The sequence below is a fragment of the Urocitellus parryii genome, chromosome 15, assembly GCF_045843805.1.
Source record: "Urocitellus parryii isolate mUroPar1 chromosome 15, mUroPar1.hap1, whole genome shotgun sequence".
Lineage (NCBI taxonomy): Eukaryota > Metazoa > Chordata > Mammalia > Rodentia > Sciuridae > Urocitellus > Urocitellus parryii.
In genome coordinates this window covers 16,891,428-17,029,048 of record NC_135545.1, presented here as the reverse complement: position 1 = coordinate 17,029,048, position 137,621 = coordinate 16,891,428, and the positions used below count along the sequence as shown (strand labels likewise).

General features: G+C 51.2%; 10 protein-coding genes and 1 long non-coding RNA gene across 20 annotated transcripts; 7 read left to right on the top strand and 4 right to left on the bottom strand.

Moving 5' to 3' along the window:
• Positions 1-16,036: 16,036 nt before the first annotated feature.
• LOC113184468 (protein FAM187B-like) lies at positions 16,037-19,558 on the bottom strand. The gene is made up of 2 exons (XM_026391182.2): positions 18,837-19,558; positions 16,037-16,427 (listed from the first exon to the last, which is right to left on the bottom strand). Exons 1-2 carry the CDS (start codon positions 19,556-19,558, stop codon positions 16,037-16,039), a joined length of 1,113 nt encoding a protein of 370 aa, XP_026246967.1.
• Positions 19,559-24,458: 4,900 nt separating this feature from the next.
• LOC113184481 (protein FAM187B-like) lies at positions 24,459-25,175 on the bottom strand. Its single transcript, XM_026391198.2, has one exon. It carries the CDS (start codon positions 25,173-25,175, stop codon positions 24,459-24,461), a length of 717 nt encoding a protein of 238 aa, XP_026246983.2.
• Positions 25,176-30,336: 5,161 nt separating this feature from the next.
• On the top strand, positions 30,337-44,300 carry Lsr (lipolysis stimulated lipoprotein receptor). 4 transcript variants are annotated; one of them, XM_026391199.2, is made up of 10 exons: positions 30,629-30,785; positions 31,966-32,310; positions 37,684-37,803; positions 39,852-39,908; positions 40,405-40,551; positions 42,714-42,890; positions 43,026-43,082; positions 43,181-43,318; positions 43,514-44,148; positions 44,239-44,300. In XM_026391199.2, exons 1-10 carry the CDS (start codon positions 30,692-30,694, stop codon positions 44,272-44,274), a joined length of 1,806 nt encoding a protein of 601 aa, XP_026246984.2. In that variant the 5' UTR covers positions 30,629-30,691; the 3' UTR covers positions 44,275-44,300. The 4 variants fall into 4 exon arrangements, with proteins under 4 accessions (XP_077649474.1, XP_026246984.2, XP_077649473.1 ...); XM_077793348.1 differs by having other exon boundaries at positions 30,337-30,785; positions 43,514-44,274; XM_077793347.1 differs by lacking the exon at positions 39,852-39,908 and having other exon boundaries at positions 30,630-30,785.
• On the bottom strand, positions 40,656-43,875 carry LOC144250509 (uncharacterized). 2 transcript variants are annotated; one of them, XR_013342496.1, is made up of 4 exons: positions 43,791-43,875; positions 43,091-43,236; positions 41,849-41,940; positions 40,656-40,973 (listed from the first exon to the last, which is right to left on the bottom strand). It is a non-coding gene; the product is annotated as an uncharacterized LOC144250509 (long non-coding RNA). The 2 variants fall into 2 exon arrangements; XR_013342497.1 differs by lacking the exon at positions 43,791-43,875 and having other exon boundaries at positions 43,010-43,118.
• Positions 43,925-45,544, bottom strand: LOC144250508 (uncharacterized). Of its 2 annotated transcripts, none has more exons than XR_013342495.1 (2): positions 44,715-44,962; positions 43,925-44,009 (listed from the first exon to the last, which is right to left on the bottom strand). XR_013342495.1 is itself a non-coding variant. In XM_077793349.1 (2 exons), the coding sequence occupies exons 1-2, from the start codon at positions 45,539-45,541 to the stop codon at positions 44,358-44,360; spliced, it is 954 nt and encodes a 317-aa protein (XP_077649475.1). In that variant the 5' UTR covers positions 45,542-45,544; the 3' UTR covers positions 44,335-44,357. The 2 variants fall into 2 exon arrangements, 1 of the variants encoding a protein (XP_077649475.1); XM_077793349.1 differs by lacking the exon at positions 43,925-44,009 and adding an exon at positions 44,335-44,484 and having other exon boundaries at positions 44,715-45,544.
• On the top strand, positions 45,495-56,164 carry Usf2 (upstream transcription factor 2, c-fos interacting). Of its 5 annotated transcripts, none has more exons than XM_026391261.2 (10): positions 45,498-45,601; positions 45,871-45,917; positions 46,026-46,144; positions 46,282-46,482; positions 46,895-47,045; positions 47,166-47,253; positions 47,537-47,595; positions 54,991-55,085; positions 55,248-55,352; positions 55,454-56,164. In XM_026391261.2, exons 1-10 carry the CDS (start codon positions 45,540-45,542, stop codon positions 55,541-55,543), a joined length of 1,017 nt encoding a protein of 338 aa, XP_026247046.1. In that variant the 5' UTR covers positions 45,498-45,539; the 3' UTR covers positions 55,544-56,164. The 5 variants fall into 5 exon arrangements, with proteins under 5 accessions (XP_026247048.2, XP_026247047.2, XP_026247046.1 ...); XM_026391260.2 differs by having other exon boundaries at positions 45,500-45,601; positions 55,224-55,352; XM_026391263.2 differs by lacking the exon at positions 47,166-47,253 and having other exon boundaries at positions 45,495-45,601.
• A 1,966-nt stretch (positions 56,165-58,130) lies between these two features.
• Hamp (hepcidin antimicrobial peptide) lies at positions 58,131-59,621 on the top strand. The gene is made up of 3 exons (XM_026391297.1): positions 58,131-58,290; positions 59,243-59,314; positions 59,402-59,621. The coding sequence occupies exons 1-3, from the start codon at positions 58,204-58,206 to the stop codon at positions 59,504-59,506; spliced, it is 264 nt and encodes an 87-aa protein (XP_026247082.1). The 5' UTR covers positions 58,131-58,203; the 3' UTR covers positions 59,507-59,621.
• A 5,808-nt stretch (positions 59,622-65,429) lies between these two features.
• On the top strand, positions 65,430-79,436 carry Mag (myelin associated glycoprotein). Its single transcript, XM_026391254.2, has 11 exons — positions 65,430-65,460; positions 67,310-67,368; positions 67,818-67,890; positions 68,030-68,398; positions 69,757-70,053; positions 70,154-70,411; positions 71,536-71,796; positions 77,007-77,294; positions 77,646-77,742; positions 78,203-78,302; positions 79,272-79,436. Exons 3-11 carry the CDS (start codon positions 67,845-67,847, stop codon positions 79,434-79,436), a joined length of 1,881 nt encoding a protein of 626 aa, XP_026247039.1. The 5' UTR covers positions 65,430-65,460; positions 67,310-67,368; positions 67,818-67,844.
• Positions 79,437-97,352: 17,916 nt separating this feature from the next.
• Cd22 (CD22 molecule) lies at positions 97,353-108,396 on the top strand. Its single transcript, XM_026391271.2, has 14 exons — positions 97,353-97,387; positions 99,894-99,952; positions 100,219-100,596; positions 101,487-101,792; positions 102,834-103,097; positions 103,197-103,460; positions 104,252-104,509; positions 104,709-104,975; positions 105,065-105,328; positions 106,170-106,266; positions 106,402-106,477; positions 106,841-106,959; positions 107,395-107,473; positions 108,127-108,396. The coding sequence occupies exons 2-14, from the start codon at positions 99,916-99,918 to the stop codon at positions 108,256-108,258; spliced, it is 2,541 nt and encodes an 846-aa protein (XP_026247056.2). The 5' UTR covers positions 97,353-97,387; positions 99,894-99,915; the 3' UTR covers positions 108,259-108,396.
• A 4,465-nt stretch (positions 108,397-112,861) lies between these two features.
• On the top strand, positions 112,862-113,764 carry Ffar1 (free fatty acid receptor 1). Its single transcript, XM_026391302.2, has one exon. It carries the CDS (start codon positions 112,862-112,864, stop codon positions 113,762-113,764), a length of 903 nt encoding a protein of 300 aa, XP_026247087.1.
• Positions 113,765-117,794: 4,030 nt separating this feature from the next.
• Ffar3 (free fatty acid receptor 3) lies at positions 117,795-118,769 on the top strand. Its single transcript, XM_026391299.2, has one exon. The coding sequence runs from the start codon at positions 117,795-117,797 to the stop codon at positions 118,767-118,769; it is 975 nt and encodes a 324-aa protein (XP_026247084.1).
• The last annotated feature ends 18,852 nt before the right edge of the window (positions 118,770-137,621 follow it).

Below are 137,621 nucleotides of genomic sequence, written 5' to 3'. Positions count from 1 at the left end.
TGTTTTCTGTGTCCTTACTTGGACTTTCCCAGGTCCCTGTCTCTTGCCCGCAGGGACCTGAAGGTGACTCACCGAGCTCCCAGACTGGGGAGAGGCCAGGCCGAGGGAGGCCTGGCTTGGAGGCTGGGGACTTCCTTTTCCTGTCTCCCGGCCTCACCCCAACTCTCAGCCCAAAGTGGTGTTGTCCTTGCCATCCAGGGGCCCCACCTGGTGACAGCGCAGGTGGGAGGGGGAGCACGGGGCTGGGCTTGCTGTCCCCATCCTCCCTGCAGGACCCTGGAGCTGAGCGGGGGCTGGGGAGGGCTGGAGCTGAGGCCGGACTCAGGCCATCAGGGAGGTCATGTGTCCTGCAGGAAAGCTCCCAGGCTCTCTCTGGCTGAGTCATGACATCGTAAATCAGACGGCGTGTGTGTGTGTGTGTGTGTGTGTGTGTGTGAGAGAGAGAGAGAGAGAGAGAGGGAGAGAGAGGGAGGGAAGGAGAGCCCCATTTTACAGAGACAGAAAGAGCCCAGAGCGGGGACTGTCACACAACCGTGGCTGGAATCTGGACACCGCGTCCCTGGGGTGGTGACGAGACCTCAGCCTGGTGCTGATGACCCGGGGACTCCTGGAGGACACCCACTATCAGCCGAGCGCTGGGCCCCAAGTCCCTCGTGGGGGGATCTTTGGTGGCTTGGGCTATTGTCACACTGATGGGGGAGGAGACCGAGGGCGCCTTGTACTGGGGGACAAAGGAGCAAGGCTGCCATTCGGTGCCTGGCCAGGGTCCCTGGGCTCCCGGGTCTCCAGGGCTCAGCGGACCTCCTCTGAGCTACCGTTTGTGGGCACCGGGGTGACAGCTGTGGCACAACAGGGCCGTGACAAGACAGTTGCCAGGAGAGGAAGTGGCGCAGGGAGGGAAGGGGTGACGTGCAGCAGGGTGGCCGGGGGCTCTGCCTGAGGAGGGGACCTGAGGGCCGGAGGAGCCAGACTCCCCACGTGCTCAGGGACAGGTGTCCGGGCGGAGGGGACAGGTGTCCGGGCGGAGGGGACAGTAAGCACGGTGGCCCCCGTGGCCCCAGGTGGGAAAGAGCTTGTTACCTTGGAAGAACAGAAAACAGGAAGTGAGAATGGGGTGGGGGGACAGGGGCAGGTCCCCGCAGAGCCCGGCCAGCCTCTCCTCCTGCCCTGGGCGGCTGCTCACTGCCCCTCACAGGCCACCTTCCCTGCCACGTCCCCTGAAGGTCCTCATCCAGCCACAGCTTCCTGCCCCCTGGCTGTGCCCTGGCTCTCTGGCACCGTCTCTGCAGGGCCACCTGTGTGTCACCATGGATCTGCCTCGGCTCTGTCCCCTAGGTGCCTCGACTTCGCTACCATCCCCCAGGGATCTGCTTCCAACAGGGCCCTCCGAGGTGCTCCCCCGGCCACCCCAGCTGGGCCCCATGGCCCTGGTAGCAGCAGGACGGCTCCTCACTGGGGCTCTGTGTCCAGAGAACACCCGAGGGACATTCATCTCCCTTCTCAGTTTTCTTTTGGAAGCCACCTTCCCTTCTCTTACGTGGACCGATTTGGTCGGGGTCCACCCCTTCCCCAGATCCAGCGATGAGCACATCATTCAAGTAACGACAATGAGAAACAGCTGCGGGACTTCCCTGGAACACTTGGGAAAGCAGGTCTTCATTCTGCCTTAGTTACTTGTCTGTTAGGCTGCTGGGGACCATCCCTGCCTTATGAGGAGAGAAACTGCATGAAAACGAAGCCAGTATTGAAGAAAGCATGAGAAGAAAAGAGGCATGGTTGCCTGTGAATTAGTTTAGCACCAGGATCCAGCCATACCTGAAATCCAAACTCCCCCCTCCTCCAGAGTTTCTATTATAAAAACAAATAAATTCCTGGTTTGGGTTCCAGTCACTTGTGGGGGAAGGCCTGATTGATAATAAGATGGGCAGGGAGTCAAGTTTAGGTACTTTCCCCTCCAGGGATGTGGGCAGATGCTTCCTTTCCCAGAAACCACTCCTCCCCTACAGACTCCTGTTGTAAGAGACCTGAGTGTTTGAGGTTTGTGCAACCCGAGGCAGAAAAGCAGAGTCAAAGCAGGAGGTCAGAGGTCGAGCAGCTGCAGGAGCAGCCCGGCCCCCCGGCAGCAGGAACTGGGAATCTGCATTATTAATAAGAGATCCACTTCCCTTTACTCTCCTCCTGGGTGGGCAGAGCCTTAATTTTATCAGCCTGAATTTATTAACTCTGGCCACGTGTTCAGGAGAAGCAGCCTCAGCCTCTGTGTGGCCCACGCCTGACAGGGTTCTCCAGTCCCTGGTTAGGAACTGGTGCTGGGAAGGGCTGTGCCACCTGGGACCCAGGACAGGTGAGAGGAAACCCCTTGAGGACCGGTCAGCGGGAGGCTTGGGATGGGGGGGGGGGGATGGTTTTGCCTTTAGAAAAGCAACGCAGGACTCAGCAAGGCCCTGAGCAACTCAGTGAGAGCCTGTCTCAAAAATTTTTTAAAAAAATCAAAAAAGGGCTGGGGGTGGGGCTCAGGGGTAAAGCATCCCTGGGTTCAATCCCCAGTCCCCCCACTAAAAAATAAATAAATAAATAAATAACACAGGAGAAAGAAACTTCATTCCCCCCCCCCCCCAGAGAGCGTGTGGCCACGCGGAGAGGCCTTGATGGGCGTGGAGCCAGACTCTCTCACACTCTCCACCCAAAGCAGACTTACAGCACTCCAGGGTTTTCTCTTTCCCTGCATCTGTGTGGGAGAAGAGGGGGTGGGTGTGACACTTTTCTGGCTTAACAAAGGAAAAACTCACAAATATTTATCCTTTTTGGAGTCTGTGTGCCAATTGAAGCATTAGTCCCGGGATGAAGAATTATTAAGGCAACACAGCAGAATGACACACTTGGGAAGGTTAAGATTTCCTTACTCGAGATGTCCCGATGGTCTCTGAAGTCCCTGCCGCCTGCAAAGAGCATTTTCCAGAGGAGTTTTATGATGCAGATGATTTTCTGCAGCTGCAAGGAAAGAGTCCATCCTCCCCACCGCATCTCTTTGACGTTGCTTTCACTAGCACTCAGAAGAGCTAGAATTTCTTTAGTTAGTACAAAGAGCAAAATCAGAGCGGCTACACACTTCGATGAAGGACAGGAAATGGGCAGAGTCCATTTTTAGCCAAAGGAAGTGTCGGGTTGTGAAGCTTTGCATCTGTAGAAAACGATGGCTGGAACGATGGCAGCCGTATTGCTGCCCTGAGGGATGATTAGGCCAACATGCCCAAAACCCTGAGTCCAGGAAGACACCATTTAATTGATAGATATATAGCATCTCCTTACCTTTGAGGAACTAGTTGTTTTTGTAAAATAATAAAGGCCTTCATTACTTGCAGCCAGCTGTGTCTTACATGATGCACCTGGGGTGAGTAATGCACATGAGATGGGTAAGCCAGTGTGGCACAGGAAACTGAGAGGATGGCCCGGTCAGTGGCCCTTACTGGGCATTGTCCCAGCTGTCTGTGTTGAGACAGACTCCCCGATCCCTTCCCGGCCCAATCACGGCTGTACTTGATTACGGGGACCATCACGTAGAAGGGAGTCATGAATATTTTTTCTTCAGTTCTAACCATCAACCACTAAATTTAATTAAGGTCATTCCCAGAACATGCTACTCATCAACCCTGATAATTCAGCTACAAAGAGATAAAAATATCCGAACCGCAATTGCCTTTGGGGGTGCATTAGGGCGTGGAGATTAACTGGGAAGGGGCAGAAGGAGACTTTAAGGGCTGATGGAATGTTCTTTGTCTTAGCAGGAGTGTGTATTACATAAAGGTGTACCTTGGTCAAAAGTCAGCAAGTGTGCATTTAGCTGGGCACAGTGGTGCACACCTGCAATCCCAGCGGCTTGGGAGGCTGAGGCAGTTCAAAGCCAGCCTCAGCAACTTAGTGAGGTGCTAAGAAACTCAGCGAGACCCTGTCTCTAAATAAAATGCAAAATAGGCCTGGGGGGTGTGGCTCAGTGTTGGAGAGTCCCTGAATTCAATCCCTGGTACCACCCCCGGAAAAAAAATAAAAATAAAATGGTGTTAAAATTGCATATAAACCTTGCATTGTTCTTTCATACACTTTACTTACTTATTTGCGGGGCTGGGGATCAAACCCAGGGCTTCACACATGCCAGGCCCGCACTCCGCTTCTGAGCTTCCTCCCCAGCCTATGCTTCAAACCACGTCTAGCTCACTTCTAATGCCTCAGAAAATGTGAACGGTCTATCAATCCTTGTTCTACGGCTTTAATTAGGGGACAATGACAGTGGGGAGCAAAAAGGGCTATACAACTTCAGAACAGATGCAATGGTTTTTCCAGATTATTTCCCATCTCGGACTCCGCAGGTGCAGGCCCCACGGGCATCCTGCGGGCTCAAACCTGCAGCAGTCTGTCTCTCTCAGTGACATCCCAGCCAGGCCCTTCTCTCCCAGCCATGTGGCACCCAGAGGTGTTGTCCTCAGTGGCTGGAGATCACCAGGCCACCCTGCAGGCCTGGGAAAGGGAAGCGCAAGGAGAAATGGAGATTGTCTAAAGCGGGAAGGTTACAATGAGAAATCAGAGATGCCAACACCCTGCCCCGAGGTGGCCCCGCCTTGCTCTGGGCGGTTTGCAAGGCTCCTCCAGGTGCCCCTCACAGCCACCCTGAGGTGGGTGCCTTCTGGTTTGCAGATGTGGAATCCCAGCCCCTGGAGAGGGTGCACAGTGTCTGCAGGGAGCGGTGGGTATGAATCAGAGTCGCCCCTTCCAGGCAGGAAGTCAACAGAGAAGGGCTTTGTGGGTGACAAGGATGAGTCACAGAAGAGCCTCAGAGACATCTGGTTAGAAAAGCCTAACGGCAGGAGCCGGGCTGCTGTTGGCCTGGGGAGGAAGGAGGAGGGACAGGGAGGATGGGTGGCAGCACCAAGCGGCTGGCCGGCCATTCAGGCCAGAAGGCCACAGGCCCAGGCTTGGACTCCAGAGCGCTCCCCTCACCACCCCAGCATCACCACAGCCATTCCGTGAGTGTCCCATCCTCCCCACGGTGTCCCAGCAGAGGGACAATAAAATCAGAGCAGGGGACTGAGGTTTGGGGACCAGCCTTGGGGCACAGACCTCCTGCCTGCAGGAGGACGCCAGCTTGGAACGCCTGGAATATTCCACTTGATGCATGGAATGTTCCTTTAGGGGGGCTTTGACGGTCCTCCCCAGGGTTGACTGAGACACACCCACCTACACCAGGAAACCGGACTGAGGCGGGTCTGGGTGTGACCTCTTCCACACCCTGGGGCATGCAGGCAGATCAGGTGACCCCGTGACAGACCACAGCCCTGGGGAGCGTCCTCTGGGACCTCTTGCCATGACAGATCACTGCAGAGGAGGTACAAACCAAAAATGGGACCCCCTCCCTGGAGTCATCCCCGGGACCCTCACTTGGATGGCAGCTGCACTGACCCCGACCCCAGCTGGAGAGGACGGCAGGACCCAGGCACCCCCTATGGGAAGCCCCGCCTGTCTAGCAGGCGTGTTAAATGCCTAAATCTGCAACATGGGGGTGGTGGTGGCATTTAGTGGAGAACCCACAGAGGGGTTGGGACACACACGAGCCCGTTCTAACGTCAGTTCTTGTGAGAAATAGGATATGGCTTTGATTAAAAGAAAAAAAGGGGGGGGCTGGGGCTGGGGCTCAGTGGTGGAGCACTTGCCTAGCATGTGTGAGGCCCTGGGCGCAATCCTCAGCGCCGTGTATAAATAAATGAATAAAATAAAGATAATATTTTAAACCCAAAGCTGGATACTGCGAGATAAGCCTGTAGTCCCAGCTACCCCGGAGGCTCAGGCAGAAGGATCACCTGAGCCCAGGAGTTGGAGACCAGCCTGGGCAACACAGTGAGGTCCCATCTCCAAAAGCAAAAAGCACACAGATCAACAAGTAAGCAATAAGCCGGGCACGGTGGCGCACGCCTGTCATCCCAGCGGCTTGGAAGGCTGAGGCAGGAGGATGGCGAGTTCAAAGCAGCCTCAGCAAAGGCGAGGCCCTAAGCAACCCAGGGAGACCCTGTCTCTAAATAAAACACAAAATAGGGCTGGGGATGTGGCTCAGTGGTTGAGTGCCCCTGAGCTCAATCCCAGGTCCCTCCTCCCCGCAAAAAAAAAAAAAAAAAAAAAAAAAAAAAAAAAAAAAAAAAAAAAAAAAAAAAAAAAAAAAAAAAAAAAAGAAAAGAAAGAAGAAAAGAGAGAGGAGAAGAAAACATTTTAAGAGCCAAGAGGAGGGTGGAGACGGGCGTGGAAGGAGAAGGCCGGCGGCAGGTTCAGGTTTCCAGGATCCCCACCGCCGGAGCAGAGGGTCGGGCCTTGAGGAGTGATGGCGGTGGACCTGGCCGCCCAGGGGCTGGAAACACTCGGACACCCGCCGCGGGGATGGGAGCCAGTGACCTCTGCCTCCGAGCCTCCGAGCCTCCGAGCCTCCGAGCCCCCGTTTCCCGCCCTCCCGAGGCCGGAGCCCCGGAGCCCCGCAGCAGGGGCCCTCCGCGGGCAGCAGCGTCTCTGCGCTCGGAAGGCGGCGCTGCGTTCCCGGTTCGCACTTGGCAGACAAATCAAAAAGCTATAAATAGGCGCATCTCGGTTTCTCATAAATGCGTTGAAGGTGCCTTGGCGTCCTGCCCAGGCTTCCTGTCAGGGCGCGGGGCGAGGACTGCTGTGCGGGGTCTGCGGGTGTCAAGGTCACGGTCACGTGCAGGTGTTGAGGCAGGACCAGAAGGAGCCTCGGAGGCCCCCGGGCTCCAGGTGTCGCCCCTCCCACCCCCAGGCCCTCCTTGGCGTGGGCTCAGGGCCCTGCCCAGTGACTCAGGCCCAGCGCTGCCCGGTTGCCTGGACCCGCCCCTCCCGCCAGCCTGCCTTAGGTCTATCCATCTGCAGTTCTGGGAAGGCTTTGCCAGGCCGCGGGGGGAGGCAGGCGCAGGGCCAGTGAGAGCCCTGGGCAGCCCCGGGTCCCCTTCCACCTGGCTTCACAAAGTTCTCAGAGGCCGCAGAAGCAGATTCCAGACTCCGCGGCCTGGGTTCAAGTCCTGGCTGCTCCAGGTCACTGCGGGCTTTATCTACCCACTCACCGCTTCCACTTCCCCATCAATGAAATGGAGATAAAAACAGTGACCACCCAGCAGAGTTGCTGGAAGATTGAACCCAGGGGTGCTTAACCACTGACCACATCCCCAGTCCTTTTTATTTTGAAATAGGGTCTTACTAAGTTGCTGAGGCTGCCCTTGAACTTGTGAGCCTCCTGCCTTAGGCTCCCAGGTAGCTGGGATTACAGTCGTGCACCCCCACACCTGGCTTGCTGGAGGAATTGAATGGATGATGATGATGATGATGATGATGATGATGATGGTGACGGTTATGGTGATGGTGGTGACAGTGATGGTGATGGTGATGATGATGGTGATAATGATGATGATAATGGTGATAGTGGTGATGGTAATGGAGGTGATGGTGATGATAGTGATGTGATGGTGATGGTGATGATAATGATGATGGTGGTGATGGTGATGGTGATGGCTATAGTGGTGATGGTGATGGTGGTGATGATTATGGATGGTGATGGTGATAGTGGTGATTGTGATGGATGGTGATGATGATGGTGGTGGTGGTGGTGATGGTGGTGATGGTGGTGATGGTGATGGAGGTGATGGTGATGGTGGAGATGGTGATAGTGGTGATGGTGATGGTAGTGATGGTGATGGTAATGGTGATAGTGATGTGATGGATGGTGATGATGATGGTGATGGTGGTGATGGTGGTGGTGGTGATGGATGGTGATGGAGGTGATGGTGAAAACGGTGATAGTGGGGATGGTGATGGTGGTAATGGTGATGGTGATAGTGATGTGATGGATGGTGATGGTGATGATGGTGATGGTGATGAATATGGTGATGATGATGATGGTGGTGATGGTGGCAATGGCGATGGTTGTGGTGGTGATGGTGGTGATGGTGATGTTAGTGGAAGTGATCATGATGATAGTGGAAGTGATGATGGTGATGGTGGTGATAGTGGTGATGGTGGTGACAGTGGTGGTGACAATGATAATGATAATGACCTTCTAACAAGGGATAAAGTAGGCACATAGTAGCTGCTGTGAATAACAATTTGCTACTATTAGTATTTTTCTGCCGGACTCTGTGATAGTCAGAGCAAGGACCCTGGAGCCAGGCTGGGTGTAACTTTCAGCCCCTCCACTTAGAGTCAACGTAACCACAGACATGGAGTTAATCTCTCTGTGCCTCAGTTTCCTCATCAGTAAAATAGGAGGGGTGATTAGGAGGATAAAATAAGTGAACCCTGGCCAGATCCTGAGAATAGTGACCAGTGACTGTAAAATATTCCGTTATTATTACAACTATTCAAAACACTGATGTTTTAGGAAGTGTGTGCTCTCCTTCTGCGGAGGTGGCCTGGCCGCAGTGATGTAACGCTGGAGCTGCTGAAGGACGGCTCATCTTCCCTTGGGAAACACCTGCTGAGGATCAAGACAACGCAGAAGAGAGTGGACTGGAGATATGGAGGGAGAGAACTCTGAAGGACATTCTGTGAGCACCTCCGTCTAACTGTGCCTGAAGCAGAACCTTATCCTGGGGCTTCTCAATTCCAAGAGCCCATCAATTTCTTCTTAGCTTAAACCACTTTGCTTGAAATTCTATTACTTTCAGCCAAACACATCCTAACACAGAAGGCTGTGGGAGGGCTCAACTAGTAGCTAGGGAACATTCGTGAGAGGGTGGGAGAGGCTGAGGAAGAGGAGTAATACAGCTTGGGAGGAGCAGGCTGTGGGAGGCCAGTGGGCCTCCTGGGTTGGAGGCCCAGGGGTGCTACTGACTGTGTATGGCAGAGTGGCTGACTCCCCCTCCTCCCCAGGAGTGCTCTTACCCCGTGACTTTGCCTTTCTTCTCATCAAGAGATGGAGTCTGTCTCCCACCCCTTGAATCTGGGCCAAGCTTGCAGTTTGTTTGGCCCCTAGAACAAGGCGAACGTGACACTCTGCGAGTTCCAAGCCCAGGCTTTGGAAACCTTGCGGCTTCCGTTCAGTGTCTTGGACATTTGCCATGATCTCGTGGACCTAACTGGGCCAACCTGAGGGAGGATGGGAGGCCGGATGCTGCCAGCCAGCCTCCTGAAGCAGAGCCACTTAGCTACCCAGAGCTGACCACGGAGGTACGGGACAGCCATGCCAGGGCTAGAAGAACGGCCCTGCTGAGCCCAGACTCGACCACCCACCTGCGGAGCAAGGAGTAAAGCACAGCCCTGTTTGAAGTCCTGGGTTTTGTGTGGCTTTTCATGCAACTGTAGATAATTGTTTCATCTGGTTCAACCCAGTTTTGCCTGGGAATCTTCCCAAATCCTGACGTTCAGGTCACATGCAAACTGAGGCCTCCCCAGCCCAGTCCCTGGTGACAGTGTGCTCATGCTCTGTCTGGGCTCAAGTGGCCTTATAACTTCACGAGCTTTCTTGGATCTTTGCCACCACCTTGTGGACAAGGCTGGGCTGGCCCTTTGGAAGACAAATCCTGTGAAGGAGAGCCCAGTTGTCCCAGCTAAGGTTGACATCTAGCTCGGGAAAACAGTCTCCCAGATAAGAGATCCCAGCCAAGATCAGCAGAGCCAAGCCCAACCCACTGCTGATCAGAGAAGCACCAACAACTTCAGCCAAGACCAGCACAGCCCGGCTAGTTTGGAGACTTATAATAATAAATGCTTTCTGAAATCCAATCAGGGGATATTTTGTTTTGCAGCCCCAAAGTGATAGCTGAATTTTGCATCCATGGAAAAGTGACTTCACCTCTCTGGGGTTCAGTTTCCTCCTGTGAAAAATAGGAACCTCTTGGAATGGTTATGAAGATGCCCGGAGCCCATGTTCCTAAAGCTCAGATCCTGTCTTAGTCCCTTAGGCTACTGGGATAGATTGCCATAGACTGTGACTTAAACAAACGTTTAGTTCTTTTGGTTCTGGAGGCCAGGAAGTCTAAAAAGAAGAAGAAGCCAGGTTTGATGTCTGGTGAGGGCTGCTTCCAGGTTTGCAAATGGCAAAGAGCAGAGAGTAGAGAGAGGTAAAGTGAGCTCTTTTGTGTTTCTTGCAAGGACATGATCCTATGGAGGATTTAATGACCCACCTGCTGACACTATCCCTTTGGAGGTTAGAGTTTCAGTGAATGGAGTTTGGAGGGACCCAAATATGCAGTCCTTAGCCACTGGTGGAGACTGGAGCAGTTCAATGGCAATGATTTTTAAACAGAGGCATAAGGAAAGGCAGAGTCAGCTGAGAAACACTCCTTTCACCCAGAATCTCCTTGCCTTGTGCAGTTAGCTGTGGATTACTCCAAGGTAGATGTCCAATTGCTCATAGGCTTCCTAGTCCCTGAGTCCTTAACACCATCAACACAGAGACATTCCTTGGTGGGAGAGTCAAAGGCCCTTAGAAAGAAGTGCCAGGAGCTGGGACCCTGAGATCCTCCTATTCAGGTCAGGTGGCAGCACATGTAATAACAAGTTCTGGACTCAGACCTGGATTCTGAGCCAATCTCTGCCACTTATCTGTCATGTGACACTGAGCATCCAGTGGGACCATTCTGATTTTCCCTGCCATCCCTGTAAAATTAAGATCATCAAACCTACTTCCTAAGATTATTATTCATTCATTTCTTCCTCCAATCTGTTGACATAAATTTATTGAGTTCTTACTGTGTTCCAGCTCTTTCAGGAGCTGGGGACATAATGGGGAAACAATTCCTGACTTCATGGTGCTGTGAGTTTAGCAGGCTAAAGAAAATATTAATTCTTAGTGATAGAAACAAGTGAAAAAATACAAAAATGACAAGTTTTTTTTTTTTTAAATAGATCGTATCAGTCAGAATGTGCTCAGTTATGCCGTGGTAACAAATATCCCCCAATGTCTTAGTGGTTTGCAATAACAAAAGTTTCTTTCTCACTTATGTGCTGTGTCTATTGTGGCTTAGTTGGAGCTCTGCTCCCTGTCTCTTCAGTTCCTCAGTCCAGGCTGGCAGAAATACCTCCATCTCAAGCTTTCTGGGTTCTTCACAGAGAGAAAGAGAACCCTGGAGGATTTTACTCTGGCTATTAAATGTGGTAATAGCTTCTGTCCACCGGTCAATGGCTGAAATTAGTTGCATGGCCCTCTGCACAGTAAGTCCAGAAAGAATCCTTCTCTCCAAAGCTTTGGAGGTGGAAATCCAGGAGATTCCCAGAGCTGCACTGATGGTTCAGAAAGTGTGTGTGGTGGGAAGGTTTCCATGATGGTGCAGGAGCTGATCCCGGAGGATGAGAACTAACTGAGAGGAGGGAAAGGGAGGGTTTTCTCGATGGAGGGCACAGAACAACGAGGAGGTAATGGTGGCAGAGAGGTGGCAGGGAAAAGGGAGGAGTGAGCAGCTAACTGCCCGTCTGTACACGTCCTGTAGACCACAAGGAGAGGTGGTTCTGACTCAAGGAGCAATGAATGGCCATTACCAGGGTTTTAGGCAAATGTAGGGTCTTCTTAGATTTGCTTAAGAATTCAGGGAGAACATGGCCAGACACCCACATAAAGGCCAAGAGCGTGTGTCTGGAGCTATTGGGGAGGGATATGGAACCTCTGAAATTCTCTAATAGGACTGCAGATTCAAAGCTGCATTTTTACCTAAATATAAGTGAAGAGGTAGATCCCAATGATCCTCTTATCTGAGCAAAGAAGCAGTGAGTATATATGAGGTTAGAAATTCAGAGAAGTTGCCAGGTGTGGTGGTACATGCCTAAATCCCAGCAACTTGGAAGGCTGAAGCAAGAGGATTGCAAGTTGGAGGCCAGCCTCAGCAACTCAGAGAGATGCTCAACAACTTACTGTGGACTTACCTTAAAATAAAAAGGATTGGGATGTGGCTCAGTGATAAAGTGCCCCTGGGTTCAATTCTCAACCAATACCAAAAAAAAAAAAAAAGAAAAGAAAAAAGAAAGAAATTCAGAGAAGCCCATTTATTATTATTATTTTGGCCAGGAAATACTATTTTGGGCAGTAAGTAGATTTTTTTTTCTTTTGGACAGGAAATTTTTAAGAGAAGTAAATTTAAATATTAACCTCAGGTAAATAGATTATTAGTGTGTACAAGGAGTCAGAATTACAGATGCTTTTTGGGGCTAGGTCTGTGGCTCAGTGGTGGAGTGCTTGCCTCGTATGTGTGAGGCACTGGGTTCGATCCTCAGCACCATGTAAAAAAATGAAATATAAAAAGTTATTGTGTGCATCTACAACTAAAATTTTAAAAAAGAAGAAGAATTACAGATGCTTTTTGGCAGTTCAAATTTTCTTTCAGAGGACACGGCTTCAATTTCTGAAACCTGACCTGTGGCATTAATTGGTCACATGCCCAACAATTTGCCTTCTCTTCCTAAAGGGATTACATTTCCCAGCTTTCTTTGCAATTAAATGGGGAATCATATGACTGAGTTCTAGCCAATGTAATATAGAGAAAACAATTGACCCTTCCAGGCCTAGTGGTATCCTTGATACCTGATTTTCTGTACTGTCTGCTCATTCTGTAGTGATCTGGGAAACCAACACTTCAGATGAAAGTCTGGATCCCTGAGTCACCTGACTCAACTGGAAGAAGGTCATTGAAGCTGCATCTGATTATAATGTGAGCAGGAATCAAACCTTTGTGTTGATTCTGGAGCCTACTTATTACTGCGGCAGAACTTATCCTATACTGACTAACCCAGAATCATGCAGAACTTCTTTAATACAGTAACATCTGCCAGGACAATTTCATGATGTGAAAAGTGTCTGTATTCAGGTTGCCTTGTGGAGTTGTGCCAGTCAAGCACTGTGCAAAGTATCCAGCCAAGGGACAAGTAGGAATTCAATCCATGCTCTATTCATCAAGCCAATAAGTACCCTCATATAGGGCTGTGTCCATGCGGAAAGAGCCTTTATAAAATTTACACTGAGAAAATACATAGGCTGTTGGCAGCCTTGCCTGCATTTCTGTGACTTCAAAAGAAAAAAGGGACTATTTTCCCCTTCTCATCCCCTCCTCAGCAGGTCAGAGGAGCTAGATAGCAGGGCCAAGTACAGTAGCCCCACCTTATCCACAGGAGTGTATTCCACAGCCCCACTGGTGCCTGGATCATGGATAACACTGAACCCTATAGATACCTTTTCCCCCTATATGTCAGTACCTATGATTAATTTATAAATTATGCATAATAAAAGATTAACAATAACTCATAATAAAATAGAACCTTTATTATTATACTGTAATAAAAGTTATTTATTGATAATACATTTATTAATCACTTCTGGAATTTTCTATTTAATATTCACAGGTCACAGTTGACCACGGATAACCAAGAACATGAGTGACTGATACCGTAGAAAGTAACACGGCACAAGGAGGACTACTTTCCCGGAATAACATTTATTAGCAATTTTTTTTTTTCAAAAAAGTAAGCCTGAGAAATTTTTTTTTTTAAAATGACGATACAGAAGGGAAAGGGCAGAATGGATGGTTAAAAATGGAATAGCTGGGCTCAGTGGCATGCAGCTCAAGTCCCAGCTACTTGGGGGATTGAGGTGGGAAGACTGTTTGAGCCCAGCATTTTGAGACCAGCCTCACAACAAAGTAAGACCCAGCTCAGAAAACAAAGATTGGAGTGTGGGGCACACTGTGTCTTATGCTCTGCAGTGAGGCAGAGGGTGTCCAGGGCAGGCCTGACCACTTGGTGGTGACTGTTTCTCATTGTCCTATTGGTCACCTGAAAGTGGTTGCTACTTCTCATCCCACCCTGTCAGAAACACCACTTTAAATGGACATTCAATCATGTCCCTCCACTGCTCAAAACTCTCCCAGGGCTCCCATCTCATTTCTAATAAAGACCTGCTCCCGAAAGCTGGGCATGATGGCACACACCTACAATCCCCGTGGCTTGGTAGGCTGAGGCAGGAGGATTGCAAGTTTGAGACCAGCCACATAAATTTAGCAAAGCCCTAAGCAACTTGGCTAGATCCTGTCACAAAATAAAAAATACAAAGGGCTGAGGATGTGATATGACTGAGTAATTAACTACTCCTGGGTTCAATCCCTGGTACCAAAAAAAACCCTGACTCTGGCCCACAAGGTCCTACAGGATCTGGCCCCTGGATATTTCCTGGATATTCTTCTCCATCATGGCTGCCTCCATATCCTAGTCAGCTTCATTGGAGCAGCAAACATGCCCCCCACCCCCAACCTGATATATACTATCTCTACAGAGTTCCCAGGCTACAGCTTCTTGCCACATGGGCTTCCTCAACATAGCTGCTATGTTAGTCAGTTTTGTGTTACTATAACAAAATACCTGAAACAATCATCTTTTAGGGAGGAAAGGTTTACTCTGTCTCAGTTTCAGAAGCTTCATCCCATGATCAGTTAATCCAGTCGCTTTGGGGCCTGTGGGGAGGCAGCACCTCATGGTGGGAACACGTGGTGAAGAAAGCTGCCTATTTCATGGTGTCGGGAGAACAGAAGAGAGAGACAGGGAGGGGCAGAGTCCCAATATCCCATTCAAGGCCATGCCCCAAAGACCTAACTTTCTCCCATTAGGCTCCACCTTCCAAAGGTTCTACCACCCCCAATAGAGCCACAGGCTGGGGATGAAGTCTTTAACACATGGGCCTTTGGGAAACACTTATCCAAACCACAGCAGCTGCTTATGTCATCAAAGCAGCAAGACTCTGTGCTCCGGGCTGCTGAGGCAGGTCTTCTAGGACCCAGCCTCCTCAGGAATGGCCGTCTAACGCCGTCAGCACATGCTGTGGTCAGAAGCAGGGTCACAGATCTGGTCCACACAAGGGGCAGAGGATTGCACAAAGATGTGGGTACCAAGAGGTGGAAAGTCACGGTCACCTCAGGGGCTGCCCGTCACAGTACAGCGCTGACGGCCTCGGCTGTGGGTCACGAGACCTTCAGTGCTGTGTAGACCAGTGGGGGCTACTGTAGGTACAGGACATGGGCTGGGGGTTTCCTAGCAGCCAGCAAGGAGCCGATATTTCCTTTCAGTGTCCCCTTCCCAAACTCACTGCGTGACCTCAGCAGGTGGCTGCGCCTCCCGCACCTGGATGTTCTCAGCTGCAGAACAGGGCTCTAGTGGCAGCAGCCTCGTGGGTGGCTGTGGGGACATGATGTTGATGAAGGGTGCAAGTTTTAGCCATGCCTCCTGAGGGCCAAAAAGGTTGATTCTCATCATCATCGTATCCTTGGCCTCTGCCTCCCAGGGAGTCCCCGGGAATGCTCAGGGGCCTTCCCCTCGTCCTGCAGGAACCTGAGAGTCTCTGGGTACCAGGCCTAGCATTCTGGTGCCTGGTGGGGGGTGCTCTGCCCTGTCCTCCAGGACCCCAGGGCTGCCCTGGGAGAGTCTCAGGTCTGTCCTGTCACTGCTCCACAGTGAGGTTTAGAGCCATGAATTTTAAAAGGCGTCCTGTTTCCTCTCTCGCCCGGCACCCTGCTCGACAGTGTGAGCGTTTCTGGGCTCAGCCAGGCCTGGTGACTCCCATGCAGAGCCAGGCCTGGCACCTGGACCCATTGGTGGTCCCGAGGGGGCTTCCTCCACTGCAAAAGACCGGCAACATGAAGGGTGTTCATGTCCTCCACTTTGCACCCTGGGCCCAGACTTGGGGCACGGTGGCTTGAAGGCTGGGACAATGAACAAGCAGGAGGGGCCGGGCAGGCCTGGAGGACCTGGAGACGGCCTGTGGTCTCCATGTTGTCCTTGGAGAGTGGATTGACAGGAAGCTGCGACTGACCACACCTGAGACTCCCCCGAGACCAGCCGGGTGCCATCCCTCACACTGCAGCAGGGCAGGGCCTGCTGTTGCCCGGGGCCGTTGTGGCCCACAGGCATCTCATCGGGGGACGGGGGTGGGCACGGGGTGGGCCCGGGGTGGGCAGGAGCTATCGGAGGGACAGCGGAGGCCATAAAGGAACAGGAAGCCGGGTCCCCTTGGGCAAGCAGGCTCGCTTTATTTCACCAGCAGGACGGAGTTCTTCTTCTTGTCCCAGGCAGGACGGAGGGCCCTGAAGAGTAGCCCGGCCAGGGCCAGGACGAAGACCATGAGCAGCATCAGCTTCAGCCCCTTGAGAACCGAGTCGGCCTCCTTGGGCGGCACCAGGACCTTGCCCACCTGCCACTGCTGCTCCTCCTTCTTGTTCTGCTCCTCCAAGGCCTCGGGACCCATCACGGGGCTGAACTGGGCCATGAACTCCTGGTGGACGTAGCACTTGTACGTGGCCGGCTGGAAGATCTGCAGCTGCCTGCCGCCGGTGGAGGTGTCCAGGACCGTGTTCATGCCCTGGCCGACCAGCTGGCCCCGCCAAGTCAGGGGGATGCCGTTGACCTCCCACATGATGGGCCTGCGGGGAGGACAAGGTCAGTGCCACACTCTACAGGGAGGCGGCTGGGCCGTGAACAGGGGAGGGCGGGGCTGTCTTGGGAGCCCCAGAGCGCCACCCCTTCCTGGCTGGGTGACCTGAGCCACGGCCTCTGTCCCTTCCCGCCTCTAACCATGGAAACACAATCAAGCATCGCACCTTTCATGGAGTTATTTGGAGACATCAGTAAGCCCACTCCCTAACGGGTCCCCTGTGTCCCCTCACCTACCTGACTTCACCTCCTCCCCTCCCACGAGTCATCTGCCCATCCCACAACATGCCCAGGGCGTCCAAAGAACAGACGGTGTCCCAGATGTCCCTCAGACATGCTGGGTGCCCTCTGCCTCAGGACCTCTGTCCTGGCTGTTCCCTCTGCCTGGAACTCTGTTCCTCGCTCCATCCACATGGTTCCTTTGCCTCCTTTTGGTCTTGGATGCAATGGCATTGTCTCAGAGAGGCCTTCCCTGACCCATTTCCAATTTCCATGTCCTCCTCTCCCTTTGACTCTTAACATCATCCAAAATATTGTGTTTTATTCGTTCTGAAATAAAAATACAGTGGTTGCTGCCAGAGGGTGAGGGCGTGGGTATGTCTGCTCAGTACCGGGTCCCAGGCCCCGAGGACCGTGCTTGGCACATCAGGGAACAGGCCCCCAGCAAGGCTGGTGCCGCTGTGGTGGAAGGACAGAGTAGACCAGGCGACAATATCCCAGTCTCCTCATGAGGCCAGGACCCAGCGGTGAGCCCTGGACTGTCACTGGCCCTCTTAAACATCACAATGACACCCTGGGGCTGGGGTCAGCCAGGCCTCAGGTGCTGACCACTCCTTCCCCCACCAGATTGATACCCTCCCCAGGATATCAATTGCCGAGGTCATTAGGTGAAAACGAGGTCATGCTGGGGTAGGGTAGAGTCCTCCTGGAAGAGGAGGCTGGACAGGGAGGTCAGACCTACTGGAAGAAGACCGAGCGGTGACGACGGCCAGATGCAAGGACTGGAGCAACACGGGGACAAGCGTCAGGATCTCTGGCTGCCACCAGCCACCGGGAAGAGGCAGGGAAGGACTGAGGAGGAGCCCGGCCCCACGGACACCTGGGTTCAGACTCCCAGCCTCCGGGAAGGCGTGAGAATAAACGTCTGTTGTCGTAAGCCACCCAGTTCAGGGTACTTTGGCATCACGAATGTGAGCCCAGCCTACGGATGAGGAAACTGAGGCTCCGAGGGAAGCCCTGGGCCCAAAGTCACCAAAGTCTGGAAAATGGCAGAATTGGGTTGTGAACCCAAGGTGGGCAGAATCCAGAGCCCAAGATCAAAATCTCACCAGAAAGGCCGTCCCCTCCGTCCCCTCCGTGCCTTAGAAACAAGGGCCTGTGGTGGTCTCTCTGTGCCGTCCCTCCCTTCTTATCTCATTCCCTGGGCCTGGGACCTGGGAACTCCTCGTGTGACATGGAGTAGGTCTCCCCAGAGAGGGAGAGGGATCCGCACTCCGTTCCTGCCTTCGTGAACTGGGCTGGTCTCAGGAAAGAGGCCGTGGCTTTTATACTTAGAGGAGGAGGGAGGGGGACAACAGGGTCCCAGAGCGAGGGGGAGGAACGGAAGTCACAAGAGGACCCAGTGCAGGTGCTGAGCCCGGATCCCACAGAGCTCCAGATCAGGCTCCACCCGATCATGGCCCCGGGCCATCAGGTGCTGCCCGCCCTGGGTGTCTGCAGAGGGTAGGAGGACCCCAAGGCCAATCCTCATTAAAAAATGACCTCCTTCAATCAATCCCCAGTATGTCCCCCTTTTCTCTTTTCCTCTTTTCCCTATGTTATGTATATCAATATTGAACTAATATAAATAAATAAAAAAGAAGAATCTACATTCTGAAAAAAAAAAAATGACCTCCTTGGTGTCCCCACCTCCTGAGGCAGGAGGGTGGAGTGGGAGAGGACATTGTCCTGGGGTGGCCTCCGATGCTGCCACCCGATGATGGGGGAAGGGTGGGAAGCGGGGATGGGAAGAGGAGGAGGCGCGCAGATTGCCCAGGGTCTCGGGGCAGGAAGGTCAGGACGTGAGAGTAAGCTCTGGGGAACGGGCACTGAAGGACAAGTGGGGGCCACTGTCCTGTCCTCTAGGGCCTTGCTGGCCCTTCTAGATGGCTCAGGGCCTCTCAGAAGCAACCCACCCCCACGCCCAGGTTCCTGGGCAGCCCATTGCTCTGCCAGGGCTCCTCCCAGCCCACTCTGGCCACCTGGGCTGTGTCCCCTGGGCTCCAGCCTGAGGACCCCTGAGCTGGCGGAGCCGGCCCGCACAGAATCCCTCCCTCCCTGCACAGAGGAGCCACAAAGACGGTGGGGCTGGAGGAGCCCGGCCGGGGGCCAGGACAGCGCTGGTGACCAGGTCCTATCACCTGTAGATGGATCCCAAGGAGCAGGTGAGCCACAGAGCTTCCGACTCCTTGCTGAACCTGAAACTGTCAAAGACCGTGTACTCGTGGCGGTAGGAGCGTTGAGGGTCGCAGGGCACGAAACAGGCCTCCACCTGCATCTCGGGCCGCAGGCGGTTGGACTTCAACTTGGCCTGTCCCAGGAAGATCCCACAGGGGACGGGCTCCTCCTGGGGCTCCCGGATGTAGCAGTAGCCCAAGCGCTTGCGCTCCCCGGGCACGTCGCAGCGGTTACAGTCCTGCCAGGGCTCCCAGTGCGTGAAGACCGTCTCCTGACGACCCAGTTCCAGGGACTCGTTGTGCAGGGGATCTTGGTCCAGGCTCTTGTGTGTGATGTGCAGGGAGCTGACATCCTGGAAATCAATCTCGTACTGTGTCTCTTGGGTGCCATTCTTGTTCCAGCAGCTGTAGAGGCCCGTCTGGGAGGGCAGTGGGTCTCTAATGAGCAGGTGACCTACGGGCGTGGTGACCATATTGGAAACACTGGTGTTGGTGGTGGTCCAGCCACTCCTGGTCTGCAGGAAGAAGTAGTACCAGTGTGCCCCAGCAGAGCTGCATTGCAGGAGTACATCGTTGCCGGACAGCAGGGCCTTCTGGCATTGCTTGCCATGGGGACAGCTGACAAATTTGTAGATCCCCCGCACCGGGACAGCAAAGCTGAGCAGCAGCCACAGGGTACTCAGCATGGTGGACTGAGGCTGTGGCAGCGGGCTGAGCCCCACTCTGGTCATTGTGAGGTCACTCACAAACTCAGACCTCAGCCCTGAGCAGCAAGATGAATGGCAATCTACCGCAGGGGGCTGTGAGGTCACCATCCCCTTTTGATTTGTGTCCAGTTGACAACCCCATTTAATATCTGTTCTCAATCTTCTGTTTTGCTGAGACAGGAATAAACTTAACTGATCTCTTCAGGGTTTTCCCTACCACCTACCTCCTCTTGGCTCTCCCAAGAGGTGAATTTACATTGCCAGGGATGGTCAAGAATTTAAGAGTGTCACACGCGAACACTCAACACATTTTTCCTGAATAGGTACTAAGTTCCAATTACGCTTCTTAGCACTTGGGACACAGCGGTGAACAGATCCTACCTGATTAGTGTTCTGAATTCCAATACTTCTCCCACCAACCCTATCTCTCTAGACATGCTGCCCCCCACTTCAGTTTCTAAACATGTTATTTAAGCTGAGGGGCTCCTGCCTCAGGACCTTTGCACATACTAGCTCCTGGCTCTTTCCCCAGATAGCTGCATAATTCAATTCATATTAACAAATATTTTTTATAAGTTGCTCCCTTTTCAAATCTTTTCCTCAACTCCTTTACAGACCTGAAAATAAAAATTATTGTGTGGGCTTGATTTTCTGCCATTCACTCATCTTATAGATGTTCACTAAATGTCTATGGTGTGCCAGCCATTACTCACTCTAACCATAGCAGTGAGCAGGTTAGATAAAGCCTCTCCCTTTCTTAAGCTCATATTCTAGTGGAAAAGATAGGCAATAAACCCAATGTCACATATACTTAATTCCATTACTCATGGCAGTTATGAAATGTAGTTGCCAGAAACACTAAAAATACGTGAATATTGAATAATTGCCCCGAGGAGAAATATGGGGTTAAGTTCCTCTGAGCCCCTGGTCACGACATTTTTGTCAACCAATCAATAATATGTGTAACCTTGTTTTGTGTGCATTTTTGTTTAAAGGCCACAATCACTTAATACATAGGTAATACAATAGTGTTGATTTGTTGACATTGAACTCTGGTAGCACTAAAACTCCTGAGCAAATGTGTGTGTTTTTTTCTTTTTCCCTTTTTTTTGGTACTGAGAACTGAACCCAGAGTTGCTCTACCATTACGTTAGATCCCCATCCATTTTTTTTTTTTTAATTTTGAGACAAGGTCTTGCTAAGTTGCCCAGGCTGGCCCCAACCAGGTGAGCCTCCTGTCTCAGCCTCAGAGTTGCTGGGATTACAGGTGTGCACCACCATGCCTGGGACACATGTTTTCTTAAACACGCATATCACAGCCTTCTTGCACTTAGGAACACTAGACTACACTCTGGCACTCTGTTGGGGAGCCACTTTGAACAGCAAAATTACCAGAAAAGCACAAAATGGTGAAAATCATGGACTAAATAGATCACCAAAAGGTTGCTTCTGAACAGCACGCAAGCTGGAATGAGAAGGCCGAGTGTCACCTTGTTTGACCTTGGGCTGGGTATATGAAACGCTTTGTGTGACTCAGAGTTCTCGCCACCCTGCACATGATGACAGATGACCATGGACACACTATGCGCATGGATTTCAAAGTTACAAATAAAATTCAGTGAATAGGAGGCAAATTTGCAAATACACAATCTGCAAATAACGAGAACTGACTGTAACCATGACTGCTCAAAAGAAAGCTGGCAGGGAAAGGAATAGGAATAGAAAGAAATAGTGTGCGGGCGAGAGCTGTTTTAGGCAGAATAGCCAGGCACTTTCTGAGGATGTGAGGTTTCCCAAACAACTGGATGGAATAAGACAAGGAGCCTCGAGGCTTCCTGGTGAGTGTATCCAAAGGGCACGGAAACCAGAGTGGACAAGGGAGGAGTGGACAAGGGAGAGGTGGTGAGGTCAGGGGTTCATCTAGGTCTTTGCTAAGGTCTCTATTTGTCTCCTATCATTTCCAGTCACACCCCTGCCCCCTGCAGGGCCAAGACTACAATCAATAGTTGAAGAGATATGAACATTCCAAAAATTGATGAAAGACATTAAACCACAAATCCAAGATCCTTAATCTCACACAGGATGAACTTAAATGAAACATACCTAGGTACCCGGTAGTGGAAGCACTGCTGAAAAACAAAGGGAAAAATCTTTTAAATACCAGAGGAGAAAAAGATGATTATTTTCAAAGCCACAAATATAAGATTTTGATTGAGTTTTAAATAGAATAACCGAAGCTAAAAACGATGGAATGATGTCATCAAGGCACTAAAAGAAGATAAGTGCAATTTTAACATACAATTCTCAGTAACTGACAGAACATGCTAATAAAAATGCAGTAGAGATGCAGGAGACTTGAACCACATGATAAACAAATGACCTAATTCATGCATATGGAAAACTGCACTCAGCAACTGCACAACATACATTCTTTTCATATGCATGCAAAACATGTGCTTAAGAAAACCATATTCTAGGCCATAAAGTAAGTCTTGATAAATGTTCAAAATTGGATCATATTTTTTGTCTGTGGAATTAAATTGGACCTAAATAACAAAAAAGAAAACAAGAACTTGTACAGATATCTACAAATTATGCAATATAATGTCTGAATAACCAATGGGCCAAGAGAAATCACAACTGAAGATAGAAAGTAATTTTTAACTGACTATTGATAAAAATATAACCTGTCAAAACTTTTGGGATGCAGGGAAGTTGTGCCTAAGTGAAATTTATGGCCTAAATACAAGTTTAATGGAAAAGGATGAAAACTAGTAATCTCAGGAAGCACCTTAGGTAAAGAACAATGTTTAACCCAACAAACACAGAAAAGGAAATAATGAACCAGAAACCAAAGAAATAGAAAATGAAAGCACCATAAAGGAAAACAAACAAAGCACATTTGGTTCTTTGAAAAGATGGATGAGGTTGTTAAAGCCCTAGAACAAGACTGATCGAGAAAAAAAGGAAAAAGGCGTATCTCAGTGATGAAAAGAGAGACAGTACTACAGACCCTATGGATATAAAAAATAATGACAAAATATGATAACTTTTAGCCAAAACTTATGAAAATTTAGACTAAATGGGTAAATTCATGAAAAAAAATCAACAACTTAGCATAAGGAAAAAAAATGAATAGACCTATATTTACAATGAAAGAGACCAAATCTGCACTTAAAAGCCTGTGCACAGAAGCTCCTCTAAGCCCAGGAAGACTTGCCAGTGAGTTCATCTGAATACTTCTGAGACATTAAGACATGATATCATCTGAGCATGGTGGTGGTGCACACCTGGATTTCCAGCTACTCGAGAGGCTAAGGCAGGAAGATTGCAAGTTTGGGGTCAGCTTCCACAATTTGGTGAGCTCCTGTTTCAAAATAAAAACTAAAAAGAGTGGGATTGTATCCCAAGTGGGAGAGCACCCCTGGGTTCAACTCCTAGTACCAGAAAAAAAATGACATTAATATTATAAAACATTTCCAAAAATAGAAAACGATGGAATGCTTAGGACTTCTATGAGGCCCACATCACTTTGATACCAGAACCAAAGGACATCACAAGAAAAGAAATCCTTAGGAAAATCTATTTTATGAACACAGACACAATATCCAAAAAAATTAGCAAATGTTAATTTTATCCAATGATAAAAACAAAAGCAAAAAGAAAAAGAAAGAAGAACATCATGACCAAATTGGGTTTATCCCTGTAAGGAAAGTTTGAGTTTACATGTGAACAGCAATTCCTTGAACAGCAATCAATGTAATTCACCACATTGACATAATAAAGAAAAACATTATTATTATTTCAAGTAGATGCAGAAAATGCATTTGATAAGATTCAACAACCATCTATGGCTCAAAAGTCTGGGCAAACTAGGAATAGAGGCAATTTTTTCTTAATTTGATAGTGTTTCTATGAAAACCCAGAGAAAACTGTATTCCATACAAAAATATTAAGAATAAGATAAGTATATCCACCATAGACTTCTCCATGTGATATTTTACAAGTGAATTTAACAAAACAATTTAGATACAAGGTCATATACAAATATCAACTATAATGTAAATACAAGTAATATAGAACTAGAAAATGAAATTTTCAGAATTTAATAGTATGAAAAACTAAATATCTAGGAATAAACATAATAAAATATATGTCAGTCATCTACATTAATAATTGCAGATTTTTGAGATATAGTAAATGGGATTGTTTACCATATTCAAGGATGGGAAGACAATATTTAATATTGTAAAACAATGATTTCCCCACAATTTATTTAGGTTCAAAATAGTCCCAATTTTTTTTTTTAAATAGGATTGCGGCGGGGGGGGGATGAAAACTACATACTGATTCCAAAATTTTTACACCAAGGACCAAGAGTAACCAAGACAATCTTGCAGAACAATATTGGAAAATGTTCACTGGCTAATATCATGACTTATTGAAAAAGCACAATCATGAAGATAATTGAACAGATGGCCTTGGTACAACGATGGACAAATCATGTTCATCGGGGTCAAGTCAGGAGACAGAAGCCATTCAAGTGTCTATGTGGGCAAGATCAAGGGCCCGAGTGTGTTGGTCTCTAGGTTTTATATTTGAATGGCAGGTGCCCGTGTGGGCAAAGACCAGGTATTTTTAAGCTGCCACACTGTGCCAAGATCACTCGCCCAGGGCCCGGCTCAGAGGCAGCATTTGGGAATTCTTGCCCAGTGAACATCTGAGTCCGCCACTGGGCAGACCCGTTCCTGCCCAGACTGACCCTGAAAGCTTATGGGCTGGAAGAAAAAAGCCTGGTTTTCTACAGGAGGGCAAACCCATGGGCACAGGAAACAAAGCTTGGGTGAGGGCCAAAGGTAGGGCTGCCATCCTGGTCCTGTCACCTGTAGATGGAAGCCAAAGGGCAGGTGAGCCACAGGTGGTTGGTCAACTCGCCCAGCTGGTAAATGTCATAGATGAAGAATGGCTGTTCGATTTCCTTGCCGGGGTCACAGGGAACAAGGCATCTTTCCACCTGCATCTCGGGCCGCAAGCGGCGGTATTGCACCTTCTCGTCCCTCAGGTAGAGCCAGCAGGGCATGGGTTTTTCCGGGGGCTCCTCAACATAGCAGTACCCCAGGCGCTTGCGTTCGCCTGGCTCCCCACAGCGGTTACAGTCCTGCCAGGGCTCCCAGTGGGTGAAAATAAGTACCTGGCCACCTAGGTTCAGAGTTTCATTCTGCAGGGGCTTTTGGCCCAGGTCTTTGTGTGTGATATGCAGGGTGGTGGCATCCTGGAAATCAATCTCATATTCTACTAGGAGGGTGTTGGCACTGTCCTCACAGCGAAAGAGGCCTGCCTGCGAGGGCTGAGGCTTGGTCAATTGCAGGCTGCCCCCAGGCAGTTTCTTTATATTAGGCCATGAGTTAAGCAAGAAGATATTCTCCCCAAGAATGGAAGAAAAATACCAGAGTGCCTCCTTATGGTCACAATGCAGGACAATATCGTTGCCCGAGAGCAGTGCCCGCTGGCACAGACTCTTGTAGGAGCAGCTGATCAACGTCTGGGCCCACAGAATGGGGAAAGCAACACTAACCAGACACAGGGAGGCCCACATGGTGGACCAACTACAGGCAGAGTCTGGGTGCCACACTGGGCATTGTGAGGTCACCCACAGAACTCAGGAATAACGCTTGGGCAGCGGAATGAACCTTGGCTCAAGGTGCTCCCGGAGTGCCATGTCATGTCCGCTCATGTCATCCAGGGGCTGACGAAAGGATGTAGCGTCAAAAACTCAGATGTCCCCAGGAGCTGTCGAGGAAATGAAATGAGTGAGCCTAAGTCAGAAAGGAGTGGACTAAAAAGGCAAATGATTCAATATACAATGATAAAATGGGAGAAAAGGCCTTCATGTCCACCAAGATGGAGAAGGAGGGGGGCACACAGAAATCACTGTTCTGTACCATTCCTAATCCCAGGGAGAAGACCTTCTAAGGGCCTCCAGATCATAGATGGGGAGGATTTCTTATTAGCCTCAAACCAGCTCCTTGATAGAGTCAGACACTTCTGAACCATGTTCTCTGAGGTTCATACCTCTATCCTCCAGGGACAGATCTCCCTCCCCATCATCCTCCTTGGATATGTCTGAAGCAGCGTTGGAAGACGTGCCTCCTTGAGACATCATCCGTTTCTCAGTCTACTTTCTGTTCCCCAAAGTTTGATACCTAAGGATTCTTACAAACCTCTAAGCAACTCCCCCCCTCTCTCTTTCCTTCTTCTCCCTCTCCCCCTCCCTCTTATTTCTAGGTATCTTAACTCGTTTCAGACTTCATCAGAGCCCTATCCTTCATCTCTATTTCAATGAGGTATTTGTCTACCTGGAAGGATTTCCTGATAGTATCTTAATTTATTCCCAGATTTGGAACTCAGGGGCACTCGACCACTGAGCCACATCTGCAGCCCTTATTTATTTATTTATTTTAAGTTGTTCATAGACTTTTATTTTATGCATATGTGGTGCTGAGGATCAAATCCAGCGCCTCACACATGTGAGGCAAGTGCACCACTGAGCCACAACCCCAGCCTCCCAGCCCTGTTTTGTATCTTATTTAGAGACAGGGTCTCACTGAGTTGCTTAGCGCCTCTCTGTTGCTAAGACTGGCTTTGAACTTCAGATCCTCCTGCTTCAGCCTCCCAAGCCACAGGGATTACAGGCTTGTGCCACCACACCTGGATATTCCCAGATTTTAACAATGGTTAGTGATGATTCAACCATAATCTTTTATTCTTGCCAAAATCTGAGTTCTAATTGGACTTTCAAAGGATTTCTCAATTTTCAGCCACCTTTGGCCAATATCCACTCCTAATATGCTGTATTCCAACTGCTTCCCCTAAAGCTGCAAGTTCATTAAATACATTACCTGTATTACCAAGTATCTCAGGCAACAGTCTCTGGGTCCTAATAATTTCCCTTGAACCCAAAATGTCTAAGTCAATGCCATCTATTTTTAGTTCTGAGTACAGTAGCCCCCTACTGCCGGCACTCATTTTGGTATCAATCAAGAGAGGTTATTTGCTACTATAATAAACTTCCCCCAAATCTGAGTGACTTTCAAATAGCAAAGGTTGGCTTCTCAGTGATGCTCCATGTCCACTGTGGACAATGGTTCCAGCTCCAAGCTTCACCTCTCTATGCCACACACATTCACTTACTACCCAAATAATTACTGATGACCCACCTTGCACCAGGTACCAAGGATCCAGCTTAAGTCCCTGACCTCCTGATGCTTACAGTCTAGTGGGGATGTATTCGTCGGGTTAGGTTAGATTATCCTATGTAACAAAAGAATTCTGGAATCTTCGTGGCTTAACACAATTCTTTTTTCACACTCCATGTCCCAGTGTTGGTGAGTGGAGCACTCTATTCCACAAGGTCCCTAAAGATACCACTGGGAACACCACTAGTTGCTATGGCAGAAGAAGGGAGCAAACTGAGTCACATACTGGCAATTAACTGCTTTGGCTTGGGAGGCGTCCACCTTAGTTTTGTCAACAGGCCACCAACTAGAATTAACCACCTAGCCCCACCTGACCATGGAGGGGCTGAGAAATGTAGGAATGCACGTGGGATATTTGTTGAGTGATGCTGTCTTTACATTGAGAGAAGATTAGATGACAAATAAAGAATGACTCATAAAACATCAGATGATAGTAAATGCAGGAAAACAAAAAGTGGGGACAGAGAAATTAGAGATAGAGCCTGTTAAGGTATGTATGCACCCCCCCGACCCCAAATGCAAATGTCCACGCCCTAACTCACACTCTCACAGAATGTGACTATATTTGGAAATAGGGTATAAGCAAAAATAACCAACGCGGTTTCAGCACCATTATGAAAACACAAAGAACCAGGACGGAAGCAGACCTCAAGCGGATCAGCAAGCTTTCTTTTATTTTGCAGCAGAGTCAATCAATCAGGCACGCTGGGGGAGGGGGGAGGGGGTGTCATTTTCTGTGTAGGAAAATAGCCACCGGTTCCAGAAGGAGTCTGAATTTTATAGTTTACAATGAGGATGGTTGACTTATTGGCAGGTCAGTGAAAAAGTTGTAAAAAGTCCCAAACTTATTGTCACTGGGAAAAGCTCAGAACTTGGTGTTCCCTGCTTCTCTTCTCCCTCTGGACCCACTGTTACCCAGAGCTTGGCTATTTGCTCTTCCCCTTCCAGGACTCATTGGCAACGGGACAGGGTGAAAGTCCAGGGCCCAGTGTTTCAGTGCCACCCTCCCTGCTGGTCCCACTGTGGTTGGGAAGGGGTGAATGTTTGCTGGTGGTGGAGATGGGAGGACGAACAGGGGAGGGATCAAAGTTTGCTTTCTTTCCCTTGGGGCCCATTGTTACTGGGAAAGGACTTACTGGGAGAGGATTCATGGTTGCCTTCCTGGTCCCTCTTCCTCGGGGTCAGACAGTTTGGGGGAGTTGTCATTTCCCTGTCCTGGGGGTGGTCATATCCTTCAGAGGGAATTTAAAAATGCAATTGAACTAAAATGAGATTGCTAGGGTGGGCTCTAGTCCAATGCGATTGACATCCTTATAAGAGGAAAAAAATTAGGACACAGAGAACACAGATAGAGGAAGACTATGTGAAGACGGAGTGAAAAGCCAGAGAGAATCCTCAGAATGAGACCAAACCTTCCAACATCTTGATCTTGGCCTTTTAGCTTCCAGCACTGTGAAGACATAAATTTCTGTTGTTTAAGTCACCTGGCCTATGGTGTTTATTATAGCATCCCTCAAAAACTAGTAGAGAGACTATTGTAAAGGGGGTAGGGAGAGAAGGTCTCTCTAAAGAAGTGATATTTGAGCAGTTCTCCATAAAATGAGCCATGAATATTCCAGGGGAAGGAAGTCTGGACTAATCACACAGCACATGCAAAGTCCTTCAGGTGGGCACAGGTTTGACATGGGTCAGTATCCTAAGACTCGCAGAAGCACACCTGTCAACAAAGTTGGATTTATTTGACTCACTGCAGGGAGGGAAGAGACCATGGGAAATGATACAGTGTCTCAGAAAGATGAGCTAGAGGAGACGTGGAATGTGAACTCTGTTATGTGACTTTTGAGAAAAGTCTGAAGATGTGGGGAGTTGCTGGGATGGGGAGCTGCCAGGAAGTATGACTAATTCTATCTTCTTCAGGAGATAAGAAAAATGGAGCACAGCTTAACTTAAAATGGGTGAAGAAGCAGTCGTCACACATCATCTGGGATGGGGGATTTTTGATATCTTGTGGTTTGGACAATGTTCCTGCTTTGTCTGTGTTCAGACATGATAAAGACCGTTATGGCCAGTCTTAGCAACTCAGCAGGGTTCTGAACAACTTGAGCAACTTAAGGAGACCCTGTCTCAAAATAAAAAATTAAAAATTAAAAGGGCTGGCGATGTGGCTCAGTGGTTAAGCACTCCTGGGTTCAATCCCTGGGAGGAGGAGGAAAGAAGAAGAAGAAAGAAGAAGAAGAAGAAAGAAGAAAGAAGAAAGAAGGAAGAAGAAGAAGAAGAAGAAGAAGAAGAGAATTCTAAAATCAAAAAAACTTATCCTCTAACAATCAGGGAGAAATTAAGACATCCTCACATCCACAAAAGCTGAAGGAATCTAGTACCACTAGACTTGTCCTATTTAAAAATGCTAACAGGATGTTACTGTTTATCATCCAAAAGATAATAAGCAGTAACCTGAAGCCATATGAAGAAGTAAAGATCTCTCGGAAAGTAAATACATGTGCAGTTATAAAAACTAATTTTATTCTAATTTTGGTCTGTGATTTCAGTTTTTATTGCTTACATGATATAAAAGAAAATGTATAAAATAATAATTAACCTTTGTTATCAGAAAAACTCAGGCCACTCCAAGTCCTCTGAGAAAGAGCCACCGGAAGGCTTTGAGCGGAGGCAGGTGATCGACTTAAGTTTTACAGGACTCAGTCGGGAACTTGCCTGGGTCCCGAACCCACCAGCCGTCTGCAACCTCCAGTGGTTGTGGGGGAAGCGCCTGAGTCGTGTTTCCCAGGATGCGCTCCCCACTTGACGCCACGGGGAGGCAGCAGAGTCGCGCCTAGCGCTGCCCCGGTGGCTGGCAGAGCAGCACCCCGCCCGGGCGCAGGTGGCCAGTCCCAAGGAATTCCTGGGCGGAAACGGGTCCCGGGCCTCGCGCTCTGCTCGGCCCCTTTAAGAGCCCGAGTTTCCGGAGGTCTGACCTAGGGCGAGGGATGCCCGGGGGCTGAACCACCGGTGGAGGGTAGGGGGAGGCGGGAAAAACTTCCCAAGTGGAATTCTAACTTTTTCAAGGGTTGAGTCCCATCAGGCGTCCCTAGAGGGTCCGAGCTTCCCTTCTGGGGACTTCATTTGATTCTTGAGGTCATCGAACTGGGAGGTGTATGAAGCCCGCAGCGCCTCCCCGCACCGGGGCGGGCCGAACCCCACTGGCTGGAAACCCGGGCGGGACCCGCCGAGGCTCGCCCCTCCCCGCAGGGCGCACCTAGGCGGGTCCATCGCCGGCCCAGGAGAGGGGTGTGCGCAGGCAGGGAACAGGTGCGCGGCAGGGCCCGCCCCTCCTAACAGGTGGCTCTCTCCGAGCAGGTCTCTGTTCCCGTGGACCTCGTCCGCTCGGCTTGCTGGGGGCAGGACAGGGCTGCACGAGGCCCGCAGTCTGCGGGCGCCCTCCTGGAGGGGCCGGTCACTTGGTTTCGGCCCTGGGGGCAGAGCGCACCTGGGTCAGCCCACTTCCGGGGAGGGAGGCCGAGGAGCCCCTCCCCGCCGCCCACCCCGAACCCGGCCGGGGCTCCCACCCTGTGTACCTGGGCCGATCCATTCCCAGGGGCGCGCCGGGGGTGGAGCGGCTCGGAGACGCGCCGTGGGTCTACCCAGTTTCTCCCCGAAAGCTGAAGGCGTCCGCTTCATCCACGTTATTTTTGTTGGTCGAACTCCTCGAGCGCGGCGGGAGAGACTTGGAATAGAGACAAGGAGCGGAAGTGGAAAGGGGAGGAGCGCGCACCCCTCCCGGCCTCGGTGCTCGCCGCGCCCCCTACCCTCCCGGTACTTGGGAGGGGACGCGCGGGGCCGACGCGCCCAGACGGCCGCGATGGCGCGGGTGGCCTGTCGGCATTCCTGGGCGCCCTGCAACCACCGGGTCGCGGTGAGCTTCTTGTGGCTCTTTTTCGGTACCTGGTGCACAGGTAAGCGACGTGGGGCCTCGGGTGCTGGAGAACCGCGGGAGGGCACCACACAGAGGGAGGTGGATTCAGTTCTCCGCGGCCCAGGAGGTGGGAGGACAAGGGCGAGGCCGGGGGGTGGGTGCGGAGGCGCAAAAGCTCAGGACCTCCAGATCCTCCGGGTTTGGGGAGACCTCTGCTGAGCCCAAGTGAGGGAATTCCCCACCCTCTCACCGAGCGCTCCCCACGCCCTGGTCGGAGACAGCAGGAAGTGAAACTCCCGGGATCGTGTGCCCTGGAGCGGCTGGGAGACGGGGACCCTTTGTGGGGTAGCGATGAAGGACCCTCGATCACGGGAAAGGCTGAAATGGGGTCTTGGGCTTCCCTGGAGAAGGGTTGGGGCAACGGGGAAATGTTAGATTGAGGGGTGAATCAGAAGTTTCCTAAAGGAAGGGATCAAGAAGTAGTGCCCAGGCTTCGAGTGGGCGTGGGATGGGGACTTCCCACCACCCCCGGCCCCACCCACCCCGCGCGGGTTCCCTGGTATCTGTGCGTAAGAGACTGGCAAGATGGACTTATGGACCCGAAACCATCTTCCGCAGGCCAGCCCTGAACTGGATTGGATGTTCGCCCTGGTGGGGGACAGGGGGCTTTGTCTTTCAGCAAGCATATTTAGGTGTGTGTTTGGGATGACTTTGGGTAGGGTCAGGTGGGATGTTGACAGAAATGTTGTGGGGGCTTTAGCCACTCCAGAGAACGCAGGTCTAACTTCTCCAAAATTCACAAAACCCGGATAACTTGGAATCCTTGGGAAAGTTCTTTTTGAGCTGAGGTTTTGAGCCCTGGCGCGCCTTGCGGTGGCTATTTGGTCTTGCCCCTACAGGCCACAGAGGGAATGGGCAAGGGAACAGAGGGTAGACTGGGGTGATTCAGAGGCCACAGTCTGGAAGGATGGACAGAACATTCCAGTAAAATGGCCATTGACCTCATATCTGCCACTTTTCAACCCCAAGGGTCTATAAAATGGGCATGACTGTCAGAGCTACCTCACCAGGCCTGGGAATTAAAGAACAATATGTGCCAGGTGCTCTGGACAGCCACACACTTGTGGCAGATGATGTTGGAGGCAAGTGATGTGACTCATTCTGTTGAAGTTCTTTCCTGAGCTTACAATGATCCCTACTGACTCTCCTCTTGCTCTCAGCCCCTGCCAGTGGCATCCAGGTGACTGTGTCTGACCCCTACCACGTAGTGATACTGTTCCAGCCTGTGACCCTGCCCTGCACCTATCAGATGAGCTCGACCCTCCCAGAGCCCATCGTAATCTGGAAGTACAAGTCCTTTTGCCGGGACCGCATTGCTGATGCCTTCTCCCCAGCCAGTGTGGACAACCAGATCAATGCCCAGTTGGCAGCAGGCAATCCCGGCTACAATCCCTACGTGGAGTGCCAGGACAGTGTGCGCACAGTCAGGGTTGTGGCCACCAAGCAGGGCAATGCTGTGACCCTGGGAGACTACTACCAAGGCCGGAGGATCACCATCACAGGAAGTATGTGGGGCCAGGGGGCTGGGAGGTTGGCTTGGGTGGGTGGTGGGGCAGGGTTCCTGGTGCCCAGCCTGGAGTCCTCACCTGGAAGCTGGCAATAGAACCTGAAAGGACCCACAAAGGGAGGAGTCCTTCCATCCATCTATTCCTTATCTCTACAACACAGATTTAGTGACCACCTGCTGTATAGCAGGTGCTGTTCTAGGCTCTGGGAACACGGCAGTAAACAAAACCATCCAATCATTTCCCTCATTGGCTCATATTGCATCAAGGGAAACAAACATAACATACACTGACAAATGCTTGCACAGTAAAAAAATGCGGTAGTGAAGAGAGAGGCAGGGGTGTGTTCTATAATAGGACCAATAATACCAGCAATAAGAAGTAAAATTTAAAGAAGTAACCATTGTAAAGGGCCTGCTATGTGCAAGGCTCTAATCCAGGTTTCCATGGATTAACTCATTTACAGAACTTGAATGAATTGAGTCTATTATTGTCATTTTACGAGGCCCAGAAAGAAAAAGTAACTTCCACAGCTGATCACTGAGCTGCTAAGAGCTGAGTTCCCACTCAGCCACTTTGGGCCAAGTCTCTAAGCTCCTAAGCTCTGGGCAGGGAATCAGCAGGGGGCCTCACAGAGGAGGTGAGGGGAGTAATGACACTGGCAGGCAACTTAATGGAGAAAGCCTGTGCCTTCCCAGGCACGGCACATGCATTCTCCCATTGAGTGGTCTCTAGTGCAGTTCACACTCAGGACCGAGGTGCAGATGGGTTAAGGAACCTGTTCGGGTGCACAGGTAGTAAAGAGCTGGTGCTGGGATTCCAATCAGGCAGCCCTGAGGGCCCTTGTTCTTAGCCACATTGCTGCCTCCTGACAGCCAGTGCCTGTTGGGATTAGTGAGGGGGAAGGTAGTTCGTGCATTCAGTATTTATCAAGCATCTCCTACATGCCAGGTGCTGTTGTGCGTACTGGGGGTGGAGTGGGGTTCAGAATGGCCAAGGTCCCTTCCCAGTGACCTTGGGAGAGAACATTCTAGTGGGGTGAGACTGGTAACAAATAAACAGATTAAGAAAGAGCAAGGGAATTTCAGATTGTGCCAAGTGCCACGAGAACACAGCAGCGGGGGACGTGCTGTAGGGAACGGCTTGGAGGTGCCTGCCTTACAGCCTGTTCCAGTGAGATTTGAGGAGGTGCTGGGACCAGGCCCTAAAGAATCCAGAAGGCAGAGAGGAAGGGCCGAGCAGCAGTGAGCCAGGGATGAAGACTCGCGCACAGAACTGTGTGTCCTCAACCCTAGGCATGGGACAGAATAGGAACGAGAGAAGGGTGGATCCCTTTGCAGACCCCGAGTGACCAGGCCGTGGAACACTCTCCTTCTCCCACTGTGTCAGACACAGGTGATAGGCAGGGTTCCAGGGACTGAGCCCGGTGTTTCAGGGGAGGGACAGGCTTGCTCTGAATTCGCATGGCAGGTCAGCCCTAAGCATCCTGCCATTTTTGAGGTTGGAGGGCTTCTTGGGGGTTCACTCTATATGGACACCCTCTCCAACCCGGGGGCCTCTCCAGCATGGATCAGACACACGTGTCTAGCCCCTATCAGGACAAACCAAACACCGAGCCTGCCCTCGAGGGCCAGCTGGAATCACATCTCCTCTGCTGTGCACAGGAATGGCCTCAGCTCTACCGGGGAGGGGGAGGGGAGACCCTTTGGGCTCCAGAGGCCTCAAAGGCCTGGGCCTTCCAGACTCCCTAACCCTGAGCCAGTGTTTGATATGGGCCATGACATGCCCTATGTCTGTCCTTTGAGGAAATCCAGTAGCCATGAGACCTTTCTCCACTTCAGCTTTGAGGACAGGGAGAAATGGACTTCTGTGGTGCTCCTTGGGTCACCAGCCTTCTTGGTTTTTAAAGCAAAAGCAGTTCTGGGCAAACCAGAAGGCGCCTCTCCACTTGGAGTGGATCTGCTTCTCTTCCATTCTTCCCTGCTCTGGGCAATGTGGGGTGCTAGTGTCGGAGGCCCTGTTCTACCTCTTCAAGCTGCTTGGGGCCATGTGAGTCCCCTGTCAGCCCCACTAGAGCAGAGACCTTGGATTTCTGAAATCATGAGGGCCACCTCTGTGGTAGGTAGTTAAGGAACCTGAGGCCAGAGTCATAGAGGAGATCCAGCTTCTGTCCCCATTAGAGACCAGAATCTTTTCTTTGCACCTAGAATAATTAAGACAGTGCCCAGTCCCTGTGATCTCAGGGCCAGCCCTTGACCAGGAACAGGGTGCGCCTGCAGGAAGGAAGTGGGCCCAGGCCTGCCTTAGGATCAACCAGAAGAGGCCGGAAAGTCCTATTTGCTTGAGTTTTGAAACATGCAGGCCAAGCAAAACACACCAAGACCCACAGGTCCGGTCCTGGAGACCCCAGGTTTCAACTTCTGGTCTATATAATTGTTTGCCGTGGTGGGGGGTTCCTGTCCGCCTCTTTGGCTTTGGGCTGGGCCCAGCTCTTGAGCACTGTTGTTGGAGGGATGTGGTCAGGATCTCATTAGCAACTCTGCCTTAGGCTCATGGGGGACAGGAACAGGGTAGAGACGATCCAGCCAGGAGAGCCCCCATAGCTTCATGGCCACATTCTTCCCAGCTAAGCACCTCCCCTTGGCCTGACCTAATGCTCCCCTTTATGGTGGCTCTTTGAGAGCATTAACTGTGGGTGCCCCAGTCCACAGCACTACCACCTGCTGATGTACCTCAGAGATACAGGTGGAAAATGGTGGGCCCAGAGGTCACTGCAGAGAAGTCTGGTGTGTTTAGGAGAGTCTAGTTCAGAGTTTTTGAGGATTCGATGAAAGGCTGGATCTATACAAAGAAACTCAGCACAGAGTCAAAGCTCTATGAAGAGTGGCCATGTGCTCCGGAGGTCACCTCTGGCCTTCCCTGGTTTCCTTATTCAAAACTGCACAGCCCACCTGCATGCCTGGTACTTTCTGCCTTCCCTGGCTCATTTGCTCCAAACTCTTTATCACTACGGAATATGCAATATGGTGAAGTTTTGTTTTGTTTTGTTTTTAATTTGTCTCTCTTTCTCAGTTAGAATCTAAGCTCCATAAGGGCAAGTTCTCCATAGAAGTGATTCTTATTCTTGCAGACGTCAACGTGTTTTTGTTTTTATGGCAAGCAAACTGAGAGGAACTTTAAAAATATTTCAAATCACAATGATAAACTCATTATTAAAATAACATATCTTTTTTAATATTTTTATTTATCAATGGACCTTTATTACATGTGGTGCTAAGAATCAAACCCAGTGCCTCGTGCATGCTAGGCAAGCACTCTGCCACTGAGCCACCACCCCAGTCCCCAAATAACATATCTTTATGACAAAGTAACTTACATTTTCCAAAAACAAGTCTTTTTTTAATGAGAAGAGTGGCGTTTTCTATTTTTGCAAGTCTTGTTGAATAGAAGAAGCTGGATCCTCAACCCTGCTTCAGTCTATTGTGATATTGCTCAAATGTCACCTACACTCTGAAAAGGCCACAGCCCACTCATAAGAAATGAAAGGGAGGGGAGCAAAGAATGTCCAAGTATTATGAAAATAACTTTGACCTCACTGATCCCCTGAAAAGGTCTTGAGGAACCAGGAACCATGGTGCCCAGATCATTTTGAGAACCATTGTTTGGTAGTATACCAGGTGCCTCAAATAGTGCCTGAAAAACAAGATGCATTCAGTGGTTATTTGTTAAATGTTGAATGGATGAGTCAAGTTCTATTTGACTATAGCTATGTGCCCAGAGTACTGGAACAGGCAGCGGAAACCAAGGAAGGTCAGCATGAGGAGAGAAGGGGGACATTTCTGCACCTTGGCCAGCCCCTGTGTCTGGCCAGCAGTGACCAAGACAGACTTGGTTCTGTGTGCAGTGCACATTCTTGCAGGGGCAGAGGTGGGCAGGCAGCACCTAGGTGATGGAGGTCAGCAATTGGGCAGGAGAGCCATGGAGGTTGGGATGGCCAGAGAACACTCCTCCCTGTTGAGACTTGAGTAATGGGAAGGAGCCAGCCTGAGAGGGTCTGCAGGGACAAGTGTGGGAGGTGGACCAGTAGAGGGCAAGCTGAGGCAGCTCTGAGCCCAGTATGTTGGGGACAACATGGAGGCCAGCCTGTGCAGAGCCCAGTGAGCAAAGGAGATGGCATGGATGAGGCTGGCATGGAAGCCACTGGCCAGAACATGCTGAGGACACGTGGTGGGTCCAGGGAGGCTTTTGGAAGGACGTGGACAGTGTTGAAAGGCAGGTCTTTCTGAGGACGTGAGGCTCCAGTTCTGTTCTTCCCTCAGCACTTAGTGGCTGTTGTCTCACTAGGTGCTGGGTGCTGAGGATTGGGGCACCACAGTTACGGCTCTTGGCACTATCGTGGAGAAGGACATTGGGTCCACGGGGCCAGGTGATAGGCAAGGCAAGGCTTTGGGAGCCAGAGTGGCTGGAAAGAAAGTGGCCCTGAACTGGGGCTGTCCTGGCTGGATTACCTGACTCTAGCCTGTTCCTGTCCCCCATGGGCCCGAGGCAGAGTTGCCAAGCTGGTGCCACCCTGTTCCACACTGGTGTTGGCTGAAGGGATTTAACTAATGAGAGCCTGAGGAGTCCAGAGGAAACCGGATGTGCTGAAAGACTTTCATTAGTGGCATAATTAATAGGCTCCTGGCCTGAGGCTGCTTCAGACTGAGCTTCCCCAAGCCTTGGGCCTGGCCTGGAATGCGGGGACAGGCGGGGAGGGTGTGGGGGTGGACAGGGAACTGGGAGAGTCGTCTCTGTCTCCCACACATCACGCTGCTCTTCCTCCTGCCTGGGCATCTCCTATCTCGAATCTGGCCTAGTTAGCTCTGCCTCCTCCCTCTGGACCCATCCCCAGGTCTGCACCAGGCCTCGGGCCGTTTGTGTCAGGAGATCACACCTCGATTTGGAAAGGTCCTAGGGAGGATGGTTCTGAGCTGAAAAGCACTGACCCTGCCATGAACCTGACCCTGCTGTGCCATCAATGAGCTGTGCCACTTCCGGTGGATCAGGTCATTCTCACACCACCCCAGCTTTTTTTTTTTTTTTTTAATTATTTTTTGTTGTAGTTGGACACAATAACTTTATTTATTTATTTTGATGTGGTGCCGAGGATCAAGCTCAGTGCCTCATACACGTGCTAGGAAACTATAACCCCAGCCCCCCACCAGGCTTCTTGAAGTGCCCCATGTTCCGTGTTAAGAACAGTGCTCGAGGAGCACCCAGCCCTGCCCCCTTGCTCCCTCCCCGCTGTGCCCACGGGATGGGGGGGCTCTGCTCCTGTCGGGGTTAGACATCCCCTCTCATGAGGGGCCCTCACACCATCTCTTCCCGTCTCAGATGCTGACCTCACCTTTGAGCAGACGTCTTGGGGGGACAGTGGTGTGTATTATTGCTCCGTGGTGTCGGCCCAGGATCTCCAGGGGAACAACGAGGCCTATGCAGAGCTCATCGTCCTTGGTGAGTGGGGCTGCTCTCTGAGGTCCTTGGAGGGGGGGGGGAGCAGGCCCTTCTGTCCTGTCCCTTCTGTGTCCTTACTCTGCCCTCCAGCCCACTCCCTGGGCTCTTTACCTGCTTTGCTCTCCCCTCATGCCACCGCCAGTCACTTGAGCTTCTCTGTGCCCTGCACCCCAGGAAGGGTCCCTTCGCCTGCAGCCTTCCAAGTCAGCCAGAGCCGAACTAAGAATGGAGAGAACCGGGGCTCTACCTCTTCCCAGTCTCCCTTTTTGAAAACAGACATGCTCAGATGTGGTTGACAAGGAGGGAGGAGGATGACTGTGTGTGTCGTATGGGGGGGGCGGGGGGGTTCAGGACCCCACCCCAGAACCACAGTCCCAGGATGCTCCTATCCCTTATGTGAAAGGGTTTAGTTTACAAAGAACCTTCCTCTAATTCTCCGGTGTACTTTAAGTCATCTCTTGGTTACTTTTAATACTTGACACAATGTAATGGGTCAGGAGTTGTTACACTGTATTGCTTAGGCAATGGTAACATGGAAAAAAGTCCTGTCCATGTTCAGTAAGGATTTTTTTTTTTTTTTCCCAGTCCTCCCTGGTCAGGGAGGGCCGACAGTGACATAGTGTAATTGAGAGGCTGGACCCACCTGTTCTCTCCTCATAGGTCCCTAGGGCACTTTGGAGTCCCTTGACAGACACAGCATCTTTTGTCTTTTGACTGCTAGGAAGTGTGCAAGTTTGTATGTAAAATGAGGGTGTCCACCAGCAGCTCCCACGTGTGGCTGGGTGGTCTCGGCCCTGTGGAGCAGGTGCTGCCATGGGCCGGGTGCTCTGTTAGAAGCAACGCACAGCACAGTAGTGTGTGCTAGTGTGAGCGGTGCCGTGAGCTGAAGGGTGTCGTCCCCTCACGTGTGTGACAGAGCAGGCACGCCAGGGGGGCATGGGTCAGGATGCTCTTGCACCCGCAGTCCCGCCACCCGGGAAGTTCTGGAAACGTACACCGTGGCAGCAGCGATTCTCTGAGTTTAACCCCAGGGCCTGTTCACCCTGGAACATTCTGAGACCTCAGAGTAGTCGTTCAGGGTCTTTGAGGCTATGTCTATAGTTGCTTAGTGTGTTAGAAACTGAAACTGGCTACTTTTTAAAGCATAAGATACACAAGTGCACAAGCCATAGCTATCAAGGCAATGACGTCATTGTGTCACAGAGGCTCTGGAAAGCCCCACATGAGAGAAGGAGGGCAAAGAAGGCAAGTAATGCCTTGGTGTCCTGAAAAGGGTCTGGGCTTAGAACCAGACTCACATGCTTCTGCGCCTCACGGGGGTGTGTGATGCCACGTGGGAGCCCCGCGAGAGCTCTGTGGTGAGGGACCGCGTGTGTGGGCTCCCGCCATGTGCTGCTCGCAGGACGCAGGCCCCCATGGCACCTGAGGGAAGGCACCAACCGGGTCAGGAAACATGCACATGTGACAGAATGCACAAACAGAGGATGGAACCCTGGTGGGTCACAGGACCAGGATCCCATGTGACTTCTATGGGCCACAGAAGCTTCTGCCTTTGTGGGCCCCTTCCTCCATTTAAACAAAACAAAACACACAAAGACATTCCATTTTCATATACTTAGTATTATACATTTTTTTCTCCAGATTAAAAAAAAAAAAAAAAAGCATGTTTCTGGGTCCTAGGGTGCTGGGCCTGTTCTGCTTGACACCACGGGATCCTTGCTGTTGCCTGTTGGAACCCTTGGATGGGAAAGATAGTGACCGGACTAAGGTCAAACCTTCGAGACCTGTGGCGTGTGTTGGAACCTGCTGGGGCTGACAGCAAGTGGATTATGTGATGGTGGCCTTCACACCACCAGCACCCACGTGTGAGCAGGGGTGGAGGGCAGGCACCACACGCCAAGTCTCTTCTAGGCCACCAGCCTCGCCCCCGCCTGCTTGCTGCAGGACACACCTTCTACTGAGCAGCCTGGAATGGGGCACTTTTTAGGGACAGGACTGCCTGGGCCGCTCTGGCCAGCATAATCTCCTGTTCTCTTTTGTCCCTCCAGGCAGGACCTCGGGGGTGACTGAACTCTTACCTGATTTTCAGGCGGGGCCCATGGAAGGTATGGGGTGGAGTCCTCAGTGGGGCTTCTCTCTGTCATTCTCCTCCCCCCTAATCACTCTCGCTGTGAACCCCACTAACTCTGACCTTGTGGCATCTAGTGGCCTGGCTCTGGGCTTGGAGGTGGGCTGGGCTGGCTGAGGAGGGACCTGGGGTGTAGGCAGGGGTTCCTGTGACTGGCGCCAGCTGTGTTCTTCAGGGGTTGGGTCTGGGCTATGGCTCTCTGCCCTCCTAGAGGCTACACTCCATCTTGCTTTGGCCAGGTTACTCTTGTTTTCTGCCTTGTCCATTTGAAGCCCGAGGGATCCTTAATTTGGGGATTGGCTCTGGTTATAGAGGGTTCGGCATCCCTCTGTACTGTGCCCCCAACTCTGGCACAGAGAATCCAATGAGGGCTGCAGGTCCCCCTGCCCAGGTTGGCTCTGTGCTGCCCCTGCAGAGCCTCTCTGCCCCTGTTGGATTTTCCCGGCTCAGGGCCTCCTCTGGTCTCCCTGCAGACTGGCTCTTCGTGGTCGTGGTGTGCCTGGCTGCCTTCCTTGTCTTTCTCCTCCTGGGCATTTGCTGGTGTCAGTGCTGCCCACATACCTGCTGCTGTTACGTCAGGTGCCCCTGCTGCCCGGAGAAGTGCTGCTGCCCCGAGGCCCGTAAGTGCTCCTCATGCCACCTTCATGCAGCCTCCCTGCTGGGCAGGTGCTGCTTACCCAAGACAGTGCCCTGATCTGGAGGTGAGGAGGTCAGCACTAGGGAGACAGGACGCCAAGGAGGACCTGCTGTTTTAGATTATCACTTACTTACTTCAGCTTATATTTTTCATTTATTGAGAGTTTTCGGTTTTTTAATATAATTTATGAACATGGTAAAAAAAAAAGTCCAACAATATAAGATTATTCACAGGGAAGCAAGGATCCCTTTAAAAACAAAATCTCAAGTGTAAAAGTTAAGAAAACAAGGTTTACCGCACCATGTAATTTCAGCACATTTTAAAAAACACATATTCACATGAACACTATACATTTTACATGAAGCCTGCGTTTAGGGGCACTCCTGATGTATCAGAGTGGGGTACCTGTGGAAGTTCAGAAACAGAAGTAGGACCAGAGATGAAGTGGGCGGAGGACACAAGCAAAGAGAAAGAAAGTGAGTCTCCCTCCCACCTCTGCCCGTTTCCCTCCTCAGGGCACCAGCTGTTACCAGTTCCTTAGTCCTTCAGGAAGGCGAGTAGATAGACCACTACTTCTGCACACAACCCAACGAGTATTAACGGGAAAACAGGCAGTTATGAGCCTGAGTAGGTGGATGTTTGAGGTTGGCCTGATAATGCCTAATGGGCTGGCCCAGTGAGTGCCTTGCCCTTCTCCTCTGTAAAATGGGGCTCATGGCAGAGCTCACTAGGCAGGGTGAGTCAGGGATGTAGTGAACTCAGTTCACAGCTTTCAGCACCAGGCTGGACCTCTATAGTGTTTGGAGCCTACTAGCTGTTGGACATGGGTTTAGCCTACATTAGCAATGCCTTCAGGCTAGGGTACAGCTCAGGGCCCCCCATACACTGTGACCTCTGACCTGCACCATTCCCTTCTCTTTGAGCTTGAAGGGAAGACTGGGAAAGTGCCCAGGAAGCTGCAGCTCTGTCCATGCCAGTTGGTACCATGGTGGGCAACCCGGCTCCTCAAAGTCTCGCTCCCATCACTTAGTTGAGAGCTTTGGCTCAGGTGGTGGGTGTTAGTCCATTTTACAGATTCAGAAAAGAACTTTAAAGGGCTGCCACCAAGTTTTCAGTTAGCCCACTGAGGCTGAGGTCCACGTGCACAGGCCTGTCCCCAGGCACACCTCCTCCACCTACCGCCTATCCCTGTTACTTCAGCTCTAGCCCCAGCCACAGCCCCCTGCAGATCCATCAGGAAGCAGCTCCCACTGCTAATTATAACACAGCAAATCAGTCACCTGAGCTGATGTAGGGTTTTGTCCTAGGTGGGGCTCAGCACTTATTCTTCTGCTTTTGAACCAAATCAGACTAGTAGGGCGTCTCCCAGGGCCTGTGGAATACCAAGGAGGAAGTGACTTGCCTAGAGCCCAGTGACTTGGCCACAGAGCAGCCATGGGACCCCACCTCCTGCTGTGGGAGGAAGGAAGCAAGGATTTGCCCTTGAGCTGTCAAGCCTAGAGCCAGGCTGGCTGGCCCTCTGGGTGAGAGTGGGTGGGGCCAGGAGTTGGAAACCCTGGAGGAGCTATTTTGCTCCTGGCTGAGGCGGCCCAGTTAACTCCTGGGGCCCTTGTGGCCTGTCTCAGACCAACTTCCTTTCCTTGCCATCTGGCTCTGGAAGATGACCCAGCAGGCATGACAGCAGAGTGGGCATGGGATATCTCCCGGGCAACTCCCTGTTCCAGAGTAGGGACTCTGCCACCCAAAGGGAAACTTGGTTTCAGCCCGTGGGATAGTGTAGGCCCAAGAGGTGGCTTTGCTCACTGTCGCCTGTAAGCACACAGTGCAGCCAGAGCTTTAGGGAAGGTAGCTGGAGAATTGGAATTTCACATAAATCTTTTGACAAATGTTGGCAAACCACAAGGTCAAACAAAATGTATTGGCCTGCCAGATTGGGGACTGTGGACTGCCAGTGTGCCACACGCCCCCTATTCTGAAAGCTCCATGAAGAATCACAGGAGGCGACAACCTAAGTATAGCTGATGTTCCCTGGCCTCGGGGTACTGTAATAATGCGGTGGGGGAGGCAGGCGCACAGCCCTTAGAACCCCCCTCACACAGCAGCGTGGCTCCTGGCCGCCTTCTCATGCCAACTGTGCCCTCCCAGTGTATGCAGCTGGCAAAGCAGCCACATCAGGCGTCCCAAGCATCTACGCTCCAAGCACCTACGCCCACCTCTCCCCGACCAAGACCCCACCTCCACCACCAGCCATGATTCCCATGGGCCCTGTCTACAATGGATACCCTGGAGGGTACGCTGGAGACTTTGACAGGAATAGTTCAGGTGAGGGCTGACCTGAGTGGGGCTGGACTGGGCACTGGACACAAAGGGGGCTGGGGTTGGGAGGAAGAGTGGGTGGGAGGTACTGGGAAGGCAGGGCTGGGGGGGGGGCAGCCACTGACCACCAATCTCCTTCAGTTGGTCACAGCTCCCAGGTACCCCTGCTTCGGGACACAGACAGCAACACGACCTCTGGTGAGCACCTGTCATTCCCAAGTTGGATATGCCTGGAGAGGGAAGCTGGGTGGGTCAGCATCCATCTTCCCAGATCCATCATCTTCTCCTATCCCTAGAAGTCCGCAGTGGGTACAGGATCCAGGCCAGCCAGCAGGATGACTCCATGAGAGTCCTGTACTACATGGAGAAAGAGCTGGCCAACTTCGACCCCTCTCGACCTGGACCTGGCCCCCCCAATGGTCGTGTAGAACGGGGTGAGGAGACCTGGGGTCTGAGGGGGATGGGGAAGCATGGCTCCTTGATACCTGCCCCAAGGAGACTGTAAACACCTTGAGCATAGTTCCTCCTTCCCTATCATGTCCCCTAGGGAATTTTTGAGCCAGGGGGTGACAACTGCTAGCCTAGCCCTGGCCCCATCCAGCATCAGTGACATTCCCCATTCCCTACAGCTATGAGTGAAGTCACCTCCCTCCACGAAGACGACTGGAGATCCCGGCCTTCCCGGGGTCCTGCCCTCACCCCAATCCGGGATGAGGAGTGGGGCCGCCACTCCCCCCGGAGTCCCAGGAGATGGGAGCAGGAGCCCCCCACAGAGCGGCCAGGGGGTGGCTGGGGGGGCAGGCGGCCCCGGGCACACTCCGTGGATGCTCTGGATGATCTAACCCGGCCGGGTTCTGCTGAATCTGGGAGGAGGTCTCCCCCAAGTAGTGGGAGGAGAGGACGTGCCTATGCACCCCCACGAAGCCGTAGCCGTGATGACCTCTATGACCCAGATGACTCGAGGGACTTTCCACATTCGCGGGATTCTCACTACTACGATGACTTCAGATCTAGGGACCGCCCTCAGGTGGACCCCAGATCCCGCCAGCACCGATCCCGAGACTCCCGGGATGAAGGCTCTAGGTCGGGGGACCCGCATTATGATGGGCGTCTACTAGAAGAGGCCTTAAGGAAAAAGGGGCCAGGGGAGAGGAGGAAACATTACAGGGAGGAAGAGGAAGAAGAGGAGGCCTACTACCCTCCACCGCCTCCCCCGTACTCCGAGACGGACTCCCAGGCCTCACGGGAGCGGAGGCTAAAGAAGGTGAGCGAATGGTCCTCCCCGAGGTTAGACCCTGCCCAGGCCCCTCTTCTCAGTCCCTGCCCAATTTACACTCTTCTTTCTCCTTTGCAGAACTTGGCCCTGAGTCGGGAAAGTTTAGTCGTCTGACCTCATGTTTTGTATGTAGTTTTTGTACTTTTTTTTTTTTTTTTTTAATTTGAGGGAGTATTGATGAAGATCTTCTTGTAAATCTAATAAAATTGATAATCATAAAAGTGATGTCTTGAGAAGCATTTGTTCTGCTGCACGAGGTGGGGGACCTGGGCAGCTACCGTGTGTCTGAAAATGCCATGTCCCATTTCTCCGGGAGCTGGAGTCCTGGGTCAGAAGGAAGGGACCCAAGTCAGCCTTCTGCCTTCTACCTCTGCCCTGGCCAGGAGTACGTGCCCCACGCCGCCTCCGCCCGGCCCCTGCGTGCGCGCCGCGGCCCCGCCCAGACGTGCGCATGCGCCTCGCGCCTCCGCCTTCTCGCTCAGAAGCCGGGAGCGCGCGCGCGCGCCCCTCTCCCCTTCCACCCTGTTAGCCGCCCCCCCCCACCCCCGACCTACTTTGCTGTCTTCAAACCCTGGCAGCTTCCCTGGCCCCCTGGCGACCACAGTCCCACCTCCGGGTCCCCCGGCGTTCCATCTGGGCCCGCGTTCCATCCAGCGGCGGGCCCCGGGCGGCTGTGGAAGGCTGTGGCGGCGACCTCGCGCCCCGCCGAGACCCGGGCCCGCGCGCGCCCGCCTGCCATCGGAGACAGACAGCGCGCGCGCTCCCCGGGGGCTGCCCTCCCCCCGCGCGCGTCAAGCCCCGGGCTCGCGCCGCCGCCGCCGCCGCCGCCGCCGCCGCGCGCGCGCAGCTCAAGTAAAGGAGGAAAAAAAAGGGGGAAAAAATAGAAAGCGGCGGTGGCTGCAGCAGCGATCCGCCGCCGAACGGGTCCAGGCCGGGAGGCGGGCGCGCGAACCGGCGATCTCGGGGAGAGGCGGCGGCCATCCAGAGCGGGCCTTGTTAAAATAAGTCGCGGCGGCGGCGGCGGCTGCTCAGGGAAGGAGGCCCGAGGGCCGCGTGCAGCGGGCGGGGGGCGGCTGCGCTGAGTCCCGGAGCCTCGGGCAGCCCGGAGTCGGCGGGCGGGCAGAGGCGGCGGCGGCAGGAGGAGGCGGCGGCTGCAGGAGCGACGACGGCGGCGGCGGCGGCGGCATCTCCTCCTCACATGACCCCACTGTTTGTCCCCGTGATCAGCGCGAGCGGCTCCCGTGTCTCCTCCGTCCCCTCCTGCCGCGCGGCGTGAGCGCCGGGCTCGGGGCCCCCCCGGCCGCCCGCCCCCTCCCCTCCCTCCCTCCCCCCTCCCCTCCCCCCCCGGGCCCCGCGCCCCCCCCGCCCCCACCCCCCCCATGGACATGCTGGACCCGGGTCTGGATCCCGCTGCCTCGGCCACCGCTGCTGCCGCTGCCAGGTAAGAGCGCCCGGCAGACCGGTGCCCTCGCGCACCCGGGTCCCGGCCCTTCGGCCTGCCGGCCGGGCCGCCATGATCCGGAGCGGCCGCCGGGCCCGGCTCAAAATGGAGGCCGCGAGGGAGGGGGCGCCCGGTGCCTAGCGCCCCCGGCCCCCCACTCTGGCGGCGTCCGGCCCCATGCGGTGCCGGGCGGCGTGGGGCCCTGCCCCCGGGCGAAGGGGCTCGGGCACCCCTGACCCTGACCCCTCTTCCTCCTGTCCCTGCCGCAGCCACGACAAGGGACCCGAGGCCGAGGAGGGCGTCGAGCTGCAAGAAGGTGAGTGCTTGCGGGTCCACTGGGGCTGCGGCCCACGCCCGGAGAGGGGCTGGGGGCGCTCTGACCCCAGGCGACCGCTGATCATTGCTCTCTACACTCTGACCGCAGGCGGGGACGGTCCTGGGGCGGAGGAGCAAACGGCGGTGGCCATCGCCAGCGTCCAGCAGGCGGCGTTCGGTGACCACAACATCCAGTACCAGTTCCGCACAGAGAATAATGGAGGACAGGTGAGGCAGCGGGCCGGGAGCCCGGCGGGCCAGTGGTGGGCTGAGCAGAGGGCGGGCGCGCGGGCGGGCTGAGAGGCTCTGACCTGGCCCCAGCCCCGGCCCCAGCGCCGGTCTCGTCGCTCTGCCGCCCCCTGCAGGTGACATACCGCGTAGTCCAGGTGACTGATGGTCAGCTGGATGGCCAGGGAGACACAGCTGGCGCCGTCAGCGTCGTGTCCACGGCTGCCTTTGCGGGGGGGCAGCAGGCTGTGACCCAGGTGGGCGTGGACGGGGCAGCCCAGCGCCCTGGCCCCGCCGCTGCCTCTGTGCCCCCAGGTCCCGCAGCACCCTTCCCACTGGTAGGTGCCCAACAATTTCTGGGAATATGGAGAGGGATGCTAACTATCCTGGAAGCTCCAGGGGGTGGGGCAGGTGAGGTGGCACACATGCCACCTTTAGGCTGTCGGATGATGTGGGGTCAGGTGCCTTTTGGGCAGAGGGAATCCTTAAATCTCTTGGAGTTTTGTCTGTTTTTCCTGTAAAATGGGGATGATGTCTGTAAGTGAAAATCCTCTTGGAGTAAAAAATGAACAGGTTTAGCAAGTGAAGGCTGAGTCAAGGTGCTTGGCTGTCACACTGTCACAGACACAGGACAAAATAGTACGCTCAGAGGGCTTCCTCCTCCCCACAGAAAATGCACCAAAAATCAAGTACAGCAACAAGGGGGACAGAGATAGCTAAGGGTGGCCTCTGTGTCCTCCTACTCCCCAGGCTGTAATCCAGAATCCCTTCAGCAATGGTGGCAGCCCAGCAGCGGAGGCTGTCAGTGGAGAGGCCCGGTTTGCCTATTTCCCCGCATCCAGTGTGGGAGATACCACTGCTGTGTCCGTGCAAACCACCGACCAGAGCTTGCAGGCCGGAGGTAAGGAGAGGAAGTGGCGAGGGTGGAAGGCAGGGGAAGCAACAGGCCTATCAGGGAGGGAAGTCCCCAACCAGTTCCAACTCTGCCCCATCTTGGTGCTAACCCCTGCTTCCCCTGCAGGCCAGTTCTATGTCATGATGACACCCCAGGATGTGCTGCAGACAGGAACACAGAGGACGATCGCACCCCGGACACACCCCTATTCCCCGTAGGTGCAGGAGTCTCAGTCCCAGGGATGCTGGGAGGTCTGGTATTGAGACCAGAAGAAGGGAGGGTTTTCTGGTCTCTGAGCTGGGCAGGTCAGCACACAGCAGGCACCAGGTGCATTTTTAGTCTGTTTCTACGTCTGAAGGGCAAGTAGAGAAAGACCATGCTCTTGCTTTCTGCACATGAGTTTACCATACAAAGATAATTGCAGAGTCTGACTTTTCAAATAAATGCTTAGGTAAATGAGCCTGAGATAATAGGTGCCCATTTTTTTTCTCTTCTAGAAAAATTGACGGAACCAGAACACCACGGGATGAGAGAAGAAGAGCTCAGCACAATGAAGGTAAAGACAGATGAGGCTCCTGGGTTGGCCCAGGCTGCAGCCTCCCAGGCACAGCCAGTCCTGGGTTTGGCATTACAGACACAGAGGCAGCTGAAGCCCGTCACCAGACTCATTCCTAGTGTTTGACAGGTGCTTGTTGAATGCTGGAACAATCAAAATGGAGGGGCAAGAGAGGAGAGCATGGGCTCAAAAACAGGGAGGCAATTGGTACTGGCCAGCTGTTTATGTGGTACCCGGCTCCTGGTTTTGCATTGGTGGTCAGATTTTACATTCACATAGAGATTTCTTGAGAAATTGTGTTGATCTGGCTGCCCTGAACCAACCTGGCAGCTGTTGTGTCCTTGCACAACATTTCCATGCCCATCTGCCCTCCAGCAATAGCTCTGGTCCCCTGGGCACACACTCAGGGGTGAGTTGTAGGAGGCTGTGCCTCTGGCTGGCTGAGCCCAGACCCTCCTGCCCTTCCTAGAAACAGCACATCCTATCCTGAACTCTTGTCCCTTGGTGCTGTCCTTGGGTCTTCCTGCCTTAATCGTCGTCATTGCAGATACGGCAGCCTATAGGTGCCAAGGGAGCACTGATACCCAAACAGACATCACTGGATAAATATTTACTGACCCTGCATCCCTGGCGTGGCAGCACAGGCCCTGTGCCAGGTCTAGAGCCTGGCCTGAACATGGAGGCTCAGAAGAGGGAGGACCTGTGGCTGAGGCTTTGAGGTGCAGTGATGTGAGGAAACCGGGAAGACTTTGTGAGCAGACTGGGGGGGTCATATTGCTTCAGGAGTGCTGGTTCAGTTGTAGTAGAGGTTCCATGTGGTGGCCTGGGGAGCAGAGCCTCGAGGGTGAGGAAGGCCTTGGGTGCTAGGCAAGGCTGTGGGTCCTGAATCATTTGCGGTGGGTGGGGTTGCTCCCCGCGCGTTTCTGTTCTGAGTCGCTGGCTGGGTTCAGGCACTGGGCCGACAGGTGCGTACCCTGGCAGCCCAGAGTTCAGGCCCACGGGTGCAGCGGATGATAGAGTAGACGAGGTCTCGACTCTCACAGTGTGCACTGTGACCTGTGACGGTAGAAACAAGTCACATGAAGCTGCAATGTGGCTTTAGGTGGCATGGTGGACACTTGCTTCTGCTGGGTGAGGAGGGTGAGAGGAATGATGGCTGTGTGCTCTGAGGGCCTCTCAAGGGGTAACATTTGTGCAGAGGCATGAATGGACCTTAGGGAATGAGACACTTGGGGATCTGGGAGGAGTCCCAGACAGCAGGGAGCATGGAAAAGGCTCAGGCCCTGCGCTGCTGCCCAGCTTGTGTGTAAGAAGAGAACTCATGGAAGGAAGGAGGAAGGGGGCGCTGTCCGGGCCAGATTCCTCTGGGCCTTATGAGAGGCTTCCTGGGTAGCTGTCCCTGCCCCTGAGTGAGGTTCTGGTGTGACAGGAAGCCAGTAGAAAGTTCCCGAGTGGGGACTGATGGTAAGAGTGGCAGAAACCAGAAGTTTTGAAAATAGGAGGTGACCACAGGTGTCCACCTGAGACAGCCAGGTGTGGAGAGAAGACTCCCATTGCTGAAGAGTCAGGGCCTTGGCTGAGATCAGGTTGCTTTAAAGGGACAGGGTGATTTGGAGCTTGGTTTGGGTTGATTTGAGGGGCTGAGGTTTGAGGGCCCTGCAGTGGGCTACCAGAGCAGCCATGGTTCCAGCCTCCTGGCCTCAGGCCAGCGTTGAACGTCTCTGCCTGTGTTGTCCTTTGGAAAATGGCACTAATATGCTTACTCCGGGGCTCCCAGTGGAGATCAGCGAGCTGAGGTTGGGAGGCCCCACCATTGTTGCATGGGAAGCTGGAAGTACACATCCCTGTCGCGCCCTCCAGCCCCCCCACCCTCCTCCACCTCTCCCACCCTCCTCCACCTCTCCCACCTCCTCCACCTCTCCCACCCTCCTCCACCTCTCCCACCCTCTTCTACCTCTCCCACCCTCCTCCACCTCTCCCACCCTCCTCCACCTCTCCCACCCTCCTCCACCTCTCCCACCCTCCTCCACCTCTCCCACCCTCCTTCACCTCTCCCACCCTCCTCTACCTCTCCCACCTCCTCCACCTCTCCCACCCTCCTCCACCTCTCCCACCCTCTTCTACCTCTCCCACCCTCCTCCACCTCTCCCACCCTCCTCCACCTCTCCCACCCTCCTCTACCTCTCCCACCCTCCTCCACCTCTCCCACCCTCCTCCACCTCTCTCACCCTCCTCCACCTCTCCCACCCTCCTCCACCTCTCCCACCCTCCTCCACCTCTCCCACCCTCTTCCACCTCTCCCACCCTCTTCTACCTCTCCCACCCTCTTCCACCTCTCCCACCCTCCTCCACCTCTCCCCGCAGTTCATCAGCCCTCAAGCGGTTTCCAGTAGTCCTCATTCTCCAGAAAGCAGTTTTCCTCCTAAACTTGCCCTCACCCTCCAGCACGTCCTGCCCTCCCACTCCTACACTCCTTAACACTGGACCCACCATCTGCCCATCCTCCTTTTCCCGTGGCTGTTTGGCCCTACAGATGGGCTCCGTTGAAGGTCACCCAGGATGACCTCATTGCCAAATCCACTGGGTTCCTTTCCCATCTGGCTCCAAGCATCTGACCATGCCCCACCTCCACCCCCTTTCCAGGAATGTCCCCTTCTCTTCTACCCTCTCTGATTCTTTTACAGTTCCACGACTAAAACATGCAGGGTCACTCCAGGGGAAGTGGGCTGCACGAAATAATCACACAGAGACAGAGAAATACCTTTTTATTTGGGTTCTGTGACGGCTCCTCTCACCTTGAGGGTCTTTGGAAAGAGTGAGAGGAGCTGAGCTGAACCCTTTTAATGGGGAGAAGCCATTCAAATGAGGCAAGGGGTCAGGTTTCAGTGGTTGAGTCTAGCTTGGTGATGTCTGCTGTCAGCAGATTGACATCTAGGGAGGCCACGCCCATCTCATGAGCTGTGTGGAGATCTTGGCAGAGCAAGCAAAAAGACCAGAGCGAGGCCCCCAAAAAAGAGGGGCAGCATCGGTTCAGTCCACCCTGTGCGCTCAATGCCCATAGTTCACACACACAGCCCGTGGCTGGCTTGCCACAGCGCCACATTCTCATTGCTCAGGGCTAAGGGGCGCACGGTTCCCATGTGACAGCTCCCAACATTCCAGCCTTTGCTTCTTCTTCTCCATCTGTTCCTCAAAGCAAAGTCCCCCAACTTTTCTTGGAAGGTTTATTAACAATCAAACTCTCCAAGACCCTCCCTGCAAGTTCCAAATGACTAGATCAGAGGGGAATCTATTTCTGATGCATGTTCCAGGTACTTCTTCACATCAGGCAAGTTTGGAGAATGGCTTTGGTGGCTGGTGTTTCTTAAGATCTCTTCCATCTGCCTCAGAAGTATGACTCATGAGGTCCAGGGATGGCCCCTCAGAAGCTCTGGTTGGTCAGTGTCCCTAATACTCTGACCCCAGTTATAAGAACCTTCCATTCTCTTCTCCAAGAGTCTATGGCTCACAGCAGGCTGAGCACTGCCTCTGTGTCTGCCCAGGGTTTTGCCCACCACCTGGATCCTGGTGCTGTGCAAAGCTGTGCTGACTCCATTCTTCTCCCTTGGACTCTAGACCCCTGTTTGAAAGTGCCACTCAAAATCTCCATCGCTCCTGTCTGAGATGCCTCAAGATCAACTTTGTCCAAAAGAGAACTCTGTCTCCCCTCCCCAGAGCTTCCCCTGCAGCACTTCCTTGTCCACAGCAGCGGAAGGCAGTCCTGTCAGTCACCCAAACCCGAAACCCGAGGCCAGAGCAGCTTGCCACTCTTGCCCTGCATCCACGTCTTCAAGGCTCTGTGTAAATCAGCTTCTCCTCCTCCTCCCCACCTTGGCCGCTCTGCAGGGGCCTCTCCCAGGAGGACGCCTGCAGGGGCCTGAGGGAGTGCCTTATGTTTGGTGTGTCACAGAGGGGGACAGGGGACCCCAAATGAACTGGGGTGCATGGGTCAGCCTGTGGCCAGAAATCCAAATCTTTATATGAAATCTGACTTAAATACCAGATTGAATTGCTTTTTGTATTTCTTAGTTTTCACTATTAATATTCCTAATTCCTTTCATCTACTTACTTTCAACTTCAATTTGCAGGGTTTTGTTTTTTGTGTTTGTGTTTCTTTTCTTTTCTGACTCCCTCACTTTAAAATATGATTTTAAGCCTTGTTTCCTAATGCAAGCACTTATAGTTGTATATTTCCCTCTAACACTGCTTTTTATTTATTTATTTTTATGTGGTGCTGAGGATCGAACCCAGGGCCTCACTCATGTGAGCAAGTGCTCTACCGCTGAGCCCCAGCCCCAGCCCTCTAACACTGCTTTAGATAGGTTGTGTCTTTATTATCCTTGAGTTCAAAATATTTTCCAATTTTCTTTCTGATTACTTCTTTGACCCTTGGGTCATTTATAAGTGTGTTGCTTAACTTCCAAATATTTGTGGTTTTTCTGGATATCTTTTTTGTTAATTGATGTTTAATTTAGTTCTCTTGTGGTCAGAGAGCATACTTTATGTGGTTCCAAATTCTTTGAACTTTCTGAGACCTTAGGGCCCAACGTGTGGTCTAGCTGGGTGAAAGTGCCGTGTGCACTTGACTGGCCGTGTGTCTGTGGCTGTGGGCAAAGGTTCTCTGTGTCAAGGAGGCCAGTTTGGCTGAGTGTGGGACTTTTCTCTCCTGGTGTTATTTTTTTGTTTGTTTTGTTGACTTTTTCTTGCGGTTGTTGAGGAATGTTGACTTCTCAGACTAGATTTGTGAGTTTGTCCATTTCTTTCTTCAGTCCTGGTAGGTTGTGCTGCTCGACTGTGTTTTAAGTGTTGCGTGGGTGTAACAGAAGTTCTCCCATGGAGTGAATGTGACCCTAGCCTCCTCCATTCAAAAGTGCTCTGATGTCTTCCCAAGCCACAGGCTTGATCCCGTCACCACTGCTTGGGGTGACAAGCCCTGGGCCTGAGGGGCTAGAGCTCTGGAGGAAGAGCTGAGGTCCAGCCCCACCAGCAGAGCATGCAAGACTTGACCACCTGTGGCACCTCTTCTCGCTCCCCCTACCCACCCACATTGTGTTTTCATGTCACCATTTCTGGGCTCTTGCCACCTATCACCTGATGCCCCTCCTCACGGGAGCCAGCTCAGATGTTCTCAAGTCTCCTCTGAAGATTCATCCCAGCCTCAGTCCCAGGCAGAAAATTCTGCCCACCCGGCCTTCCTGGGCACTGTGTAGTCATCAGCTGTGGGGTCACTGTGGCCCCGCAGCGGTGCTGAGTGTCAGCAAGACAGGACCAGGAGTTGATTCCACCCTAGATCCCAGCCTCGTGGAGGGTCCCACAGGCCACCATGAAGGCAGCAGGTTTTTTCGGAAGTAAATGTAAACTACAGAGGCCACCCCCGCCCCTATCCCTGCCCCTGCTGGCCTGGAATGACAGTGCCGGGAGATGAGTCTGCAGCCAGCGCGGGCTGGCTCGGAAGGCTGAGGTGGAGGGAGAGGAAGCTGAGAGGCAGCTGCTATTGAGAGCTTTGGGAAGAGCGCCCTGTGGAGGGACATGGTGGTGGTGCTGCCAGGCCTGGGGTGGACTCCGCTTTGCTGCTCCTTTTGGCCACAGAGTCCCCATAGGTGCAGCCACCCTCCGTGGCAGACCCTACTCACCATGACGGTGATGGGAAGCGAAGCTGCACCAGAGCCCAGCACAGAGTGAGAGAGTGAGCTCGGCCCCACAGCAAGTGCAGCCCCGGGCACCGGGCATCGTTCTCAGCATGGTGTTGGGCAGTTTCCAGAGGAAGGGAGGACAGCGAGGAGAAGTAGGGCTGGGAGGAGAGACCGGAGGGGAGAAGAGTCGTCCTTGGAGGGTGATGTCACCCAGGCCAATGCAGGAGGCTTTTGGAGGCAGGAAAGGCTGGTCAGCAGGAGTGGACGAACGCAGAGAAGACAGTGGCTCTGCCCCCACGGGCCATGAGCAGCCCTCGAGGGGTGGCAAGGCTGGGGGGAGGTGCTGAACTCCGGGGGAGTGAAGAGGGTGCCCTCACTCGCCTCCCTTCTCCCCCTGCCAGTTTCCCGTCACCACTCTCCGACCCTTAGAAAGTGTCCCCTTACCCACTTTTTAAGCTCCCCACTCCACAGACTTCTTGAGCCTTCCTGGCCAGAGGGTGGGGCTGGGGTGAGGGCAGCTGGGAGTGCCTGGGGCTTCTGTGTCCCCAGGGGATGTGGTCCTGAACGGGGCTGCTAATGAAGGCTTGAGGCAGTCTGGCCTCTGGGAGCTTGGGAGGATCTGGGGTCCAGTGCACCTGGCTCCTGGGGAGAGCAGGATAGGGACTGAGTTTGGCCAAAGGAAGAGCACACGGCCTGCCTGCAGGGGTGACTGCCACCCAGCTCAGCTGCTTCGGAGTGACACTCTAGAGATTATAGAATAAAATCTCAAACCCGGACTTTCCAGGTGAAGTTCTCTATTAGTTCACCATTTGGCCTTCAGGGTATAGGGTTCCTGCTCATGTTCCATCGTGCTCCCCAAGAGCAAATGACCTTGGGGAGCCCTTGAGAGCCATGGGTACCAGTCTAGGGAGCTGGAAGTTGTTGCCAGGACTCTGGAGAAAGACTTTAAATAGGGGCAAGATGAGATTAGACTTTGATTTTTAAAGATGAGAGGGAAAGCCAGATGGTGGTGGCGCACACCTGTAATCCCAGTGGCTTGGGAGGCTGAGGCAGGAGGGTTGCGAGTTCAAAGCCAGCTCCGCAACTTAGTGAGGCCCTAAGGAACTCAATGAGACCCTGTCTCTAAATAAAATATAAAATGGGGCTGGGGATGTAGCTCAGTGGTTAAGAAGTGTCCCTGGGTTCAGTCCTTGGTACCAAGAAAAAAAAAAGTGGGAAAACAAGATCATGGGACCCAGAGTTTCTGAAACGATGTAGAGAATCAAACATAGGGGTTGTGGGTACAGGAGTGTTATAGGATCCTGTGTCAATTTTGCCTCCCAAGAACATGAGCCCACTGTGCCCAGACTCCATCTTTTAAAAGAAGCCCAAGATGCCCATCATGAGTGAAATTTTTAAATTTTTAAATGTTGACTCAGATTCTGTCAGTACGCTGGGCAGGCCAACAAAATGGCCACTGTCCCTGGCTTCTGCTTTCTGCCAGGGTGTGAGGTGTGCCCGAGGTGTGAGGCACGTGGGGGTCAGGGTTTGATCCTTCCTCCTTGTGAAGCAGCAAAGCCAGCTTGGGGGAGGCCTGTCAGGGTTCTCGTCTCTGCACTTCCTGGCTATAGGCTTAGGCAGGGCCCTCGATGTCCCTTGGTGTGCTCAGCACGGACAGTCTGTACTGCCAGGCACACGAGAAGTGCTGTCCTTGTAGCCGGGACTGTTGCTGTTTTTCCTTCAGTGGAGCGGAGGCGGAGGGACAAGATCAACAACTGGATTGTCCAACTTTCAAAAATCATTCCAGACTGTAATGCAGACAACAGCAAGACAGGAGCAGTAAGTGCCCGCCGCCCTCGGTGGCCCAGTTTCCCAGGCCTCTTCCAGGAAGTCTGGCTGGCAGTGGGCACAGAATTGTCCTGGGATGGGATGGTGGGCAGTGCTCCCTCTGATGCTCTTGCCCACCCGCTGCCCCAGAGTAAAGGGGGGATCCTGTCGAAGGCCTGCGATTACATCCGGGAGCTACGCCAGACCAACCAGCGCATGCAGGAGACCTTCAAGGAGGCCGAGCGGCTGCAGATGGACAATGAGCTCCTGCGGCAACAGGTGAGAGCCAGGCTGAGGCCAGACTGGGGCCAGACGGGGGCCAGACGGGGACCTCAGGAGCCAGCCCCGGCTCACTCCCTTGTCCCCTGTCATGTCTGCAGATCGAGGAGTTGAAGAATGAGAACGCCCTGCTTCGAGCCCAGCTGCAGCAGCACAACCTGGAGATGGTGGGCGAGAGCACCCGACAGTGACGTGACGCCCGCCCCCAGTGTGCAGCCGCTGGCCTCTGCTGCCCCCTCCCCCAGCCCTTAGCACAGAGAGGGACAGACGCCCCTCCCCCAGCTGCGTTTTTTATAGTAGATTTTTAACAAAAACGGGGAGAAATAATGCATTTCTGTGGATACATTGCCCACCGCCCTCCTCAACTTGGAACGATACCCCTCCCCGTCTGTCTGTCTGTCGGTCGGTCTCCCTTCCCCTGGCCCTCACCATGCCTGGCACTTCTAGTGGTCTCACCTGGAGGCTAAAGGGAGGACAGAGGCCCTGCCGCTTCCCGCTGCTTCCTTGGTTTCTAGAGGTGCTGAGACAGGGTGCTTATGGGAAGGAGGGAGCTTTAGGGGGGCCATCCCTGGGACCTGGACCTAAGCAGGGAGGCCATGTCCCACCCCACCTCTTGTTTCTGGATCCCTGCTCCCTCTGGGTGTGTGTATGTGTGTGTGGGCGCGTGTGTGTGCGTGTGCGTGTGCGTGTGTGTGTGTGTTTGTGTCTGTGTATGTGTGTAATTTTCTTTATGGAAAAATGGACAAAAAAAAAAATAGAGAGAGAGAGGTATTTAACTGCAATAAACTGGCCCACGTGGCCCCCGCCTTGTCTGTCTGTGTCTCTGCGTTTCAGGTGTGGGGAGGGCTGGCGTCTGTACAGAGCTCCCTGAGGCCAGGGCCTCAGCTGCTGTGGTCATGGCTGTGTGCCAGTCCTTGCCATTCCATACCAGTGGGTACCCAGTCTGTGTGTTGGAGACCCAGGGGACATGGATGTGGGGTCAGGGGAGCTGGGGTCAAGGACATGCTGCATGTTGGAGAAGAGGCTGGGGTCCCTTGTGTCAGCAATTCCTGACAACGGGCCTGGCTCCCAGCCTTGCCCTTGCCGAAGCCCTCCCCTCTGCACCAGCCAATGATGGGGCCTGGCCTTGAGCCCCCCACCCCCAGGGAGGGCAGATGGCCAGGAAGCCAGGCTTGGCCCGTCAGCCTGTCGCCTCGCACCGTGGCTCTGGCGCCTGTGCTGTGACCCCTGGCCCTGGCTGGTGATGAAACCTGGTCTGAGCTGTGACACAGCCATGCTGCTAGGGCTGGGGACGCTGCTGTCTCGGGGTGAGCTTCCCATCATTCATGGCCTCCCCAAATCCAGGCCTGCTGCAGGTCACCATGCTGAGCTCCCTAAGTGCCTCCAACTGGCCTCTCCCCTCTGAGAGCCCTTTTCCTGATCATCCCCCTTTGAAGTCGTCCTTGAGAGTGGGTGGCAGGAGGAGCTACCTAGCAGAGTGACGGAGGGGCTGTGGCAGGGAGCAGCCCTCACTCCCCCAGCACCCGTCTATTTTTGTGGTTTAAAATGGGTCCTGACAGCCTGGCCAGAAGTGTCACTCCTTGACAACATCATTCCCAAGTTTCCAGTGGATTGTGATGGCATGAGTCAAAATGGCCAACAGCCTGTCTCCAGAGTTGAGGTCGGTGGGTCTCCTGAGCCACATGCATCGTGAGGTGGCTAGATGGGAATGAAGGCACCACACAGCCCTGGTCATTCCCCACCTAGGAGCAGCCTGGGAACAAGCTCAAAAGCAATACAAAACAAAACCTTGCTGATTTCAAGGTGCAGGTGTGACACCATGAAATACAGTGTTGGGATGGGTGGGCGCCGGCTGCCCCTGTTGAGCCAGGTCTAGTGCTACTGTGCCCTGCCAGGTTTGGGCCCTGGAGTCAGAGATGCCAGGACCTGGGGTCAGTGTTGAGAAGGCAACCAAGGCCCCCAGATACAGAGCAGAGCCCAGGTTGGGGAAGTCGGGGGCTACCTAGGTGGCACTGGCTGACACAAGTGAGTTGATACAAATGCTGGCATAGAAGATGCAGCCAGCAGATGCCAGCTGTTGCCACGACTGCCATCTTTCATGCTCAAAAGTTCACTCAGTCATTTTCCAGCGACTAGGCCCATGTCTCAAGGTTCTGACACTTGGGAAGCAGCACAGGGGGTGTTGGGGACTCCTGTGGGCCGAGTTCCCCAGGCACCTGGCTCTCCAGTGTACCCCCCAGAGCCTGTGTGAAGAGAACACTAAGGAACGGGATGCTCTCCCCGCAAACCATGCCGGGCCCTTCTGAGGGGCCCATGAGCAATAGAGAGGTGTGAATGAGGATGCCAGGGGGGGCGGGACAGGAGCCAGGGGCACCCCTTCCGTTCACAAGTCTGGAGACAGCGGGGAACACCTGAGGACCACCTGAGAATCTGACAGCAGAAGATGGTCCTGGGAGACAAGGTGGAGTTTTCTACTCACAAACCAGGTCAACTTCCGGGACAAAAAGTGGAATTTTTCTTTCTTTCCCTGAGATCAACAGGGTGACGTTATATTGGGGAAAAAGGTTCTCCGGGTGACTGGCTAGACGCCTGTGTCTGTGGCCCCGTCTGCCCCGCCCCCTGAACACACCTCTGCTGGCTGAGGGTGACACAACCCTGTTCCCTGTCACTCTGTTCCCGCTTATCTCTCCCGCCTTTTCGGCGCCACCACCTTCTTGGAAATGAGTTAGGGCAAAGGGGTGGGGGCTCAGACCACTGCCTCCAGCAGGCCCCATAAAAGCCACTGTAACTGCACCCCAGTCACCACAGCAAGTCCTAGACCCAAGAGCAGGTCAGACAGACAGACAGCACAATGGCACTGAACACCCAGATCCGGGCTGCCTGCCTCCTGCTCCTCCTCCTCACCAGCCTGGCCACTGCCTCCAGCCTCCAGCAACAGGTAAGAGCCCCTGGGGCCAGGACGGGGATGGAGGGTCAGCCCCTGGGGAGGGGCTACTGAAGGCAGCCAGAGGACCCCTAGCACTGAGCAAAGCTCAGGACAACTCAGAGGGACTGGCAGTTGCTGAAAGAACAAGGATGGAGTGGCAAGTTCAGGGGACCCTGATGTAATGACACAAGTATCACTGAGGGCCTCCTCTGTCAAATCTTATTGTGTACAATGGGGATAAAGCAATGTGCAAGGCAGAGACAACATCTTTGCTCTTATGGAGTTTATGTCTTGGTCAGGTCATTAGTTAATGAGCAATTAAAACAAATAAATAATTCTGTTTAATAAATACTATCCACGAATGATGTAAAGGACAGTGGTAGTGTGACCACAGGGCAGGGGGACGAGAGGTGGAGGCAGGGGCCCACAGTCAAGCAAGAGTGTTCTGTGAGAAAATTCCAGTCGGCCTGTGCTTTGGACGGTAGCAGGTGAGCAGGAGCGTGGAGCTCCTGAGGATGGAAGGAGATGGTGCCAGGAGACAAGGTCGGGTGGGCAGGACACAGATCGGGCCAGCCTCGTGGGCAGCTGCTTGGACACTGTGACTTTTCCTCTGAGTGCTTGGGAAGGGCTGTAGGCTTTTTCAATTAGGAAAGCCACATGGTAAGAGTCTGAGTGAAAGTCACTGGATCATAAGGGGGCCCGGTGCAGGAAGACCTGGCTGATGCTGGCATCCAGCCAAGGGAGGGTGACCACCCCGAAGAAGAGGAGTGACTGCAGAGAGTGAAGGTGACATATCTGGGATGCTTTTAGGAAGGCAGGGAGGAAAGCAGAAAGGCAAGATTCCCTCCTCCGAGCCAGCTGGATGATGAGGTCACCAGGCACCTGGGGAGGAACAGGTTGGTGGGAACAAGTCCAAGATCTCTGGTGGACTCTGCCATCCTCAATGCCCCCTTCTCTTTCACAGACAGGGCAACTCACGAGGCAGCCCGCAGAGAGCCACCCCCAGTACACAGCTGTGACCGAAGCCCACTTGACGGTAAGAGTGGTTGAACTCCCTACCCTGTCCCCTCGCCTGCCCAGGCCACGCTGCGTCCCGCCGCTCACTCTCCCTTCCTTCCCACAGCCCGTGAGCCAGAGGCTAAGGAGGCGAGACACCCACTTTCCCATCTGCATTTTCTGCTGCAATTGCTGTACAAATTCCGGGTGTGGAATTTGCTGCAGGACCTAGAGTCTTCCTGTCCTGAGCCCCTGGGCCTCCCTCCCTCCCTTATTTATTCCTGTTGCCCTCCAACCATCGTCTTGGAATAAAATGCCTGGTTCTTTTATTTTTCAAACTGGAGTGTCTGCTGTCCTTTTTTGCAGCCCCTGCATTGCAAGGGCCAATGTTAGATTGGTGTGTTACGGGAGCTTGCCAGAAAGTTGGTGAAGTAAATTTGTTTTCTGTTCTCTCCCTTCTTTCCCCACTTCAAAAGACCTGGAATTTATGTTGCAACAGCAAGAAATGAAAAGTTAAACAAAGTTGCCTCTCCTCAGAATCTTGGTGTGTATCAATTGAAAACTCTGGAGCCCTCTACACTAAGCTCCATCTCCAGCCCTATTTATTTTTATTTTATTATTTTATTTTTATTTTGAGACAGGGTCTCTGTAGGTTGCCTAGGCTGTCTTTGAATTTGGGAACTTCCGTCTCAGCCTCCTTAGTATCTGGGGTTATAGATGAGCACCGCCGTACCCAGCTCTTTGGAGTCTTCCTAAAACAGGGGTCATAAACTCTATTGCCTAATAAAACTTCTCCTAGTAAGATTCAGGGACTCCTTCCAGGGCTCCATGAGGTGGAAACTACTAAGACGTTATTTGCCGTTTTTCACTCTCCAAAGTGTACAGTGTTGTGTTTGCAAGGCTCTGTGACACGATGACATCATTGCTGATAGCTGACGGCTTGTGTGCTTGTATATCTTGAGCTCCAAAATCTACCAACTACAATTTCTATTACATTAAGCAACTACAGCTTTAACATACAAAAACTTAAAACAAAATCTCTCTGAGATTCTCAAAACTTTTTTTAGAAGAGTTCAAAGATCCTGATACCAAAACATTTGAGAATCACTGACCATCGGGGATCAGAAAGGTACAAGAAGTGAGTGAGGAATGTTGGATTTGCTTTACGGGAGCATCTTAGGTTGTGTTCTCTCAATATGACACACTTTTCACGTGAAGCACATAGGAATACTGTTCACCTTTACAGTAATGAATTTCCCTGAGTCAGTCTCATTCTTATTGACCTAATTTTGGTAGAAAGAGATTATCTCCCTCCCTCATAAGATTACAATAGCGCTTGCAGGTCGATAAAGTGCCTTGGCCCTTTGATAGGAAGGGTATTGTCAGGAAGGAAGGAGGCCTGGGGCCCCCTTAAGGGGACCTTCAAAAGATGGCAACCAGACCCAAAAGCAGGCCAAAGTGTGAGAACTTCTGATTTCATCCAGAGGAGATGGATATTTTTATTTTTTAAATGAAATGTTCTGATTTTTTAAATATTGACAACTGGTACGAGGGGGCAAATTTGTGATGTATGCAGTCAAGGAGGAGAAATAAAGAATGTCCACACATTTCTGCCCTTTTCAATCCTTTATTCACTCAAATCACTCAATACCATTTCACTCTATAGGTTCTTAATCAAGAAAATGACAATCCTTAATGCTGGGCACTGCCATAGACATAATTAATACACAGAAAACAATTCTCAATCAATTCTAAGCACAGCAGACACACTGAATCATGCCAGGCTAGTGCCACACCTTCCCTGTGCGTGCTCAGTTCTAAAGTCTCGAGCCTCAGGCTTTCCGTCCAGCAGATACACACTCACTCAGACCGCGGTGACCAGGTCCGGACCAAGGCAGGCTTCTCCTGGGAGGAGTGGACGACCGGTTGAGGAGAGGGTCGCAGGGAGAAGTTGCTGCTCTCACCAGGGTCCAGATGGTAGAGTTTGAGGGTGGTGAGGATCACACAGAGGATCGGGCAAACGATGACAAGTGATGGGATGTCAGGTCCTCATCAGGCTCTCCAGCTCCAGTGCATCCTTGTTCCTGCTGGCTGAATCCCTGTTCATCAGCTCTATTACTTATACTAAATTTGGGGGCTTTTGACCCCCCTTTCAATCCTTATCAGCTACCACCAGATTTCTCCATGACGTCATTTACCCTGGGGTCAGAAACATCTGGTCTGGTGCTCTCCACCCTGATCTTCTGGCCTCTCCCTCTTATCAGGGGAGGACCGCCTGCCAGGGGCTTCACTGTTTATCAGGGTGGGGGGAAGTGATTTCTCTGAGGCCACACTGGAGGGCTCTGCTCTGTGGGTGTGCCTGGGGAGACTGCAGGTTTCAAACTGGAGCTTTGAAAATGGAGTTGCTTAGGCTCAGGCCTAGGGCCATCCTCACAACAACTGATTAAAAGAACCTTTTTTTTTTTTTTTTAAATCAACACTGTGTTAGCCAAACTAAACCCATCCGGGAGCAGGGCAGCCCTGTATACTACCAACTTTTTTGCCTTCTGCCTTAGAAGCCATCAGAGGCTGGACAGGGGGAAGACGAAGGGATGGAGGGCCCCAGCGGGCCAAGGTCATCACTCCTATTTCTTGTAACCTTGTCATTTCTGCTTCACTAATGTCTCAGGTAAGCGTAACCCAACAGACACTAAAACCACAAGCCCTGATCCAGTTGAAAGCAGAATAGGGCATGTGCAGTACCATGAACAGTGGACATTCCCTCTGCGTGCTCCGTTCAAAAGTCTCCAGCAGCACGCCTTCTGAACAGTGATATTAGGTGTCCCACCCACCCTAATTAGAATGCCCAAATCCCCAAGCCCCGCCCCCTCAGAAAAGGGAGCATCCAATAAGCTCCTCCCCATGGCCTGACCCCCATCCCGCCCCTCAAGACTCCCCTTCCCCTCCTGCTAATGTCAAGGCTATAACCTATGAGTACCCCAGGAGAGTGGAGATGTCAAATAACACCCCCTCTCCTGGACAGTCCCATATCCCATATCCGCCAACAACTTGTCCTTGGAGAACTTGGGTCCTTCTGGTGGCCATATTGTCCAGGTCCCTGAGTTGCTCAACTCAGATTCCTGAAGGAATCCCGAAGGGCAGCTGGAGGATCCTGCAGCCGATTCAGTCTCCTCAGAGCCACAGCCCGATGCCAGGTCTTCGCCCTTCTGCAAATGGCGTATGGGGAGGAGTATGGAGAGGCTGGAAACTGTCACAGACCCCCTAAGTGTAAAGGGCTAGTACTCTTTTATGAGTATTGGTACTGAGAGAGAGAAGCCCTCCCCCACCTCTCTGATAAATACCTGGGAGGTGGGAAACCTGACTTTGCTAATTAAACTGAATGACAACCGCCCCCCTCCACACCCACCTCCCATACAGCTCCCTGCTCTTCTCTCACTTCCTGAGGCCGTTCTCCTGGGGGTCCTAGGGAGGTGAGAGGATCTGAAGCAGCAGTATTCAATCCTCAGGGTGCCTCAGAGGGAATCTCCAGGGCCTAATAAAATGCAGGTTCCCCTGAGTTCCTCGTTCCACAGGTGAAGCTAGAGCCCGAGAACTTGTATTTCTCACAAGGTCACCCAGGCAGTGTCAGGGCGGCTGGCCCTAAGGCCACAACTTGAGGACCTCTGATGTGAAACTGCCAGGCTTGACTAAAAGACTAGTAAGTGCCTGTGGGTTGGATGAAGTCCCAGCGCCCCCTCCAGAGAACATTAGGGGAGGGCAGTGGCTGAGAGCCACACTCTACCTGGAGATGAGTTTTCCTTGTTCTGCGTGACATTTTAGATAAAATTGCACTAATAACTACAAATTAGAGCACTTAAAAAATTAGACTCTTATATGCTGAACCGTGCCCTCTCTGCCCAATTCATATGTTGAAGTCTTAAACCCTGGGCATCTCAGAATGTGACCTCAGTGGAAAGTAGTCTTGACTGAGGTCATCAAGTTAAAATGAAATCATTATGGTGGGTCCTGACCCCATCATCCTGGTTGAAAGGGAAAATTTGGACAGATATAGGTAGAACACCATGTGAACATGAAGACAGCCATCTACAAACCAAGGAGAGAGACCCGGAACAGATGGTTCCCTTGTGACCCTCATCAGGAACTATCCTGCTGGGCGAGGTGGCACATGCTTGTAATCCTAGTGGCTGGGGAGGATCTCGAGTTCAAAGCCAGCCTCAACAACTTATCGAGGCCCTAAGCAACTCAGTGAGACTCTGTCTCTAAATAAAATATAAAAAAAGCTCAGTAGTTAAACACCCTTGGGTTCAATCCCCAGTAACAAACCAAAAAATATTTACACATATCTAGGAACCACCCTGGCTAACACCTTGATTTTGGAATTCAAGTATCCAAAACTGTGAGATAATACACTATTTTTTTTAACCACTCAGTTTGTGATGTTTTGTTACAGCAACTCTAGCAAACTAATACACCTGCTTTCTCTCAAAACATCAGCTGATTTGCCAGTTGGATCTGCCTGGCAGCTGGCCCCTTTGGAGAGGACACTTGCTCTCTGGTTCCTCGGCCCCCTCACCCAGCCTGTCACTCACTCTCACACCACCTGCCTCACTCCTGCATTGCGGAGGGCAATGGCAGATCTTGGCAATAATTAGCAGGATCCTTGTGTGATACCCATGCCTGTGCGTCCTTTCCCTAGAAGCAGCCTTCATTTCATGCCCAGAGAGTCCCCAACTGCAACCCCAGAGGGTTGGTGTAGATGGATGGTGGTGACACATGAGTACCCCAGCATCTCTGTGTCCTCCCCTAAAGCCCAGGCACCAGGCCCTTCTCTTCTCCAGGACCCAGGCGTTCAAGCCCCACCCCACTTTCAATGGGCCATTGTCCCAGACTGGGAAAGGCACGGGCAGAGTCTGACATCATGAAGCCTGAGGTGGGGGTGGGACTCCCCCTCCCCCAGCCTTCCCTGATTCCTCGCTCTGCTCTGGGTCTGAGGGATTTCCCTGCCCCTCACCCCCACCCCCTCCCCGCACCTCCCCAGAGCTCTGGCCACCACAGTGCAGCTGACCTACTTGTATCAAACCTCCGCTGCTCTTAATCAGACCACCTCCTTCCTGTGCGCCTGCCTGCCCGCCTTGTAAAGGTCACCACCCAGGGCAGGGCCCCGGGGCCTCAGGACCCCTGTGGAACCTGCACACAGAGGGACTTCATGCCCAGTCCTCCTCGCACCACACACTGTTCTGAGGACACAGGGTGCAGAAGGCCGCTGAGATCCTGCCCTGGGAGGTCGAGGCTGGCCCAGTAAGCAGAGGAGGAGCCACAGCTCCAGCCCCAGGTGCCTCGAGTCCCATGGGAGGAAAGGACGGCATTTAAACAGAGGGGCAGGTAAGGAAGTGGTGTCCACGACACGCTCCGTGCTGAGGATGAGTGGGCTGTGGCCAGGGCGGCGTGGGCAGTGGGGTGAGACGGTGACCGCTTTCCAGGAAGGAGGAGCGACACTTGCGATGGCCCTGAGTCCCAAGGGGTCACGGGGTATTCGAGGAATGTGTTCGGTCACCCACTGGCCGTTCATCAATAAGAAGGGACACACTCAGAATAATGTAAAGAGGGCGTGTCCCCATGCCAAGAGGCAGGTCACACCTCAGGTCATTTGCACAGCAAGAGCCAAGAGGAGAACAGAGCCGGAGGACGGAGGGGAAGTGACGGAGACAAGGCAGAGGTGACACTGAAGCTGAGGGTGGGAAGGACCTGCCTCCTCTTCCTCCTGCCCACTCTGGCTTCTGCTGGCCTCTTGGTACCGGTGTCACACCTAACGTTGCCACAGCTCCCTGAGGACAATGCCTCTGTTCCTCAGCTTGGGACTTCCATAGAGAAGAGACCGTCCACCAGCAGGGACTCAGAATTGGGGTGCACAGTGATGAAGGAGGGGGAAGGAGTGAGGCAGCCCCCCACCCCTTCAGGAAGGAGCTAGTAGAACCCAGGCGTCAGGCCGCCCAGTCCCAGCCCTAGTGACAAGGGCCCCTTTGTGCCCCCCTCCCTCGGGGGCAGGGAGGAGCTGGGCCCTGGAGGCAGGCGGCCCCTGGCACCCAGGGGGGAGGGGAGAGGCTGGCCAGTGGGGGCCTAGACCCTGGGAAGCCAGGGGACTGTGAGCTGGGCCTGTGGAGCCGAGGGCGCAGAAGCAGCTTCCAAGTGAGTACCGCGAGGGCCAGGGCACGGGCGGGGCACAGCACCCTGGGGAGCTGAGAGGACGGGCAGCACCCAGAGCATGTGCAAGGTGAGGTGCTATGGGCGATGGAGGGTCACTGTGAAGGGCCACTGATTCAGGCGGGGGCAGTTGCTTGGGACTGCTTTGGGAATGTGTGGGGCCCACAGTGGGGACAGCGATGGGGTTTGGGGCTGAGACCAAAAAAGAAAGTGCAAGAGACCCTCCTCAGCACCCCTGGAGGCTGGAAGTTCTGCAACAGTGGTTCTCCTGGGGCCCCCAAGCTAGGGACACATGAGGTGGCCATGGTCTGGGGAGGGCAAAGGACAGAAGGATGCCCAAGTGATCAGACACCTGCATGCGGTCATCTGGTAGTGGGGAAGGAGAGCAGGCTGTGAAAGAGCAAGTTCTAATATCTGGCTGCACAGCAGGTGTGTGTGTGTGTGTGTGTGTGTGAGAGAGAGAGAGAGACAGACAGAGAGAGACAGAGAGACAGACAGACAGACAGACTACACCTCGCCTATCAGTCTACATCAGTGTTTCCAACTTTTTTCATTATACCTCACTAAACAACTTTTTGCATAACTTTTTCCTATGTCGATCCCTCCTCCGAAAGTTTAACCTGCAGATGTGCTGTCTGCCTGTGAATGCATGTGGGTCTTTAGAGATCCATCGGCCATTGTCACGGCCAAGATGGTCTGGTTCCCCGCCTAAGACCAGTGTTGGCATCCCTTGAGAAATGGTCTTCATGTTCATCTCACATATCTGCCCAGGACGTGGCTGGTCCTCACCTGTGCCTGTCTCCTGTACCTTCCTGACACAGGTGCAAGGGCCATACCTGCCATGGCTATGAGTCTGGGTGGACCCCTCCAGGGTTACACCTCAGCGTGTGCATGTCTGTCCTTGTGTCTTGTGAGCAGAGCCGGGTGTGTGTGTGTGTGTGTGTGTGTGTGTGTGTGTGTGTACCTGGAGTCCAGGCCCAGGTCTGTCCAGGTGTGGGGGCACAGGAGGGAGGGCAGCCTGGAGAGCTGCAATGGCATGGTGCGATAGGAGGCACATCAGTGTGGACACAGGGGTCACGGTGCCCACGTCCTCAGGAGTCTGTTGGGCGAGCCTGCTCCTTCTGGCCGTCACATTTCTTACCAGAGCTTGCCTGTGTCTGTGCATGAGTCTGTGTCCGTGGGAAGAGGGCAGCAAAGACTGGGAAAGCAGCCACTTGGAAATCCTGGCTCCAACCCCCAGGCGACCCACAGAGTAGCCGTGTGCCAGGGGCTCGCTAACCCCTGGACCTGCCTGGCCCCACTCAGAGCCCAGTCAGGAGAGTGTGACTCCTCTCCCCTTCCCACCTACCCCAGGAGCCCCCCAGGACGAGGAACCCGCACCCTGAGGGAACAGGGCTCTTTTGTACTGGGCACTGGCCTCTGGTGAGGGTGGGGACACCAGGGCCGGCCGCAGGGTGGGAGAGGGCGGCAGGAATTCACGCGGCATGTTGGGAATGCTGATGCTGTGAAACCCCGTCATTGATGGGGCCGGGTCCCTGCCTGCCACCCCCAGGCCTCGGCGGTGGGACATCTGCTCCTTCACCCCACTCACCACACCCGCCTGTTCCCCCAGCCCGATGCTGCGGCTCCCATTCCTTCCCACAGTTCTCCCGCCTCCCCGGTTTTGGGGGAGGTGTAGCCTTAGAGTGGCTTGGAGACTGAGTGGGTGGGTCCCAGCATCTATAGCAGAAGAGGACCCATGGGCAGACTTACGACAGGGCTCAACCCGCAGAGAGAAGGGGACAGTGGGTGCTTAGGCCCCCACCCCCTGGCACCTGTGTGACTCTTGTTCCAGGTTGGTGACTGGCAGCTTAAAGTGGAACTAGAAGATATCCCCAACTCAGGGAGACCGAGGTAAGGGACAGGTACCAACTTCCCTTTCCTCCTGGCTTGCCTGGCTTCTCGCTTCTCCGTGGCTGGCCCAGCCTCAGCACTGTCCCTGGAGATCCCCAGGCACATAAGGATGCTGAAGATCATTTATCAGTGTATCCCTACCACACAGAGACAAGGGACTTGGTGGCTGAGATCACAGATCTGCTGAGTGGCCTCAGGCAAGTTACTTAGCCTCTCCGGATCTCAGTTATAAAATGAGGATAATAATTCTTCCTACATTGAAGAGATCAGAGGCGTTAATGTAGCAGAGTGAGGCACAGGCCTGGAACATGACCGTTGTTATATAAGTATTTGTAATTAAAATAACAGCAGCAGCAGCAGCAGCAGCAGCAGCAGCTCCTTCCTGAGGCCTTTCAAGAAGCTCTGCCTGTCACTTCCCTGGCCTCTAACCTGCCCCTCTCCCTCTCCAGCTGTGGCTCGCTCACTTGCCGCCCACAATGATATTCCTCACGGCTCTGCCCCTGTTTTGGATTATGATTTCAGGTAATGTCTGGGGGGAGAGGGTGCTGGGGATCTTGAGCCTTGGTCTCAGGACCCCCAGGCCAGTGGCAGGTGATGGGAGCTGGAGGGGGTTATCTGGTAGGAAGTGTCCCTCAGCCTCAGCTGTCCTGCCTGCCCGCAGCCTCTCGAGGGGGTCACTGGAGTGCCTGGATGCCCTCGTCCATCTCCGCCTTCGAGGGCACCTGCGTCTCCATCCCCTGCCGCTTTGACTTCCCGGATGAGCTGCGGCCGGCCGTGGTGCACGGCGTCTGGTACTTCAACAGCCCCTACCCCAAGAACTACCCGCCCGTGGTCTTCAAGTCCCGCACCCAAGTCGTCCACGAGAGCTTCCAGGGCCGCAGCCGCCTCCTGGGGGACCTGGGCTTGCGCAACTGCACCCTCCTGCTCAGTACCCTCAGCCCCGAGCTGGGGGGCAAGTACTACTTCCGCGGGGACCTGGGGGGCTACAACCAGTACACCTTCTCAGAGCACAGCGTCCTGGACATCATCAGTGAGTCCCCCAGGGGTCGTGCAGGCACCAGGGGGTTGGGGACAGCGCTGGGGTGGGCAAGAGTGTGAGAGTCGGTCCTCCCCAGCATCCCTCCAGGGAGGTCTTTGGCAGATGCAGGAGGAATGGGTGGGGGGTGCAGACCACATGGACTGCCCACATGACCCAGATGAGCAAAGAAGGACCCTAAATAGACTAGCTGCCCTCGGAGGAAAATGGTTGCTCTTACTCATCTAGAAACTTCTGGAAGTAAAGGAAGTGGGGCCTAGGGGTCAGGGGCAACCTCTCTGGATCGATGCTTTAACTGGGTGGTCTTGGGCATGTTTTTTAACTTCCCTGGGACTTGGTTTGCTCTTCTGTAAAATAGAGATAAGAACAGCACTTGCAGCCAATGAGTGAATAGTTGTCAAGTGTCCCTGGTGGTGCCTGGCACCTGGTACCCTGCTCAGGCTAACAGAATGCAGGGCCACTACTGTCAGGCATTGTGAATTTTCAAGGGAAACCAAACTGTCGATTTTTCAGTGTAAACTCCTAATTCCTAAATATTGGTGCTGATTTAGATATACTTTTTAAAAAATCCTGGACCTGGGGTGTAGCTAGTTGGTGTGAGACCCTGGGTTCCATCTCTAGCACCATAAAATTAAAAAAAAAAAATCCTGTAGGCCAAATAAAATGTGGCTAACTCCAGATTTGCCAATCAAAATAGAGCCTAATTTCAGGCAGTGCCACTGCCTAACTTCTGGATGGACTTATTACTTAGAGATCTAAGATTCAGATTCCCCAGGAACACAAGGTCTATATGGGGAGCTGGATTATAGCTCTGGTGTAGAAAGAGACCACATCGCACACACCACACAGTGTGCACATACTATATACACACATGACACACACACAAACTGCACACACCCCACACATACACAACGCACACACACACAGGCGGGCAGGTCAATCAAAACAAGCATGGGGGCAACGCAAGGTTTCTTAGAGAATATACTTAGTGTCAACAGCACTGATGCTGACTGCAGGTGGCAGGGTTTGAAGCCCAGTTTTACCCTGTGCAAGCTATGACCTCAGTTTCCTCCTTTGCAAAATGCGCAAAATAATAGCGTGAGCTTTTCGCATTGCTGGAGGGATGGGGTGAATTAAGCACCCACGGTGAGTATTCAGAACACTTTGTTGTTACTTCATTATTATTGCACCCCGATTGGGTCTGTGGAGGGCTTTGGGGTGACCAGGAGGAGGGAAGGTATGGAGATTTCGGTATTCAGGGACCCAGGTACCAGGAATGGAGTTGGACAAAGTGGGGAAGCCCCGGAGCCCAATGCTGTCTCTTGGACCCTCCTTTTCTTCACTTGGCCTAGACACCCCCAACATCGTGGTTCCCCCAGAAGTAGTGGCAGGCAAGGAAGTGGAGGTCAGCTGCATGGTGCCCGACAATTGCCCAGAGCTACGCCCAGAAATAAGCTGGCTGGGCCACGAGGGACTCGGGGAGCCGACCGTGCTGGGTCGGCTGCGCGAGGACGAGGGCACCTGGGTGCTGGTGTCGCTGCTACACTTCGTGCCCACCAGGGAGGCCAACGGACACAGGCTGGGCTGCCAGGCTGCCTTCCCCAACACCACCCTGCAGTTCGAGGGCTACGCCAGCCTGGACGTCAAGTGTGAGCCTGGGTGCGGGCCGGGGGGCGGGGCCGGGGGCGGGGCCACGGCGGGGCGAGTCTGCAGCCCCCGCCCACCTGCTGACCCGCGGTGTCGGTTCAGACCCCCCGGTGATTGTGGAGATGAACTCTTCAGTGGAGGCCATCGAGGGCTCCCACGTCAGCCTGGTCTGTGGGGCCGACAGCAATCCCCCGCCACTGTTGACCTGGATGCGCGACGGAACGGTGCTCCGGGAAGCCGTGACTGAGATCTTGTACCTGGAGCTGGAGGAGGTGACCCCCGGGGAGGATGGCATCTATGCCTGCCTGGCAGAGAACGCCTATGGCCAGGACAACCGCACCGTGGAGCTCAGCGTCATGTGTGAGTCCCGGCCCTGTGCACCCCAGGCACCCACACACCTCAGCAGGGGACAGATAAGAGCCAAAGTGTTCACTCCAGGATCCCTGGGACCTGCCGTAAAAGTGGTGGTGGTCGAAGCCATGAGCCAGCCATAAACGTGCAGGGGAGGACTGCAGATCAAGGTGTTCCTTTGTTTTTCCCACAAGTGTCTATCTGGTGTGCTCCTGTTCTGCACCACTCTTATTCCAAGGACAAGACCGGAGGACACCGATTCTGTCCCTGCCACCTAGGAAAGCCCTTTAAATGGTTTCCTGGGGTCAGCCCTTGGCTGATGAGAGCAGATCTGGGCGTGTGTGTGTGTGTGTGTGTGTGTGCGCGCACTTGCTTGGAACGGATCTACCACTGATCTACACCCCAGCCCAGGAATCTGTGTTTTAATCTGTTAGTTTCAGGGGGAACCCAGCTCCATTGAGTGCACTGTACACTGTGAGGAGCTGTCAGAACCGGTTCTTAGCAGTGAACCAAGCAGAGGCCATTCATTCATTCATTCATTCACAAATATTTATTGAGGCAAAGTGCCCAGGATTGGGGATAATAATGACAGCCACAGCCAATGTTTACTCAGCACTTCCTGAGTGTTTACACGCATGCTCTTCCCCCAGCATCCCCTGCCCACCTCCTCCTAGTCTCCCCAAGCCTTCTCTAGCTATCCTATTTTAAACCATGACTACACTGACTTTTCCTTTGTTTTTCCCCACACTTACCCTATTTTGTAAATATATTTGCTTATAGAGCATGTGGACATTATTTAAGCTAGAACAATGCCTGTCACTCAGCAGATTGTCAGTGAATGCAGGATAATCACCCCTATGAAGATGGAATTATTATTAAGCCCATTTTCCACATGAAAAAAGTGAGGACTGGGAATGCACATAGGTGGGAAGCGGTAGGTAGTGCCGGAGCTACAGATAAGCATTCTGGCTGCAGAAGCACCTTCTTATAAATTTATAAGACAGCCAGGACTGGGGTTACCTGTACCATCCTGAGTGGTTGAATTAACTTTATGGTGCTATGGTGAAAGTCGACTGGTAGGGGCAGCAGCACTGCCTGGTTTTTGACCATCGGTTCTCTGTCCTGTCCCCTAGATGCACCCTGGAAGCCGACCGTGAATGGGACAATGGTGGCTGTGGAGGGGGAGACAGTCTCCATCCTGTGCTCCACACAGAGCAACCCGGACCCTATTCTCACCATCTTCAAGGAGAAGCAGATCCTAGCCACGGTCATCTATGAGAGCCAGCTGCAGCTGGAGCTGCCCGCAGTCACACCGGAGGATGATGGGGAGTACTGGTGTGTGGCTGAGAACCAGTATGGCCAGAGGGCCACCGCCTTCAACCTGTCTGTGGAGTGTGAGTACCCCTTCTCTTCCACGCGGCCTGCGCAGTGGTTTCATTAATGAGGTTCTAGGCATAAAGTTAGTTAGACGAGATCGAAATAAAAACACAAGACTCAATTACCTTAATTCTATTGCTAGGTCCGAGACGGCTCCCCTCTCTGGTTTGCTCCTCTAGCCGCCCAGCAGGGCAGCAAGGATTACTCAGGGCTAGCAGGAGAGAGAGAGCGAGCACGCCGGGGAGTAGCCTTTTATTAGGGAACCAGAGATTCAGGGGAGAATTCCATCCAATGAAGGTTGAGGGGGGGCTGCACTCCAAGGTCAGGGTCAGCGATTGGGTCCCCGGGGTCAGTGGTCAGGCACACCCCCACACGGATGGGCTCTCTCATCAGGAGAGGGCCGGGAAAAACTTCAACTTTTGCCAAAGTGCCTCAGACCCTCAACGGGAGGCACCCGATCACGTGCGAGAATGGCTCCCAACACCCTTCCACACACTGGTAGCCCTCACTCCCTTCACTTGTGATGGGCGGTACAGCCACCTGCCATAAAAGTTGGGGACACCTGGGAGGGACACACACATTTCAGCCAGGGAAAGCTTTGCAGGTCCTCATCAGCAGATGAGGATGGGGGTGTCAGGGAAGCTGAATCCATAGCAAAAAATCCACAGCTAATACTGTGTTTCCACCTGTCAGCGTGGAACTATGACCAAGGGAGGTTGCAGGGTCCTGGGGCGACTGCCCCTCTACATGAACTAGAACAGAGACTCCGTGGATCATTCCTATGTACGAGATGCTGTTGGAAATACTGCCCAAGGACCCACTCATTTCATCTTCACGAGGGAGGTTCTATTACTGCCCCTAGTTTACAGAGAAGGAAACTGAGGCTTGGAGACGTTATGCCACTGGCCCAAGGTCACATAGACAGCAAATGACAGGATTTGAGATTCAAATCCAGGTGATCTGGTTCTACTCTTCTGTACTATCCAGAACGGGCCTCATCCTGTGTTACTACATCAGAGTACATGGACTGAGAAGTTGTTTTGTGCTAAGGGCTGAGCGGCTCTGTGGGAGGTGGGTCACGGGTTTAGAAGACACCAAGCTTATTAACAGATACAGTGCAGCTTGAGTGGTGAGAGGGATGCTCATTAAAAAAAGCTTGTCTTGGCAATGAAATGCATCGTTCCGTTGCAAACTAAGGCCTCTCTGACCTCCTCTCTGCAGATAGCACCCTCTGCTCCCGCCTCCCCACCCCAGGCCAGCACTGCAGGTTGTAGCAGCCAAGTCATAGTTTCCACTCCCCTTGGGCAAGTAACTCCCTCTGGAGTGTGTCACTTCTGGGTTTCCATTCCCCTGCTTCCTCCTCATCTTTACTTGGCCTTTGGCGCAGGTCTCTCCGCACTTCACCTCACTTCACCTCAGGCTTCACGTGAGTTTACCAGTGAGATTCGACCTGTAAGTTCAGTAGTGTCTGCCCCACAGTCTGGGCTCAGTATTCTGTTCGTGGCAGTAATTAGGACATAGTGGATAGGAGCGATCATGAAACGCCATCTCCTGTGGTTAAGCCTTGGTCAGCAGCTCCTCTGTTGACCTATAATTTTGGGCACCATCCCCCCCATCACTGCCCCCTCTAACTTCCTCCTGATTATAGCAGATGGCTGTGCGGTGCTCTGCTTTCTCATATGTGCCATCCCGGGCCCAGTGTCCCCTCTGCTTCAGCGCCCTTTCCCCCATGCTGCCCCAAATCAGTAGTTCTTATATTTAAGGGCCGGAGAGAACCCTCTGAGAATCTGATAGACGCCTCAGAACAGACACACCCCTCCTGGGTCAGAAGAGGGGGCCGGACACTCTCCTTAAGGGCCTGCCCCCGGCCATGGAACCAGTTCTTCGCAGGCATTATCTTGCAAAGCAGATACACCTCATCATCATCCCCTTTAATTGAGAAGAAAATGAAAGGTCAGAATTCCCTGCGACCATGTAGCCTTGGCCATGTAGCCTTGGCCATGTAGCCTTGGCCATGCAGCTAGGAAGGCAGTGGATGTGGTGGATGTCTAGGTCTTTAGAGTCCTGACAGCTGGCCTCGGCTCTTAGATCTTTGGCTGCTTCTCCTCCCTCTAACCCTTGACACAGGAGGACTCACTGAATCTTGTTTTGAAAGCAAATGACCAAATTTGGAGCAAGAGGCCTTCAACCTACTGGAGGCAGGTGCAGGGCAGCAGTGGCCCTGTCCCCTGCCCCGCCTGCTGAGGTCCTCCTTCTTCACCAAGAACTCTGTAAACTGCTTGCCCCCAGATCCCTTCTGTCCATGCAGTCAGTGTCCCCATATGGCATGTAGGAGGCAGTCACCTTTACTGAGTGCTGACAATATGCAGGAGACCTGTCTGAGCAAGGTGCCCATATTGACTGACTTCATTGTCACACCACACTCCGGGGGAGAGGGGACTGTTCTTCACCGCAGCTTAATAGAAGGAAACTAAAGTTTTACTGGAGTCCCGGACCTGACAAAGTTGAGCAGACCTAGGACAAAATCCCAGCCCTGTTTTCCTTTTTTGATGCACGATTCCAGGCAAGTGACCTCAGCTTTGCTGAGTCTCAGATCCTTCCTCCGTAAAAAGGGTATGATCAACAGTAACAGTACCGCACAACAAGCAAGGCTTAGAGGACTAAGGGATTCGTGTTGAGCCTCCCAGCACCTGATGAGTCCTGTGCACTCTATATGTTCGTTTTCAATCTCTTTTCTCATCCACCTTTTACTGGGACACCAGCTTGGGTATTTGTCACGAGTTCCTGCAGCCGAGACCTGGCTCATGTGCTATCTCTGCTAGGATGCTGCTATCTACCTAACCTGAGTAGGACTCTAAGTATTTACAGTGCACTCATGCACCAATCTGCAGAGCCCAGAAGCCCTTTGCAGGTTAAGGACCACAACCCCTGTTTGTACAGAGAAGTCCCTCGGGAAGGCCCAGGGAAGCTGGGTGATATCACTTAGCCAGTAGATGGCAGAGCTGAGACTCAAGCCAAAGCCATGCCACCCCCAACTCCCCATTCTTTGTTCCCCTTGGGATTTATACATCACGTCAGGGTTTCATAGGTCTTCCAGGTTCCCTGCAAAGCTGCCAAGATACTGAGCACATGTCCTGGACTAAGGTGTTGGCCAGTGTCCCCCATGGTCCAGGGTGGATGCTCTACCATGAGAGTGACAGCTGTGCTGGTTTGAGTGGAAGGGTTTTGGTAGAGTTCACTCTCCATCATTTTAGATTGATGGTTTTTCATTTTCTGTGGGCTGTGTTGATGGGTCAGTAGTACAATGAGCATGATGCACATTTGTCTAAATGGCATTTTGGGCCTTCTGTATTCACTTGGTAGACTAAGAGACAAGTGCATTGAGATTCTTATTGGAATTGTTCCTGGTGCAATCTATCTGCTCATGTGACTTCCTGGCCCACTCTTTTGTTGCTAGAAATTGAAAATTCATGGGGTCAGTCGACCAAGGGTCTTTGCCTGCATGTAAATGGATTTGGGTCAGAATTAACAGGACCAGTGTTCAGTCCAGAGTAAGCAGAGGAAAGTACCAATTTTTCAAGGGGGATGAAGAACATGGTTTAAAAAGCAAGATTCAATGTTCTCATATCATTTCATATTTTGAAAAATCAAACAATAAAAATTCCAATACAATATTTGTAATCAAATGGTAGCAAAGAAAAGCTCAACCAAATGGCTTGGGATGGATTTGGTATTTGGTGCTGGTGGCAATGGGGAGCCCAATGAGAGGGGAGCAGGGGGATTCTGGGGGAGGAAACAGGTGGAAGTCGTGTGATGGTTGGACTGAAAGTGGGCTGGAAGCCAGGAAGAAGGCAGGAGGCTGGATCTGTGTGCAGGATTCTGGGGGCCGGGGAGAATCCAATAGCTCTTCCCTTCTAAGTGTCTGAGGGAGACACAGCAAGACCCAGTCTTGGAAATGAGAGAACAACCATAATCAGTATATAACCAGGTGGGGCTGAGTGCCCGGAAGAAAACCTGAGCAAGGCAAGGGGTGAGTGGTCAGAGAAGGAGCTGCCTCCTTCCTATGGAGGGAGGGAGATGGGCAGGTGTCCCAGGGACATTCCAGGTAAAAGGAGGAACCACAGACCTGGGGGTGGGAAGGTGCTCCATGGGTCTGAGAAACAGCAAGAAGGCCACTGTGACTTGCAAGGGAAGGGACCAAGGTAGAAAGGAAGGAGCCAGGGCAGGGAAGAGTGAGGACTCGGTGAGGTCCCTGGGGTTTTGTAGACCAAATAATTGAGGTGTTTTTTTTTTTTTATTTTGTGTTTTTTTGGCACTGGGGATTGAACTCAGGGGCACTCAGCCACTGAGCCACATCCCCAGCCCTATTTTGGTTTTATTTAGAGACAGAGTCTCACTGAGTTGCTTAGCCTCTAGCTTTTGCTGAGGCTGGCTTTGAACTTACAAATCCTCCTGCCTCAGCCTCCCAGGCCACTGGGATTACAGGTGTGCACCTGGCCTGAATTGCGGTTTTATTCTAAGTGATCCAGGTAGCAGCTGGAAGAGGGCTTTGAGCAAGGAGTGCTCTGTTTATGTTTCATAAGATGAAAAAAGTTAGAGATGGTGCAAGCGGGGAGGTGCCATTCATCCCTGTGACATGATGTCTTGATCTGGCCCATTTTGAGGTTGGAGTTGCCCCCAAAGCAGTGGCAGGAGGACATCCTGAACCTTCCAGAGCTGGGGCCAATGGGGTTCTAAAGGAAGAAGTTCTGAAGGCCAGAGTGGTCGGTCCAAAGCATTTATTAGAGAGACTCTCACACAGATGGTGGGGGGTCCCATGTCCTTGCCAAAGACAGCTAGAGAAAGGGACATTCTTCCTAGGGATCTCTGTCATGAGGGTGTTGGAATGTGGTGTTTATAAGAGGGTTGAAGGAACTCGGCTCAGGGCCGGGGCTGAATTGTTTTTCAGTGTTTTGAGGAACGTCCTAAACATCTTTATCAGTGCCTGGGAACGTTCAAGGCCCTGGCCTAGGTTCAACTCTGCAGGGAAAACCTGCAGCTGGCCGGATCACACAGGGGTCAAGGCGCTCTGTGTTTCTTGGTCAAGACAGAGAAAAAGAGCAGGGAGAGCCGGGGATCCCACACACAGCTACCACCCCCACCCTGGCCCTGCCCCCGGCCAAGGAGGCCTTTGAGGCCCAGCCCTGGGTGGGCTCCAGCCCACTCCGTCTTGGTCTTGACCCTGCAGTTGCCCCCATGATTCTCCTGGAGTCGCACTGTGCGGCGGCCCGTGACACGGTGCAGTGCCTGTGCGTGGTCAAGTCCAACCCAGAGCCGTCTGTGGCCTTCGAGCTGCCATCGCGCAACGTGACCGTGAACGAGACGGAGCGGGAATTCGTGTACTCAGAGCGCAGTGGCCTCCTGCTCACCAGCATCCTCACACTTCGGGGACAGGCCCAGGCCCCGCCCCGAGTCATCTGCACCGCCAGGAACCTCTACGGCACCAAGAGCCTGGAGCTGCCCTTCCAGGGAGCCCGTGAGTTCTGGGGCCTTGGGGTGGGAGCCCCAGGAAGCAGAGGGCCCCTTTTCCATCCAGGCGCCCCCCTCTCCACCAAGGTTACTTGGATACGGGTCAGTGGTGCGGATTAATAAAGCAGCACAAGCTACTGAGGAGCAGCTGCCCTGAGTCTGCCTGCTCTTCTCGAGCCCCTTCCTGAGCCCTCTAGCAATTTCTAAAGGGATCCTGCATAGAGCCGGGAGCCTCACGTCGGCCAGGCATTGCAAGGATGTGTCAATATTTTGACTCTCCCAACCTGTCTTTGGAGACCCCAAGTGTCCTCATTACCACCAGCATCCCTGAGGGCACCTGGGTCTTCTCTGTCCTCAGACCGACTGATGTGGGCCAAGATTGGGCCAGTGGGAGCTGTGGTCGCCTTTGCTATTCTAATTGCCATCGTCTGCTACATCACCCAGACACGCAGGAAGTGAGTGCGGGGGCGGGTGTGCTGATAGGGGGAGGGGGAGGCTCCAGGGGATGGGAGCGGGAGGTGCAGCAGAGGCCGGGGTGGGCAGGGAGGGCAGCCCTGCTTGAGTGGGGAGGCAGATTCTGCTCCGGGAGAGAGAGGGCTCCTGCCTTCGTGGGTCAGGGCCCAGCCTGGCTGAGCACGTGGATTACACAGGACCTGCCTGCCCAGCTGTGTGCTCAGCCTCCCTGCCTATAGGGACAGTCCCCTGCTGTCCTCCGCCAGGGAAGACGCCCCAAGGCCAGGAAGGGTGGGCAGCTGTGAATGCAATGAAGAGTATTTGCTCTGGTAACAGAAAGAGAGGGCGGGGGGCCACTGTGGGGTCCCTTGGGCCAAAGTCCTAAGGTGGATGTGGGTGCGGAGAGCTCAGGGAGAGGGCGATCTGGGCGTGCCACGAGGGCTGACATGTCCTGCCCTGCAGAAAGAACGTGACAGAGAGCCCCAGCTTCTCGGCGGGAGACAACCCTCATGTCTTGTACAGCAGCGACTTCCGCATTTCTGGGGCACCGGAGAAGTACGAGGTGAGGGCCAGAGCCCCGTGGCTCTAGGCTAGCCAGGGGACCTGGATGTCAGGGACACTGAGGGCCTGAGCAGGGCCCGCGAGGCCAGGGAGCAGAGCCGGGGGAGGAAGGAGTCGTGGCTGGCTGGGCTGGCTGGGAGGTGGGGAAGGGGGTGCCAGGCTGAGGCTGTGGGGGGACCACGAGGGACAGGGCTCAAGACCGCCCTTGCCCTGCCTACCTGCCTGTGTCTATGACTGCCTTTCCTTCTCCAATAGTCCAGAGAGGTCTCTACCCTGCAGTGTCACTAAGAGCCCCAGGAGGTAGGTTCCGGGGCCTCAGTGTGCCTCCCTCTGGGCCCTCCGCGGTCCTGGGGTCGGCTTGCCTGTGTGTGTCCTGTCAGGCGTCTAAGGCAGTCTCTGGTTTAGTCTGGCCCTGCCCAGCAGCCCCGTCTACTCTTGCTGTTGCTGCTCCCTCCGTCTGTGGCTGCTGTCCCGTGTGTGTCCAGATACCTGGGGGGTGGGGGTACCCGGTGCAAAGCATCATGGGAAGATGAAGTCACACCCACAGGTCCTCCCAGATGGAGGAGGGAGACCACGCCAAATCCAAACGGGGGAGTTTGGAAACCTCTGGAAAGGTGGGATCTGACTGAGTAGACTTCACCTGGAAAGGTGTTCTCGGTGGCAGCATGTGGCCCTGGAGTCCCTGTTGAAGAGGTTTCCTGGAGGAACGGACTTTGTAGGCCAGGTTCAAGCTCTGCAAAGAGAAGGTTGTGGTGTTAGGAGTATGGGCACCTGCAAAGGCCCCGGAGTGGGACGTGGTGGCTGTGGGGCTCCGCGGGCTGGTGGTCCTTGAGAGAGGAGGCTCGTGCAGGGCTTTGCGGCTGAACTTGGGGACCGGGGAGGTGCCAGCACTCTGTCATTTTTGCATCACTTACTGATGCAAAGGAAAAAGAGGGAGAGGACACTGCTGAGGGGTTGTCACCTCCCACAGAGCGAGAGACGCCTGGGATCGGAGAGGAGGCTGCTGGGCCTCCGGGGGGAGCCCCCAGAGCTGGACCTGAGCTATTCCCACTCGGACCTGGGAAAACGACCCACCAAGGACAGCTACACCCTGACGGAGGAGCTGGCGGAGTATGCGGAAATCCGCGTCAAGTGAGGGGCCGGGCAGCCCGTGAGCCAGCCGCCCTCAGGACCCTCACGGCCCCCCCTGGCTGTGGGCTCCCTTCCTCCTGAGAGCTGTGGGGGATGGGGCAGGAAGGAGCTGGGGCAGGTGACACTGAGGTCCTGGGGGCCTGGCCTCCCTCTCCTTCCTAGCTGCCCCCTCCCTGCCAGCACCCCACGTCCACATTACAGCTCCCCTCTATCCTCCTCTAACCTCATCTGTCTGGAGGGGAGCTCTGTCTGTCCATGTTATTTATTGCTGCCTCCCATCCCCACCCCACCTGGTCTCCTGTCCCCACACCTGGCCCCTGGACCTGTACAAAAGGGACATGAAATAAATGCCCCAACACCAAACCCGATGATTTCTGACTTGTCTTTGGGGAGCCTGCCATCCTGCTGCTTCTGGAATGATCTCAGTTGCTCCTCACCCTCTGCTGGGCCCTGGTGTGGGCTGAGCCCAGGGAGTCTGTTCTCCTCTCTGGTGGCTGGGGCAGGGGTCTGTTCTGGCTTCTGGGGGATTTCACGTGACAATCCTCCTTCCTGCTTTGGCAGCAGTCAGGATAACTGACAGCACCCGGGTTCCCATTTGCATGAGGCTCACTGAAAGGAAGGCAGGTCCCTGAAGGGCGCAGGGTCCCATCGACCACAGTCCCCACCGCTCCCTCTTGTCCACACCGACTGGCTTCACTCATTGACATTACCTTCTGGTCCCTGCAGGTCACGTGGGAGCCCCAGACCCAGGCAGCTCATGAGCCTGTGTTGGTTTTTCTCCCACCCTTCACACTCAGGCTGCACCCTGCAGCTTCCCAACAAATATTAGGTGCCAGTTGTATACAGAGCCCCTTCAGGAAGCTCAGGCCATCCTGAGACAAGACTCCCAGAAGAAGGCTATGAAGATGAGTTTATTGGGACTGGAGAAGACGAGTGATTTTTTTCCAGGGTCCCAGAGCCAGAGAATGGTGTGGCCAAACTCTGGACTCGGTTCTTCTGGTTAAAATGTGCCTCGTTTCTATCACACCTGTCAGGAATTTAAAGGGCCAGTCTCTCTGATATAAATGGTATTAATGACACCATTTGTTGATTGCTTACTGTGGGCCACAGGATTCTGTGCAATTTACATTAATTAATCTTTGATTTCCTTTTCCTAACAACTATGACAATGGTTCCCAAAGTGCAAGTCACCAGCCAGCAACATAAGCATTCCCTGGGAAACTCATTAGAAAGGCCAGCCGTGTGTGTGTGTGTGTGTGTGTGTGTGTGTGTGTGTGTGTTGTGTGTGTGTGTGTGTGTATGTGTGTGTGTGTGTGTGTGTGTGTGTGTGTGTGTGTGTGTTGAGGCCTCTGGGGGGTGCTGATGCCCACTGATGTTTCAGGACCTGGAGTTGCTAATGCACAGAGAGATCAAGTCTCCTCCTCTAGGCCCCCCAGCTGGTAGGTGTGGAGCCCAGACTTGAGCACCTACCCGTGGCTCAGAGGCCACCCTCCTATCAGCGTTTTGTCCTGTCATTTTGGTGAGAACAAACTTTGCAGGGTCCTGGGGCCTTGAAAGAAGATTTAGAAGGAAGCTGTGGGGCTGCAGGTATTCAGGAAGGGGATCAGGAATCAGGGAACGAAGACAGCAGTTGTCCCCGGTGGTGGAAGATGACAGAAGATACAGGACCCAGATCAGGGGCTGGAGCTCTCTTCACGAAGGACAGGAAACAAATAGTCTCTGTCACACAGGATACCAAACAGTGACATGGGACGCCTGCTGCTAGGGAAAGCGAGGGGCTTTCAGAGCATAGCATGAAAGTGTGACTTAGGGACTCAGGAGAGGCTTCCCAGGGGAGGAAAATCACGCCTGGGTGAAGGACCCAGAGAGGAATGTGATTGGCAGAATTCCAGGAGCTGAAGTGGCAGGAGACGTGTGAAATGGGGCAGAGAGTAGGAGGCTCTCTTGACCGGCAGGATGGAAGTTTCTTCCAGTTACCCGCACACGAGCTGGTGGGCCCCACCCTGGCGCACCTGTCCCCTGGCAACAGACCCTGGCTCCAGCAGGTCTGGCCCAGTAGGAATGTGCTCTGAGGACTTCGCCCTGAAGAGCAGAGTAGTGTCAATAACCAGGGATCGGGGAATGACATCTGGCTGCCCAAAGTGCAACCCAAGCGTGATGGTGGCCCTCGAGATGATCCCAGAGGGGCCGGCGTGACTTTTATATTACTATTTGTACTTCATTTAGTCAGTCTCCCAACAAAAGGAAACCAGCGTACCCAACAGGCAATTTAAAAATAAACGATTAAATAAAAGCAGCGGAGGAGACTAAGCTAAAAAGAATAAAAAAATCAAGTGAGTTGTTTTAAAGAAATGTATTAAATGAAGATATTTCCCGAGGTTTGCAGACAGAACCCAAGTCCTGAAGATTGTGGGAAAATCTCTAAAGTTTGGGAAACGGTGAAGTCATCTGATGGCAAAGACCATCCCTTAGGAGAGACGGACACTCCAAGATGATACCCAAGTAGGACTCACGCTCTTGGACTTTCTCCACCCAGCTCCTGGACCCTTCCAGAACTCAGTACGTGCTTAGCCAGGCCTGTGGATGGACCCCAACAGAACCAGTCTCTGCCTCTTGGAGCTGACATTGTGAGACAGAGACAGACAACAGTGAGGTCAGCAAGTGCCACATTATTGTACTTTAGATGGTAATCATACCAATATGGCGCCCGAGCAGGTTGGGAGGCGAATGTGTGGGACAAGCCTGCGTGTGAGGAAGAGGGGTTATTTTGAGTGGAGCCCAAAAGGAAGGGAGAGGGGGAGCTCTGAGAAATGTGGGTCCAAGGAACGTCAAAAATCAGTGGCAAAGGCCCGTGGTGGGAGGGTCCTTGTGGTACTCATGGAACAAGAAGGAAACTAGGGAGTCTGAGCGAATGAGGGAGCCCAAGGCTGCCAAGCCCTGGATCAGAGGGCTTCTATGCCAGGGGCAGAGCGTGGGCTTTTACTCTGAGTGAGTCGGGAAGCCACCGGAGAATGGGACTCAGAGAAGCGTCCTGGGCAGGCTCGAGGTGTAGCAGACCTACTGGCAGCGGCATAGGTAGGGTGCAGAGGTGACCCTCAGAAGCAGAGCAAGGACTTCAGAGGTCCTGACTGTTGTCCAAGACAGAGGAAGTGGACTTGGAGAGAGGGGCCAGGCCGGGACCCTGGAGGAGGAAGAGATGGGAGAAGGGGATTCCCGAGGGAGGGAAACCAGAGGCGATCCCCTGTTCCTTAGGTGCCAGAGGAAGAGAGAGGACAGGTTCAGTGGGGAACACAAGAGGGGTGTGTTCTGGCCTCATTCAGGCCCGGGGAGGGGCTGCTGGGGACCGGAAAGGCTGATGGCATCCTTCCCTGGAGAACCCGTGACCCAGTGACTCACAGCCACCAAATCAGAGACACAGATAAACTCCAGAGATGAGCTGTGGGCGGGCCAAACTAGAACTGAGCAGGTCTCCTGGTGTCAGATGCGGGGAGGGATGGGCTGCCACACGCAGGAGGGAGGTCACCCAGGCACCAGGGACAACTCTCCTCCTATCAACTCCTGACATTGAGTTACTTCTGGTTCAGAGGACCCCACCCCCAGCCTGTCCCTGGGACGGTGCCTGGGGCAGGCATCTCCATTATCTTCCTGGATGAAAGGGCTCCAGGCTGCTGCTGCTCCTCCCAAGCCTCATCCAGGCAGGGTCCATGGTTGGAGGAGGACTGGGCTCTGGATGGGCCCCGGCGGGAGCTGACAGCGCAGGAATAGCCAAAGCTCCTGCCTTCTCCATCTCTTCCCTCTCAACTCCACCTGCTCCCCAGACTGGAGGTGACCCCCTCATCCCAGGCAGAACAGCAGCCAAGCAGAAGACCCTGCCCACAAACTCACTGGGTTTAGAATATCTTCCCTGGGGACAAGGAGGGGAATCGATTTGGTCTCAAAAGCCCTCTCTATCAAACTCAGGCTAGGGTCGGATATCCAGAGGGGCGGAAACCAATGTCACCACGGAGCCTTGTTCAGCAGAGCCAGTGACAATGTCTATAATAACAACAGCTCCCTTTTCAGAGTGCCCTTTCCGTGACAGCTAGCACACAGTGCTACAATGCTTGTGACCGTGGTAAGAGTGATGCTACAACACACCCATGAACTCGGTGACATCAATGTCATCCTTAGACAGAAACTGAGGGGATAGCACTGTGACGAATGGAGAACTGGCATTTGAACCCAGGGGAGTGGCAGTCTAGTTGCCTGGCTCCGCAGCTTCCCTAGTAGGAGTTGACAGGCAGGTCACCCCAAGTGGAGACCATATACATCATTAAAATAAAAGAAGAAAGGAGGGGCTGGGTTATGGCTCAGGGGCAGAGCACTTGCCTAGCATGGGTGAGGCCCTGGGTTTGATCCTCAGCACCACATAAAGATAAATAATTAAAGGTATTGTGCCCAACTACAACTAAAAAAAATATTTAAAAAGAAGAAAGTATTAGCAAGGGCATCAAAACTACCTCTCTTGGGAACCCTGCAGCCCAGTCTTTGCCTTCTCCACCAGGTTTCCAGAAATGAAGGCACGTCCTGGCACCCAATTTCCTCCTGGCATTGTGGCCAGCAGAATCCTCAGACACTCTTCTCAGGTGACGAGCAGCGATCCAGTGAGTCCCCTGCCTGAGACTTTTGGGAGCTGGAAGATCTCAGTCCCACACTGAGATCGCTGTTTGTTTTTTTTTTTTTTTTTTTAATCTTCTATTTTGAAATAATTATAGACTCACAGGAAGTTGCAAAGATAGAACAGAGAGATCTGATGTTCCCTTCACTCAGTTCCCCTCTGTAGATGCTCCTTACATAATTACAGTCCAATATCACAACCAGGAATCTGACCTCGGCATAATGCACGTGGATGACCCCACATCGTTCTTATTGTGTCTGCACATGTAGACCCATCGCTGCAGTCAAGGTGCAGAATTACTCCCTTCCCCAAAGAGCTCCCTCCTCCTCCTTCTCCACCATCCCTAACCCCTGGCAACCAGTAATCTCTTCTGCATCTCTGTAATTTTGCCCTCTGAAGAATGTTACAGGGTATGACCATTTTGAGACTGGTGTTTTTCACTCATTAAAATGACCTTCGGAATCATCTGTGAAGGTGCGTATCAATACTCCATTCCTTTTCCCAGCTACAGAGTACGGCCAGCCCTCCATATCTGCAAGTTCCACATTTGATTCAACCAACTGTGGATCAAAAGTATTTGGAAAAAAATTGCATTTGTAATGAAGATGTCATTTTTTGGTCATTTTCTCTAAACAATACATTACAGCAACTATCTACACAGCATTTGCATTGGTTTAGGTATTCTAAGTAATCTAGAAATGACTTTAAAGTATATGAGGGGCTGAGGATGTCGCTCAGTGGTAGAGCACTTGTCTAGCATGTTCAAGGCTCTGGGTTTGATCCCCAGCATAGCAATAGAAAAAATAAAATAAATACATTAATATATTTGAATAGTTGAATGCAAATAACACCACCAATTTATATAAGGAACTTGAGCATCCACAGATTTGGGTATCTGCTGGGGATGCTGGAACCCAATCATCCCCAAATACTGAAGGACCACTGTCTTCTCTAGTATGGATGCTTCCCAATTCTTTTAAATACTGACTTCTTGAAAGACATGTTGTTTGCTTCCAATTTTTTGTTATTATAAATAAAGCTGAAGTGAATAATTTGAATAAGTTTTTGTACAGATGTAAGTTTTTTTTTTTTTTTTTGTTGTTGTTGTTGACAGAATGCCCAGAAGGGTAATTGCTTCATCATCTGACAGGTGTATTTTTTTTTCCTGTTTTTAAATAAACTCTTTTTTGAGAGCGGTGGTCCCGTTTTGCATTCCCACCAGCAACGTGTGACCCAGGCTCACTGCCTCCTACCAGCCCAGGGTGTTGGCACTATTTTTATTTTATGTGCTGATCTCTTGTCATGGCCTTAATTTGCATTTCACTAATGGCCAGTGATGTGGAGCACCTTTCTGTGTGGTGAGTTGCCACCTGTTAATCTTCTTCTGTGAGCCATCTCTGTTCTTGATCATTTTTTTTCTTTTTAAACATTTGTTCTTTTTAGATATACATGACAGTAGATTATATTTTGACATGTTATACATACATCATTCTAATTAGGATCCCATTCTTGTGATTGTCCATGATGTGGAGTTTCTCTGATTGTGTATTCATATATGAACATAGGAAAGTTCTATATGATTCATTCTACTATCTTTCCTGTTCCCATCCTCCCTCTCTTCCCTTTATTCCCCTTTGTCTAATCCAATGAACTTCTAATCACCTCCCCCACTGTGTGTTAGCATCTACCTTTCAGAGAGAACAATAGGCCTTTGTTTTTTGGGGGACTGGCTTATTTCACTTGACAGGATAGTCTTCAGTTCCATCCAGTTACTGGCAAATGCCATAATTTCATTCTTCTTTATGGCTGAGTAATATTTCGTTGTGCATATGACCACATTTTCTTTATCTATTCATCTGTTGAAGGGCACTTAAGTTGGTTCCATAACTTAGCTATTGTGAGTTGAGCTTTATAAACATTGATGTAGTATGCTAATTTTAAGTCCTCTGCGTATATACTGAGGATGAGCTAACTGGGTCAAATGGTGGTTCCATTTCAATTCAATTGTTTGAAGTATATTAATTGAGTTATGAAAATCACCACAACCAATTTTAGAACATTTTATCACCCCCAAACAATCCCATTCCCATGAACAGCCAACCCCCTCCACTCTCTGCCCTGGGCAACCACTTAGTCTACTTCTTGCTTCTATAGATTTTTCTTTTCTAGGCACTTCATGTAAATGGAGTCATAAGTATGAGGCATTTGTGATTTTCTTCATTTCATGTTTTCAAGGGTCATCATATTGTAGCATCTATTATCAAACCTTCCTCACTTTTTATTGCCAAATAATACTCTGTTGTGTGTATATACCATGTTCCATTTGTTCATTCATCACTTGATGGAAATCTGCATTGTTTCCTCTCTTTGTATTTCATGAATAATATAACAATATTATTATTACAATAATAATAATGTGTTATTTCATGAATAACTCAACTCTTGTTTCTATCTCGGCTATTTGTATACCTAAGAGTATAGCAAGTGTAGAATCCTATATTAATTCAATGCTTAAGCTTTTGAGGAACTGTTGTGAGAATTTTTTTCCCAAAGTGGCTGCATAATTTTTTATGCACACTAGCAATCGAGAAAAGATTTAGCTTGTAGCATTTGATAATGCTACTATTTTTAATTTTAGTTGTTTTAATAGATGTGTCACGGTGATTTCCCATTGTGTTCTTAGTTTGCTTTTCCCCAAAGAATGATGGTGCTGAACATCTTTTTATGTGATCACTTTCTGTCTTTATATTCTCTTTGGTGAAATGTCTTTTCATTTTGCTCATCTAATTGGATCATTTTATTTATGTCATTTTAATGTTTTTTTTTTTTTAAATTTGTTATATATTCCTTCTAGATAGGAGGTCTTTGTCAGATACAAGATTTGCAAACATTTCCTTCCAGAATGTAATTCATCCCTCCTTTTCTTTTCTTTAATATTTATTTTTTAGTTGTAGTTGGACACAATATCTTTATTGTTTTTTAATGTGGTGCTGAGGATCGAACCCAGGGCCTCACACGTGCTAGGTGAGCGCTCTACCGCTGAGCCCCAATCCCAGCCCCAATCCCCTCCTTTTCTTAATGGTGTTCTCCATAGAGTTAAAACTGCTAATTCTGATCAAGTCTAATTAATCAGTTTTTAGGGACCATGATTTTGGTGTCATGTCTAAAAATACTTCATCAAATACTAGTTCCTAAATATTTTCTCCTATATTATTACCTTCCGAAAGTTTTATAGACTCATGTTTTACATGTAAATCTATTGTCCACTTTAAGTTTTGTACAAAGTTTAGGTTGAAGTTCATGTTTTTGCCTATGAATAACCAATTGTTCTGTCACCATTTGTTGAAAAGGCTGTCTCTCTACCTTTGAATTGCTTTTGTCTTTTGTCAAAAATCAGTTGGCCCTACTTGTACGGGGCTATTTTTTGGCTTTCTTGACTGCTCTTTTGATCTGTGTCTATATCTCCACCAATTACACACAGTTTTCGTTACGTATATTAATTCTATAAAAAGCCTTGAAATCGGATAGAATGATTTCCTTTTATTCTTTTTTTTCCAAGAATTTTTTTCTATTCTTGTTCTTTTTTCTTTCCATATGAATTTTAGAATAATCATGAATATATCTATAAAAAGGCTTCCTGGATTTTGAGAGTACTTTTATTAAATCTGTTTCACAGTCTGGGAAGAAATGACATCATTCTTATGCTTAGTCTTCTGATTCATGAACATGGTACATCTCTCCATTTACTTAGATTTTTTATTTTTTTTTTCAGGAAGCAGTATTTTTAGTTTTTAGGGTACACATCCTATATATGTTTTGTTAGATTTATATCTAAGTAATTTTTAACCATTGTAAGTGGAGTTGTGTTTCAAATTTCAGTTTAAACAAGTTCGTTTTAGTATAAAGAAATGCAACTAATTTTTGTGTTGATCTCACTTTCTTCAACTTGCTGAAGTTACTTACTAGTTTTAGAAGGTCCTGGGGGCATAAAGTTCCCAACTCTACTCTCAACCTTCTCTGGCATCACGCCTATTGAGCATAGGGAATGGTCTAGGGGCCTTTTTACAGCCTGGAAAGGGTGCAGGTCTAGGTCCCCACTTTTGCCAGCAGAGATGAGAGGCTGCCCGGGTTGTTTGTGTGTGTGTGTTATTTGGTTGGAGTATGGCACTTACTGGCAGAAAGAATTTTTCTTTTTAGGATGCCTATTTGTTGTTTCTTTGGCTAAAATAGAGTTTTGCTGGAATTTTTTCTCCCCCAGTATCATCTTCTTCAGCATCCAGTCTAGGACATATGAAGAAAAAGAAATATCCAGGGAATTCATAACATATTATCCCTGTGTCCCAAGACCCCTAATCTGTCTGCCTTCTGTCTACCTCTCAGTCTTTATTTCATAATATCAGGGGTTTTAATTGTACTCAGTAGAAGAAATAGGGAAGAACACCATCAGCTCTCTGGGTCCACAGGTTTGGTATCCACAGATTCAGTCAATCATAGATTGAAAATGTAATTAGGACTGAGCAGGTGGTGCAAGCCTGTAATCCCAGCAGCTTGGGAGGCTGAGGTAGGAGGATCACAAATTCAAAGCCAGCCTCATCAAAGGCAAGGTGCTAGTCAACTCAGTGAGACCCTGTCTCTAAATTAAATACAAAATAGGGCTGGGGGTGTGACTCAGTAGTCAAGTACCCCGAGTTCAATCCCTGGTAAGCCTCCACCACCATCAGAAAGAAAGAAAGAAAGAAAGAAAGAAAGAAAGAAAGAAAGAAAGAAAGAAAGAAAGAAAGAAAATGTAATTAGGTTTACCATGATTGCATCTAAAATAAAAATGTATGGACTTTTTTTTCTTGTTATCATTCCTTAAACAATATAGTGCAACAACTATCAACATTGCATTTGCATTTTATCAGGTATTATAAGTGATCTAGAAAGAACTTGAAGTATGCAGAAGGATATGTGTAGGTGATATGCGAATACTATGCCATTATATATGAAGGAATTGAGCAGCTATGGATTTTGGTATGTTAAACCATGACACAAATAAAAGACCACCAACTCCAATTTAAATCAAGTTAAAGCAAGCTTGTCATCCCAACCAGCCGAGACTGTCTCTCCCGAAATCCATGGGTTAGAGAACAGTATCCCAGCTCTCTAGGAGCGCAGTTTTATAGCACAAAAAGTTGCAAAAAGTTGGGTGTCTTGAGAACTTACAGATAACAGGATTTTGTCAAGCATAATACAAAGGTAGGTAGTAGTTTAATGGTCTAAATAGTTCAGCACTTAGGGAGTAAATTTAGATCCCAATATCAGAATTTATGAGGTGCCAATAGGGTTTCAGAGAGGGTTGTTATCTGGTCAGGGAAAACCAGACATGGGTGAGTTCAAGGCATGGGCAGGCATTCCAAGCAAGTTTAGAAATCACAGTAATTTATAGTAAAACAGAAATTAACTTTTCATGACTTTGTGATGAGATGTGTCCCAATCCTAAAATGGAATTAGGCTGGGTTCATCATTCCCCCTTGTCTTATGTGTCCCTTTCAAATCTTTGATGGGGTAGAGGAAGAGCTCTGAAGGTTACATTTTAATTTTAATCCTTCTTGGACTCACCCAAAACTGGCCTCCTTGATCCGACCTGACTAGATTTACCTATCTATATTGACTGTCCATCTATTTCTGGCTTCACTGTTGTAAGGAAAGGGGTGGCGCTTGTTCTGGCTTCTTCGGAGCTGAGAGGGGGCGATGTGGGGTTCAGGTCAGATTGAAGTCTGGTTGGGGAAGAACAGGTTGTAAAGTTCTGTGAGGATGGGTGCTTCTATGAAAGAGAAACAAAAAACATGAATACTGAACAAGTATTGCTGCCTCTGGAACATGTCAGTGAATATCATGAAGACGGCAGAAGTTAATATTTTCTCACCAGGAGGTGTGAAGATTGAGAAGCTGTCCCCATAATAAGGCCAGAGTGGACAAGGCCTTTATATAGGAGTGTAAGTTTTTAACATCTTTAGAATTATCAGGAATGTAAACACAACATTTAACTTTTAATGTTGCAGATGTCCATCCCCATGAGATGTAGTTAAACTACTCAATGTTATCTGATCTTGTAAAATTTTTGCTGGTATGACCTCCATGTCTAGTAGAGAACCCTTTATTTCTGTTACTTAGGGCTGGATAGTCATACTCAAATTAACTAAAAATTTCTGACTCTGTCAGTTCCTCTTGATAGTCTCGTTTGATAGTTATCAGGCATTCCTGCCTGAGAATCTCTCTTTGTAGCCTCCAGTCTTACTTATCTTGGGGGCTAACATAAGTGTATATGTTAAGTTATATTTAACTACTATTATTTATCTTTAAATGCCCAGGAGTGGCTATCTTTTGGTTTTAACTATTTTTGTTAGGTGTTTAGGATGAAGCAAGTCAAACTGACTTTTGTTTCTATCTATTATTAAGAGTCAGCTGAGTTCCCATAGGAGTCACTCTTGTGGGGACTTGAGAGCAATTTCTTAGTTCTGCTAGTGCCATTTTCGCTAGGAGGGATCCAGGTCTTGCAGACCATGTGGCTTCCCTGGGAAGCACCAGGGATGTCTCCCTTCTCCAATAACCCTCCTCTTCATGGCAAGTGCATCGATTGGCTTTCTGTTCTCCAGGGGTCTCATTAATCTCCCTGATCGGGAGGTTATGGGGCCCAAAGTTGCAAAGCTCTTTAGAGAAGTTACCTGTTCCCTGGATTCAGACTGACTCAGAGGGCAAGAGCCAAATATTGGTTCTTGGCCCCTTTTAATTTAACTTTAATTTTTAAGTCTTGATCTTAAACATCTAACAAGTCAGTCTCACCAGTCTTAAATTAAGAATACTGGGCTTTAACTTTAATGTCTATAATCTCACATTAATTGGGGTCTGTAATATCCTATCTGTCCTTTGAGTGAAGGCTTATTATCTTAAATTAACCCAGGTTGTGTGTTCTTGAAGCAATACCTCTGTAAAACATTAACAGGCAACATTTAGACAGTTTATAAGGAAAATACAAAATAAAATTAACCAGAGTAAAAACATATTTAGTTTGTGTAATATCTACCTTGGACTTCGACTGAGTTATATTATAATCCCTATTTGAGATCCTAGTAATCTTAACAACAAAAATCAATCTTTAAATACAACTTTAAATGAACTGAAGTCTGGCCTGCTGTGGAGTCATCTGACAAGTATTGAGGTGGATGAAAAGTATTAAGAGCCTTATCTTAGGTAAGGCAGGGCTCTTTATAAATCTTAAGTAAGCTGTTCTAAAGTTTACATATATTGTTGCTTGAAGTCACATGAATACTAGCTAACACAATATGATATTACATTTAAAACATGAATTATAGAAAGGATGAGAACTTTTAACCTTTTGTGGAAAAGTTGCAAAATGTTTGAGTTCTACAATATTAACCTTTACATACATTAGGCTCTCATTAACTTAAAAATACATTTAAATTGTACCCCAGTAGGGCTGGGGCTGGGGCTCAGTGGTAGAGAGCTTGCCTAGCATGTGTGAGGCATTGGGTTCGATTCTCAGCACCACATATAAATAAATAAAATAAAGGTCCATTGACAGCTAAAAAATATTTAAAATAAATAAATAAATAAATAAATTGTACCCCAGTATAAAAAGTAACATAAAACTTTAGATCTTATTGATAACAGGTCCAGTTATAGAACATTAAATGTTATAAATAAATCTCCAATAAAGTTTATCATCTTTATAAGCCCCAAATTACTATACCACTTTAGTTTGGAGAACACCAGCTTGATATAATGTTCTTTTAAAGTTTCTACCTTAAAAACTTGTATACCTGGAAGATATGAACATATTTAATATATAAATAATAGCAGTAGCACCATAATTACCTTGATATTTTTATATTAATTAAGTTTAGCTCTTAAGGAAACAACATAATATTTTAAAATAACAGTTGTTGTTTAACCATAATTGTATAATCCTTAATTCCTTTAAGATTACTTGCTCAAAAAAAACCCCAATACTTAATAAACACAATGTTATAGGTAATTCAATGTTTTAAGAAATCTTCATTTTTTTAACATATAGATTAAACTTTGGTTTATATCAGTATATTATCATTTGACCTTAAGGAAAAGCTTCAAATAGCCTTGACTAATTGTTTTATATATATATATATATATATATATATATATATACATATATATAATAACAATTATATATATAATATAACCAACTCATATAATTAATTTAATTTTAATTTCTCTTTTCTGTTATCCCCCTTTTTGTTCACAATATGAAACAATCCTTGTAAATTTTTGAGTTTAGACAAATTATTTCATTTAAAAAAAAAAAGAAACACTTTGTTGTTTACATCACTCTTAATTGGAAGAGTGGAAACTTTTGGGCCTTTGCATATTAAAATCTTCAATAAACCTTTGTATATAGAATTACATCTGTTTACAATTTCATGAAAACACAATGTTTAAGTATATAGAATTATGCCTGTTGGGACTTTAAATTTTTAGTAAAACCTTTTTGGTGATGATAAAGCAACTTTTTTGTTCATTTACCAATTCATGAAAACATCAATAATGTTACCCAATGGAATTTAAAGAGTTAAGAGTACTTGATAGTATATTTAACAGTTAGCATTTTAACCTTGTAAATTAATCAGATGTCTAACAAACAAAATTACTGATAAAAATGAGTAATCTCATGTCAAATCTACTTTACTTATTTTTCCAAAATGTCAGAGAAGTATATTGAACAGTATTAGCCATTTTTCTCTGTTGAAGAAAATTTCTAGAACCAAGGAATATTAGACATGTTATAGACATCAATGTTTTATTAATTTTTTTGACCACCTAGAGAGACTTGTGGGTTAAGTCTAATTTTAAAGATATTTATTTTCATCTGTTTACCCAATTTAAATTAAACCATTTTAAATCACGTGAATTAAAGGTATTTGGATTCATTTTTTTTCTAAATTTTATGAGCGCTCCTTATATATCTACCAATTTTCCTATCATGTACATGATATATGGACATATGCACATATAGACATACAACATATAACAGAAGTGTGCACACATAACACAATAGCAAAGGCCTTGTAGCTTTTTTCAGGTGAAATCTCCATTGCATTGTTTAAAAACTCCAAACTCCATAGCTAAATAAAAAATAGAGCTGATTAGAAAAACATTAACCAAGTCTGTGGGATCAAAATTATGAGCTCAAAACTTATACAGAATCTAAGAAAAAGCAAGAATCCTGGAAAAAAATGACCAGCCAGTAATTAGTAAAGTATCATACAATTTACTTTTTGGTTTAGTCTAATATAAGTTCAGGTAAAGGGCACTTTTACTCTCCTGTTTTAGGGTCCGAGACTGGTCTCTTAGTGCGCCTCCATTTGCATTTCAATGTGAGTCCTGGCTTAGGTCAGGAAGGAGCTGGGAAAACTGTTATTCTGAGCAGAAACCTCAAGCCTCTAAGGCATTTTAACCATTTTTTCCTAGTTGGTGGTTGGACAGGTTTGGATATCTAAAATCATGATACCTTACTTCCTATTGACTTTGGGAACAAAGCTATGATGTTAAGTTCCTTACTAAGAGGAACTAAGCCATTTGCTGTTGACATGTCCACTTCCTTGTGTGGCTATTCCTAGGTTTTGTCTTCCTCTCTCAGTGACAAACAGGATAAATCTTGCTCCAAAGCCTGCTCCTAACTCACGGGAAGTAAACCTTTTGGTAATAGGCTGTTCGGCTATTTTTAAGAGATCTAAGGTAAGAGGTTGAGAACAGAAAAGCTGGCACTTCTATTCGAGGGGAAATGACTTCTGGCCCCCTACGGAGAAGCAGGAGAAGCGTACCTGGGGCATTTGAGGTTAAAGTTTGGCTGAGGTTACCTCCACACATCTAAGGCAGATCAGAACTTGGACTCTGTGTGGTCACGACCACTGCTCTCTGGGCCTGGACAGAAAAGTAGGAAACAGCTTCAGAAGGCAGAGCCCAACACTCCTGCTCTGTATAGACGGTGACTGAGAGCTACCTAGGCTGGGATACCTTTGTCCTGAATTTCCAAGAGTTGGGGCTGCATTAGCTGCATTTAAGTAGCCATCGGGTGCTCATATCATCCTCCAGAAAGAAAGAAAGAGGCGGAGAGGATAAAGAGGAGCTGAATTATGGTTGGGGGAGGATCCTCCTGAGAGTCCTGCTGTGCTCATGAATTAGAGGCAGCACCTTTGCATCCAACTCAGCTTTTGACTGTTAAGACTCCTTATTAATTACTTGATCTCTGACAAACCAACTTTTAACTGCAAGAATGTACCATGCTTCAAAAACCCATTCAGATACCAGATTGTTACAGTAAAACCTCATCTTCTTAGACACATTTACATCTATAAGTAGCCCATTCAGCCAAGATTATTCCCAAGAAACAATCTATAATATTAACACATCAGTGCCCATGTCTTAAAGGGCCAGAAATAGATATAAAGACAATGACAGACAGACAGAAAGGAGCTCCAAACTATGGCTGACAGACAGGAGCCTTTAAAACAGACCAGATAAGGGAAAAATCTCCCCAAGTTTCCAACTCCCATTTACCATGACTCCCACACCAGTGGCACCACAGATGTTCCCACGAGTGGACCACAAAGGGGGAACCAGAAGTGTAAAACCAAGGGTCTCAGTGTGGCAACTTGACTGCATTCAGTTTCCTTTTTTTAAAAAGTACACAGAGATGGAGCAATCCTCACAGTGCAGGGAAGGAAGGCAGGGGTTCCCCCAAGCAACAGGGGCTTCGGCAGCTGCTGGGAGTCCCTCAGTCCCTCCTTTTACCCACAGGAATAGCTCCTCTGGTTCAGAATGACCCCAGGCTCGCTCGCATGTCTCCTAACTTTCCAGGAGTCAGCTCTCAAAAAGCTCATCTTTCATCCTTGGCATGCAGCTGCTTGGAGTGCTAGGCTTCCCCAAGAAAGCAGAGTGGGGGCTCCTCTGGAATCCCACCTGGGGTGTCAAAATCTTTAATTGCAAGTTTGGTTCCTGTCCTCAAAGCCAACCAATGCCAATTTCATAATGAGGAGAGGGTTCTGAGAAAAGGGAAAAGGTGGTTTATTGCTTTGCTAACAAAGGAGAAACACGGGGGGAATCCGTCCCAAAGGTTGTGACGCTCTTGATCTGGAGGAACAAGGGGTTTTAAAGGAATTTTTCAAGAGTTAATTTTGGTAGGGGTTCCCAGGGTGCCCTGATGGCAGGTTAATTTGGGAGATATTCATTTCCCTCTGTAGTGGGTGTACTCAAGGCAGCCAACTAGAGGAAGAAAACATTGTTTCCCTAATCCCACTTAACTAAGGGGGGTGAAGTTTACCAAAGTTCCTTAAAACACAGCTCAAAGGGGCGTCGGGCTCACTTGCCTTATTACCCATTTTGATGTTCAATTGTCTTAAGTTTCTACTAGAGAAGACACACAACAAAAAGGCAGAAAAAACATGGAGAACACAGAACAAGACACAAGAAAACAAGAACCAGGCGCCAAAACCTAGGGAGCAGGGGCAACATCTTGCTAATGTTCCCAGACAGGAGTGTGTGCGTACCCCATCAGGTACCTCACTGTCCTTCGGGAGGAATTCCTTACCGAACCAGTACCAGAGCGACACTTTGCTACTGTCCTGGACAGGAGTGTATGTGCCTGGCCAGGCTCCTCTCTGTCCCCAGAAGAGATCTCTCTTAACCGGATACCGGATGTTATAAGGGTGCCACTTACCTTTGGAGGCCTCCTCCACCAAATGCTTGCTAAGTGTTTTAGGGCTGCAGTTCACTCCAGCAATCTGATAAACCGGAGTCACACCCCAGGGCCTTGGAATATCTCAAGGTGCGCACTCCCCAGAGCGGCTCTCCAGCCTGGAGTCCCAGAGCGAAGGTCCGGCTTCAGAATTTTTGGTGGTCTGATCTCACTCAGGCCTCCAAATGTTAAACCACGACACAAAGAGCAGACCACTAACTCCAATTTTAAATCAAATTAAATCAAGCTTGTAATTCCAACCAGCTGGGACTGTCTCTCCCAAAATCCATGGGTTAGAGAACAGTACCCCAGCTCTCTAGGGGCGCAGTTTTATAGCACAAAAAGTTGCAAAAAGTGGGGAGGGTTGTCTTGAGAACTTACAGATAACAGGATTTTGACAAGCATAATACAAAGGCAGGTAGTAGGTCTAAATGGTTCAGCACTTAGGGAATATATTTAGAGCCCAACATTAGAAAATTCTGAGTTGCCACTAAGGTTTCAGAGAGGGTTATTATCTGGTCAGGGAAAGCCAGAATTTATGAGGCACCATTAGGGTTTCAGAGAGGTTGGTATCTGGTCAGACCAGGCAAGGGTGAGTTCAAGGCACGGGCAGGCATTCCAAGCAAGTTTAGAAATCGCAATAATTTATAGTAAAACAGAAATTAACTTTTCATGACTTTGTGACGAGATGGCTCCCAATCTTAAGACGGAATTAGGCTGGGTTCATCAGGTCTCTGAGGGGTTCCGGAGCCAATCGCCCTCAGATTCTAAGGGACAACTATCCTCCTACTCCATCTTTCAAAAATAGCACTACTTTTTGAAGAAGTTGTTTTTTACTCTTTCAGTTTCCATTCCTCTGGCCAGTGGCCCTTAACGCACAGTGGTGTCAAAGTGAAGACTTCTCAGAAGCCTCTTGAATCATCTGTAGGATTTGCATAGTTTTGGCTGCTATCTTGTTCTGCTCCTGAGATACTCAAAAACAAGAAACTTGATAAAAGTGGTGAGGTTTCAGTACTGAGACTTTCCCACTCGGCGACACTTCATGCGAGATCGCCTTTTCCTTCCTGATGGCGACGCGCTCCTCCCTCCACCCTGGGGATTCAGAAGCAGATTTCCCGTGTCACTGAGCAGATTTCCCGCCATTTCTGTCCAGAATGGAAGGTCATGGGAATGACTGTAACCAGACAGTGTCCCCAAACTACAAATACCTTTAAGCACAAGGATGTGAAGAGTGGTAGAGGAACCAGCTTGGAAATTTGACACAGAAAACCCGTCCACTGACCCTAAGACCCGACCGTAGAGATGGACGTGCCCCTTTTCAATCTGACCCCAGGCCCACCTTCCTTCCACTGTTTCTTTTCCCTACTCTCCACATCATGATGCCTCTTGGTCACCCTCAGAGTCATGAGAGGCAGGAGGTGTGGCCAAGGAGAGTGAAAATCAATCGTTGGAGACTTCAGTGTACTTCCTGTTTCACTTGCAGAAGTTGCCAGGGTCTCTGAGGAGGGAAGACACGAGGAGACAGGTAAAAGCCTCATTTTGTTTTTTCTTTTTCTTCTTCTTTTTTTTTTTTTTTTTTTGCTTCAAAGCAAGTATGGAGAGGCTACTATGTGTTGGGCACAATTCCCAGAGCTGGGAATGGGGGGGGGGGCCTCCTTTCCTCTTTCTTGCTTGCATGGCAACAGGTTGTAGACAGACCCTGCGTTTGAGCTCTCCCTGGCCAGGTCTGGTGAGTCTTCTGAGATTGGAACGGGTCCCTGGATGCTCAGGAGGGAATGATGGAGTTGGAAAGCTGGCTCAGAGGTCCCACAAAGCCCTAATCTGGCCCTTATTGAGCAGGCAGCTCTGGACAGGTGCCTTTTGAACCTAATGACATGTTTCCACACACCTGCCCCTTTAGCCTTACAGTTCTTATAGGGCTGGGGTCTCTCTTCCTTTTTTTTTTTTTTTTTTGTTCTAGGGATGGAACCCAGGGGTGGTTAACCACTGAGCCACATCCCCAGCCCTTTTTATGTTTCATTTTGAGACAGGATCTTGCTAAGTTGCTCAGGACCTCAATAAGTTGCTGAGGCTGGCCTTGAACTTTCGATCCTCCTGCCATAGCCTCCCAAGCTGCTGGGATTATAGACATATGCTACCACACCTGGCCTGCGTCCCCATTTCTTATGCTTCAGAGACTGTCGGGAGATCCTTAGGTGGGCACACATTGTGTCCCTTTCCCACTCAGCCAGGACCTGATAGAACATGACTAGTGGGTGCCGCCAGAGGGGTACAATGGCCCAGCCCCTGTTGTCACCTAAGGGGAACTCAAAGTTATCTCTCAGAAAATGGCCCTGTGACTTTGTGAAGCTTTTGGTGGAAAAGGTAAAATGATCCCGTGGCCAAAGAAGTGTAGGTAATATATTATACTCTGGCCCCCATGTCTGGAGATTGCTGATGTATATAGAGCTTATTAAAAGATTCAGAATGTTCTACAGTAAAGAATCTTACTTAATTTTTTAAGCTCAGCTTTTCCCAAGTGGCTGACTTTGAAGACTTTTTTTTTTTTTTGTATAAAACATTGCTAACGCCTGCAGAACTGAGGTCAGCTTTGCCTGGGAGGATCTGATCTGGCTTCCATCCCCTCACCCCTAATCCATGCCCAGGCCAGGCCAACCCCGACACCTGGGGACAGTGCACCTCCTGCCTTCAGCAACAGCCTAGCTTTCCCCTGTCACCAGTCACCCAATACCCCAGAGCCTGTACCCTGCAGCCTGGAGAGATCAACAGCCAGAGAGCCGGCCACTGATGCGATATATTGTGTGGGAAGTGTTGGTGGGGCTGGTGGAAGGGGCCAGGGTCTGTGGTGACACCGGAGACACACTCGGTTGACACATCCTGCTGGCTCTCTGGGGACCAGAACAGAGTTCATAACCATATAAATAGGGACTTCAATTTAACTCTGTGTAAAAATGTAGAATGGTTGAGGGTAAGGTTATTGCACAGGGAGGGAGAGAGGGAAGAAAGAGAGAGAGAGAGAGAGAGAGAGAATGAATATCAGTTGCCAATTGGTGGCATTGGGCTACCTCCAGCCCACAGATAAGTTTTGTTTGACCAGCCCTGTGTACTGGACTTTTTGTTGTTGTTATTGTTCTGTTTTGTTTTGTTTTGTTTACCAGGAATTGAATTGTACCACTGAACCACACCCCAGCTCTTTTTATTTTTTATTTTGAGACAGGATCTCACTGAGTTGCTCAGGGCCTTGCTAAGTTTGCTAAGGCTGGCTTTGAGCTCACGATTCTCCTGCCTCAGCCTCCTGAGTTGCTAGAATTATAGCACAAAGGCCCCGGAACCTGTGTATTGTTTTTAAAGCGGGACATTTAAATGTGCAAATGTGTCTTCTTCCTTCTCCTGAAACATTGGAAGGTCAGACAGTGCTGGGATGCTGATTCCCACTAGACAACAGTCGGCTGGATTGAGAGCCGTCATCTTTAGACAAGATATGACCTTTGCCCTCACTTGATTGACTGATGTTTCCTACTCAGCCCTGGGACGCATGAGCAGGTCTCCTCCCGAGACCTTCCAGCTCTCTGTAAATATTCTCCTTGGCTTTTGAACTTCATTATTGGTTTTGGAATGACTATTTTTTTCCTGGTCTTTCAAATCAAAATATGTCTTCCCCCTGTGCAAGGTCCTGCACCAGTAGTCCCCAAGAGAGCTCCCCATTACCTGGGAGCCTGGCTTTCAAGATGCCTAGGGATCTGCTCTATTCTGAGCCTGAGAACTGGGCAGGAATTTTAGAAAAGCATAGATGGATGAATGAACGGATGAAGGGAGAGAGGGAGGGAGAAGGAAGAAGGAGGGAAGGAAGCTCTTGGGCTGAGGGAGAAGCACAGCATACCCAGAAAAGACTCCATGAGCATCCAAGTCCCACATCCCCACAATGCAACCAGACGTGGCCCCCAGGATCAGGAGCAAGGGGTCAGAGCTCGGTGTGGATGGGCCAGAAGTGGGTGACCAGATGGCTCAAAGACACACTCTTCCCAACTCAGGCTCCAGCCCAGACACGACATCATGCATCTCCTCGGTCCCTATCTCTTCCTGCTTCTGGGTAAGGCTGTGGCCCAGGCGGGTACCTGGATTCTGGGATGTCAGCCAGTGGGCACTGGAGAAAGAGGACAGATGTGGGTCAGAGAAGAGGAAATGTGGGGTGGGCGGGCAGGCAGGGTGTACACACAGAGAGAGAAGCTTCCCTCTCTTGGTCTTGCTCCTCTGGGGTCTCCCCATGTCTCCCTCTAGCTTCAGAGAGAACTCTGTTCCTTCAAAAGCTCTCCGTAGCCCTAAATAATGCTTTCTGATCACTGTCATGGGTTTCAGAATATTTGGCTTTCTCTAATCCAAATCCGTGGATCTTCAAACACCCCGACACCTTCTATGCCTGGGAAGGGGCCTGCGTCTGGATTCCCTGCACCTACCAAATCCCAAAGGCGGATGCGCGAGTGGACAGGCTTGTCGTGTTCCACAATCCTGAGTACAACGTAACCGCCAAACGCTACGTGGGGACTGTCCTCTATAATAACACAGTGGACTGGAAGTTCCCTTCTCAGCAGGGAAGGGTACGGTTCCTGGGAGACTCAAAAAGCAACTGCACCCTGAGCATCGAGTCATTGTATGTCAATGACAGCGGCCGGCTGGGGCTGAGGATGATGACAAAGGACGACAAATGGATGGACCATGTAAACCTCAGCATCTCTAGTAAGGCCTTGGGGGATGGCGTCTGCTTACCTCAGAATAAGGAGGGGGGCTAGACAGAATCAACCACTGGGACAGGAGTCACAGACTGAGTTCCCTGCAGAGGTCAGGCAAAGGGATGCCCTAGCTATGTGATGGGGCAGCGTCAGATGGGCCAACTGCAGCGTGAGCACTTGTCCCTGCCCCTCCGCCCCCGCCCATTCTAGCCATCTGGGTTCCAGGTAGCTGGAGCTTCTGGTCTTTGATGGAGAGATGAATTTTCAAATGAAAACTCCCCTTGTGTTAATGTTGGGGACCAATTCTAATTAACCTCTCAAGGCCGGATGACACGCGGGCAGGGTGTGGATGTGACCCATCAAACGCAGCAAGGGACCTCTGCCCTGGCGAGAGTGGTCATGTCATGCCTGTTTCTTTGGTGGTCGGTTCTAAGCAGCCGTGTGTGTAGGGGGCGAGCTGTCACTCAGACAGGGCTGTCTGAAGGGTGGTCCCGCTGGGGAGGGGCTCCCTGTACACACGCTCACCTACTAAAAGGACGCGGTGCCTGGGTGCCTCCCATATTGAAGCCATTGAACAAATAGAAAGGTGTCACCAAAGCTAAGAAATACACATTGAACTAAACTTGTACAGTTCACCTAGCGGTGGAGAGAGTCATGAACTTGAAAGCCATTTAGAAAGCAAACATCAGCAAGTCAGAGAGAAAGAAATGGGAAATACGTCCCCAGAGAGGCTCAAGGTCCCCAGGGAACGACAGAGAGGATCTCAACTGAGCCAAGAGGTAGCTGATAAGGATTCCTGCCCAGGTTCTTTGGAACGGGACCTCTAAATACAGGTGTAAAAGACTGGGATGGAATCCAGGTCCCCAGGCCTCTAGAACTGTCCCCACTCTTTTGCAGAATCTCCTTTTCCACCTCGCATCCAGATCCCTCCAGAACTTCAGGAGTCCCAGACTGTCACTGTGACCTGCTTGTTGAACTTCACCTGCTTTGGATATGACATTGAACTGCGGTGGGTCCTGGAGGGGCTCCCCTTCACCCCTGCTTCCTCCACCATCTCCTCCTCACCTACCACCCAGAATGTCTCTACCAAGAGCCAGATCGACTGGAAACCGGAGTGGACTCACCACGGGAAGAACTTGACCTGCCAGGTGTGGCATTCTGCCCAAGTGCTCTCTGAGGAGACGGTGCAGCTGAACGTGAAGCGTGAGTCCCCCCCACACACCATGTTCCCACGGGAGTGACGCAGTCCTTGCCACCTTCTCCCTAATGCCCCATCGAGCCCCCGAAGGGTAAGAGGAGCCTTACCTTACAGAAGGATGCACAATCCATCTGCTGCCCGTCACCTGCAGCGTGGCATTGCCCGGCCTCTCTCCCCCCACTCCCCTCTCAGCCCTGGAATTTCGGGACACAGATTCATTTCAGCCTCCGCTTTGGCCTAACAGAAATAAAACAATCCATCCTCGCCGTGGTGTGGGATCATCTGGTTGGGTCTCTCTTTCACCCCTTGTGGGAATTCTTTTCATATCATTATTTTGTGCCTGATTCATTCATTCATTCAATAAATATTCACTGCACGTCTACCAGGTGCCGGGTCCTACAGTGGCCGCCAGCTGGAAGGGTGGATATAGCAGGGAGCCCAGTTCTTGCCCACATGAGGCTGGCCTTGCAGTGGGACAGGCAGACGAGAAATAGATGAACAAAGAAACACAGAACCTAGTTGTAGGAGTAGTATGTGTCTTAAGAAAAAAATAAATAAAGCAGGGTTAGGATTGGGGGGTGACGGGATGGAGGGGGACTTCTCTGAAGAAGGTGAATGTGTAGGGTGACCTTGAATGGAGAGAGAGACTGGGGCAGGTAAAGGGGGTTCCAGGGAGAGGAAAGAACAGGTACAAAAGCCGCGGGGTGAGACCCCAGTGTGTGTGTGATGAGGCCCAGGGCCTGAGAGGTTGGACTTCACAGCATTCGAGGGCCACCTGGCAGGAGAGGACTCTAGGTCTCCTGCACTGTGGAACATGTTTGGGGTTTGATTCTAAGTGTGGAATCCACCGATGGCTTCAAGCAGGCACTGACAAGCTCTGAATGACAGTTAGGAATCCTGGCAGATGCAGGTGGGGACCAGGGAGTAGAGGACATGTGGAGAAGGGGGAAGGAGAATGGAGTGAGGAGGCTTTGACAGTCCCCTGGGTCCACAAGGGAACTACACATGTCCCAGTCCCCTCCCCAATCACCCCTCTGTTCCTCCAGACACCCCGAAGTTGGAGATCAAGGTCTTTCCCAATGAAACCACTGTAATGGAAGGGGCGTCCGTGACCATGACGTGCCAGGTCACCAGCAGCAACCCAGAGCATGGCACTGTATCCTGGCTCAAGGACGGGACCCACCTGGGGGAGAAGAATCTCTGGCTAACTCTGTCCTCAGTGACCAAGGACAGTGGTGGGAAGTACCGCTGTCAGACCTCCAATGACATAGGCTTAGGAATGTCGGAAGAAGTGGCCCTCAATGTGCTGTGTGAGCCTCCGCGGAGCTGAGGGTGGAGGTGACAGTGGCTGCTTGCTCATGTCACAGGGTTCCCCTCACCTCTCGCCTCACCTCTGCCCCTTCTTCCAGATCCCCCGACAGTTTCCAAGGTTTACATCCACCAGACACCTGCTAAGGAGGGACAGTCAGTAGAGCTGGTTTGCACGTCCCCGGCCAACCCTCCTCCAACAAATTATACCTGGTATCACAATGGGAAGGAGGTGCCAGGAGTGACAGAAGAGAAATACTGGATCACCCAGGTCCTTACTGGGCATGCAGGGCATTACGCCTGCGTGGCAGAGAACAGGCTTGGTTCTGGACAGGTTGGCCAGGAAGCCGAGCTGGACGTCCAATGTGAGCAGTCACGGAGCCTCTGGTTCTTGGGAGAGAAGAGGAAAGTAGGGGGAGGAGGAAGACAGAGGGGGCAGAGGGGGTCCCCGGGTCCTAGAATGGAGAACAGGCAGAAGCCAGGCTCTTCCGACACAAGTTTGTCAGGGATCACAATTGTGTTCCCAGCATCTACCTAGCCCAAGGCCTGAGTCTTGGCAGGTGCTCAGATGTTTGTTGAATGAATGCATAACCGATGCTGGGCTCCATCAGGAACAGAGAGACTTGGCGCCAGGCAGCAGCTCGGTCCCAGAAAAGGTCCTGAAAGTTTCAAGAACTGGAGCAAGTGTCTCATTACCTCTCCATCGGTAGAACTTCTTTTACCTCTTTTCTAAGGGTTGCACTGGAGAAGTTGAGTCACTGAGATCATGAGATCTGTGGGCCCTGAAATGTCCCATGATGGGTAGGGATCCCCAAACTCTAGGCAGGCCGGATATGCAATAACAGCGGCATCCCTGGCATTGATGGGTGGCTTACTGAGCACTGCTCTAAGGCGTCCTCTTAGCTCATCCTTGAGAGAATTCTGCAAGGTGTGATCCTCTCAGGACCCCATTGGACAGGAGGGGCACACCGAGGCCTGCAGCCGCAGCCACACAACTTTCTGTGGCAGGATCAAATAGACACAGGTGCAACAGAGAAGCAGGGATTTCCCCCCACGGAGCAGCTGTGTGAATACAGGGGCAGGTGGGTCGGGGGTTCAGTCAGGAAGAGGCATATGGCTTGGCCTTCCTTTATTCACCTCTCTGGTCTACTCCCAGATGCCCCCAAGGGGGTAACCACTGTGATTGAGAGCCCCACACGGATTCGCGAAGGAGACAGCGTGACCCTGCGCTGTAGGTACAACTCCAGTAACCCAACAGTTACCCGGTTTGTGTGGAGCCTTCAAGGCTTGTGGAATGAGCCATCCCACGAGGTGATGAAGATTCAGAACGTTGCCTGGGACACCCCACCCATCTCCTGTTCTGCCTGTAACCAGTGGTGTTCGCCAGCTTCTCCCATCGACCTGGATGTCCAGTGTGAGTGACAGGTGGGGGGACCCGGGAGGTGGCCCCACGGGATCTGGGATGGAAGGGCGAGGAGGTGGGACCTGGGTCACAGTCTTCAACAGAGAATTGAGGGGTGGGAGATAGGCCTTGAGACCAAGGGGACGGGAAGTAGTGGAGACAACAGAGGGAGAAGAGATCTGAGAGGTCAGCATGAGCCCTGGCCCTGCAGATGCTCCCAAGGAGGTGAAGGTCCTGCAGATCAGTTCCCTGTCAGAGATTCATGCTGGGAACCAGGTCCGACTTCAATGCCACTTCTCAAAGAGCCACCCGGAAGAAGTCCACTTCTTCTGGAAGAAAAACGGAAGTCTTCTGGAAGCAAAAGGAAGAGAACTGAACTTTGACTCCGTCTCCCCGGAAGATGCTGGAAATTACAGCTGCTTGGTCAAAAACTCCATAGGACAGTCAGCATCTGAGGCCTGGAGGCTGCAAGTGCTATGTGAGTGGCTGGCGCTGGAGGCTGAGAGTGGAGACCAGCAGAGACCCAGAGACCAGCTGCCTGGACCCTGACTTGTTTCCCCCTTTCAGATGCACCTCGGAGGCTGTGGGTGTCCATTACCCCGGGAGACAGAGTGATGGAAGGGAGAAAGGCAGCCCTGACATGTGAGAGCGATGCCAACCCTCCCATCTCACAGTACACCTGGTTTGACTGGAATAACCAAGACCTCCAGCATTCTGGCCAGACGCTGAGCTTGGATCCTGTGAAGGTCGAGCACTCGGGCTCCTACTGGTGCAAGGGGGTCAACCAGCTGGGCGAGGGCGAGTCACCCCCCAGCACCCTCACCATCTACTGTAAGGCCCCTTTCTGTTTCTTCTCAGGCTCCTTTCTGGTGCTGACTGCGCTTGAAGCTCCTCCCACCCACTAAGCCTTTGCTGCTAGATCACAGTCTTTACAGTCCGCTTCCTCCCTCCCAGTTCCTGCCCAGCGCAGCCCAGCTACACTCCCTGCTCCATAGCTTCCTGCTGCCACCGCTGGAGCAATCGCCTTGTCCTGCTTCACAGGAGCCTCTCCATCTACCTCCCCTTCTGGACAGGGAATCCTCTGTCCAGGATTCCCTCAGGCTGCACCTATCTTCCAGGCTTCGTGAGCTCCTGCCTGGTCCCTCTCTCAGGAAACGTAACTGGCGCGTTGCATAGAAACGCCATGCCCTGGGTCTCCACTTTTTCGGACAACTTGAGACTTGCCTCTTTTTCTAAGGGTGGCACTGTGTCCCCTGAATGGATGCTGCCCATTTAGTTTCCCCAGCCCCCTCTTCAAGGCTGAGCAGGTAGACCCTTGTTTTGGATAGGCACAAGACACAAATGCCTAGGTGGAATTGCTGAGTCGAAGAACCAGTGTGTTTTAAGGGCTGATAGTGTGTCCAAAACGCCTGGAAAGTTGTACTTGTTTAGAAGGTTGAGGATGCTGCACTCTGTGAGGGCCAGGCCTGCAGAAAACTCCTGCTTGGGAGAAAGACAGCGCTTTCCTCCTAACCAGAGATCCTTCTCCTAACCAAGGGCCCTTCTCCATCTTTCTTGCCTCACTCTCCCATGCACAGAGGAGATGTGCTGGGAAGAAAAACGGGGGCTGGATGCAGAGATAAGTCAAGGATGCTGGAGTGCAGAGCGAACCTGTGACTTTTTTCTCTACTAGATAGCCCGGAGACCATCGGCAGGCGAACGACCATGGGAATTGGCATCTGCCTGGCCATCCTCATCCTGGTCATCGGGGGGGTGAAGCTTCAGCAAAAGTGAGCTCTTCCTGCTGCCCCCTCCCCTGGCTCATCCCATTTCCAGTTACTCAGTCCCAAAGCCTCCAGTCTCCTGAATCCACAGGGTCCTGTTCTCATTCCCTGACCCCCACCAAGTCCGTCTCTTCTCCTTAGCTGGAAGAGGACCCGGAGCCAACAGGGGCCTCAGGAAAATTCCAATGGTCGGAGCTTCTTTGTGAGGAATAAAAAGGTAGGATGGGAGGAAGATCAAATGCAGGGCAGCCCTTAAAATGGAGTGAGGAACCGAGGTGAAGAGCTAAAGAAAAGTGATCAAAAGTCCTCTGGGGCCGGGCGTGGTGGTGCACACCTGTAATCCCAGTGGCTCAGGAGGCTGAGGCAGGAGGATCAAAGCCAGCCTCAGCAAAATCGAGCACTAAGCAACTCAGCGAGACCCTGTCTCTAAATAAAATACAAAACAGGGCTGGGGATATGGCTCTGTGGCCGAGTGCTGCTCAGTTCAATCCCTGGTACCAAAATAATGTCCTCTGTGGGGTCAGAGGCTGGGGGAGGGTGGGGAGAGAGACTCAGAACTGCAATCCTGTTTCTCTCCCAGGTTAGAAGGACCCTTCTCTCTGAAGGGCCCCACTCCCTGGGATGCTACAATCCGATGATGGAAGACAGCATTAATTATGCTACTCTGCGCTTTCCGGAGACTGACACACCGGGAACTGGGTACTGAGGGTACAGGACGGGTGGGTCCTGCAGCCTGGGAGGGATGTAGGGGGGAAATAGTGGACTAGCTCTGTGTCAGGCACCTCCTGACACCATCTACCTATTACCTCATTCCTGTTCTATAACGACCTCTGTTAAGTAACAGGCCCCACAACGGAACCTGTTTCTACAAGCCAAGAGCATGTGTGCCCAGAGCCAACCTTTGTCACGGAGGCTAAGGCGCGGTGACTCATACACATGCATGCTCATTCATCCGGCACACATTTTTTTATTAGCCCCTACTGTGTGCATGGGGCTCGTGGAAGACAGCGAGTTTGTGTTTTCCAAAAAGGGCTGAGGTTGGGGTGCTGCTGGGGGGACTCAGGGAGTCGGGAGAAGGAAGAGAGTTCACAGGAAGCACTTCACTGATGGCTCTCCATCTGTTCTCCCTCTCAGAGGTACAGGCCCCTCAGAAGCACAAGGACCTCTGCCAAATAATGAAGACACTTACTCAGTGGTGCAGAAGTGTCATGTGGTAAGAGGCCAAGGCTGAGAAGGTTGGGGGGCCTGGGTCCTGGTCTCAGCTGGGAGCCCCACAGGGGAAGGACTTGGGTGGATGTCAGTGTGGCTAAAGCTAGATGTGGGCTGGGGGAGGTTTGTGGCCTTACTCTGTTTTCTGTTGCGATCACTCAATACCCGAGACAGGGAAATTTATAAAGGAAAAGGATTTATTTTGGTTCATGGTTCTGGAGATCCAAGGTCAAGGGACGACATCTGGTGAGCGCCATCTTGCTAATGGAGATTCTCCGCAGAGTTCTGAGGTGGCACCAGGCATTGCTCAGCAAGGGGGGGGGTGTGTGCCAGAGAGAACTCAATTTTATGACAAAGCCACTCTCTCCGTCACCCATCAACCCATTAATCCAATCACCTCTCAAAGGTCACACCTCCACACACCATTAGCATAGGAATCTGGGGATTGAATTTCCCATGCAATCTGGGGGACACATGGGCGGAGCCAGGGTAGGGACCTCTGTGTCCAAAGGCCAAAACAGCCAGTTTCTGGGCAAGGGGACTCTTGTGTGGGCTTTTAGACCTCCCTCCCCGAGTGGAACAAGGGCAAAGGCGGGGAGGTGGAGGGAGGCTGGCCCCCATCGCAAGGCCAGGCTCACCCCCGTGTGGCTTTCCCAGGGCGACTACGAGAACGTGGCTCCAAATCTTCCAGAGGATGACGGGATTCATTACTCGGAGCTCGTTCATTTTGGGACTGGGGAGCGGCCTCGGGCACCAGAAGATGTGGACTATGTGACCCTCAAGCACTGACAGCAGGACACAGGCTGTGTTGGATGTGCCCAGAGCCAATGCGGCCAAGGAAACCCCAGGGTGTCCCCAGCTGCAGCTGTTCAGCTGCTAAGTCACAGGACCTTTTTATCTCCCTGCGTGCACGCGCGCGCGCGCACACACACACACACACACACACACACACAATCACTGAGGAGAACCTGTGTCTGTCTGGTTCAGAGCCATTTTCCTTCCCAGGACTGGTAACCCTGACCCTCCTGATCCTTTTCCATTCTCCTTTCCACCCGGGAAATTCACCTATGCACCCGTCCAGGATGGCACAGCCCCCTGTGTCCCCCACTGGAGACACTGCCACCATCCATCCCCTCCTGAGCCCTCCCCTACTGCCCTGGCATTGATTTGACACTGTTTTGTCTTCCCTGTCCCTTGGACCTCCCCACCCCCACTGCCACCCACTAATCCTATGCTCACTTTCTGCTCCTGGGGAAATCCCAGGGAAGGGCAGAAATGAGGTAGACAGAGGCATGGTCCCCAGCTGGCTTCTCCTCTAGAAACTGTCTACAAGCCAGCTAAGCCTTCCGTGGAGGACTGTGCCGTGACAGCCCCTGCCCTCGGGGTCTCGTGGACTGCGCAGATGCACTGAGAAGAACAAAGATCATGTACAGAGTTGCACAATAAAAATGGCACAGAGGCCACTTCCAGGAGCCAGTGAGCTCTTTCCCATATGTGGAGTCAGAGTGGGGACGGGGAGCTGGGGATGGCATTGTGGGGTGTAGGGGGAAGGAAAAGAGTCACAGTTATCTCATGATCAAATCAGGGTCCCGTTGTCTGGCTGGGAGAAGCACACCGGCTTTTCAGTTGGGCGAACTTGAGCTTGACTCTGATTCTTCTGCTTCACCAGTTGAGTGATCTTGGGCAGAGTGCACCAACCTGCCTGCAGCTCAGTTTCTGCATCCGTAAAAGGAGGATGTCACTCCATACCATGCAGGTGGCTCATGGCAGGAAGTGAAGTCTGACCTTCAATACGCCTGAGTCACTTTATAGGAGGCCTAGCAGAGAGGCCGGAGGTCCTTCATTGAACCCAGGCACACTTTACCACTGAGCCACATCCTCAGCCCTTTTTACTTTATTTTTTATTTTGAGACAGGGTCTTCCTAAGTTGCCTAGGGCCTCACCAAGTTGCTGAGGCTGGCTTTGAACTTGCAATCCTCCTGCCTCAGCCTCCCAAGCCGCTGGGATGACAGCCATGTGCTCTCACACCCGGCTTTTGTTTATATTTCTAGAAGAATATTCAAAAGGAAAAAAAAAGTGGGGGAAGCCGATTCATTACCCACAGCTATTCTAAGAAGGGGATCTACCAAGTTCTTTCACAACCCACAGTTTCGGAACCTCTCAAAGGCCAACTGCCAGGAGAAGCCTCACAGTTCTCCTGTCCTTCACTGTCACCCCACCAGTTCTCTGTTCCGGGACATACTTGTCAAAAGACAACACTTCGCAGTCGCTGTCCCCAGTCCCCTTGACGCTTCTCAGGTTGAGTTCTCTTCACCCACTTACCTGCTTACCAAAGGACTAAGACCCATTCTGCTCAGAAGGCTGGAACAGGTGGCGAACCAACCACCAACGTGATGGACATACAGTTCCTGGCACATAGTAGGTGCCACCTTCCTTTCGGGCCCCCCCTCCCATCTCCACTCATCAATGCATGGGTCCTCCCTTGCCTTAAGCCCTCTTTGTTGCTAGTTTGATTTCCTGTGAGCATCGTAGGACTTCGAGAACTGTTTAAATGAAAGAAGGAGCGTTTGGGGGTTTCTGTGCCCCCCCCATTAGGTCCAGGGTCATTTGACCATTCATTCATTCCTGCAGCAGACCTTCACTGAACACCAGCACAGAGGCGGTTGTTGGGGTGCAAACAAGACACACTTCCAGCCTTGGGGACTTTCCGTCTAGTCTAGGGACCCCAAAGCTTTTCGGGGCGGAGACACCTGGAGGGAGCTGACGGCAGCCCTGGGCCTCACCAAGCCTGGCTCAGGCTCCCTGGCAACCACCGGGAGCCTTCCCCCCTGTCCCTGAGCCCAGCTGCTGACATAAACCTACTTCATGACCCATTGACCATGAGATGGGACTGTCAACAGGCATTGTTGAGGCGTGAAGAGCAGGCGGCCAGGGACTCCAGAACACAGGCACCCCCACCCCCACCCCCGCCCCAGGTTGGGTTTTACCATCCTCCCAGTGCCCGGAGCCGCTGCAGGGTGCCACACAATGGACAAAGCAGCCCAGAATCTTTGCCCTCCTGAGGCCAGCCTTCTAGCAGAGGGGCCAGCAAACGTGATGTGGCAGAATCACAGAGGCTCAGGATTCACACAATGCAAGATGGATATGGAGGGGGAGAGGGGGTGGGTTTGGGGGGAGAGATGGAGGAAGGCCCGCTGAGGAGTGGCGCAGGGCAGCGGCCCCAGCAGCCAGGTGGTGGGGGGGCTAAGCAGAGATCTGGAAGACCCCACGTCTCCCCTAGAGCTCAGCTTTTCTCCTAAATAGTTGTCACAGGAGGTAAAATGGCACCCTTGATTCTTTTCTCCTTTCTGTCCGTTTCTCAGTATTTGCCAAAGATAAAATACTAAGCAGTCGGTGGCACGTTCTTCTCCATTCAAAGTGAGGCGCCTTGCCACAGATGCAGGATTGGAGAGGTGCAAGCAAGATGTGAGGTCTAAGCCAGGCACAGAGCCGCAGGCCTGTAATCCCAGCAGCTGTGAAGGCTGAGATGGGAGGATTGCAAGTTCAAAGCCAGCCTCAGCAACGGCCAGGCACTCAGCAACTCAGTGAGACCCTGTCTCTAAGTGAAATAAAAAAATAGGGCTGGGGATGCGGCTCAGTGGTCAAGTGCCCCTGAGTTCAATCCCCGGTACCCCCTCCAAAAAAAAAAAAAAAAAAGAATCTGAGGTCTAAAAAGGAAGTTGGATAATTCTTCTGGAGGGAGTTGTTGATGGGCTGAGAACCCCATGCTGCTCACCCCTGCAGCCTGGTGAGAGGACTCATTATTTGGACGGGGGATTTGGAAGGGGCAGAGTGGCCTGGTGACTACCACACACCCTTAGGAAAACTGAAGCTGAGAAGTTGAGGCAGAAAGAGCCAGAGGCAGATGAAGAGGTGCAGGCACGGTTGGAGAATCAGAGAGACTGAGAGCATTCTTTTCCACTGACCAGATGTGGACCACATTTGAGAGAGAGCCAGACTGGAGCCATTTTAAGTCTTGCTTAGGAGATCTTTCTGGAAAGTCAAGATGACCTCCATGGCAAGGTAAATGGCCAGGCATTTCCCCAAGGTTGAGAAAAGCAAGCTAAGCAACCTGCTGGAGGCACCTCCTGTCCCCAGGGAGCACCGTCCAATGTCCCTACCCAAGCAACCTGGGGAGGAATCGGCCTGGACATCCTCGCTGTCCAGAGAGGCTGAGCTGAGGCCACAGCCCAGTTACTCCAGTACCCACCACACAGACTCTGCTTGTCTCTTCTTTCTTCTCCTGCCTTTTACCAACACTGCAAAGGTCAGCAGCTGCTGTCATGAAGCTAGGGAGAGAAGGAGAGGGAGCATGCCCACAGCCAGGGTAAGCTCTCCCTCGGAATGAAGCTTTTGACATCCCAACATAAATTGCTGCACACCAATGGGTTGGTGACTAAAGTCACTTGGAATGAGCCAATAAGGCAGGGGCCTGGCCCAAGTGTTCCTCCTGCACTGGGGAAGATGTAGCCCCTGGGGCAGTTTGAGTTGGCAGTGGCTAGGCATAGAGCTGTCCTCTGGCGGACCCCCACGATCTCGGCTTCACATGCATCACTTGGAAAAAAGCCCCATCCTATCCTGGCTCCCTTCTTAGCCCCCGGCCTCTGGCAGTCCAGCCTCGCTCCAGCCTGGGATGCCCCATTAGCTGCTCAACCAAGCTGCTAGTGCCTGAGGCTAATGGCCCTGCCACCCCGCCCTCCTCTCTTCCAGCTCACTGCCCATCCTGGGCATCCTCCTGCAACCCAGTGAGGGGACTCCTGAGCCTCAGAGACATCTGGCAGTACCAAGAGGTGAGTCCCTCTTTCTGTGGCTCCTCTTCTCACCAGTGATCCCCCAGGTCCCCTGCCTGGGGTGTCCCCTGAGATCGGCTAAGTTCCTCCCCCATGACATGGGATCTGGCTTACCCTGGGCTCTCCCCTGGGGACCTCCTCTGCTCCCTGTAGCTCCTATCCAAGCCCAGGGTCCTCCCTCACCTCTGCACCTGCCCTGTGGGCTCCCCACTGGCAGGGAGTGAGCTTGGGAGTGGGACCCATCCCCAAGGAAGCCACTCTGACCTCTCTAAACCCCTTCTCTCCCCAGAGCCTAAGGGAGCCAGAGGCCGTGCATCCTCCGTGACTGCATGCCTGGCTGTTTCTTCCTGTTACCACACCGCTGTCCTCTTCTTTGCAAGAGGTGACAGGGTGGAAAGACAGCTGAGTCCTTGCTGCTGATCCTGGCTCCACGGCTGCCTGGCTGCCACCTCCTTCAGCGGCCTCGGTTTCCTCTGCCTCACCCCAGGCAGCACCGAAGCCAGCTCTCTGGTCGCGATCTGAAGACCAAGTGGGACCAAGCGGAGTGCAGGAGCGGCTGCCTCATGAACCTGCCTCCGCAGCTCTCCTTCGCCCTCTACGTGGCCGCCTTTGCCCTGGGCTTCCCGCTCAATGTCCTGGCCATCAGAAGCGCGGCTTCCCACGCCCGGCACCGCCTCACTCCCAGCCTGGTCTACGCCCTCCACCTGGGCTGCTCTGATCTCCTGCTGGCCATCTCTCTGCCCCTGAAGGCCGTGGAGGCCCTGGCCTTGGGGGCTTGGCCTCTGCCGGTCCAACTGTGCCCTGCCTTTTCCCTAGTCCACTTCGCCCCGCTCTACGCTGGCGGGGGCTTCCTGGCTGCTCTGAGCGCTGGCCGCTACCTGGGCGCAGCCTTCCCCCTGGGCTACCAAGCCCTCCGACGGCCGCGCTACTCCTGGGGCGTCTGTGTGGTGATATGGGCCCTCGTCCTGTGTCATCTGGGGCTGGTCTTTGGGTTGGAGGCTCCGGGAGGTTGGCTGGACAACACCACCAGCTCCCTGGGCATCAACAGAGTGGCCAACGGCTCCCCCATCTGCCTGGAGGCCTGGGACCCAGCATCTGCCGGCCCCGCCCGCCTCAGTCTCTCCCTCCTGCTCTTCTTTGTGCCCCTGATCATCACCGCGTTCTCTTACGTGGGCTGCCTCCGGGCCCTGGCCCATTCAGGCCTGAGCCACAGGCGGAAGGTCAGGGCAGCCTGGGTGGCCGGCGGGGCCCTGCTCACGCTGCTGCTCTGCTTGGGGCCCTACAACGCCTCCAACGTGGCCGGCTTCCTGCGCCCCGACATGGGGGCCCAGTGGCGAAAACTGGGGCTCATCACAGGGGCCTGGAGTGTGGTGCTCAATCCACTGGTGACTGGCTACCTGGGAGCAGGTCCTGGCCGCGGGACAGTGTGTGTGGCAAGAATGCAAGGAGGAACATTCCAGAAATAGCAGCTTCTGTTGGGAGAAAGGGGCTTCTCCAGGCTCCATGTCGGGGCTGCCCCATCAGAACTGCAGGGCAGCCTTGCCCGGAGCCATCCCCGGCGCCACCTGTGGGAAGAGCTAAGCCTGGAGAGGACAACACCCCGTCCAGAGAGAGGAGTGGAGGCCAGGGGCTGGCACCTCCACACGTCCGCTTGCCTCCTGCCTCTGCCCACCCCTCGCGTCCTTCCTGCCCACTAGGAGGATGACGTTTGGCTTCTAATCCGGAGGAACACCACCGTGCAATGCTACCCTGCAGCCATTTGTGAGGAAAGAACATTTTAATTTCTAAAGAAGAGATGGAGGCACTAGCCAAGATAACGAGGCTGCCATACCACTTACAGATCACAAGGGGGCAGCATTCGCACTATGAATGGGAAGCTGGCCCAGAAAAGATGCTTGGCGAGAAGGGGCCCAGGTCAGCCACCATGCCCAGTGCTTTATAATGAGGGTTGTCTCATTTTATCCTCACACAACCCTCCTACTACCTTTATTTGTTTTTAAGAGGCAGGGTCTGCTCTGTTGCCCAGGCTGACCTTGAACTCTGTGCTTGAACTCTGGTGCTCAACTGATCCTCCTGTCTCAGCCTCCCAAGAAGCTGGGACCAAGGTATATGCCACGGTGTCCACATCACACAACCCTTGGATTTAGCCAGGTGACTGCAGCACAGATGGGCAGGCTGTTCATTGCACAGGGGCGTCAGGCAGAGGGGACACACACTGACTACTAGCCCGTGCTGGGCTCACTAAGCCGTGTGCCTGCCTTGCTTCCAATCAAGGGAAGGAGCCTCTCATTTTAATTTCAACAAAGACACCACCCGCTCCTCCAGTAGCGCCCCTTGGTGCAGGGTGGCACTCCCCCAAAAGGGTGCCTTATCCTCTTTGGAAGGCCTGCATGGGGTAGCCTCTGTTGGGGCCAGGTGTATCACATCTTCATTTTGTGGGGCTAACAAACTTGCCCAAGGCTTATAGCAAGGAAGAGGGATGAGTCGGATGTGATCTTTCCAAGCAGGCTCCCCCGAGGGTCAGGGGAAAACCTGGAGTGTCAGGATAATACCTGTATTGGTGACCCATTTGGGGAAGCTGAAGGGTGGCCCCACAAGGGGGAAGACAGAGAAAAGTAGCCGTAGGAGACCTGGGCATCTGCTCTAATGAGGGGGAGGAATGGGAATCAAATTTGTTCGATAATGCCACCGATGTTCACAGAGCCCCTATGGGGCTGTGTGGCTGGCATGTACAAACTGGGCTCTCCCAATGGTCTCTTGGCATGCTTGAGTGTCTACAGGTGTCTAGAAGAGCGATGGGCACATCACAGGCACTCCATAAATGTTTGCTGAGTGAATGAATAAATGCTCATAATAGCTCTCCAAAGAATGTTCTAGAACCCCTATCTTACGAATATGGAAACAGGCTAGAGAGGTTAAATAAGTTTCTACCAAAGACAGAAATAAACTCAGTCCCTGTGCAGAGGGGACATCAGCAGATTTTAGTAAAAACCCCAACTCCAGCCCAGGAGGCCCCTCTGCCCACCCTCACAGTGCCAGGGACGGCCTTCTCCTCTCACTGCTCTGGGGCATCTGCGAGGTGCTGGGCCGCTGCTCCCAGCGACCCGTGCTTCTTCCCACTTCGGGGAGAATGCAGTTCCTGCCTGGTCCTGTGAGGCCCTGCAGGATTTGCCACAGTTTCCTCTGTTCACCTTGAGCCCAGGAGGTCGAGTTGTATATCAGCCATTCTTCTGGCATGTTCTCTGAGACGTCTCTCTGCATCTTTCTTTTTAAATTGATTCTTTTTAGTTAGACATAGCAGTAGGATGTATTTGACATAATTATACATGCATGGAATATATATCTTTTTTTTTGTGGGGATGGTACCAGGGACTGAACTCAGGGGCACTTGACCACTGAGCCACATCCCCAGCCCTATTTTGTGTTTTATTTAGAGACAAGATCTCACCGAGTTGCTTAGCGCCTCACTAAATTGCTGAGGCTGGCTTTGAACTCTTGATCCTCCTGTCTCAGCTTCCTGAGCTGCTGGGATGACGGGCGTGTGCCACCACATCCAGCATGGAATATATCTTGTTCTGATTCAAACTCCAGGACCTCCTCCTTCCCTTCCTGTTCCCCTCTCCCTTCTTTACCTCCCAGGTATTGATGTCTTCATCAAACTTCCCTCTTCGCTTGTCCTCCTCACCAGAAGTTAGGACACCACAACTAAAACTTTGTTCAGGGCTGTACCTTTAACTTGAGATATCATTGGCATATAAAAGTCACCCCTGCCAAGTCTCCAAGGCAATGGTCTTCAGTAAATTGACTTCAGGGTGCTCTCCTCACCCTGCTCCCCACCCCATAAGATCCCTCAAGCTCAATTAATTTACAATTAATTACAATTAATTTACAATTAATCCTTTCCTCCCTCAGCCCCCAGGCAACTGCTGATCTACTTTCTGTCTCTAAAAAAAGTCTCTCTTCTAGACGTTTCTTATAAATGGAATCACCTATGGTGCGGTCTCTTATGTCTGCTTGCCGCTCTCAGCGTGGTGGTTTTGAGGTTCACCCTGGCTCCAGTGTGTGGTTCATTCCTTGTCATCGCCAAATAGAACGCCATTCTGCGGATGTGCCCGTCTGTTTATCGGTTCACAGGTGGACGGACAGCCCGTGATGTTTCCACTCTTTGTAGGAACTTTCAGGAGCAAGCTTTTGTGCACAGGGGGCTCCATTTCTCCTAAGTAGATATCTGCAGTGGGACTGTGGGGCCTTAGGGTAACTTTTTAAGAAACTGCCAAATTGTTTTCCAAAGTGGCTGCACCTGCAACAGATGAGGGCCCTGGTTTCCTCCCCTGGGCTGCTCAGTGCTTGGAACTGTCTGACTTTTGGATGATAGTCACCCTAATGGGTGTGAAATGGCATCACATTGTGCTCCTTCAGTCTTTAAGTGAATAAATACATTATCTCTGAAGCCAGAGAGAACTGGACTTTGAACCCTGGTGGTCTTACTTAATGAGGTTTATGCCCTGGAGCAAGTCACTTCCCCGGGGAGAGGCTGAAGGATTTCACACAGTGAGATAAAGCAGGGATCCCCTGAGGAACAGAGGCCTGCTGTGGATCTCCTGCCCACCAGGATGAAGCCGGTAGCAGCCTGGCCACCTCTGTCACTTGGACCATCGTCTTCATCATCATCATCACCCTCCAGAGACAAGCCTGCATCATGACAGGGACAGTTCCAAGCTCCATTGGAGGCACCTGGCCTGTGCCCATGTTTTACTCGGTGACACGGTTTCTATAACCATCCCTGTTTTATAGATGAGAAAGGGGACACAGAAGGGGGACCCTTGCCCCAAATCACAAAGTTGGCGAGTCACAGAGCCAGTTCCAGAGCCCAGCCCTCCATCACCGCATCACACTTCCTGCCCTTACAAGGCAAACTGGAGAAGTGCCATTGCTAGAGAAAACAGACCAAAATCAAGTGGAAAAGAGGAGAGAGGACCACGGCGTCATGGGAGCATGGGCCTGGACGGGACATCCTGGCTGAGGCTGCTCAGGCTCAGGAGGAGGCCCGTGGTGGAATTTGCTCTTCTTCTTTGCATAGGGACACAGCCCTGGGGACAGAGCTCAAGGCATCTTTTGTGCTTCTGTTCCACAGTGAGTGACGTCACGGGCACTGCTAGGTCTTTAGCATTTCTGCCAGATACAGAGCTCAGAGCACTTGTTCTGGAGAGGAGAGCAAGGTGACGTGCAGCAGAGGGCTTGCATCTTCAAAGAAGCAGGTGAGCCCGGTGCTGGGAGAGCACCTGGATGCTTTCTGTGCTGGGGGAGTGACAGGAGAAAGGGCAGGTCCCCGAAGGCAGGCTGGCTGATCCTGCCTGGAAAAGTATGTGGGGCTGTGTGACAGTGGGGGTGGGGCTGGCACTGGTGACAGAGTTCCTGGCTGATGGGTGAGGGACAGAAAGACCCCTCCCTGGACTAGTGCACTCACCTCTCCCCCTCTTAGCAGTGGCTGTGACCATGGAGACAAGCCCAGACAGGTTCTTCTTCCCGGGAAACCACTGGCTGTACTTCTCTGTGTACCTCTTCTCCTTCCTTGTGGGGCTCCCACTCAACCTGATGGCCCTGGTGATCTTCGTGGGCAAGCTGCGGCGCCGCCCGGTGGCGGTGGACATTCTCCTGCTCAACATGACCCTCTCAGACCTGCTCCTGCTGCTCTTCCTGCCGTTCCGCATGGTGGAGGCGGCCAGTGGCATGCGCTGGCCGCTGCCCTTCATCCTCTGCCCCCTGTCCGGGTTCCTCTTCTTCACCAGCATCTATCTCACGTCCCTCTTCCTGGCAGCCGTGAGCACTGAGCGCTTCCTGAGCGTGGCCTACCCGATGTGGTACAAGACGCGGCCCAGGCTGGGCCAGGCTGCCCTGGTCAGTGGCATCTGCTGGCTCCTGGCGGCTTCTCACTGCAGCGTGGTCTACGTTGCTGAATTCTCTGGGGACCAATCCCACAGCCAGGGATCCAACGGGACCTGCTACCTGGAATTCCGGGAGGACCAGCTGGCCTTTTTGCTGCCCGTCCGGCTGGAGATGGCCGTGATCCTTTTTGGGGTGCCCCTGCTCATCAGTGGTTTCTGCTACAGTCGCCTCGTGTGGATCCTCAGCAGGGGGAGCAGCCGGCGCAGGCGCAGGAGGGTGGTGGGGCTCGTGGTGGCCACGCTGCTCAACTTCCTCGTGTGCTTTGGGCCCTACAACATGTCCCACGTGGTGGGCTACATCGAGGGTCAGAGCCCCACCTGGAGGAGTTACGTGCTGCTCCTCAGCACCCTGAATTCCTGTGTGGACCCCCTTGTCTACTATTTCTCATCATCTAGGTTCCAAGCCGATTTCAAGGAGCTGCTGGGGAGGCTGATGGGCGGCTGCAGCCCTTGGAGGCTGGAGGTTAGTGTGGAGCTGAAGGTCAAGGGTGGAGGAGAGGGGCAGGTGCAGGACTGTGCAACCTAGAGAGCAGGGACAGACTCCAGGAAGGCTAGGAAGCAGGTAGCCCCAAGGTCTGGGCTGAGCGTGTGGTCCTCTGGGGCAGGGAGGTGTAGCAGATCCATGTCCCCAGGGCAGGACCATGCCAAGCCTTGACAGGACGACTGGATGTGGCTCAGGGGCAGAGCAGACACCCTGCCCCCTTAGGGATGTGCTCACAGAAGCCAGCTCTTGATTTTTGCCTCTTCCGGTTCTCCCAAGTGCTCTGGATCTGACTCTGGGAAGTTGTCAGGATCAGAGACTTCTCTGGAAGAAAATGACCTCCCCCAGTGTCCCCCCTCCCTCCTCCTGGGCCCTGAGAGCAACAGGCCAATTCCTGTGTCTTTCTGAGGGAAAAGAAGGAAAGAGCAGTGCCCAGGGTCAGAGGGAGTGGCCAGGCGACAGGAGAAGAGAGAGGGAGGAGTTCACTCTTCAGGTTGGGAAGGGAGCAGACAGGGCCCCAGGGGTGGGGAGCAACCTGCCCCCCCAGGGTGGGCTGTACGGGAAAGTTCCCAGTGCTCAGAGAATTCAGATCTTCAGGGACGGTTTGTGAACCATGACAGAGAAAAGTCACCCAAATAAATTTGGTAGCGAGCAAAAGAGAATGGTCTTTCCTTATTCTCTTTTTTCTCACGTGGTGAATGGAAGCATCAACACCCAGACTCGAAAGGGAAAGAACTAGAAGACAGGATGCCTCTGGCCAAGGCTCTGGGTCAGGGAAAGAGAAATAATAGTGAACCCATCTTAGGAGGTGGCTGGATTCATTACTCCTCAATGGCCACACGGTGGGGACGACATTATCACCATTTGGCAGAGCAGGGAACCAGCCCAGAGAGGCCAAGGATTCCCCTGAGATGGCAGAGCTAGCCTAGAGCGTGACTGGAGGAGGACTGGAAGTTGGACTTTGTGACTCCCAAACCTAAACCCCCAGCCCACTCTGCATCCTTCCTTCAGCTGTGGGTCAGTCTGCAGTGACCTGGCTCAGGCAAACTTCCAAAGTTGGGGGACCCGGTATAATCAGGAAAAAGTAAACAGGCCCCAAGGAGTGACAAAATCAGAGGCAAAGCAGGTCTGCTCTCTGCAGGTCCATTCTCCTCCCAGGAAAGAAATACGTGCAAAAAAAAATAATAATAATTATAATTAATTAATTAAGGTCATTAGCACAGTTGACTTCAGAGGGTTTCAAACCTTCTAAAAAGCTGTTTTTGCTGAGATGTGGTCATCGTGCAAGTTTTCGCTCTGCACTGAGGGGTGACACATGGGAAACAGCTGGCCAGGCCTCCCTTCCCCGAAGGGCAACCAGAGAAACGCTGGCGGCTGTTTGTACTCAGTCTTATTGCCAACGCATTTATTGATCACCTACTGGGGGTAGATGGTTCAGCTCAGAACTTTAGGGATTTCAGCACCAATGTTAAAAATGTTCGCTTTCTTCCCGGGAGAATGAGGCCTGGGTGTGGGCGGGGGCTGGGTTTGGGTGGGGAGAGGAAGGTGTAGGTTGTCACCCGTGTGGCCCAGGGCATTCTGCCACAGCGGCTGCTAACAAGGTGATGCAAACCTGGGTCCACCTGGTTCTGAAAGAAATCAAAGGTGTCATGAGTCCTGTGACCCCTGAATGGATAAAGCTGGGAACAAGTTGAAGACCTTACATTCTGAAGAAAGTGGAGAAGAACAGGGGCGTGACTCCTTCCCCTGGGCTTCTGGCGAGGAGGTAGAGGCAGGGTCACTGGCTTTGCTTGCCCTCCACCCTCACCAGGCAGCCCCCCGACTGCGTCTGTGCCCGTGACGAACTCGGGTGCCGGGAGGTTCGGTCATCAGAGTTTGGGGCGATCGTCTGGGTGGTGTGAGAGGGTGTCGGGGCATTTTCCAGAACTCTCCAGAAGTTAAGGGAAAGGGGGCCACTCTGGGACGGAGGGTGGATTCTGGGCCATGTGAGTGGGGGAGGGAGAGTGGCAGAGAGATGACAGTGGAGTGTCCACAGGTGACAGCAGCAAAGCTTTCCTGCTGGTAGGGCAAACAGTGAATCGCCCTTGGGGGAGGGGACGCGGCAAGGGCGGAGGTTCTGGGGAGATGCTAATGTTACCATCCAGAGGAGCTGGGTTCTTTGTCTCTGCTCAGGGAAGAACTGAAAAGCTGGACACAGAGGTCGCAAGCTGGCTAACAGCCAAAGCCACAGTCATAGACTTCCCCAAGAGGAGGAGCCCTGGAGCCGGGAGTCCAGGGGGCAGCTTTGACCTGGGTGGCCTTTGGAATTTCCTCCTTTCCTATCTCCTGCCCTGGCCACAGGCTCCTCACTATTTTTGATTGGTGCCCCTCTCTCCATGCATCTGTTTTAGTTTTTCTATTGGATTCCCCACTTAAGGGAAGGAGTACAGAAGTGTGTGTCTGATTGGGTCCCCCGCTTGTGCCCCCAGCACTTTCATCAAGCAGGAAGCTGACCTCATCAGAAGACCCTCTCCATGCCCCTTCGTCTGGCCCTGCCCCTGGCCTCCTCACTGGCCACCTTGCCCTGGCTGCCTAAGCCCTTCTACATCTCCCTCACTCGGAGTCGATCCAGATTGGATCTCCCTAGACAGAGAGGACCCACATTCTAGCTTCGAGGAAGCTGGTTATATTTCTTTCTCCTGCTTGGGCTTTGCAGCAAACACACTGCATATCAGTTTATGTTTTATGGCCATTTGGAAGGACACAGATCTTCCAAGACTGCTTCCTCTTCCTAGGAACTGATTTCCTCCTTTTGGGGGATGCTATTGCTCTGCAGAAGGCAGGGGCTAGAGAAGCAGTCTCCACCAGGAGGCTGAGGAAGCCCATCTCACAGCCAACCCCGTGAGACCGCAGGGGAGCTCACACCCCCGGAGAAGTGGGGCCACCTCCCCAAAGGAAAGCCAGGGTTACTGCAGAATTGGAGATAAAGGTGGAGCCAGATGTAAACGGAGCAGTGTTTGCTGAGCTCAGAGCAAAGCCAGGATGTGGGTAAAGAGGCCAATGGGAGTCAGACTGAGAAGCTGACTCAGAGCCATATTTCTTTGTGAAATTCAAAATAAGGATAAAGATACAATCGGGGGTATGCAATTATCTCAAGCTCCAGCAGGTTGACAGGCTGCTTCTCTGAATCAGAGACTCAGGTTTCTATTTATATATAATTTTGTTAATTAACTATGCGCGCGTCTTTAAAGGTTTACAAGAGCTGCCCCCGGGGAAAATATCCTCCTTCGACCAAACCTCAGGCAGCGCAATCCAGAGGACAGAAGGGAGACAAGACATGACCCATCTCCATCCCAGATTTTATCGAGTCTGTTCTGCATGGGTTTCAGTGGGATGGCGTAGAGGTGGCCGCAGAGGTCTGACTCACCTGGAACCTTTTTCTTTTTTCTTTCTTTCTTTTTTTTTTTTCCTGCAGTGTTGGGGATTGAACCCAAGGCCCCTTGCATGCTAAGCATGTGCTCTACCACTGTGCTACATCCCCAGTCCCTATGGAAACCTTTTGTTGGGGGTGGGGGCGGATACTAAGGACACTTAACCACTGAGCCCCATCCCAGCCCTAATTTTGTGTTTTATTTAGAGACAGGGTCTCACTGAATTGCTTAGCGCCTTGATGTTGCTGAGGCTGGCTTTGAACTTACGATCCTCCTTCCTCAGCCTACCGAGCTGCTGGGATTACAGGTGTGTGCCACGGAGCCCAGCTCAAGTCCCATCTTTTTATTTTTTTTTTTAGTTTTGAGACAGGATCTTGTTAAGTTGCTTATACAGCCTCCCTAAATTGCTGAGGTTGACTTTGAACTTACAATCCTCCTACCTTAGCTTCCTAAGCTGCTGGGATTACAGGTGTGCCCCACTGTGCCTGGCCATCACAGCTTTTATTTACCTATAAAAATGATTTATTTGTTCTTTTTAGTTATACATGACAGGAGAAAGTATTTTGACATATTAAATATACGGGATGTCTAACTTCCCACTTTTGTGGTTGTGTATGAAGTGGAGTTACACTGGTGGTGTATTCATATCAGAACATAGGAAAGTTAGGTCTGATCATTCCACTGTCCTTCCTGTTCCCATCCCCTGTCCCTACCCCTCATTCACCTTTGTCTAATCCAATGAACTTCTAATCGCCTGCCCCACTGTGTGTTAGCATCCACCTATCAGAGAGAACATTCAGCCCTTGGTTTTTTGAGACTGGCTTATTTCACTTAGCAGGATAGTGTCCAGTTCCAGCCATTCACTGGCAAATGCCATAATTTTGTTCTTCTTTATGATTGAGTAATATTCCATTGTGTATATGTACCACAGTTTCTTTATCCATTCATCTGTCGAAGGGCACTCAGGTTGTTTCCACAGTTGAGCTATTGTGAATTGAGCTGTTATAAACATGGATGTGGCTGCATCATTGTAGTGATACCTGCCTTTTCTATTTCTATGAACAACATTGGAATTTTAATAGGTATTACATTAAATCTGTATAGTGCTTTTGGTATATGGCCGTTTTCATCGTATTAATTCTGTCTATCCAAGAACATGGGAGATCTTTCCTTAGTGTTCTGTAGTTTTCCACTGTAGAGGTCTTTCACCTCTTTTGTTGGATCGATTCCCAAATATTTTATTTTATCTGAGGCTATCGTGAATGCCTCAGCCTCCCAGCTTCGACAGCACTGGGGAGGTGACGGGGAATTAGAAGTCACCAAGTGTGACCAGGTACCCAGGAAGGCTACCCACAAAGTTATTAAAAACCCGCAGAGATGGCTCAACCCATCCCGACTGAAGACTGTGAATGGCCAGATCCTCGCCGGTTTCCTGTCTGACAACCTCTGACTGTTCAACCTCCCTGCATCCGAAGAGGGCAGAGCAGGAACCGGGGGTGGGTGGGCGCTGCCTTGTCCCCTGGCTCACGGTGACCTGAGCCTGGGGAGGATTCTGCAAAGGGCCTCCAGGTCTGTGTGAGTGCCAGGCGGGTCAGGGGACCCCTCGACGCAGAACAGAAGAGGTGGCTCTGTTTCAACTGGACCCCAGGAAGGAGGCAAGGACAAGACAAGGTCAGGGCCAGCAGAGGTGGCAGGGAGGGGCCCAGGAGTCTGCAGCAGCTATTATAAAATCATTAAAAAAAAAAAAAAAAGAGGAAACAGGGCATCAGTGACAGTAGGAAGGTGGCCGAAAGTCAGGCCACAGATTCTGGGAGAGGAGAATTGGAAGTGGGAGATCAGAGTCTGGGTGGGGAAACAAAGAGAAAGAAATAGTGAGAAAGTGGCCAACTTTTGACCTCTCTGGCAACATGACCCCTTTGGGTTAAAAAAAAAAAAAAAGTCCCAAGAAATACAGGTAGTTGTGGTCTCTAAAACTTCTTACAATCTGTGAGAAGCCTGCCGACTTCCCTTTGAGGAAGTTCTGAAAGATCATCTCCACAGGGAGGTAAAAAAAACCATTAAAGATGGTGGCCTGAGCTCTGGGGGAGGAACGCTGGGGTCACCTCTGGAGAGAGAAAGGGACAGGAGGACATGATACTTGGAGCTACAGCAGCCACATTGGGGCCATAAGGTTTCGAACTTCAGGAAGCAGCTAACTAAGGGTGGCAGAGCAGAAAAGTGGAAAGGGCCTGGGCCCTGGACCTTGTTGAGCTGGGACCCCCTTACCTCCAAACTCATCATCAATAAATGATCCTGTGGTTGACTCTATTGCCACATACTCTCTCACTTGCAATCAAATGCATCCTAACTCTAATAAATCAGCTGATCAGCCTGTATTTTGGTTATCCTGCATCCTCTCCGAACTTACGTGGTGTCTAAACTCTGCCTGATTGCTTTGTAGGATCTGTGGGGGATTAAACCCAGGGGCCTTTACCACTGGGCCACATCCCCCACCCTCTTTTATTTTGAGACAGGATCTTGCTAATTTGCTGAGGCTGCCCTTGAACTCGCAATCCTCCTGCCTCAGCCTCCTAAGCTGCTGGGATGACAGGCGGGCACCACCACGTCTGGCTGGGTCATCTCAATGTCTGCCTCACCTGTAATGACTGATCTCAGGGGAGCGTCTTACGGTTCCAGTCACTAGCTCTGGTACCAAGACGCCAGGACTCCCTTCATTCAGGAGGGGACATTTGATGGCCATCTGGCTAAAGGTGCATGGACACAGCACTCCAAGGACAAGCCAAAAACTTCAGGCTGGACGGGACCCTTTCTAAGGTCAAACACCATCTGACCTGCAGACTTGATTGCCACTTGCACTCCTATAGGTAAAGCTTCCCATGCTTATTATGGGATTTTGCTCTCTCTGTTCAGAGTTCTTAGAAGCAGGAGAGTCACCCTGCCCAGTCTTCTCGCCCACAGAGTGACCATGACACCCACGATGCTCATCTGAAGAAGGGTTTGCTTTCCTGAGAGCCCCATTTATTACCTACAGAGAATGCACTCAATCAGGGGCCTGCTGCTCGCTGGTCCCCCCCCGCCCCCGCCCCCGCCATTGCTCTCTAGCACGTCTCTGTGCTTGCAATACGGCTCTCCGACACCCTGAAAGTCTCCTTTAAAATCTTCATTGAAAGAACTCCCTGGGGCTTATTCTTGGAAAAACAATCAATCAAATGATTTATTTGCAGGAGCGCCGCTGCCCCCCCCCCCACACTCTCGTGAGACTGCGCTGGGATCTCGGGGCCAGGGCTTCTCCTGGCCCGTTGTCGGGCTGACCTTTTGATTCCCAGGGTAGCTTCTGACAGAAAGCAGACCCTGGTTGTCAGGGTGCCGAGTTGAGAGAGGAGGAGGAGACTGACGGGGAAGGTCCCCCGGGGCACTTTAGGGTGGTGGAAATGCTCAGTAACTTGATTATGGCGGGGGTCACATCGCAAGGCCAGTCGTATTGCACAGTGAGCTCCAAATGAAGGCGCTGTATTTTATGAAAAGTCAGCCTCAGCAGGGCTGAGTTTGAAAAATTGCATCATCTCCCCTCCACGTGCAAAATAGACAGGTACATAACAAGGTCAAGGCCAGAAGGGCTCTGCTTCGTCTGTGTCACTCTGCAGAAGCCGTGACTGCACAGGGATCTTGCAGGTTCCACCCAAGGGTAGAAGCCAGGGTGCGGACAGGTGGTAGAGGGCCACCAGAGCTTATCCTGGTGCTGGAGAACCCGACAGAGTGGTGGAGCTGTGGTGTACAGGAGAGTCATTCCACCCTGACTTGTCCCTGAGGGGGCTGTGGGCCACAGGACGATTGCACCTGCCGAAATTTCAAGCTGAAACTCCAGTGGTCATTGCTGTTTTGGGAATCTTACATTCTTACAAGCTGAAAACAAAATTCAAAATGTCCAAGGATTGGATGGGCTTCTAGGCTCCCAGGTTGTGGCCTCTGTAGTAGTGGAGGCCAAGGAGCCCCGAGATGCTGTGCCCGGGTCGGGAAGGTACATCGGGGGTCGGATTTTGCCATAAGCTCAGCTCAGAGATACTTTGGCCCAGAGGTGGAAACCCATACAGGCAGGCGCCAGTCACATTAGTGCCACTTCCGTCCATGCCGGATCACATGGATGATGGAGATCCATGAGGTTACGGTGGGTTCCTATCAGCTAGTGACGTCATGGCTGTAGTGACACAAGAATGCGACGTGCCACTCACATTTGTGCTGATGCTGGTGTTGACAAACCTGCGGCATGACCTGTCCCATAAAAGCAGAGCACACACAGTTCCGTGCCCTCTATCACGCTCGGTAATCACACTAAGTGACTCTGCTGCTGGTTTGTGTAGGTGTCATGCCACACTTTTAACGGGCTCCTATCTATTTTTTTAAAAAAAAGCTTACTGCAAAACCATCTGCTCCGTTGCCCTCCCAGCCTCCTGCATCTCGTGTTCGCTGACATCAAGAGGTCACATGGAGCAACTGGCCGGGACCACCGAGGTCTGTGGAAGTTCTCTCTGGGCTGTTTGCACCACAAGGAAACCAACTGGCCCCGTTTCTCAGAACGGGTCCCCATCCTTAGGCAGAGCACGGCTGCAGCCGGGACCTTCTGACTTTCTAAACAACGCTCTTACCAGGCCCTCGTTCTCATTGGGAGGTCCCTGCCACCCCTGCGGCCCTCCTCCGAGGACCCTCTCCCTCACCCACCAGGGAAGTATCTGGAGGACACAGGCCAGGCCGGGAAGGGAGCGCCCAGACTCCAGGTGGCTGATCCCCCCGACTCAGGCCTGGCCCTTCTTCCTGCCCCCGCCCTGGGAGGGCCTCCTCAGGCTCAGCCCTGGTTTTCTTGTGCCCTCCACCCTCTCCCAAGCATCTGATCCGTGACCATGGCTCTCAACGTGGACGACCTGCCCACGTCTCTCCCTCTCCAGCCCCAGATGGCCTGTCTCCAGCTCTGTGCGGGGACATCCCAACTCCAGGAGTCCAAACTGAGCTCTCCGCCTCTCCGTCTCATCCCCCAGATCTGGCCCCTCTACCTCTATAAATGACAGCCTCATCTCCCTGTCTGCCCTGCTGGAAACCCTGGAGTCATTCTTTTAAAAAAAAAAAAAAGATTTAATTCTTTTAAATTTTTTAAAAATGATTACACAAGCCCACTTTTCCAGGAAGGAGTGTGCCCTTCCGAGAATTTTGAGACATCTAGAGATTCCTGGAAGCATCCCCACAATGGAGATAAAAAAGGAATGTCGTCCCTCCCCCTGCCCCAGTGATAACCACAGGTCGGTCTCTATTGCTGAAGATGAAAAAGATTTTGAAAAAGCTTTCAAGCATGTCCCATAAATGAAACCATGTGGCTTGCTTCCTTGGAGCCTGCTTCCTTCACTCGGCATAATGTCTCTGAGATGCCTCCACATGGTGGTGGGTGGCGATGGCCCGATTCCTTTATTCTTGGAGGGGCTCCTGTGTGTGTCTGGATAACACAGTTGTCTATCCACTTCCCCAGGTTGGAGGGATTATGCTGCTCTGGGCACGTATGTCCCGGCTTTTGTGTGGACAGTTTTCATCTCTCTAGGTCTGTGTATTGACCCAGAAGAGGGGTCCTTTTTCATGTTTTATTTTGAGACAGGGTCTTGCTAAGTTACTTAGGGCCTTGCAAAGTTGCTCTGGCTGGCCTCGAACTTGAGATCCTCCTGCCTCAGCCTCTTGAGCCACTGGAATTACAAGCATGCACCACCGCCACCACCGGCCTAGGAGATCTGAACTTTTTAAAGATCTCTTCTCACTGTTTGCCACAGTAGCCATCCCTCCAGTAATCTGAGAGATCCAGGGCTTGGCACTGCCAGCGTTTATTTTTTTTCCTGGCCATTGTGACAGGTGGGTAGTGCCTTCTCCTTGATGTCCCACATCCAGTTCACCCTCAGGCCTTATCGCTTCTCTTTCTCGAACACGCCTTATAGAAATCTGCTTCTCTCCCACTCCACGACCACCTCCCTCGCTCACCCGGACTTCTGCGGAGGCTTCCAACCTGGTCTTTCTTCCCATCCTCATTCCCGTTAGTGCCTTTGACGAGGGAACTTTGAGAAGCGTAAATTGGATCATGTCCCTGCCCCGAATAAAACCTTTCCACGCTTCCCACTCTGACCCCCTCTCCCTGGCCTCTGAGGCTGTGTACCATCGGGCCCCACCTCCCTCTCTCCGATCCCCTGGGGCGCCCCACCCTCAAGGCCAGCTCTCGACATCACACACACCATTTCCTCCACGCTCCACCTGACTGGCGGCCGGCTTCCTCCAGCTTTCTCTCTAGTGTTATCTGTGATGGAGGGACTGTCCCTGATCACCCCGTCTCAAGTGCCCCTCTGGCAGTTTGATTCATGTATTTCATGAGACTCCTCCTACCAGCCTGGGAAGCTCATGACCACAGTCACCATGACAGCCATCTTATTTATTAGGATGGTCTTGCCTTGGTCCCTAAGGGGGACTGGTTCCTGGGCACTCCCTGTAGACCCAATCTGCAGATATGCAAGTCACTTATATAAAATGGTCGGTATTTGCATTTAACCAATTCACATCCTCCCATAGGCTTTAGGTCAACTCCAGATCACCTGCGATACCCAAGACAAGGCAAATATCATGCAAATCGTTGTTATACTGTATTGTTTAGGGAATAACGACGAGGAATAAAAACTCCGTTCATGTTTAATGAACGGATGCAATTAAAAAAAATTTTTTTTTTTTTAGATCTATAATGGGTTAAATCAGCAGATCTGTAACAGGCTAAATGAACAGATGTAGAACTCATGGATACAGAGATTGTTGTGTCCAGGGGAGTGACTAAAAATAGGCCTAGCACAGAGTAAGTATTTGGTATTTGACAAATGAATGAAAAAATCTCAAAAAGTGTCTCTGATTTTCCACTATTAAAAATAACACTTCAGGGGCTGGAGCTAAGTGGTTGAGCGCTTGCCTATCATGTGTGAGGCACTGGGTTCAATCCTCAGCACCACATGAAAATAAACAAAGGCAAAAGAAATTTAAAAAAATAACATTACAAGGAACATCTTTTTCACAAAAGGACTGGAGTACGTGAGCATTCTCTAAAGCAGTACTGCTGAATTAAATGCTCCATCCACTGAAGTTTTGTTAAATAGCAATAAATTACCTTCTTCAGCTGAACCAACCCCAACACTGTGGAAGAGACCCATAACCCTTTCCCAAAAAGAAAACATTGTATTTTTAAGTTTTTAGAAAGTTGATATTTAACATTTAGGAACATTTAGAGATCTCTAGAGAAACCGAATCAATAAGGATGCCTGTGTATATATGTACTCAGGAAAGAACGGCAGTTTTAGTCCAAAGTCCTGCTGGCAAACCAGGAAGAGCCAGAGTTGCAGATGAAGTTGAAAGCAGTCTGTGGCTGAATTCTCTCCTGTGGGGGGAGGCCAGCCTTCAACTGATGGGACGAAGCCCACCCACACCACAGGGCATATTCCGCTTTCCTCCAAGTCCACCCACTTAAGTGATAAAATGGCTGTGCATTGTGGCTCAGCCACGCCGACATATAAAATTAACCATCACACACAGCACTGTTTTAATTCTCTTCTCCCAGATGAAAAGATGGGTTGAGGATATTTGCATACTATGTATAGTTATTTAAATTCTTTCTGTACTTGCCTTTTCTTATTTGACTTGCAATATGGAAAGACAGTGGTCTTTGACTTTGTTGATAACCAATTTTTTTTTGCATAAGTTTTATGCTTTTATGTGCTCAAATTTGTCATCATTTGTTTGATGACTTCTCCATTTATATCTTGCTAGAAAAACTCTTTCTCATTTATAAGGCATAAAAATTTATATCATCCACATACAACTCTTATAGTTTTAAAAATGTATTTAATCTTTAATTCACTTGGTTTTTACTTTTGTTGTTTAGTTGTAATTCTTCCAAATGGGAAGTCAACTATCCCAACTTTATTTGCAAAATATCAATACATTTTTCCCCATACTGATTTGAAATGAACTTACATTACTTCAGTAGGAAAAATCCCCCACATGTAATCTAAAACAAACCAACAAAAATCATCATTTTAACCCATCCTGACTGAAAAAATATAAAAGATTCAAACAGCTGTGTTGGAAAAAGTGCACAGAGGGCTGGGGCTAAGGCTCAGTGGCACAGCTCTTGCCTAGCATGTGTGAGGCACTGAGTTCGATCCTTAGACCCCATTAAACATAATAATACACAAAAAAATTTTTTTAAAGATGCATAGAAGTGGATACTCTTATGTTCAGTAGGTGAAAATGTGAATTACTGGACATTTTCAGGAAAGTAATATGAAAATGTCTAGCAAAAAATTTGAAGTCACCTCTTTGACCTGGCAATGTCATCAATTATGTATCCCAAAATCCACTTGACGCCTTCTCAGAGATAAATAGTCACTGAAGCACTGCAGTAGATCTGAATGCACTGACATGAGATGGTCAACAGAAACACACATATGAGATGTGTGTGTGCATGCACACTTATATACCAAAACACACTTATATAGTACAATTTTATTTGTACATTTTAATCTGTACGTCCGCATATGTACACACAAGGATATAAACAAATTGAAGTTCCTTCCAGGAAGCGATAAGTGCCTTGGAGAAGTGAATGGCGTTTCATATTTTACTTCTGTTTTGTCGGATGTTTTCTAATAAGGTCATATGCATGCATTGTTATGCCATTTTTAAAAATTAAAGAAATGATGATGAGAGAACATTTGTGCCCTGGATTCTGACCAAACTAGTGCAGGTGCTGGCGCATGGGGATTCGCGGAGTTAGCTGGGATGAGCAGGTAAATCATTTTATGCGCTCCGCCTGCCCACACTGACCGCTGGAGCTGGGGAGGGGGTGCATTGTGCCCCCAGGTCTCAGGCGTTGAAAGCAGGAGTTTTTACTCTAAGAAAAGCAAGCTCCAAGTGCAGTACCTTGTCCCTCTGGCATTCGGCGTCCCCCAACATCTTGGCCAGCTGGAGGGACCAGACAGCCTGGGGAGGGAGGGGCTGCTGCCGAGCAGATCTCCGCCCTGGACAATCTGTCCCTGCCTGCAGCCTGGAGGGCCTCTGGCCCAGGCCTCAGGATCCCTCCCCTGGCACCATTCCTCAATGAGGTTAAGTACACTCACAGACGGGTCTCGACACAACCCAACGTTAAACCGATGGCCCATTTTCTGACCCTCTACTTTCAGAAACCAAAGTCCTAAAATGGATTTTTGAAGCCACACAATTCATTTCTGACTTCCTGTTAAGAATGCATTCTCCCATGTAAGCGCGTCAAAGATGGGGTGGCTTGGGTCGTCTCGTTTGTCATTTCGTCATTCCTTTTCTTCAGAGATGGAGAACCTCAAAAAAATGGAAGTGGTAGCTTTTCCTGACCGCTGACAGACCGTGTTGGGGACATTGGTCATCTTCCTACTCTTCTGAATGCCTTTTGTGTGGAGGGAACCGTCCAGGTATGGCTCTCCCACCAGAGAAGCTGGTCACGTTGGGACCTGTTTCCAAGCCTCCCCGACCCCTGCACGTCATCAGATGCATCTGCCCCGAGGTCTGATTCTGAGGTCAAGGGCACAGAGAAGGACAGAGTGGAGAGTTGCTTCTGGCAGTGGCAGTAGTGAATAAACGCGCCCTAGGTTAGAGTCCAGTGTGTGGGGGTGGGGGTGGGGGGGGTGGGACGGGGTCCTGTGTCCTCACTGGACTGGCCAGTGGCACGACATTTAATGTGGTCCCGGCTGCACGGTCTCCTTTCCTCTCAAAGCCCGGCTCTGCAGCTTTCCTGGCAAACCTCCCAGCTCCCCACTATCTTATCATTAAATTCCAAATGAGCCAGTGTCGGCCTCCAGGGCTGCAATTAAGAGCCATCACCGAGACACAAGTTCAGTACAGTGATTAGGAGCTCAGAAAGCCTGCAGGCTGCCGAGAGATGCGCAGCCCGTTAATAATCAGAAAAACAAGACCACACGGAAACAGCGCAGGGACTGCAGCAGCCCCTTTGGACTGGCCATCTCTGGCCAGCGGCGTGGTGAGGCAAGTGTGGTTGGGGATGTGGCTCACAGACCCAACTGCTTTTTTTCCTTGTGCATTCTACTTTGGTCCCAAACAAGAGCTCAACCAAAGAAAAGGCTGTCTGGATGGTGTCCCTGCACGGCTTCTCAATTACATGGGCAACCTCAGATCCCCGTGCTGGGCGACAGGGCACATAATGAATGCTCAGTGTGGGTTAACTGTGGATATCTTTTGCCTACACACATTCATTCATTCTTTCATTGATTGGTACTGGGGATGGAGTCCAAGGTTGCTTTATCACAGAGCTACATCCGTTTAAAATTTTTTTTCAGAGACAGGGTCTCACTTAGTTGTTGAGGCTGGCCTCAAACTTGTGATCCTCCTGCTTCAGCCTCCCTAGTCACTAGGATTACAGGTATGCACCACTGCCAGGCTTGCTTTTACTTGGGAGTAAGATTACACACACACACACACACACACACACACACACAAGCACACACACGCGCATGCACACACACACACAGTGCAGAATTCTTCTCATAAAGGATATACAAGGATCCACCCCAATGCCCAGCACCCCTTCCCAGGGACAGCCATTGAGCCCACTTTTAGGTCTCCTTCCCCCGAGTCTTCCTCACTCAGCATCCAGAGGGATCCTTTAACAGCGTGAAGCAGACCACGCCCCGACCCTGTTCTCTGGGGTTTTCCGCCATCCTCCCATCCTGGTCACAGCCACCAGGCCCCGCATAATCTGGGTCCTGCTGACTGTCCTGACCTCATTCCCATGACTCTGCTTTGGGTCCCCCCAGAGCCATTCTGGCTTCCTTGGGCCCCTCGGACACGCGGCAGCTGCTCTCAGGGCTGGCTGTCCCTCTGCGTAGATGTCCAGCCAGCTCCCACCCCACATCCTCCTTGCTTTCAGGAGCCTCCTCAGCACCAGCTCCTCGGAGGCCTCTTCCCCTTCCCCTGAAGCCCAGCCTCTCTTCCTACTTGGCCTGGCCCCAGGCTCCGTCTGTGTGTCCTGTCCTGCTGCAATGGAACTCGAGCGACTCGGAGCCCGCCCTCCTCCGCCACCTGTTCTCCCGCACAAGTGACAGCTGGGACGTGGGGCTGCTCAGAGGTACGACTGAGGGGAGTCGCAGGACGCCCCCTTCTCTTACAGCTTTTGGTTCTTCTACGTTCCTTGCTTTCTCTGCTGAGCAAATCTCGTAGTCTGACCTACACTAGCATCTCCAGGTCGCCTGCCCAGTCTTGGCAGCAGATGTCCTAGGTGGCTACGACCTGGACGCCCCACGGTTTCTACTGAACCAGAGCTTCTGCTGATGGACCCAGATTGCTCCCAGTCTTTTATTATCATAAAACGAAAATGTAACCTACCAAAAAACACTGTGATGAAAAAATGTTTTGTGCATACAAGAAAAGACATCTAACAAGGAATCTGTAGATGTCAGCCTGCTGTGTCAAATGGTGTGGCTTTTTTTTTAAATTTTATTTTGAAAGATATCATCCAATTGCATCCCCCAGAGCTGTGCCTCAAGGAACCAGAGGAGAAGAGAAGAGGAGGTCAGAGAGGACTGGGGGAAGGAGGCCGGCACTGGGGAATTCTGTCCTACCGTGTGGTAGTGTGAGCCTGGTGTGATCATGGTGTGATCATCTCCCGCAGCACACAGTGAGGCTCCCGATTTGATGATGGAGACACACTGTGAGATTTTGCATAGAAGAAGGAAATGACCTGCTTACAGCTTTTTCCCTACATTTTTAAGTTGGTGCATTATAGTTGTACGTATGTATGGGATTTGCTGCATATTGGTACATGCACTCAATATTAAAATGTAATTTGGCTAATATCACTCCCCAGCACTTCTGCCCTCCCTACCCACCCGCTCCCACCCCTGGTCCCTTTCCTCTACTGACCTCCCTTGTTTTCACGAGATCTGCCCCCATTTTTCTTTTCCTGTTTCCTCTCTAGCTTCCACACATGAGAGAAACCAGAAGGCCCTTAACCTTCTGAGTTTGACTTATTTCCCTTAACATAATGGGCTCTAGTTTCCTGAAAATGCTGTAATTTCATATTTCTTTGTGGGTGAATAAAACTCCGTTGTGTATATCTAGCACATTTTCTTTATCCAGCCATGCACTGGTGGACACCTAGGCTGGTTCCAGAGTTTGCCTATTGGGAACTTGCTGGTAAACATGGGTGTGCAGGATCCCTGGAGTGAGGTGCCTTTAATTCTTCAGGGTAGATACCAAGGAGTGGCAGAGCTGGGTCACATGGGGGTCCCATGTCTAGTCTTTTGAGGAGATTTCACACTGATTTCCATAGTGGCTGTGCTAACTTACAGTTGTACCAACAGTGTAAACGTGTCCTTTTCTCCACGTCCTGCCCAGCATTTGTTAGTATTTGTATTCTTGGTGGCTGCCATTCTGATGCTTGGGACGGAGTCTCAGTGTAGTTTTACTTGCATTTCCCTCATTGCTAATGATGTTGAACCTTTTTAAAATGTATTTGTGGACCATTTGTATTTCTTCTTTTGAGAAGTGTCTGTTTAATTCATTGGCCCCTTTATTAATTGGGTTATTTGATTTTTTGGTGTAAAGTTTTTTGAGCTCTTTATATATTCTAGCTACTTATCCTCTGTCAGAAGAGCAGCTAGCAAAGATTTTTTTTCCGTTCTAGGGGTTCTGTCTTCACATTCCTAATTGTTTCCTTGGCTGTGCAGAAGCCTTTTAATTTGATACCATTCCATTGATTAACTCTTGGCATTACTTCCTGAGCTTTAGGGGGGCTATTGAGAAAGTCTCTGCCTGTTCTTTACAGCTGCAGAGTTGATTCTTCATTTTCTTCTAGGAGTTGCATAGTTTCTGGTCTAATTCTGAGCTCTTTGATCCATTTTGATTTGATTTTTTTGCAGGTTGAAAGATAAGGGTCTATTTCATTCTTCTAGATATAGGTAACCTGTTGTCCCCGCACTGTTCATTAGTTCTAGAAGTCTTTTGGTGGAATGTTTTTGATCTTCTGTATATAGGATCATATCATCTACAAACAGTGATAACGTAACTTCTTCTTTTCCTATTTTTATCCCTTTTAATTCCTTCTCTCGCCAAATTGTTTTAGCTAGAATTTCCAGAAATATGTTAAGTAAGAGTGATGAGAGTGGACATCTTTGTCCTAGATGTTAAAAGAAATGCTTTTACTCCCCCCCCATTTACTATGAGGTTGGCTTTGAGTTTTTATTTTATATGACCTTCATGGTGTTGAAGTAGGTTCCTTTATTCCTAGTATCTTCATTGTTTTTGTGTTATCATGAATAGGTGCTAGATTTTGTTGAAAGCTAAGTGATTTTTGTCTTAATCCTGTTTATTTGATGATTATATTGATTTGCATATGTTAAACCATCCTTGCATCTCTGGAATAAAACTAACTTGGTCATGGTGAATAATCTTCTTAATATAATGTTGAACATGAGTTGCTAATATTTTTATAAGTATTATTTGCCATCTAAGTTTATCGGGGCTGTTGGTCTATAGTTTTCTTTCCCTGATGTATTGTATCTGGTCTTGATATGCGTGATCCTGGCTTGATAGAATTAATTTGAAAGTGTTGCTCTCCTTTCTGTTTCATGGAATAATTTGAGGAGTATTGCCATTAGTTCTTCTTTAAAGGTTTAGTCGCATTCAGCTGAGAATTCATCTGGTCCTGGGCTTTTCGTTGTTAGAAGGCTTTTTATTATTGCTCCTTTCTCATTCCAAGTTAGGTTTTCTGTGTCCTCTTGATTCCTTTTTGGTAGATTTTATTTGTTCACAGATATATCCATTTCTTCGAGGTATTCTGATTTATTGGAGTCTAAGTTTTCAAGTCCCTAATGATCTACTGGATTTCTGAGATGTCTGTAGTGATTTCTCCTTTTTCACCTCTAATTTAAATAATTTGGGCTTTTTTTTTTCTTTTTATTAGGTTGGCTAAGAGCTTATCAAACTTGTATATCTTTTCAAAGAACCAGCATGTCCTCTCCCTTTGCTTCCTCTATTAGCACATGTGGCTGTACATAGGACCAAAGATCTCTGTGTCATCTTATAATATTCCCTGTCATCCATATCCATATTCTCTCTCTCTCTCTCTCTCTCTCTCTCTCTCTCTCTCTCTCTCCCCTCACCCTCCCTCTCCCTCTGCTTCTCCCTCTGTCTTTCCCTCTAGGGATTGAACCCAGGGGTGCTTTATCACTGAGTCACATCCCCAGCCTTTTTTATTTTTCATTTTGAGATAGGGTCTTGCTAACTTGTTGAGGCTGGCCTTGAGCCTGCAGTCCTCCTGTCTCAGCCTCCTTAGTCACTGAGATCACAGGTATGTGTCTCTGCACCAGACTCTTCTGTTTTAGTGCCCTAGGTCTGACCTTTGCCCTATCTGTCACTGTTGAATGCTGGAGAGGACAGCAGGGCTCTGTGAACTTCTGTTTTCAAGACATCGGAAGTGGGCTAAACCAGCGGGGGCGGTCAGATTCTGACTGGCTGCTGAAGCTTATCAAGACACATCAAAGGCCAGGAGGGGAAGACAGGTCAACAGATGAGGCAAGCCTCGTTGGGGACACACTTTCACACTGCAGTCGGCACTCTCAGCTTGCTCCCATACACTCTTCCTCCAGCCCTCGAGGCCCAGCAGCCCGCCCTGCCTCTGTGTTCAGCCTCCTGCGCCTCCAACAGGGCAAGCTCTAGGGGCGCGCCCAGCCTTCATCCTGATGCTCCACGAGTATTTGAGTTCTTATCTTAGGTAAGGGACGGTGCTAGGGTTCGTTCCGATGGACAAACTATACAAAGACCGCTGCCAGAGGAGCCAGGGTCCCCCCTCAAGGCAGTGCCCTTTACCAAGGGCGGAAGTGGACCTATCAGGAGATTCCCACGGGCTTGGAAATGGCTCTTGGTCTCTACAGCTCTCCTCCTGACCTGGGATATTATTAGCTCACATGCTTGGGGATGAGGATGGGAAGAGAGAACCCTCGTCTAACATTTTAAGGTTCCGAGAGCAGCTGGATCCAGCAACCTTCACCTTTCCAGGGAGTTTCTGTTATTAAATCAAATGCAACAAAATGGCACAAATGAACTTGGCAGAGGCGCAAGAAGAGTTACATTGTTTGCTTGCTGTGTGTACCAAGCTTTCAAAGCCGTTTCCTGAACCCCCATTTTGGGAGGTACCGTGTGGGTTAGGGAGCAGGAACATGGGGAGACCACGTGGGTACAGAGTGAAGAGCGAAATGACAAAAGATGATTACAAGGGGGTAAACTTGGCTGCACATCACTTCTCCTAGGTCAGGGGGAAGAAGGACAGTCTCTGCTGGCAGGGACAGGCACCCAGTGACAAGACATCCACATTCCCCAAGGAGAGAGAAAACATTCTTTAAAGTGTCCATCTCTTCACCCTGAGGTGCCACCAGTGAGCAAT

Bases quoted from the DNA above. Each gene is read 5' to 3' on its own strand.
- LOC113184468 (XM_026391182.2), bottom strand. From the start codon at position 19,558: ATGCTGAGTACCCTGTGGCTGCTGCTCAGCTTTGCTGTCCCGGTGCGG. The intron at 16,428-18,836 runs GTGATAGGACCT...TCCTCCCCGCAG, and splicing joins TCCTTGGGATCCATCTACAG to GCCCATCATGTGGGAGGTCA.
- LOC113184481 (XM_026391198.2), bottom strand. From the start codon at position 25,175: ATGTGGGCCTCCCTGTGTCTGGTTAGTGTTGCTTTCCCCATTCTGTGG.
- Lsr (XM_077793348.1), top strand. From the start codon at position 30,692: ATGGCGCGGGTGGCCTGTCGGCATTCCTGGGCGCCCTGCAACCACCGG. The intron at 32,311-37,683 runs GTATGTGGGGCC...TTCCCGTCTCAG, and splicing joins GAGGATCACCATCACAGGAA to ATGCTGACCTCACCTTTGAG. The intron at 37,804-39,851 runs GTGAGTGGGGCT...TTGTCCCTCCAG, and splicing joins TGCAGAGCTCATCGTCCTTG to GCAGGACCTCGGGGGTGACT.
- Usf2 (XM_026391260.2), top strand. From the start codon at position 45,540: ATGGACATGCTGGACCCGGGTCTGGATCCCGCTGCCTCGGCCACCGCT. The intron at 45,602-45,870 runs GTAAGAGCGCCC...TCCCTGCCGCAG, and splicing joins ACCGCTGCTGCCGCTGCCAG to CCACGACAAGGGACCCGAGG. The intron at 55,353-55,453 runs GTGAGAGCCAGG...TCATGTCTGCAG, and splicing joins ATGAGCTCCTGCGGCAACAG to ATCGAGGAGTTGAAGAATGA.
- LOC144250508 (XM_077793349.1), bottom strand. From the start codon at position 45,541: ATGGGGGGGGTGGGGGCGGGGGGGGCGCGGGGCCCGGGGGGGGAGGGG. The intron at 44,485-44,714 runs GTAGGTCGGGGG...CTTCTGACCCAG, and splicing joins CAGGGTTTGAAGACAGCAAA to GACTCCAGCTCCCGGAGAAA.
- Hamp (XM_026391297.1), top strand. From the start codon at position 58,204: ATGGCACTGAACACCCAGATCCGGGCTGCCTGCCTCCTGCTCCTCCTC. The intron at 58,291-59,242 runs GTAAGAGCCCCT...TCTCTTTCACAG, and splicing joins CCTCCAGCCTCCAGCAACAG to ACAGGGCAACTCACGAGGCA. The intron at 59,315-59,401 runs GTAAGAGTGGTT...TCCTTCCCACAG, and splicing joins TGACCGAAGCCCACTTGACG to CCCGTGAGCCAGAGGCTAAG.
- Mag (XM_026391254.2), top strand. From the start codon at position 67,845: ATGATATTCCTCACGGCTCTGCCCCTGTTTTGGATTATGATTTCAG. The intron at 70,054-70,153 runs GTGAGCCTGGGT...GTGTCGGTTCAG, and splicing joins CGCCAGCCTGGACGTCAAGT to ACCCCCCGGTGATTGTGGAG. The intron at 77,295-77,645 runs GTGAGTTCTGGG...CTCTGTCCTCAG, and splicing joins GCTGCCCTTCCAGGGAGCCC to ACCGACTGATGTGGGCCAAG.
- Cd22 (XM_026391271.2), top strand. From the start codon at position 99,916: ATGCATCTCCTCGGTCCCTATCTCTTCCTGCTTCTGG. The intron at 101,793-102,833 runs GTGAGTCCCCCC...CTGTTCCTCCAG, and splicing joins GGTGCAGCTGAACGTGAAGC to ACACCCCGAAGTTGGAGATC. The intron at 106,478-106,840 runs GTAGGATGGGAG...TTTCTCTCCCAG, and splicing joins TCTTTGTGAGGAATAAAAAG to GTTAGAAGGACCCTTCTCTC.
- Ffar1 (XM_026391302.2), top strand. From the start codon at position 112,862: ATGAACCTGCCTCCGCAGCTCTCCTTCGCCCTCTACGTGGCCGCCTTT.
- Ffar3 (XM_026391299.2), top strand. From the start codon at position 117,795: ATGGAGACAAGCCCAGACAGGTTCTTCTTCCCGGGAAACCACTGGCTG.